Source organism: Sebastes umbrosus, chromosome 12 (assembly GCF_015220745.1).
Source record: "Sebastes umbrosus isolate fSebUmb1 chromosome 12, fSebUmb1.pri, whole genome shotgun sequence".
Taxonomy (NCBI): domain Eukaryota; kingdom Metazoa; phylum Chordata; class Actinopteri; order Perciformes; family Sebastidae; genus Sebastes; species Sebastes umbrosus.
Window position 1 is genome coordinate 18,693,738 of NC_051280.1, and position 130,919 is coordinate 18,824,656.

At 41.0% G+C, this 130,919-nt stretch overlaps 2 protein-coding genes across 2 annotated transcripts; both read left to right on the forward strand.

Moving 5' to 3' along the window:
- Positions 1-34,355: 34,355 nt before the first annotated feature.
- On the forward strand, positions 34,356-71,565 carry eif2b3 (eukaryotic translation initiation factor 2B, subunit 3 gamma). Its single transcript, XM_037788274.1, has 12 exons — positions 34,356-34,653; positions 36,349-36,514; positions 38,909-39,066; positions 47,661-47,820; positions 48,952-49,063; positions 57,146-57,235; positions 60,435-60,571; positions 60,930-61,120; positions 61,448-61,510; positions 61,744-61,892; positions 66,869-66,972; positions 71,332-71,565. Exons 2-12 carry the CDS (start codon positions 36,367-36,369, stop codon positions 71,382-71,384), a joined length of 1,365 nt encoding a protein of 454 aa, XP_037644202.1. The 5' UTR covers positions 34,356-34,653; positions 36,349-36,366; the 3' UTR covers positions 71,385-71,565.
- A 15,429-nt stretch (positions 71,566-86,994) lies between these two features.
- ptch2 (patched 2) lies at positions 86,995-116,749 on the forward strand. Its single transcript, XM_037787089.1, has 23 exons — positions 86,995-87,832; positions 89,694-89,886; positions 98,645-98,834; positions 98,920-98,989; positions 99,086-99,177; positions 101,536-101,644; positions 101,750-101,836; positions 101,957-102,078; positions 103,087-103,234; positions 104,272-104,403; positions 104,504-104,659; positions 104,774-104,866; positions 104,973-105,098; positions 105,968-106,349; positions 106,442-106,966; positions 107,512-107,654; positions 107,800-107,980; positions 108,078-108,358; positions 109,666-109,803; positions 110,330-110,472; positions 113,410-113,818; positions 113,929-114,463; positions 114,643-116,749. The coding sequence occupies exons 1-23, from the start codon at positions 87,680-87,682 to the stop codon at positions 114,675-114,677; spliced, it is 4,443 nt and encodes a 1,480-aa protein (XP_037643017.1). The 5' UTR covers positions 86,995-87,679; the 3' UTR covers positions 114,678-116,749.
- Positions 116,750-130,919: the final 14,170 nt, after the last annotated feature.

Genomic DNA, 130,919 nt, shown 5'->3' on the forward strand with positions numbered 1-130,919 from the left:
CCCAACCACAGCAAATGCATTTCACCTTTAACAAACCAGAGAGGAAACAAACATAACCTTTATATATGGAAAATGTCTGACGTTACAGCTGCGTTTCATTGCTCATCACTCCTTTTTTGTAGTGGTGACCCATTAAAAAGTAATATTCAACTATTTTGTTGCTCTCCCACTGACTCTCGCTTTCAGATTGAGAAAACATTTCTGTCTAGTGGCCGTGACACTGTGTGGTGTCGGTTTAAAGCAGGCTAAATAAATCTCCAGTGTGACATATCATCGTGCCCACCACGCGATCGTTCGCTGTGTGTGGTTCTCACAGCATGTCATGTTCTCACGGCAAGTAATGTAATATGTGTTGATATTGATAAAACTGACTTTTTGTAAAAGCTATTACACTGGCATTAAGACAAGAATGTCCTTTCTTTCTCTCTTACTTTCTTTCTTTCTTTCTTTCTGACTGAGGAGACAGACGGACACGGACATACAGAGAAATAAAAGCTGAGGTTGCAGGCAGTCAGTTTAGTTTAGTGCTGCCGGGGTGCTGCCAGGCAAATGAGAGACCAGCAGATGGTTGGAATGTAGAAAATGCCAAAGATCAGAGGCCAGCAGAGACACAATGAGATTAGAAGGGAAACAGAGAGCAACCGCCCAAAACTGAGCTGTAAACATCCTCGTGAGCTCTGAGGTGTGTTTGTGTGTGCGTGCGTGTTTGTTAGAAAAGGAGATTTTAAGAGATGTTGCGTGCAGAGATATTTAGTGTTGTTGATTTGTTGCTTTGATTGTCCCCACATGATACTTGTGTTGAGGAGGCATAAAACTTTTAGTTGAGGTGGTTTTAATAGTTCGTCAAAGCAAAGTTTCATCTTTGTGGGATTAAACTATATTGTCAAATTTAAGTGTGGTTGATATAGTCAAGATTAATTAGATGAGTGTCAATTGTTTCAAAACTAAACTAAGCTTAACTATTATTAAATAAAAACAATCATCCTACCACAAATTGTCAGAATGTGCCAGTGTTTGCTGTGTAATAAACTCAATCACTTTAACAAAGGTGTTGCAAAGACAGACAAGGTACCAACATCTTTAAACTTCAAAAACTTGAAAACTTTACAGGAGAAATGCACCGATTTTGCACATCTAAGTCTGTTTACAGGCATCGGGGAGTACTACTGCACATGTCACAATCGGCAACCAGGGAAACAGGGATTGGACCCAAATGCAGACAGACAAGGAAGAAGCAAGATTAATTCAGTGCTTTATTTTCAGAAAGCTTAGTGGTCAAGAGTCCAAATGGAAGTGGGTGCGGCAGACAGGTAACAGAAAGGTAGCAGGCAGGTAATAAGGAACTGCATAGCAATGATGATGATCTGACAAAGGAACAGAAGAAGTGGACCGGTAGTGAGCAACTGATGAGACGATAAGACGCAGGTGAGGAGGGAGGTGTGGAAGGCCAGGTAATTGCAGAGCATGATGAGGTAAGTGTAAGCAGGTGTGTAGATGGCTGTGGCAGTCAGGTAATGGAGAAAGGAGGGAAGGAAAATGGCAATGAATAGTCTCTGAGGAAGTGGGGATGTGGCTAAAGAGGAAGGACAAGGGAACAAACTGTGACAGTATATGTCAAAAAAGGCCTAGACACACCAAGCCAACATCAAAGAACTAGCAGCAATGAAGGCCGACTGTTGCATCGCCTCACCTCACCTTTATCTTTGCCGACAAGCTGCACTTGAACACACCAGAAAGACTATATCTGACGGCCAGTTAGCACGTACGTTATTCCACAACATAACGCTCCACACCAGCAGGTGGCGGTAGTCTGTATTCGTCATTCAAAAAGGGAAACCGGAAGACCGAGGACGGTGGATATACAAGCCGTTGTTATGATACGTACATAAAACAAAGCGGCGTTTGCCGACCATTTTCACACCACTCTCACTCACCTCTTAGCTTCATTCCAGGTGGCCATGTCAATGTGAAAGAGCCTTGTGTGTGCCCTCCTGACTTTACTCGTTGGCTTGCTTTCCTCACTTCCGTTTCTCTTCCCAGTTGCCGATTCAGCATGTTGAATCGGCGGCTGGGAAAAACCTCCAACACGGGCAGACTAGAACCAACGGTGCGGGACACACCGCAAAAACTAGGCCAACAGACGGTCACCGGCGGCCCCAAACTGTGCGATGGCCAACTGTCGGCTTGGTGTGTTAGGGCCTTAAAGCCTTTTTTGGCTCCAGAGGGAGCTGTGTGAAGTCTGATGAATTGCCTCAAGTGATGTCACTTGAGTCAGCGTCGATTAGGACGCCAAATTTGAAAACTAAAAAAATCTGGGGGTGTGGAGTTAGAAAGAAGTGAACTTAACAGACCGTTGTATCTTCTCATCTCTGCTTCAGGCTAGCAGCTCGAGGCTACATTAGCTGCTACTAACATAACGCACCCGAATCTCCAAACTCTCTGCAGTTGAGTTGCATTGTGGGTAATGTAGGCGCCAGGTATTGACAAGGAAAAAGAAGGCGTGGAATAAAATATAAGACGATATCTCTGGTTTTGCTCTATCAATTTTTATATTTTTTTTAAACTGCCCATCGTGAGTCCAACAATGTTATAGAGGCACAATGCTAAATCTGTAGCTTTCTCTTGGAATTGATTTCATTAGATTGGAGACATTTTCAAGAGATTTTCTCTCCTTGAAGGTTATCTGTGTGTTGACATTACAGAAATCTTTTCAAATGGCACTCGATAAACTCAAAAATACCTGGCGATCAAAATAAAAAAGATTTTTTTCTTAACTCTAGAATAAGTGATCTTCGACGATACAAAGAAGTTTTTCATCTGACAGTAATCACATAATTTCACCCTTGAAGACTTCATCCACAGCAAGAGTCCTGCACAGCCTACTATATAAATCCACTCCAAGTGTATTTCAGTGAATTGCTATAATTACACTCACAGATGCTCCGAAGAATTACAGTAACATAAGGGCTGAATCTATAATCATGAAATAGCAGCATTACCTTCAAGCTAGTTTGTAAAAAGTTGCAATGAGTTTGTTTCTTTTCAAGAAACCCTGTATTTTAAAAGAAACTATATGTAAGGTACATTATACTCCAAATAGATACTGTATGTCGGTACAAACAAGCAAAACGTAATTGTTGCTGGGTCTTAGTAATGGGTAAATTATACTCTGCAGTTGTGTTTGTGTGTACAAAGGACAGTCTTTCTCCTGGCTCTACATATGGTCCCTTTTCTCTTATTGTTGAGACAATATAATGGAGTTTTAAATAACATCTGGGAAACAAACTATCCAACCATGCATTTCTTGCACACAAGGCACATGTCTACATACGGGTGGACACATGTACAGTATCAGCATGTGTTTGTGCACGTGTCCGTGTTTTTGAGAAAGAGAGTGTGCAGCACTGTGTGAGTGTGCACTGAAGTGACAACACTCTGCTTTCATTACAGAACTGATGGAGAGGCTTTTACAGTTATTTCACCTTGAATTACCTATCAGCAGAGCACAACAGACACAGTCATGTCTTATATAACAGTCACAAGAAAGAGCGTCCAATCATCGTTCACTGTGTTTGTGTATCATCAAAATGCAGTATTTTATAATCATAATGCATCATTATGGAGCTCTGGGATTTAATAACCACCCGAGATGTTTCACTACGCAGCTTACACAATAGCAACAAAAGGAAAGTGTTAGATGTAATGCACCATTTTATTAAATTATCGTTTTAAGCAGGAATATAATAACTATGTTTCTTCACAACAAACTTGGGGATCACACTACTCAGCCATCTTTTTATGATGTTATTCTCACCAGCGGCCCACAGGGAGGCCAGTCCTCCCCTGATGGAGTTCAGGAAGAGATGAAAGATTGAAGAGAGTGGAAAATAAACTAAGAAGGGGAGTGTTTCTGTGCAGCTCATTGGTTCAGGCAATGTGCTATCGCTGTGGGGATTAGTTTCCCCATAGACTACCGCAGAGTTCAATGCATAGAATTAACATGACTAAGATAAGGTGAGTGCCATTTGGAAGCAAAGATTTAAATATCCAACATAGCTGTGATGTTTGCCAAACAATGACTTGCCAGCCATTGTGACGTTATTTTCTGTTTTTATCTTCAAGATTGTTGCTTGTCATGACCATGAGTCAATCATGACAAGTGAACTTGAGGTGGCCCCATGGAATGTATAAGAAGTGGACGTAGTCACCGTGACGTCCATGACCGTTTTGAAGCCTTGAGTTCTGCATTTTGGCTGTCGCCATCTTGAGGGTGGAGCTAAGTACAACTGAACGCTGAATAAGACATAATAAGACAACTGAAAACATGCTTTGTTCTACCATCCAAACTGAACAACGCCGTGGTAGCGACCTGTCAATCGTAGGGTATGCTTTAGTTATGCCCTAAAGCATACCCTACTTTAGGGCATTGCTGTCTATTTGCTGTCTATTTTACTCTAAATGGGACACTAATTTACTAAATGAACATCATGCTGTATTGAAGTCGCCCCCTGCTGGATATTAGAAAGAATGCAAGTTTAAAGCACTTCTGCATTAGCTTCACTTTTCAGAAACTGATGTTGCCACCTGGATGTCACATCTCACAGCCACCCCTGTCCTAAGCTGACCCGCCATATAGTTTGTTGCTACAAAAAAAACCATCTGAGAAGCCTTCATTAGAAACTGTTTAGAAAAGGGAAGGCATTTTCAAAAGAATTCTTGGCAGGTGATAAGATGAACCATCTGTCAATGAAACTTTTGCCAAAGCCAGTCTGGAGAAGAGCAAAAATATCTTTTCCATCGAGAAAAACCTTCAGTGCCGTTCTTTGCTCTTCTTTCAATGAAGAAAAACTCTCCAGTTCTGATGTAACTGATGCTATTGCAGCATCAATGCTAACCTCTTCAGGAGCTGCCATTGTTATTCAGAACAAACAGTCACCTCACCGTGTCATGTCGTAAAACACATAAACCACCTTAGCTGCAGGTAGCTCCTCACAGGACGCTGACTGGTCCGTGATCTGGCTTGCTGGACACAAACACATGACAAGATGGATTTTCGTGTGATATGTGATCCCACTACTCTCGCAGGATCTTGTGACATCGCAAGAATCCAGCTGCCGTGCACGGTAACCCCTATCCAGTCCTTAGATGTGGATTACACATTTTTAAAAATTACATCAAATTGCATGGTTCTACATGTGCTACATTGAGTTAAATTGTGAAAATGTAAATGTTCAATATATGAACAGAGTGGATGGAACCAAAAACAGGAAAAACAGATGGTGCATTATGAAAGCAGTACTTTTTGACTAACACAATTCTGGCACACTGGCAGACTGATCTATCCCCAGAGCGTTGCAAAAAAGGCCTTTAATACAATTGTATAAAGGCATAAAACGAAATTACCGCATGCTGTATTATATAATCACAGTTCAGAGGAAAAAAAAAAGTCAACATGAAGTGGATGTAGGTTAAGATAAGCATGAGTGCACTGTAGTCTCTTTTTTTTTGTTACTTCCTCTACTAAAAACCCTATTGTCACAGTTTCCCAGAAATCTACAAATGTTATCCAACAAAGGATTTGGCCGTAATGTGTTCAGATTTGAGATGTCATAATCTCACAATAAGTGAATAACAAGCAACAGCTCTTACGTAGTTGGACTAAATCTGCAGCTTTTGTTAAGCGCTCAGTTTGGTGGTATTTTGCAATGAGAGTGAAGGAGGACATCACAACATTACACTCTTCTAGATGCATCCACACACATCAACAGTCTCTATCACACTGCTGCAGTCATGGGATAATAGAAAAGAGTGTGTGTTGGAGCACAGCCAGCTGAGCGATCAATCTGTGTGTGTGTGTGTGTGTGTGTTTGTGTGTGTGTGTGTGTGATAATGCAAAAAGATGCACTGTTGTGTTGTATAAAAGAGATAATCGATCTAATATGTCCAAAACAGTGATAATAGCCAATGTGAGGAAAGTGAAACTAATTACTAATCAGTGAAATTAAAGAGAACGGGGGAAACGTTCAGAGAAAAGGGGAACATAAGATGCGTGAATGCAAATGAGGACTCAACTCACAGCAGAAGACGCCACGGTGAAAAACCATAAAGCAGTGAATTCTCTGAAATTTCCAGAGAGCACAGCACCAACTTCCTGTTTGCTTTTTTTGCCCTTCACTGCAGCAGCATCCCCTGCATCCTGTTGATACAGACAAAACAGAGATTTATTATTGCTGTCATGCTATTTCTTAAATCAGCATTTATCAATATGTGTTTACTGTAGATTGGTTATTCATTTGTGCTCGTTTCTTGGGCTACATGTAAGATCTATGTTGTACAACATAGAGACCATAGGGAGAAAAAATAATTAAATAATTAAAATACCTTTGAACAGAAGTTAACTAACCAACCTAGTGATGTAACTGTAATCTAATATTAGAAGAATAAAGCTTTATTGTTGTCAAGCACAACTGTTTCTGCTAATATCACAAACATGGATCAGTTTGGACTATAGTCTGTATATAAAGATGGACGATATGACAACTCCCCAAAAGTGAAGCCAAAACATCTCGATCGCCCCCTGGTGGCTGGCTGCAGGAGAGGTCATAAAGCCCGCCCCCTCCATTTTAGCGGATGGGGCAAACTAAAAAGTCAAAGTACACGTCAAACATCTTTTTCCCAAAGATGGTTTCTGTAATTTTAGGTAAGTTTAGTTTTAATTTGTTTTTGGATGCTATAAAAAGGGGGTGAAACGTCATGATTGACAGCTGGGATTGACAGCTGCTCTGAGTGAAGTAGTCGCGGAGCTGGAGGCTCGGGAATTGTACGAGAGAGGAGATATAACTTTAACTTTCCATCTCTAGTCTGTGTAATAGAACGTGTGTCAATTTGATCATAAATGTAGTTATAGAGATATTATGGTCAGTTAGTCCAGGGTCCCTGGATTGCCTTCCTGTTTATCCTGATTTTTTCCCCGTTTTCCAAGAGCACCCGACACGTTTAGCCTTACGATTGAACACACCGAGCAACCAGTTATCTCTCTTTCCAACTATTATCGTCAGTTGTTGTGTCTTTCTAGCCAAACAGCTACTGTGGTGCTAACGTAGCAGCTAGGTGGCTCACACTAACAAGCTATGGCCATGCTCGGCTCATGATTGGCTCAGGCAGGTGGGTGTGTGGGCAGGACTTCAATACGGTAGCTCCAGCTCCAGCTCCCGTATCCGGGATATTTTGGCTTCACTTTTGTACAGTGGGAGGAAGTAGAGACGCGTCGCTCATTATCATTTACAGTCCACCATGGGCTGGACACACTGAATGAGTAGTGATCCACTCACACTGTAAAGAAGCAACTCTACATGTTTGTGCCTTTAAATAATGTAAATAATGTGTATTTGTGTAACTAAATGCAAACTGGCTTTTCTCAACTGTTTAATTGTTAAGCAAAGACTAACCCAAGATACGTTTTATCTGATTTCACAATGGATTCTGGTTTCAAATTAAACAGAAATAAGTTACATGAGACTGTGGTTATAGATGACTTTGAGATTTGGCATAACAATATGTCTTCTAATAAAACTCCAATACTCCAAAACAGAAATTTATAACACGCAGAACATCATCCCATCATGGAAGTATTCAGAACCAATATGACATACTGTGAGTACAACCATTTGTCGTCTTCACCACATAATTACAATGTGTAACATTATGGCATCAATCTACTTTGTCACCTTGAACCTTTGACTTGGGTCTGGAATCTGAAGATTTGATGCGATGATAATGGCCAACATTGTTTCTACTGTAGTGGAGAGAATAAGATACTAGAAGACTTATTAGACCCATCAGTTGTTATGAGTGACTCACTGTATTTATTTTTATAGGCACATCCAGTCTTTGCAGTCACCTGTTACTCATTCTCACATAGCACCTCACTTCAAGAGTCCATCTCTCTATCTGTGTCCTTCACACGACACCGCAAATGGAGATAAAAACTCTATAGAACAGCTTTTTTTTAGATGCAAACCTACTGTTTACTGTATGTATTGTACAAGTAAACTCTACGTAGCACCTGTGAAAAAAATCCTCCCCAGAAATAAAGTGTGTTCCTTTCTCCCTCTTTTACTATTTCTGCCTGAAACATCTGCGGCGCTTGGTCTCTGAGAGTGTGCATTATAGCTTGCCTCTGTGTGGATCCCTTGCCTGCTGTGTATCTTACCAGAATAGAACAATGCATAACTAAAAAAGTAGGACGTTGACGCAGGATATGAATAGATTAAAAGCAAAGAAGAAAAAGGCAAATTTGACATACAAAAGTCCACATTAAAAGGGTCGGAAACAGTGTAACGCATCACTGATTGCATCACCACAAGGCACAGTAAGTCTGCAGATCAAACTGCAGGCGTAAACACATCTGGATTTACCAAACTGCCAATTTGCCATAAATAGAACTGCTGCCACTCCTGACTTCAGGCAATTCAATCTGCCAACACAATTAAATCCAGTTTTTGACATAATAAATTGATGCTTTGTTACTATTTGAGACGTTAAGATATGTTAAAAGAGTGAGATTTTGCATACGCTAAATCGCTGATAAAGAGAGTGTATATGTGTGTTTCTATATTCACTCCACTTCTGTCTTGTCCTGCAGGGCAACATCCAGATAATCTCCAGAGTGGGTGACTGACTGAATACTGCTATTTTAGCTTTGCACTGTCTGCGTCTATGAATCACTCAGCAGGGTCAGTGCAGAGGAAGGAGAGGGGTTATTACAGAGAAAAACAAAAGTAAAATGGCTCTGCTTTTGTTCTTTTTCCTAATTATACAACAGTGTGTCACTCTTCAAAGCCAAATAGGGAGAGAACATGCAGATGACATAAGAAGAGAACAAGAGGAGACCCTGATATTACTGTAAATCTTTTCTCACAACCATGAACATTATGTAGAAAATCTGCACTTAATGTTTGCCTCTCCACCTGCTTTTTATCGTGATTGTAGTATTAGATACTAATCTCCATACAATATTGGAAGAGTGAAGATTTTTTTTATCTAGAATATCATGTAAAGTCATCTAATATTGCTTTTATATTTCATAATCAATGTCTGTATAAGGAAGACACTTTATATCTGCATTTATTATTACTGTTTGTCTTGTCATTAGGGGTGTAAGAAAATATCAATACACACGAGTATCACGATATTATGTGTTGTGATACTGTATCAATTCTTAAATTTTTCAATCTTTCGGAGGTCGTACCGGGCTAGCGTGAACATACTGAGATCATATGAAACTAGAAAACCAAAGGAATCCATTGGTACCAACATGTCATACTAGCTTGCCGTGAAGGAGGCTTAATAACGTTCCAAAGTTAGGCTAAATTTTGGCGAGGAAAAACTGGCAAGGCCATTTTCAAAAGGGTCCCTTGACCTCTGACCTCAAGATATGTGAATGAAAATGGGTTCTATGGGTACCCACGAGTCTCCCCTTCACAGACATGCCCACTTTATGATAATCACATGCAGTTTTGGGCATGCAATATAAATGTATTATTTTTGTCTATTCTAAAAGTGGTGCATTTCTGTTGTCTTCTTTGTACTATGACAGTTTTGCTAAAGTTAGATTTAAAAAAAATCACAATAAACTTACAGTATGGCAATATATTGAATCGTTACCCTTGTATCAGGATATGTATCATATTGATTCTTGCTAATACACAGCCCTACTACATCCAGTGAAAACAGTGAACTGTTGAATATTAATTTCCTGAGTGATTAAGCACGTGTGGCAAACTGTGTATGTAGGCCAGTTGCACCAGCGTCATTCATTAGACTCTCATTAAAACACACAAAGAGAACAAGCAGAAGACATAATGAGATAGTAACTGGTGAAGTAATGATATACAGCTACAGTACATGTATCAGTGCTGGTTGTGCAGCAGAATCAGCAACAACAACATCTTACAGTAGATGGTCACAGCTGGTCACAGCTGTCACTGTTTGGCCCCGTTCAGGTTCTGGATCACTGGAGCGAATAAAACATTTTTTGGAACAAGAGCAGAAGAGGAGCAGAGGATGTAAACCAGCCAAAGGAGTCAGGTTTTGTACACAGGAGTATTGCTGGTCAGAAATGCAACACTGTGTTGTCCTCACATCACTGTCACTGCTTTATCCTCATTTGGAAAGCTAATAAACAGTTACAGTTCAACGGAGGAGGGAGTGAGACAGAGAGGAGGAGATGGATGGTGAGGGTCAAGCAGCACAGCTGCACTCACAAAAGACACTTGGGCAGACAGGGAGATAGCTTGCACAATGCTTCCCCAACAACATGTTATTATAAACACCATGGGTAGTCAACATTTACATGATGAACAGAAAAGAAAGGCCTGCAGCAGTTCCTTTGAAAATAAATCAAACACAAAGTGCGTGGTATAGTTTCCTCTGTGTCTTCCTGCTGTGCAGCATTTCACAGCTTGTCCATAACAACCATAAAGTCATGGCCAGAATACAAAATAGTATACATAGCTCCACTTTTAATGATGTATCCCATTGCTCATCATTAAATTAATATTTGGAAGCTTGACCTGAATTTCTCTGAGATGACACAGTGGATATGACTTGTTTCTTAATATGGTTGGTTAAAGTGAGTGCTTTTTAAAGACGGTTATCTTTTCGCTCTTAAGTTTGCACCACATTCACTACAGATTTTGAGATATACTGTTGCAGCTACGTAAGATTCCAGTTACTCCCAGGGGTCCATGAGGGAGTTCCAGGGGGTCCCCAGAAAAATGGGTAATAGTTTATTTTCACTATTTAATTCACTATAGAAGTGAGCCCAATGTGAGTAAGAGTCATAAGAGTGACTATTCTGATCCCTTCCTCCGCGGTTATCTCCTCAACTGTAGTTGACAACAATAAATAAACGCTCTCAATCATTTCTAACAACCAAAATCTTTTCAGACGGAGGTCTCTGAAGTAAAATCTTATCAAATGGGGGACCTAATCAATTTAAGGGGTCCTTGACACGAAAAAGGTTGAGAACCACTGGTCTAGATGATAAGACATCAAGCTTATAGTTTGCAGACTGAGCTTCACTGTTGGTGATGTTGCTTTGTATTTAGACCGCATCACACAACAGAACATGTCTTCATCAAGCTTGAACAAGAACTAATATAAAGCTTTTACGTAAGGATGGGCAATATATTATATAATATATATAGTAAAATTATATAAAAATGTCTATGATATACATTTTTCTATATTGTTTCTATCGCGATATAGGCTAGGCCTATTTTTGTGTATTTTTTCTCTATAATTTCACTTAAAACTGTTATGTTCATTTAGCACTCAAGTTCTTAAAATGAGAAAATACTTTTAATTTGTCAAGTATTTATTCCCACAGGAGTATACAAAAATAGGCTTTACTATGTGTTTATTTCATATAGACCATACATTTATTGAATTACCAGAAAATATGCTATATCATGATGATCAAGATATGACATTTTTTGACCATATCGCCCAGCCCTAATTTTATGAGATGTTGATGAATCATTCTCAGTGCATGAAGATAGTGCCATTTTGTAATATACCAACAACCCTGAATGTTGTAAGTCAAAATGTGGTACTTTAGCATTCATGATATATGGATGTATTTGACTCTTTATTGACTATCAGGTTATAAAGATAATCATGTTCAGCCTCTGCTGTGGGACAGATGGCTTCCTCTGTGATGTGAGACAGTTCTTTACTGGTGTTTTGCTGACATCTACTGGACAAAATCTATATATTACGTATAAAATGATTCAAGGTCCACATGTAAAAAAGACTTTCTTATTTATATTGTCATTCAGAAGTCTTAAGTATTCATAAAATAAGAGACATCTCATTTTGTATTGTTAAGTATTGAACAAAGTTAAATATAGACAAAACTAATTATCGTTCCCTGTACACTGATTTATTTTTCTCTTCATGTGGCCTACAGACAGCAGAAAAGTGATCACTGAACTGACTATGGCTTATAGTTTCACATATAGGTCACATATAAATGAAAAATGAATGATGTTTGAGGTCACATAATGTCTGGTTTACTTTACTTTGAGCAAGACTTGTCAATTGATTTAATATGCTTACTGTGGTTTTAATTTAAATTTATTAAAATCATATATTTTATTGTACAAATGAGAAGTAACCTCTGTATCACTGACCGTTTCCTGTCATGCGTCACGAGTGTTTGGTGATGTAACCACTGTTGAGGCAGAATAAGGCAATGTAATGGCATCAGTGACTACCCTCCCATAAATAAATTTATACAGGGAAGTAACAGCTCAATACATTTATGACACATGACTATTTGCACTATTTCCACTCTAATGAAATGACACCACCCTGGCAAACAAGCCAAGCTCCTGGCAACAGGATGCAAAATGAGTCAGAGAAATCATGGCGGGGTGACCTGGGCCTTTTCAGTTCATGATGACCTTCTGCTGGCCTGAGGATTTCAGAATAACCAATTCAGTATCATCTCACTTCCTAAAATTGTCCTTGCTCTGGGTTGTCTCTGTTGACTCATCTCCCTGACCCTGTTTCACCCCGAGAGTCCGGTATATCCCTCCTCATGTCACGGGGGAAGGTGGGTAATGGATGCTAAACATAGATCTGAGCGTGACAGATGAGGATTCCCCTTACAGCTGAGAAATTTCCTTCAGGTCAGCTGATGTGTGTTATGGCAACCGAGACGTAAACTTCGTGGCACCCTGCTCAAACGTCATATCAGGAAGTTCATCATTCTTACATTATTATTAATAATAAAAGGAGCTATGACCATTAGGAAACCTGAATCTTATTTAAAACTGAATACATCTGAACAGAAATCTGAGAAAAGCCTTCTATATACAGAATGACACTAAGAAGAAGTGACTGCAGGAGTGGAAGTCTTTTTAATGCCGAGATAGCAAAGCCCCTGTGTGTAGGGTTTGAATCTTTGGCGCCCCCCAGTGATAGTTTGAATAAAAGTCACTGTGACAGACACCAGTGCACACTAGTGCAGATATAACTCGAGAACACTGAGAATGAATGACGTTAATTAAACCCATTAGACTACACCATTTTTCATTTACAACATAAGCTCTGAGTATAACTGGAAATATGTTTACAACAATTTAACATAACGTCTTTAAAGAAAATATTTTTCATGCTTTGTATGTTAGTGAATGCATATTTTTGGGATGTAAATGTATCCCTGCTTTGTAAAGGCAGTCAATTGCAACTTTGTGGTTTTGAAGCTGAGAAAATTTCATTTTTGTCCTGCCCTAATAATGACAAAATGTGTTTTAGTGCAAATGCAAACCAGTCATGAGCTTTGGCAGGTAAAGCTAACAAAGAAAAAGAGTTAAAGCATTTACCACAATCAAATTCTATGCTATACATTAGTCATCTTAATATATAATGAATAGATACAGAAGTTATTGAACAGTTAGTTGTTATAAGTTCCACAAAGGTAGATGAATGTGAACAATCAGGGAACAAGACGGATGCCAAAACCAAATTAGTTTCAGAAAAATAAATAATAAAACATCATGTTGTTTCAGTCACAGAGATATGTTCTTGGCGGCGCGCCCCAGAATGCTCTGTGATTCCCATTCCCTATTGTGTTGATAATGCCTCTCTCCTCACTTGAAATAAAATTTGAATGCAGGACTTTTACTGTGCAGTATTGCAGTAGTAGTAATAGTTTTACTATTAAATAAGCTATAAATAGAATTCAGAGCATATCTGTGATTCAGTCGGTCTCGGCCGGTGTTGTGTCGAATGCGTTTCCCCCTTCCTAAACCTGAACCAACCCTTATCTGTAACCCTAACCACTCAGACGTTCAACAGGAGGGAAACACTATTCAACGGGGGAAACAGACGGACTTTGACATAACACCAGGGTAACACATGGCTCTCAACATTGTGAAGGCAGGAACAGTGCAAAGTAAACAAGACAACCGTGTTGTCAAAATTATACATGAAAATAATAATAAATTAAATTAAGGGCTATAGGGCTGTACCTGTAATTCATATTTCTTCTATTATACTAAGAAGTTTCAATGCATTTTTGTTTTTTATGACTTTAAGGGCTTTTATGTAAGAAAGAAACTCAGAATGAAACACATTAAACCTATAGGTTTCACTTTCATATACTTGGATTTGTGCAAATAAAATTTTCCAAGAATGAGAATGTTATTCACCAGAAAGTCATCTTTGTTGTTGTCCATGACAAGACCATAAACAATGTCCTTTTGAGAGAAGTTTCCCAGATGAGAAACCTTTGGGAAAAGCCAGTCATGTAAATCAAGACGACATTCTTGACTCCCCTGGTTGAGCCCTGAAACCCGGTCGTGTCTAGAAGGGAACAAGCAAGTTTGGGAAACTCTCACGAGACGGTTAAGGTTGAGCATTGACCTTGGATGGATAAGGTTAGGATAGGTCGTCGGGCAGGAAGTCTCGCGAGAGTTTTTTTGTAAGTCTTTGCCGATCTCAGATCAGATTTCGCAATTTGCCGGTTACCTTCTAGACACGACCCTGAAACCCCGCCCCCCGTTTCTTCTTCTTCTTCTTCTTCTTCTTCTTCTGTATTTATGACGGTTGACAAACCGTCGGTGTCCCATGCGCGCTCACGTCTGGCTACGCTGTTCAGACAAGACTCCAACACATACACAAAGTTATATCTAGTGAAGCCCGTCTTGCAAAACAGTGTTGGCCGCGGTCGGAGGACGCGGGTGAGACCATAGCTTTGGTCTCCAGGGCCGGAGTCTCTGCCGTACTCTGCTCCTCTGCCTGCCTGCTTGCCTTCACTCACACACCGCGCTTGTTCTCGGTCCTCTCTTACGTGCATGCGCGCACACTACACACTGCAGAAGAGTTAGTTTAGCTCTGAGAATATCTAGTGAATGTACAGTAGACATTTGTGCAGAAATAACTGCTGAAGCTCCTCCAGACCGACAGAGGTTTCCCGTGTCTTGTGAACTGACGGGGCTCCGCAGCGAGAAACATTATCATCTCCGGCCAAAACTCCGGTGTCTCCCCTGTTCGCTCCGACCGCGGTCGGGAGGCTGAAGCAGGAAAAGCCAACACTAGGATCAGCAGTGATTCACGGAGAGACCTTCGTCTGGTCAGCTAACATTACTGCCAAGCAGGTGAAATATTGAGTGATATTGTGGTTTTAGCTGACGTGTGTCGCCTCACTGTTTTGAGCGATGCTTGTTCATGTCTATGTAGAGCGAGCACAAGTGCGAGCCCGATGCTGACTTTCGTTGACTTAACGGCCACAGGTGTTGCTGTTAACAAGCATTTCTGATTCTTACAAGCAGTCCCTTTAAGTGTGAAGTAGTTTGGATGAACGACTCTCGAGACATGCGAAAGACACAGACAGACAGAGATTCCTTTCTTCGTCGTTAGATATTTGGTCATCTGTCCCAGCAAGCACTGGTTGCAAAGCAGGTAACACCCTGGAAATGTCACCTATCTATTGCAGGGCCTCAGACCTTGATGTTCACATACATACTCTACCATTTGCACACACACATACACACACACACACACAGAGGCCAATACAACAGCCGTTAGGGTCTTTTGCAGCTGAATGGCATGTCCTTTACAGAAGGTAAGTGCACCAGCTTTACATGCTGCCTCAAAGAGTTTTGTGCCACCAACAAACACTTTGTATGGTCCATTCAAACAAGAGCTCCCACACACGCATGCTCAAACTCACACAACTTCATAAGCAGACACACAGACACACATGTACAGACAGACACACACACGCCTCCCTCGAACTGAAAGCCCATGGCCTCTCTCCTTAGAGGGGCAATAAATACTTTGTAGCTGTGCCAACAGACAGCCCCTCTTTCAGAGCGTCAGCCAGGCTCTGAAAGAAAGCACTAAACAATGACTTAAAGAAAACATCAGCTTTTAAACTTTATTACATTCATCATATCCCTACAGGTAGCCTATACATGACATTCGACCTCTGCATTTAACCCATTCAAAGCGGTTAGGAGCAGTGGGCTGCTGTGAAACACCCAGGGAGCAGTTTGGGGCTCAGTGTCTCGCTCAAGGAAATTTGACATGCAGACAGTAGGAACCGGGGATCAACCATAAACCTTGCACTGAGCTACAGCCGCCCCATCAAGTAGTGATGCAAAAATATTCCCCAAGACAAAATTTGCCTTTCTTGCAGCACCTATAATATCAATGAAGCAACCAGTGAACTTGTGTAGTTCATGTTACAGTACCACACTCAAATCTAGACTGGTTGTATAATACCATCTACGATTTCCACTATACATTGTTATTACCAAGGAGGTTGTGTTTTCACTGGCGTTGGTTTGTTTGTTTGTTTGTCTGTTAGCAGGATTACTCCAAAAGTTTGTAATGGATTTGAATGAAATTTTTTGGAGGGGTGGAGTGTGGAAAAATGAACAATCCATTAGATTTTGGTGCCGATCCGGATCATGATCCAATCAGCCTTTGCATTAAGTACACAGGGTATAACACATGCGCAGTGTAACTGATGACGCGTTGATGGCGCATGACCCCGTCCCCTTCCTTCTGAGAGTAGAGAGATTTGTGTGTGGATGTGTGTGCGGGAGCTGCAGGCCGTCTGCGGCGAGAAAGAAAAAAGCGGTAGATGACGGGATGAGAGACGACGTATTGTAACGTCATACACATATAACAAGGCTGCTGAATGAGAGAGGCATCCGCCGATACGTTATACGGAAACACATCGTGTTAATAATAAGCCGACCACCTCACGGTACCGCCAGCTGTGAGCTGTGATCTGTTTTTAAAGTCAGGCACCTTGGAGGAGGTCTGCGCTCTCCGAGTGCCATTCTAGTTTCCCTTATATTATTACATTCAGTAGAGGCATCATTTCGAAAAATGTAATGTCACGGCCATAAACAACCAAATATATACAGAAAAACAACAACAAAAAATCCTGTAATGGGAAAACTTTGTTTTCGGTCATACAGATACAACACTCTTGGAAGAAAATAGAAAAAAAAAAACATTATTTTTACTGCTCAGCTTATTTGTCACTAAACATTACAATCCGTACAGACACATACACACACACACACACGGCACTCACAAAGAGGGAAGTGAACGCTTGCTGAAAGCTAAATTGAAACATCTTGCAGTCATGATGCCATGACTCGCCATTGTTTCCAGGCCCAAAGAGTTGTAGCAGGAGAATGGGAGAAGCGAGAGGAGATGAAGGAACAAGGGGAGAAAGGAGGACCTTGCCACCCATTGGCAGGAGAAAGCGAGAGGAGACTGATATTAGGCGGTCTGTTTTGAAAACTGGTGGACACCCCTTTGCATACACACTCCCTCTCTCTCTCCCTCTCTGTCTCTCTTGCTCGCTCGCCCTCCTTCCACCCCCAGCCTCTCTCTCTCTCCCCCTCCTCCTTCCTCCTGCATCCCCCCTCCCTGGGAAAACAGGGACAACAAATTAGCCTTCTTTTCTCGGCAAGGCCTGGGGAGGAGGACACTTGGACAGCCCTCAGAGTGTCCGCCTGGAGTTCCCATGGACCCCTCTTGCCCCTTCCCCTTTCAGCCGGCGAGGAAGCAGTCATTGTGCCAGCACCTGTCTCTGAGGAAATTGGTAAAAGTGATGGCTTTGTTAGCCGTCTCCATGACGACCAGGAGAAAAGAGCGGGGCCGGCTAGCAGGGATTGGGGTAGAGATTGGGGGGAGTGAGGAGAAAGAGTGGGAGAGGGAGGGAGTTAAGGGGTTCCACAATGGAGTAGCAGTTGCATCGCTTTGGCTTTGCCAGAGATCTATACGTGAGGATGCTGTGACTTGCTGTGTGTGTGTGTTTGGGGGGTATTGTGTGTGTGTAAAAGCAGAACGTGTAAGTAGCAACCAGTGTAGGAATGCCTACCAACCACCTCTCTCTCTTTCCCCCTCTCCCTCATCCCTGTGGGTGACACTGTGACATCCACCAGTGAAGCAAGGCGGGAGTGTGAATGGGTTGAAAGCAACAAGGTCAGTCACATCATGTCCAGAGAATATCTCCCCCTCGGAGCAGACAGCACACACTTTTAATAATTAAGCAGCTCGGCTCAAACATTCACCTCAGAAGTAAATGAGGCATTTTGTCTGATTCATGACATTTTTGGGCCAATGGAGCTGAGAAATTATGGCGAAATCTGGTGGTATGCATAATGACTCCTACAAGGGTTTATATTAAAAAATAAAAGCACTTGTCTGTCTGTATTTCATCAACTCTTCACACGGTGCACAATGAATGCTGGAGAGATTGATGCAGCCATCATCATTTTCAAATCATCTACTTGTGGAGCTGCATCATTGCTTCAACTAAGGGTCTTTGAAACGTCGATATTACAACATCAAAAGATAGACTTGCAAGATAGCTGAAATGCCCTGATAGAAAATGATTTGATATAAAAGGACAGGGTGAGAATAAAAACAGTTACATTATATAAGTCACCAAGAGTTACTTTGGCCATTCAAAAACTTGTCTTGTCTAAGGGTGGAGTTTAATATCACTTTGCCTCATTGACAGCAGAGTGCAGGTCACATCTGTTTTATTTAGTAACCATGTTAATTGCAATACTTCCACCAGACCAGCAGATGGTGCTCATTCACTAGCTCATGCAGCAGCAGAATATCTTCAGAGGCCAACAGCACAGATTTATGTCAACATTTTTAACAGTATGACCTAAGGACTTACCAATAACTTGTTTATTTATTATGTTGCATTAAAAATGTTTGTATGATTAAAGGCCTCCTAAACAATTGGTGGGTGGAATGAGAAAGAAAGAGCGCTCAGCGTTCAATCCGTTTAAGTCCGATGAGGGCAAAATGTGTATGTAAAGTCATATTTTTATCGAAAATTGTTATGTTGAGTTTCTCAGTAGTGGGCTCAAAAGATGACGATCTTTATCATACACTTTAAGGTGAGACAATACATGCAAAAACATTGTTTCTTCATGCACTGATCAATTTTGAGATTTTGGGCTATTATGTTTCCATAATATGTCTTCCTTCAGACTAGTGGGAAGAAAACATCCAAAATACACATTTAGATGTTTATTTTACGACTTGGTCTGTTTGTGTCTGTAGATTTCTCCTAAATTCACAAAAAAGTTAGCATTAGATAATCCTTTGTTTGCATATCTAAACATATCATTTCAGAAAACTTGTAATACAACAAATAAGTGCCTTAATATAAGTAATCAACTGGTGAATTTTCATGTTGATATCTACTTTTACCCCGTTCACCTGTAGTGTCTCCCCTCAATCAGACTTACTTATTCACTTATATTCTTAAATATGTCTTATTTCTTTAAAACACAATGAAATAGCTATATACGTTTCTTTTAATCTTTTCATTTCATTTTACTTTTTAGACCACATAGGAGGTTTGGGCGTCGGTGAGTGTGAGTGTAAGAGAGAGAGACCACATTTGAAGATATGATTGATGACACCTCCTCTGTTCAAAAAGGCTCCATATCAAGATGAGAGGAGAAACAACTATATTAGTGGTCAAGGCCAGGAAGCTGCTGTCATTCACATAACCACAATGGTGATTTTGAATCCCCCCCACATGAATGAAGGTCTGAGGCTATTTCACAAGTGTCTCATATATGCTGATATCCAACGGAGGCAGACTATTTTAGACCTCTGTGATGTTGGGTTGAAGAGAAGAATACGTCTTTTGATCATGTCACAGTGATACAAATCAACTTTGTGGCCTTGAATGACAGAATGATCAGGTCTGATTTTACAGGGATAAGATGCATTTGTCTCATTGTACATCTGGCAAATATGGTGTAGTAACCTTGATAGTTATGTATGACCTCTACTTTCCTCATATCATTAATTCAATATGGCGTTACATTTTGTTATTCTCTATCGTTCCTGCCATTTTCAATTTAAAATGACTTACTGTGATGATAATTATTGTAAGTTCCCTCATCGAAAATAACAGTAGTCACTGTGAATACTACCTTTACTACTACATTTCCTGCTGGTTATATTGGAGTACTGCAGGTTTGGAAACTTGCATGCATGTGTGGGGAATGCATAGGGTTGAAAGCCAGGTACTTTATTAAAAATGTAACTGTCTTATACAGTTTTATCACATAGATACAGTTACAGTCAAATCCGATATTGAACTTCCACGCTCAAACCTAATATCTTTTAATTTAAACAGGATGTTGGGACCCCCTAGGGGTTCACAAGATTAATTTGAGGGGGACGAGAAGACGCAAAAATGACGATGCGAAAGCAAAAATGCGAATGGCCCTATCTAGAGCCTGTTGTTGTAAGTGTAGTGTAGGTTATTTGGAGCAGGTGTGTGTGTACGTGGGAAGTGAGTAGTGAAGCAAGAGAGAGAGAGCGGCGGCGGCGGCGGCGGCGGCGGCGGCGGCGGCGGCGGCGGCAGCGATGGCTCGTTCTAAACTAACGAAAACACAACGATTCTTATTATCAGGTGATTACACACTAAAGAAAACATACTTATTAATATTATGTTATATTTCTGCCAATAGATCCCCCTGATTGTTACACACTGGTGCTTTAAATTAAAATAGAAATAGGCCATAACCTGTGATTAGGGGTCGCAGGTAGAGGTGGCTTCATTCTGAGAGGTCACAAGTCAAAAAGGATGGGAACTACTGTTCTAGGCTTTATAATGTGTGTGGAATTTTAGAAACAGTACTAACTCAGTGTTGTGCTCTTGCATAGGTGGAAAATGTAGAGGGGAACAAGCAAACCCAGCTACTTCACATCATCTTAATAACAATAAATGTTACTACTACATCATTGCAGCATCATTCTCACACCTGTTGCTTCATCCTGTACAGTATGTACAGCATGAGCCTATATTGTCTTTTATGTGGTGCAACATTTCCATTCCCTCTCGAGCAGAAAATAAAAGTTGGTGGGTAGCATTGAAAATAATTGTCCCTGTGTATGACTTCTCCTGTCCTACTGCTCTCTGTATATGAGTGTCATTCCAAACAGCATCTGTGAATATTGCCATAGGGGAACAAAGTGAACGCGGTGGGTTTATGAACGCCTCTAAAAGTGTCTTCACTGCTGTCCAGGGGCTGTGATTTATCTCCTCTCCGATGTGAGGCGGCACTACCTTCACTGAAACACAATACTCTCAACATCTGGAGCAGACACATGTATCTCTCTCTCTCTATGTGTGTGTGTGTGTGCAAGCATATGCACACCATCTTCTTTTTGATACAGAAACCTTTGAAATGATACTCAGCCTCCTACTCAAAATATATTTCACAAGAAACAAAAAAGTCATTTAGATGTTGTTCTTTCCTCCCTCGGTTTCTCACTGTCTTTGAGACACACACATTTACACATATTGTTGTGCATGCTTGTGTGTTAGATATGTGTGGGCTGATAGATTTAGAGATTAACTAGCTCCTTTGTCTTCACCCTTCAGCACACACGGGATCAAACCTTTAAATACATCATATTCTTTGGTTTTAATAAGAAGAGATTCTGACCCCGCCTCCAGACCACAACTAACCTGAACTAATCATGATACTGTTCCTATTTTTCTTTCTGTAAACGCTGGGTCAACAGAGTTCAAGCTCAGTTACTATGGCAACTTATGCTGGGAAACTAACCTAGTTGTTGCTTAACCAAAGTTCCTGTAACACTAACCTGACGGGAAACCAATGATTTTATCACTGACTATCTGGCGTGCTGCCATGTTATTTGACTTTATTAACCACTACCAGTCGAAACATTTAAGGTTATAGAAAATAAACTAAGATAAATAAGAAATTAAATAAAATATACAATGATAAGATAGACCTACATATGTGTTTAATATAAATATTTCTATGAAATAATCTATTTTCCCAATAGGAAACCATGTTTAAAAATGCATTGGTTCATGTATTGGTTATTACATTTGCTTATGTTAAGGCTTTACTCTCTTTTTTGTTGCTTTTCATGTTTTTTTTTCCTTTCCTCTCAATTTCATTTAATTATACAAGACACACAAGTCACATAATTTGTATATTTTATTTCAAGTTGAAGCTGCCTGTTGGGGGAGAAGACATACAATTAAATGGTGTCAAAAAACCAAAAGGTCATGTGTCATTGTCTTGATTAGTTCTACTTGCATCCTTCTCCAGTTGCTGGATTTAAGTGAAGTAAGAATAGCATGCACACTCATCTTGACTGCTTGAACCTGACTCAAATGAATCTGATTGCTTGGAGCTAAATGCTAATGTCAGCCTGCTAACATTCTCACAATGATAATGCTTGTATGTTAATGAAGAGCAGGTATAATGTTCACCATGTTCACCATCTTATTGTGTTAGCAATCTAACATTCGCTAATAAGCATTAAACACAATACAGCCAAGGATGATGGAAATGTCATTAGTTTTGAAGGTATTTGGTCATGAGCTAAAGTATTGGAAAAATAAAACAAATTGACCTGACGATGGCGAGAGGAAAAATCAGTGGATCACCAAAGTCATATGGATTTATCGTTTGGGGAGCATGAATGTCTGCACAAAATGTCAAGGCAAACCAGCCAATAGTTGTTGAGATATTTCAGTCTGGACCAAAGTGGTGGTCTGACCAAACAACAGACTGACTCAGATTGTCATCCACAGAGACAGGCCGTCAGCGTGGTCAAATTAGAAACACTCATCTTTTAGCCACAAATACTTGCATTTACAGTTCTCTATTGGTGTTGACAGTGAAGGATGCCATAAAAACAACTAAATACTCTGATGTTAGCCAAAGTAAAGCAAGTTAAAACAAAAAAAAGAAATGTAACTCATAGCATCAAACAGCATACCCTGGGTCAGAGGTTGACTTAATCACAACATCTGTATCATTATTTGAGTGTCATGTGTGTGTGTGAATATGCCCGCCTGCATGTTTGTGTTGCTATTTATTCGTATAATGGTCTCTAAATGCAAACAACTGTTTCCATGTATTTTATAGTGCCTGGCGTTACAGTCCTTTGGGGAAATAACTGAGAAGTGTTGGAAAGGCATTGTGTGCTATTTGTTACTGAGTGTCTTTATTGTTATTAGGGCTGCATTATTATTGTTTTTACAACACAAGTCTGTTTTATATGCCAAAAGGAAACACATGGCTAGTGTCTAATTCTTTTGGTTCATACATAGTGTAGAAGTATTTAACACATTTATTTCTTCAGTTTATTTCAGCGTGTAAGATAATCGTCAGGGGGATGGGGAGTGCGTCGTCGAGCCATTGTGCTGCACCGCAAAATCAACACTTTCAGATATTCAGCTCTGAATATCTACAGTTCCATGACAACCAAGCAGCCTTCACCTACCTGCTGATGAAGATGAAATTAAAAGGCTGCATAACAAGCTAGTAAGTGGACCTCAAGCTGAGATTTTTTTGTCAACTTTTCCAGGTTAAGAATTAACTGTTAAGCTCTAATTTCACGACGGTAATTGCATTTATTCCAAGTGTCATTGCAAAATAAACACTGACAACTAGCTGTGTGGGCGTATAATCAATACGCCCACACATCGTGTCTGTCCATCAGTGGCTCCACTGGGGCCTTCGTCATTGCTGCAGCTGTATGTTATAATGTTAAAGTTTAAATGCTCTGATGTACATTTGTCCAAATCTCATCACACTTGTACACTAACTTCATGCCAAATGTGAACATGAGGGGTGCTTTTAATGGCCGACCAGTCACAGACCTTTGATCCAATTCTCTACAGATTTCATCTTTTGACTCCCACAATTTAAAGATGTCAAAATACAGCCGCTGTAGTCCAACCAGTTCTGGGACATGGCACATATTTAAAGGACTGTGATATGTCATCAGAGATTAAGGAAACATGCTGAATTGAAATGCTGGCTTCTCCGACAACAATGCTACAACCAGTATGTTCTCCTTTGAAATTTCCATTCCGGTTTTTGTTTTGGCCGGTGTGATCCCGTCCACTGCCCATTTCTACACCAAGTTGCCACATATGAAACAAATTTGCACAAACACAGCCTTCTGCAGGCATGGAAGCAAGCTAACGAACTGGATCAACAGAGATAACGTTAATGTTTCTACCTGACCTTAAAAGCCTTGGCACATCTCTCTGTGGCCCATGTGCAGCTGGGTTATCAAGGCAGCGAGTATTTGAGACACAGCCGGTGAAGTGATTCCGACTACTGCTGGTGCAACCCACAAAATTATGTATTAAAGGTATTAAATAAATTACGTAATTAAGATATTTGTGATACATAAAGACAAATGTAATCCGCGACAAAATACGTTTCCTACCTAACGTAATTCAGAATACAATTTAGTTGTATGGGAACATAATTTTTAGGAGACAGGGCTGCTGGTGGCCAGAGGCTAACACGGCTAGAAGGTAACCCTCAAATTGTGAAAATTTGCACTAACTGCTATCAGGAGCAGACGGGCCACGGCTCCAATGTGTTGAATTTGTCCTGCAGTACTACATATTGTTCCTTTAACAAAATACTAAAATGCTTATAAAACCTACTAAACATTTAACCTGCCACAGGTAGTTTGGTATGCATTCTGCTAAGATTACACCAAAAATATATAAGATAATATAAGATTAATTAATGGAACCCCGTGGCCGTCATCAGCCAATCAAATTCCAGTGTTCCTTTAACATCATTTTAGTGTTGGTCATTTTCACTTGACACCTACAGCACAGTATGTGCCAGCACTGCCTTCAACACCAGCCTTCGAATATTTATGTTTGATTCTTAGGCAGTATTAAAGCCATCCATTTCACTAATACTGTACAGTAGCTCCTCAACCAGTACGTTTAGAATACAAATATCTTCTTTATATAATTTACGGAAGCATATCACGGTAGAAAGTGACTTTTTGTTGTAGTTTTGTGTCTGTACACTTGTGTGTTTGTCTCACCATTTCGTGCCGTCTCCAACAGGTCTGCTGACTTTTTCCTTCTTTGTAGAATTTTCTTTTTAACTCTGAAAATATGAATCACAACTTATTTGACTTATTTCATCAAACATGGCTCCACCAAACGACCTACTGCGTTACCTGCCCTCCGCACTATGTCACAGTGTTCCTAAACAACTTGGATCCAGTAAATTACTTTTTTTTTTCTTATTTATCTATCTCTTTCTTCCTTTTTCAAAACTTTTCAGAAGCATGGGTGTTCCTCAGTTCATCGTGTCCCTCTGTCTGTCTCTCACTCACACACGTAACCGCACACACACACATCACTGACATGCACGCACACACACCACAGCTCACACGCCAGCAGACAAACACCTTAACCTCAAACCTCATGCTAGGTGCAGACAGGACCACACATACTGTCTCACACACAAAATGTTTGGAATGCCATAAACATTTATTTCGGTTGAAAAGAAGATTTTCTTTTTTGTGTGTGTATGTGCATGAGTGCGCGCGTGTGTGTCTCTGTGTGTGTATATGCGTGCACTCTCTCTGTTTTTGCTGAAAGGGAAGGAAAGTTTAACTACACATGTAGGCCACCAGATAGAAAGAGATCAAACATGACCAAATATTTTGGGTGTGTTGTCCATAAAACGGGACAGGTTTATACATAAAAAGAGCTAAACCCGTTGCTGAGTCATTGCTTACCCATGAACCATTTCAAAAGGAGAGAGAAGTGATTTTCCAAATCATCCTGAATTGGTGCTTTTCATCCCTTTAGAAGTTTGCTATTACAGAAGAGGACTCAGGATTTGAACAATATTTTGCACGATAGAGGGGTTTTCTCTCTGAATGTATGATGATGTATAATTGCTAATCCTAACAGCCCTTAGAGGACCAGTGTGTAACAATTAGGGGGATCTATTGACATAAATGGAGTATAATATTAATGAGTATTAGTGTATAATCACCTGAAACTAAGAATAGTTGTATTTTCGTTATCTTAAAATGAGTCCTTCATATCTACATAGGTAGCAGGTCCTCTTCAGGGAGTCCGCCATGTTGCTCAGGTATGTTTCTACAGTAGCACAGATAACATTACTCGCACACGTCGCCACCTCTCTCTCTTGCTTCACCACTCACTTCCCACGTACACACACACTTTACGCACTGGCTCTGCTCCAAATGACCTACGCTTTTCTTACAACAACTGGCTCTAGAGAGGGCCATTCGCGTTTTCGCATCGGCCACCATAGCAATCCTACACGCTTCGTACACACGGGAGAGGCTTCATCGGGTTGCAATCTGCAACCTCACCACTTGATACCGCCAGATCCTACTCACTGCTCCTTTAATTTGTTGCATCTTTTAATTATTATGAATAACACCTAATTTTCTATTCAAATGTATCATTTTTTTGCACAAAATTTTCTCGTGATCATGATGCAAGAAAATAATGTTTATCCAATACAAATGAATTGTTGTTGTTTTGATTGTTTATATGTTCATTTAAACTAATAAAACTACCACTTCCTGTTTGCAGTAAGATTTATCTGATGAATCCACTGAATAAAGCTTTCAGTAAAACGGTATAATATTGTGACCTACATGTGTCACATCAGATTGTGACAGTATACAGGCTTGATAATATCCCAGGTCATTCCTGTAAGGTCATTTCATTTGGAACAGTTCAACACTATCCTGGACATACTTTATTTCATCTTTTAAATTTGAAATAAAGCCTGGAGATGTCATTTCCCAAAGCAAAGACATGCTTAACGTAACATTTATTATATCTAACTATCGATATATACAAAGTCCGTCTGTCTGTGTGTGTCTGTCTGTGGCCATATTCTGTCTGACGGACTGTCCACTGACTGGGAGGTCCCTCAACCACACAAGGCTAACATGTAGACACACACACACACACACACTGAAGACCTGGAAGCTGCTGGAAACGTGTGGTCAAACCACGATGGCATTCCTTTCTCTTACTTATATCTTTTCTTTCTTTCTTTCTTCCTTCTATCCTTCATCATATATCGTTCTTTATGTTCCTTATTCCTTATATTTGTCTTTCTCGACTACAAACTTTTCACATTGTGAAATATATCAACAAAGCAACGGCACTTACGCACACATATACAAAAGAGGCCTATCCACACCTAACACAGAGGAAGAATATAAGACAAGCCTGATTTTAAGATGACAACCCCGTTTGCAATACCTATATTTGCAGAAAGAAAAAGCAAAAATATACTTTTTTTTTACACCACAAGAGCCATTACTCACACCATTCAATATAAAATGACCCCAACTTTTTCTTGAAAAAAAGCATCATATCCTATTTGGGCCAATACAACATAGACAGGTAAGTTGATAACATAGAAATAAATGGCAGTGAGACAGACTGACAACTAATGCAAGTAAACCGAGAGGTAAAAGACAACACACACAGTTAGACAGACAAGCAGCGTATAGAGAAAAGTGCCAGCGCCTTGTGGCAGGGAGTTGCCCAACTTTTCCCACTCTGACTCTTCAAAACCCAGCCCAGATATTTCCTGGTTCTGACACCAGCTTGGCTCTCAGATCCCCTCCAGCATGTGGAGAGAAACGAGAGCAGAATTAAGTGAAAAAAGAATGAATTTCAAGGTCTGGTGACGCAGAGTGTTGAACTTTGAGAAGAAAATAAAGAATGCATTTATTTGCGAAAGTCCTTGGAAAACATGCTTCATATCACAGTTGTTTGGGTCGATGACACTTAACGTTTTGCAGCTGGTTTCAAGAAGTGACGGTGAACAAATCTATTCGGTTTGGGGGTTTTGTCTACTCCAAAGGCTGAGTCTTTGTAAACAATGAAGGAAACACTCGCTGTAATTAAAAGCATGTACGTCTGAAAAGGAATCTCTTTTTACAGTAAAATAAATATCTGTATTGTTAAGCAGCAGTGCAGTGAGACATCTTTATCTGTGGCTTGTGTGTGTTAATCTCTGACATTGGTTGAACGGGCCTGTTTTGGTTTCCACGGCAGCGGTGAGGGCCCCACAGTGCACTGGCCCTGGAAGTGGCGCAAACACAAACCACAGTATAAGTATGTCTGTGTGTGTGTGTCTGTGTGTGTGTGCGTCTGTGCACATGTGTATGTGCGAGACCACATTCGAGTGCTGCAGTGCCCACCTCTAAACTCAGAGGGAGACTTCACACACACACGCCCATGCATGCACGCTCACACACACTCTCTGTTCTCTGCCTGGGTGGTCTGTGCTGCAAATGTTTATGATCTAAACCAAGCTAATCCAACTGGCTTGTTTCAGTGAATTGAGAATGATTTACAAGACGCATGCAGCAACGGGGCCAAGGAGGGGAGCAGGAAATCAGAGGAAATCTTAGGGCTCCATTTCAAGTCACTCCGTGTGACTGGACCTGCACACTTGTCTCCGCGTCTGCTCTCAGGCCTATCTCCATCTGTTTCTGTCTCGGAGCTGTGGTATTTTGTGTTTGTGTCTTTTTCATTTGGCCCCCCACTCATTGCTTAGACGGATGTCTTTATTTGACAAATTAGCTGGGCTTTGACGATATGCAAAATACAAGGGATCAGTGGATTTCCAATTGCCTGTGAATGCTCTCACTCTTATTCTCAGCTTTTTTTTTCTCCTTGTCTAATTTCCCACAGAAAAGGGAGAAAGAAAGTCTTGATAATAATCTTTCCCTGTGTGTTCTCTTCTTATAATGAACATGCCATATGCAGAAAAAGATGACGCAGTAGCATTGTCTTTCCAAGGAAGAAAGGATGTGCCTATACTGTAACAGCATGTGTTGGCAAGTATATAACCAAGAAAATGTGCTTAAAGTATAAAAGTATAAGAACTCATTATGCAGAAAAATGGGCTCTTTAGATGTTACATTATTTTATATTATAATATTAGATTATTATTATTGATGCAGTAACACCTAAGATTCATTTTAATGTTGAAGCTGCTGCAAAAGAGCTAATTTTATTAATTTGCTATACTGTTGGGTGGTTTAATTCACTGTATAACAATGCACTGTATTTCATAAACTCATTATAAATAAATGTAGTGAGTAAAAAGTATAATATGTCCCTCCTATTGGAGTAGAAAGTAGCATCAAAATTGTACTACAGCACTTGAGTAAATGTACTTAGTTACTTTCCACCACTGATTAATACCATGCTGTGCCAAAAAAAAGGGTGCAACCAACAGAGAAAGTTGGTAGCACTTGTGCTACCGGTGGAAAAGTGAGTCTAGAGCCCTGGCTGGCAAAAAAAGAAAACTCTTGCGTCTTGTGATCTTTCAGTGACACCAGTAAACTGAAGCCCAGTTCTCCCAGTTTAGTTATGTGGAATGTCTCTCACACATCGGCGCTCTGTGGTAAACCAGTCAAGCAGTAATCTCTGTGAGTGTCAGTGGTTTGGGTTTGACTTTTATTGGAGCTTCATTTTTTTTTTTTGCCAGATCCCTCTTTTTATGACGAGAGAGAGGGATGCCACCTGCACACTGACAACACCTTGTAAACTGGCAGGTAAAGAGGAAAAACAGGAAAACATAAAGGACCTTTTGTAGCTTGAGCATATTGGAAAGTATAACCTGTTACGTAGAAATCTGAGTCATTTATAATGGGGCTGTCCTCGACCAAAGACATTCTTAGTCGACTAATACCAATACCATTTTGTCAACTAATCCATTAATTGATTTAATCAACAGAGCTGTAAAACTGAGTTTCTCCACAAAGAATTACACAAAAGCACACATTTAAATCTTGTGTTTACCAGAGATGTGCTCTTAAGTTTCTTGGAAATAAGTCATTCAGCATGAAAAAAGCATAAAAAACAACTAATCGACTAAATAAATCTTAGTCCACTAAGACCAAAACGACCGATTACTCGACTAATCAACTAATTGGGGCAGACCTATATCAATACTATTTGTCAGATAATATTTCATCTGTTTTTTGTTTTCCTTGGTTATGACAGATTTTGTATAAAAGGACTATAAAGTTACATTTGTCATGTTGCATTGGGAAATGACTTCTTCTCAGTATCTCCTGATAATAATAACAGCTTCAACATTAGATGGCTTGATTTAGGTGTTACAGTAAGTTAGAGTGTTTAATCCTCTCTAAGTCAAGTTGATGTCTATAACGTGTGACAAAAGGCTCCATAGTACTAACACTACTAATCACACATGAATAAATACGTTTCTAAATATATAAATCAAAATGAGCCAAACAATGTCACAGAGTGTGCGAACAATGAGAGAGTTAAAGTGATATTTTTGTGTTTCAAACAAAAAATCAGGAAATTTAATAGTGAAGTTAATAGCCTTGAAAGAGCTTCATGTCTGAGTAAATAATGAGGTTATCTCAGCTTGGGCTTTGAGAAACACATATTTTTTTCAGAAAGCCTGCATTACTGGGAGGTGGTGGTTTATTGAAAGACTTTTACCAGAGAGGGAGGGTCTTATGAAACACAGCTATTGGTGGCATTGTGGGAAATATAGGATGCAATGTTTTATGAACTTGACCCAGGATATCTTGGCCTCTGCTGCTTCTTTTTATTATCATTGGCACAGCCAATAGGAACGCTCTCTCTCTGAAATGACCTGTGATTGGTCAAAGTCTCTCGATTTTTTAAAGCCCTAAAACAGAGCCATGAGGAGGTGCAGAAGTCTAGTTATCTCCCAGAACACTTGAATTACAATATGCTGAAAGGTTATTTGGGAATTTTTACCCAATGATGCAAAAAATTGTTGCCTAATGAAGCTTTAATAGACGTGGTTAATCATGCAACCATTAATGCTTGGAGCGATTCCACAATCTGTCTGTCCTAACCTGCATCTCTGTTTTATCAACAAAGCACTGGATAATACTGTAATTATCAGGGTTAGAAAAATCTCACACGTTAATTTTTTTGCAGTGAGACAGAATTACTGATGAGATTCTTTCCCTCAATGTCATTTTTAAGAAATTAAAATTGTAACTACATTGTTTTGGCTGGTTCTAATGTAATCTTTGTAGATTTCTTTTGTTCTTCCTCCGGTGTATGTTGTATACACGGCAGTCTATGAAAGTGGATGAATCACTATCTCTATGCTATGCTGATATAATCATTCAGACATAATGAGCTATAAGTTGCCTTCATGCGTCTATTCAATGTATTACTGAACTCTTACAGGGTAATATCATCAGCTGTTCATACAATGATCAAAATGCCTCTCCACTGTTTTGGGACATCTTACAAGGAAACCCCACTCTCTCTCTTTGTCTTTCTGTATCTCTGTTTCTTTCACCTTTTTTCTTTTCTTTTCTCCAGCCTTCAATCACTCCTCACCCAGCTGTTTCCCTCCTCCTCATCCTCTGACTCTTTTTTTCTCCTCGTTACTTATGGACCCCTTTTTCCAGGAACCTGTCTTTTCTAACCTATTTTCACTTCCTCCCTCTTCTTCCTCCAACATTTCAACCCGCAAGGCTTCCTCCTTCCATTATTAACTTATTTCATGATTCTGGCATTCAGGCAACAACCGACAGACTGACAAGCTTGTTTGTCTCCTTCTCTCTTTTTCTCCCCCCCCTGTCGCCTTCTTCCCTCCTTTCTCTCGCTCTTCTGGTTTCGAGCAAGCAGCAACGAGCAGTCAAGCTCATCTCCTGGCCAGAGCAAACAAAACCAAAGCCACATTCCCCGAGCTCAATTTGCTGTTACGTCTCAGCTCTGTGAATTGGGAGTTTTCAAGCTTGAAGTCTGGAGGAGCTGGGTGGCTTCTGGCTGCTAATCGGCTCACACCACTTTGTGTTTGTGTGTGTGTGTGTGTGTGTGTGTGTGTGAACCCAAGGAATTACTTGTACTATGGTCAAGAGGAGACAAAAAATACATGTGTATTTAAAGCTCTTTATTTATTTTATAGTACTCTTTCAAAAGAAGCAACTGAAAAAATAAAAAATGGATAAAAAATGTGACTAATAAAAAACTAATACATAGAGTTAGTAAACACCTTTTCTATTATTATCATTATTACTATGGTTACATGGTTGTGTAAGCTGATCATGAGTCTTAACTGGTGTATGGTGGTAATGTTTTTAACCATTAATGATTGGGCTGGATGGTGATGACTGGTTGCGGATGTACCAGATTTTATGTGACACTAAATTATATTTTATTTGAGTTTATGTGGTAGGTTTTTAAGCATTTCTAGCATCAAGAAAGAACTTGTTTTATGTATCTTTATTATGGCTTTTGTATCCTTGTTCAGTAGTAATGACAATAATAATAATCATCATGGTCATCAAGGTTACATTTATGAGATTCCTTCTATGTGTTAGTGATTCTTGAGTCAATATGAGACAAATATTAACACTATTTCATCAGCGATGATGATGAATAATGTTTTCAGCTCCTATAAAAATATATATGTTCACCTTGATAGTGACCACGTTCCAAATCACATACTTTTTCTTTTTACTTTCAGTACTTACTGCAGCTGCTCTTACAAAGTACGTAAGTGTGGCATGCAGTATGCATACAATTGGGACATATTACTTTGTCATAACATTGCACATTGAACTTTGCTCATCTGCTGTATATCTGCATACTGCTAAATGCGACCGGATGTAGTAAGACATCCTGGTATTTTTGGGATACTGCATTGACTATGTATTGAGACATACTAAATCTATGTCTGGCATACTGAATAGTATAGGTATTGGAACCTAGAGTATATTTCATGCTTTTTGTCCTGTGTTCACCTGCCTGATACTCTCATCTGCAATGCAGTCATCTCATGTCCCTCACTTGAGCTTCCCCGCCCATGTCTACACCTGGACCTCATCATCCTCATCAGCCACTCGTTCTTATAACGGCCCAGAGTCACCAACCCTCTGCCAGATTATCTAGTTTCATGCCTAGCTATCCAGCGTTCCCTAGCTTGTTTAATTCTGCCTGCCTGATACCTTGCCTGATTACTGGTTTGGAGTTTTTGCCTACCCCTGCTCAGTTTCCACAGCCTGATCAGACTTAAAAGGATTTTGTTCAATCAGCTGCTTCTGAATTTGTGCGTTTTTTAAATTTCAACTTTTTTATTTGAAAGAGCCTGTCAAAACATTGCTCATAAGCATTTTGCTTTGTTTGTAAGTGTACTTATAATTGCTTTATCGTCCTTATGATGAGTTGACATTTGCTATGTCATGCTCACTTACCATTCAATTTCTCTGACATGCTTCATGAAACATTATGCCCTGCCCATATTAGTAACCTCAGACCAATCAAAACTATTCTTACATGTCAACTAGTGTTGTAGCAAGAATGCAAGATCAGTTATTGTGATTGGCTGTAACATTTTAAAGGGCTATGAGGCTCCAACCTTATCTGCCCATTTTACATGATGGACCATTTTACCTGACTCCACCCTACTTCTACTCCACTGCATTTCAGAGGCAAATATTACAGCTTTTTACTCCACCACATTTAGTTAACAGTTATAGTTAGGCCTTCTACTCTTCAGATTAAAATTGTATTTACCTAACGTACGGACTTATTGTACCAGTTTCTAAAATACGATGCATTATTATAGACTGAACTCAGATCTAGCTCCACCTCAACCAACGACAAAATTGAAGTAGTGCTTACATATTTATACATCATTAAAGGTCCCATATTGTAAAAAGTGATATTTTCAGGTCTTTTACATTATAAAGCAGGTTTAAGTGCTGTATAAATACTGTTAAACTATCAAAACGCTCAATATACGGAGAAATACACACAGCCCGTATTCAGAAATTGAGCATTTGAAACAAGCCGTTAGGATTTCTGTCCATTTGTGATGTCACAAATATACAATATTTAGACCATTGCACGGTTTTAAACGTAAACATTCTAAATGGGTCCCAGTTTATTTCCTGTTGCAGTGTATGTAAATAACATCAGCTGACAGGAAGTACACATGGACCCAAGCTGTTGCCTAGCAACGCATTTCTGTTGGAATTCCATTGAAATGCACTAAAACGGAGCGTTTCAGACAGAGGGTGAATACAGGCATATTCAGGCTGACAGTATGAGGAAAATAATGTGTTTTTTGAACATTACAGTATGTAAACATGTTCTAGTAGAAACACAAAATACAAGTATGAACCTGAAAATGAGCATGATATGGGACCTTTAAATAATGATCCAATCATTTTGAAAGCAGGATTTTTACTTGTAATTGAGTATTTCAACGATGTTGTAGGCTATTGCTACTTTAAATTAATTGAATATTTATTCCACTACTGACTGTAAAGTCAAAGACAGATTTTCACAACTGTAGAAGTTGAATTTTAAAATGCAAATAATTAAACACAGACCTGTCCTGCGCTACACTTCTTCTCCTCTTTGTAGGAACCATGTTTGTACGGAAAGGAAGTAGTTTCCTACACGGACGCATTTCCCTGAACGCACCATGGTGTCATCATACGATGCTAGCTGTTAGCTTCTTTTACCTAAACTCTTGTCAGATAATTTAACGACTAATTTAACTTCTGTCAGCGACGCTTGACCGAGTGGGTGTTTGCTTCTCACCGGACGTGTCCAGCTGCTCGTAAGCTGTCGTTAAAGCCCCGGTACCGGTTGCTGCTCGGTGTTTATCGTTAGCTCAGTGCTAACAACAGAGACAGCTAACCAGCTTTCCATGCGTCTACAGCTGCTGTCATCTCAACAGAGATCACTGACAGGTACATTTACACATGTTTCAACCATTGAGCGACTCAGCTTTGGGGATTTTAACCTACCTGTTAATGTGTCTATATTTGACATAATAGAAAGAAATGCTGATTGCCTAATTATTTATTTATATGCCATATTTACAAAAAAAATAAAGACCATGCTTGCATAGTATACAGTACTGACACACCAACAACTGACAATAACTGCACTATACTGTGTAGTGACTGTGCAATAGCATTACTACTCAGGTGTAACTCATACTGTGCAATAAAAATGTGCTGTGCAACAAGCAAATGTTCCAGTTTTCAACACAGCATGTGGTCTTGACAACACATTACAGCCACACAGTACTGCTGTGTGTGATAAAATGATATGATGAAATAGGAGCAGTATATACAGTATTGACAATAAACAGACTATTATAAAATTGCACAAGTGGAAAAATGATATTGTACAGTGAGAATGAAATGAAATTCCACCTGAACATATTGCACAGTATGAATTACACCTGAGTAGTATTGATATTACACAGTCAGTACACAGTATAGTGCAGTTATTGTCAGTTGTTGGTGTGTATGTACTGTATACTATGCAAGCATGGTCTTTTTTGTAAATATGGCACATAAATAAATAATTAGGCAATCAGCATTTCTTTCTATTATGTCAAATAATAATAAAGGAATATCTTATTTTATCTTATCTTATCTTAACATCCAGTACTTAAATCAAGAATGGGACAATAACCACAATTCTGACAATGTAATCAAAGCATTTAACGTCTCTTATAGAGACAGGAAACAGTGAGTAAACTATATAATACTACTAATAAAACAATTTAAATTTAATTGCAGGGGGGTTTTGAAAAAGCACACTATGAGAAATACATTCACTTATTAAACGATATTTAGGGAGGCACATCCTGGGCAATGACTTATTATATGTTATAACAAAAGGTGATCTTTTCAGTAGTTTTATGGCTTTCGTGTTTTTTTTTTTTTTTTTTTTTTTACAAATTTCAATGATTTGACAAAGTATTTTATTTCATTAATAAACACAGTAGAATTTGTCTTTTTGCTTTTTCCATTTAAATACATGAATATGATGCTTTCCCATCAGACTTTCTGTATTAATTACAGAAGAAATGTGATAGTTTAGATTTCCCATATAAAATAAGACTTCTGTCAGGCTAGTACAACATCCAGTACACAGCTGTACTGTGTGGCTGTAATGTGTTGTCATGACCACATGCTGTGTTGAAAACTCTCACATTTGCTTGCTGCCCAAAATACACACAGAAATTTAAAAAACTGCACACTTTTAGAGAGTCTACCTCATGTATATGTATATGTATATGTATTTAGTATTCTAATGTAGAGAAAAAAAAATTGCTTCATTGTGTAATAATCATTTAGCCTTAGTGTTGAGTCCCCAAAAATGAGTTATTGAATTCAATACCAACAGATGCATAAAGTGGCTACCTTTGGTAAGATAGTTAACCTCAAAGCTGCTTCATCAAAAGTCTCACAAGAAGTTATTCACAAACTATATACAGATTATGCAAGCTTATGTCTCTATACAACATCTAATCACATACGATCATTTATTTGTATATACACATAAAAAAAGATTTTGATCTGAGTTGTGGTACGTTTTAGTTTATATGAATATGACTCTCTGTTAATCCGTGTGTCCCTCTCTCTTAGCCGTCTCCAGCAGACATCATGGAGCTCCAGGCGGTGTTGATGGCCGCTGGCGGGGGTTCTCGTATGACTGATCTGACATACAACACTCCCAAAGCAATGCTGCCTGTCGGCAACAAGCCCCTCATGTGGTACCCGCTGAACCTGCTGGAGAGGGTGGGCTTTGAAGGTGAGCGCTCAAAGTACTTCTTCTGCTACTACAACAACTACATCTAATACCCCTATTACTGCTACACCTGGCTCAATTACTGCTTCAACTATTACTTAATACTAGGAGAAGTATTATTCATCTTTTCAGCATATCTAAGGATGCTTAAACAAAAATGTCACTACGCTAAAATATAAAACAAGTTAATACAGTAGAAAAATAAGAAATAATTAAGGTCTTTCTCTCTCAGTCTTACTTTTTGTCATCATTAAGGAATGTGTGGAGAATTTTTATTTCACCCTACACATGATTAACAAGTTAAAAGATGGCTGAAAGATTAATTTTAGAAATGCAATGCACTGTCAGCCAGGTCTGATACTGTTTCCTCGTCAGATCTTCACATTAATTGGATGTGATGGTTGTGGCTTCATGTGAGCTGTTGGCCTTCCATCCAGACTGGTGTCAGTGACAGACAGGGGTGGAAAGTGTTACAGGAGTGCACTGGCATTCTTGATTGTTTCCACATAAAATGTAAAGAAGCAGAAATAAAGCCAGCACTTCTAGTGTGAGTTTATGTGGCCCACTGGGAAAACTTGGAACAAAAAGTGTGCAAACTTCATTTTAGCATTAATGTGGAAAGAGGAACTTTAAGAGAAAAGATCACCTTGTATTCAAACACAAGGACTATAATTGTTTTTCATTTTAAACATAAGTATTGCATAGGTAAACCTACTGGTTTAAAGTCCCAAGTAAAAATCGATGTCCCTTAAATATTTACGTTTTTTTAGAGAGCAAATGTTACTGAGATACCTAAAGAAAAAACAGATATTGTTGCACTTTATCCTTTCCCTATGGTATAACACGGACAGGTTGACGAAGAAGATCATACAAACTTTAATATATTTATTGGAATTACCAAGAAATTCTTATCAACTGTGATTGAAAAAATAAATATAAATTGCAGTTGACGTTCATTGTGGGTGGCTATAAAGTAAGGGATAATGTACAGCGAGCCGGTCATTGTTGCTGATTCCGCTTCGCATCGGGGTCTTGCGTCGCCCTGAAGGGGTTTATTTGACAACAATGACCCGCTAGCTGTACATTATCCCGCTTATTACATGACTACTTACTTAAGATATCAATAATTTGACACAAAAATGGTCCTACAGAGTCCGAGATCAGAACTGCATCCATAGCAACGGTATGCTATAAAAATATAACACAACATCGAATGCCTTGATTTACCAATCAGAATCGAGTATTCAACAAAGCCGTGTAATACAGACAGAGAGCAACCAAGGAACTACAAACTATCTAATCTATTGTGATGGATGAATTGCAGAATTTAATGTTGCATGTAGATCACATTTCCTCTGCTTGTCTGTGCAAGTCTGAAACACAAGCAGCTCGGACTGTATTTGATGAGATTTCATCACTGGTGTTGAAATATACTGAAATAAAAAGGAAATAGTTACTTTAAATAAAATGTGGTACACCTTCTATGAAGCATTTTAATAACAAGACCAAATAGTAATTCTTTCATTGTCAGTACCTGGCTAGTAAAGTACGAGTACATTTGCAAACTGCCCCCAGCAACGTTGCTCCTTTCACTGCATAAAAACAAGTTTACAACTGTGCTGCTTTTTCTAGACGTACTTTCACCAGCTTGTCATCACATCGTCAGCCATTGTCAGGTGTGCATTTCCTGTCTAGATTTACAGTCCAGATTTTTGTGCTGCAGCATGCAGTAGGTCCAGAAACTCTGGGCTTATAAAGGGATTTGTTGCAGTATGCTGTTCTTGCCAGTAAACAGGGCTGTTTGTTATAAAAGCCTGTAGGTCCTCACTAGCCTAAATAAAACTAGCTTTCTATACATAATCATCCTGTGTGGCCGGCAGTTTACTGTGTGCAGCCAGCTAGCCAAAGCCCTGCAATTTGGTTTTACTAGGCTGACACAGCTAGAGTGAACAAATGGCCAGTAGAAAACATTTTATGCAGACGAGGCTAATTAAACCAGACAGATTCTGCAATGCTCTACATTCATAAAGTGGTCTGTTAATGTTATTACCAACTTTATTAAAAAAAAAAAAAAACCCTGATTTAAGATTTAGGATGTATCATAGTCAAATAAACATCTTATGTGGATTTCTTTTTTCTATCTTTGTACTGGTGTTCTCAAAATAAAAATATGTCTTTGTTTTAGGAGCAAACTATATTGTACATAAGACTTTAGGCTTTAATATGATGTGTTTTAATGCTTGGATTTTATGGATTTCAGTGAGAAAATGCTCATTTTAGAAGAAATGATGAGCATAGCTTATTAGCAAGAAAGGAGCGCTTAACTTGAAAACATTTTTTGCAGCTATTTACTGTACATGATGTCTAATACTTAATTCCTGTGAACTTTGTTTTCAGAGGTGATCGTGATCACCACCAAAGAGGTCCAGAAGATGATGAGCACAGACAGTAAAATGAAGCTGGACGTAAAGATGAAACTGGATTGGGTTTGCATTCAGGAAGATGGAGACATGGGCACCGCAGACGCTCTCAGACACATCCAGCAGAAGATCAAGGTGTGTGTATTTTTTTATATATGTAGAGGTGATTGATCATTAACTGCTTTGGGATGTAGCTAAGGTCATGCCAGTCAAATTAAATTCTGTCCAACAGAATAGTCTTTAAAGGTTTATTTTCCCCTCTGTTGTTCCAGATTTGCAGTGAAAACTTAGAACACTATGTTGTACTTATTATACCTACAGTTAACAACAATTAAAAAAGGTAAGTTTTGCACAATATGATACGTTGTTTTCTATTTGAATGGCAAAAAAAAAAAAAAAAAATGTAAATATCCCATTGACCCACTGACATACGAAATATATTTTCTCTTATTGATTCCATTTAAATATAGTCAGGTTTCATGAATCTGTATTTATTGATAAAGCAAATTGGACAGGGATTTATCATAGTAGATACGCAAGTACATCAACCAAAATATCCTCTGGTATTTTTTTTATTTATTAGTCAGATAATGAACTAATAAATAGCCAACACAAAAGTAGAAGAATTCAAATTCAGTACATTTACATGCACACAACTCGATCACTCTGAATAATTAGCATTTTTTAAATGGTTTGCTGTAACTCTACTACCCCAATATCCTTTATCCTTTAAATGTGTTGTTTATGTCCAGAATAATGAAGACAAAACTTTATTTTTCTACCACTCATCCTGGTGAATGCACCCATTTTCACCCCGTTCACTCTGACCTTTATGTTGTGTGTGGTGAATCAATGCTATAATAGAAAACAGACTGTTGTGAATTAATGAAAAGAGTGCCAGTTCTTCAAAAGATTGAAGTGTTCCAGCGTTGCTGAATAATTATTGTTGACTCATATGACTTTAATTTGAGCAAGATAACATGGTTAAGTTGTTTATAATGAACAACAACAGAGTCTTGCTTTATTATGTGATGCGAAGGGGAGAGCCCAACAATACCTTATACACTTGCCAATACCAGTGTTCTGTGAGCCAGTGTTTCGTAATGAGAGGGACTTTTTCTTGTGTAACGTCGACCACCTAGAACAAAATTGAGAGAGAGGTTTGGAGGTAGAAAAATGACAAAGATTGAGGGGGAGGTTTAGGTGGGCGTTGTGTGTACTGCTGGGTGACCACTGATCCGTGCCTTTCCCTCCCCCGAATGGTCAAGGCTGCTGAAGTGCCTCATTTCACCTTTCTAAAATACACACAAACATGCACAGACGCACGCATTTACACATGCCGACATGGCATCCACGACCCCCAACCCCAATTTCCAGACCCCCCTCTGTATCCTGCCTGCTGATCCCTCCATCCCTCCCTTCATCCGACTCTCTCTAAACAGATGAGGTCATGGTTAAGACTCCAACTCCCTGTGCTGCCAGTTTACCCAGTGCACCATTTATTCTCATCCTGTAGTCATGCACATCTGTGCAACATTTGTGTTTGGGTATGTTCGGGTATATGTCGTCCCTCTTTATATGCCACGGTTCTGACTGACCTCCTGAGACCGTGAAGACGTGTTTCTATGAGGTTTTGTGTAGTTTAGAACTGTTGATGTATTTCTAAAGCAATTGCTCTTGTTTAATGTTTGACTATCAATGACTGCTTAGGGTTGGCTTAGTACTGTTGAGTTTATAGAGATCTGGACTTTATAGTATAATCATTGCTTCCTGTTTAGTTTCTCTATAATTTCTAGGGGTGGGGGAACTAGCCTATTCATTTACCTAAGAATCACAATTATCATCCTCTACCATTTAAGAATAGTGTACGTGAACTACGTCATATTGAGGAAAAAACAGAGACACAACAACTACACACAACTGTGATGCTATGTAGAAGGAAAAATCAATTCAACCTGCCAATCTTCAATGAAGTCAAGCTTTTGGATGCTTTTTCTATTTAATAATCTCCTGGGGAATGAGCTTGACATGACTCATTCAATATGCAAGCTTTTAGTGGTATTTCTGACTCTTACTTAGTGCAGTGCAGTGTGCACTAAAACAGCAAAGACTGACAAAACTGCAGTATGAAATATAAGCTTAATAATGTTGATCAAAGTCAACGTCTGACTGAAACATTGATAAAGAAGGCAGAGAAAAGCCTGTGTATTTTTATTTGAATAAGTTAAGGTAACTGCAGTCATTTGAAGCATTTTACTGGCAGTTCTCTGCAGTGACATTACCAATGCAGTCCTCAGATGAAGCATTTACAACTTTGACTCAAAGATAGATTTTGAATTATATTGTGATACATATTGAAAATATTGTTGGCCAAAATCTTCTATCACGGCATATGTAATAACATACGTAATAACAGTGACAGTATATATCACAAAACAGTAATTGTTCTGTAAATTCAATTAAGAAATGGTTTGAAATAACCATACCATACTTCATCACATTTGATTTTCTTCTTTTATTTGGAACTTCTATACAAAACAAAAACAACGGCCTCACATGAGACAACACTTGAGTTAAAAACAAACACTCTAAACAGTAAACTGCCCTGAGAACAATAATTTCAAGTGTTACAGGTTTTAAGGTTAACAGGTGCAAATATATACCAGCCTGACTTCAGTCAGTGCAAATATATAAACCACACAAATTTGTATTTTAGAGTGGATCAAAAGAAAACAAAGACTGACTTTTCCTGCAGGGTTTGCTCATATTTCAATTAGAAAAGCTGGCAAAATACTGTTAAAAGAAACTACAGTGTGCAAATGTCAGGTGAGGATTGCGACATGTTGCGAGGTCATTCGACAATAGCTACCGTGGTTGCAACGGTATTACTAAATTTCTACCAGTGGACATATTTCTACTGTCGCACGGTACATACTGGCCTATCGCCTAGGGCTGACCCGAATGCGTCGAAGCTTTGACCGTTATCATAGTAATCGAACTCCAAATCAGTATTCGAATACTTCATTTTTTATATATATATATATATAAATATAGTATGTTACAATTATAATTATGTATAAATCCCCAAATAGCCAATGAAATAAGGAATAATCCCGCAATTCATATTCAACATGAATTATTATTAGTTATCCTCAGACGGATATCGCTGTTTGTTGTGTGTTGAAAAATCTGTGAAGTGTGCTTCCAGATACCGTCTCTATTTAGAGCGTACAACATCAAACGTACATTTGAAGACATAAGTGTCCTGCCACGGCGGCTCATTACGTTCTTCACTACAAAATCAGCCGGCTTTGCTTTTGAAAACAGATCTAGCAGAGACTTAAAATGCCGAATTTGTTGTGACAAGTGAGTTTAATGTTTTTTTCCTCTGGCATTTGAGTGGGTCTGTACAGATACTTATTATTCTCTTTTGCTCAAGAGTTGTTTGATAGATGCATAGTATAACTACACACACACACACACATACACACTTAAAGAGGACTAGCTCCAGCATGCTCCCATTGAGAATAGTGGAGTCCCTAATCCTTTGAGCAGCCAGCTAGATTAGAGGCATTGAGTTACACACATACTCACACACTGGAGGGTGATGAGTGAGGAACTGTAACCATGGCCTGCCAAATCCCAGCACAGAGATCACTCAAACTGTCAAACTGATGCATGAGTACAGTAGAGACGCACACACTCACTCATCTCTTTACACAAACACCCTCCCATGAGGGGATTTGGTGTAACCTATCAAACAAAATACTTACAGGAACCAGAGTACACTGTGGGTGAACAGACTAGGTCACTCCTCTTGATTACTGAATAGAGAGATTACAAGCAGCATATTTTATTTTGTTCACTCTTCAAACAGCAAAGTTGCACAAACATTGAGGGATGTGCCTGATTATTACGCAGGTCTTTCACAATAAGCCAAACTAATGAAAGGAGTACTTTACATGCACTTTTTGCTTTGTATGCTTAAAGCCTCTCTGACATTCGTATTATCATTCAGGCTTAATCATCTGGCAGGATGAGTGCATGCAGGCTAAAAGAACTATATATACATTGGTGTTACTGATTCAAAGGTTCACCTTTAGTCTACATATGTTAGTCAGCTTGTAAGACTCGAGACAAAAGGTGAAGATGGAGAGAAGAGTGAGAGATGGAGCCGAGGCTTTTCATTTGAGAGGGACACGGCAAACATACTTTTTTATTTCTTCCTGCCTCTTAATCATCTTGCTCTCCACCCTTTTCTTCCTTCCTGTGACACACATTAGTTTAAATTTCCTTCTCGTGTGTTATGTTAATCCAAGGTTTGGACACAGTTCATGTTAAAAGTGGCCCGCATTACACAAAGGATCCGATAGTGATGGAAATGCTCTAGTTCGGTATTTGCTGAGACAGGCTAGTCGTGCTAAATTACGTTTGAATGACACGATAATCAGTCATTTTGCGTGCAATAAGAACGCCGTTCTTGCTTTTGGTGTGTCATTTTTATACCAGTTTATATTGACAGCTATGGAAGCGCATCCGCGTGAGATGAGAAAAAACGCCTATGGTGGACAGGAGGGGCCACGATATTCCAAATCCTAATATAGCGAAGGCATGATCCACCCTCCTCTGTCTCTGATTTGCTTACCCTTCTTATTCTTCAATCTCACTCCTCATGCCTAAACCTAACTAATCAAACCAACGAAGTCAGTGACCACTAGCCAATCAGAGGCAGAGTAGTGCGGGCCATGCCTTCGCTATAGCAGGATTCGTAATTTTAGGTGAGGGCCCGTGGATGGGTCCAACAAACACAGGACTATGAACCAGGAGACCGATGATAGTGTCCTAAAGTGTTGAGTTATTTTGAAGTTACGTTAGTGACGTTTTTGACGTGTTTTCCGTACTTCTGTTACGTTGTTTCTGTACGTATTTTACTCAGTTTACGTAGTTATTTTAAGCCCAACCATGATGTTTTTCCTAGACCTAACTAAGTGGTTTTCTTGCCTGAACCTAACTGCGTTCGTTACCGTAGTTTTGTTGTTTGGCGTAAACAAAAAGGCTAAAATGCGTTCTCATGATACGCAGAATGTGCTTGTAATGTCGTGCTATTTATATGCCTTCCCATGAGCTCGGGTTGGCTTAGGACATGAACTACAGTTAATGTGAGTTTATAAATAGGGAGCATTTTGCCATGGTTTTAAACAAGGGGCAAGGGTTACAGTCGATGTTACTCGCCTACATCAGCCAACCAAAAAACTTAGAAGAAATCAACTGAAATCTGCTTAATGCTGCAGAACTGGGGTATAATTCACAGTGGTATTAGTAGGACTAGTCATTTTATTTCTTGTAAAGCTTAAAAATATTTCTTAATAGAGCTTTAATTTGAACAATTTTGTGGTTTAGTATAAATAATGGAAATTATTGAGTTACTTAAAAACCCTTAGTGACAAAGGAGAGAAAACAACCGTGCAAACATTATTCGATGATGTTAAAAAAGCCTTCATCAAACATTTCCAAGTATTTGTTAAAGTGGGTCGAGATTGTGTAAGCAGAAGTTTTGGACCACTGGGACAAGTGTGTGTCAATGTGTGTGTGTGTGTGTGTGTGTGTTTGTGTGCATCAGTGTGTGTGGTCCTGACCTGTCCAGAGATCGTGGCTGTTGAAAGGCCAAAGTGTCTCTGTCTCTCCAGCTGACTCCACTCTGCTGTCGCCTCAGTGTGTGTGCGTGCGTGTGTGTGTGTGTGTGTGGGGATTGATTGAGTGTATGTGTGCGGCGCGCATACTTGTGTGCTCTGTTTCTGAACATGTGTGCTAGCTTGCCCGTGTGTGTTAGAGGGAGGAGAGAGTTGAAAGGTCTCAGAGTTTCAGTGTCAGTAGATCTCCTGCAGACACCACCAGCTTCGCCGTGGCAGCTTCCTGTCGCCAGGTCCAGACCAGGTTATGCTGGGAGTTACCTTGAGGTCAACTACACGACCTCTGACCTCACTGATACCAGCCCTTTCTGCACACACACTCGCACGCTCTTCAACATTCAGCGCTCGTTACTTACAAAATCAAGTGAATTCTTTAATCCGCTGTAGTTTCTACAACCCTTAATCCTCATTTTCAAGTGTTTCAAATCAACTGGTGAACAAAAGCAGGTTGAAGTGTGCTACAGGTTACAGCTTGCTTCCTCTCCAAATTCATTAAGAATGTAGAAGACAGAAAAAAGATGTGTGCTGACGCATTTTCATTGGCTTCTTCATTTATTGTTCATCAGGTTAAACGGTTAAGGCGATGGTCATGTTTTCAGAAATATCTTAAGATGCATCCTTTTACATACGCTATATACTATATTACACCTATATACTGATGTGTTTCAGTGAATGTAGATTTTTGCCTCCGATCATCCCTTTTCTCTTCAGTCCTTCCTGCATCCCTCCTTCCATCTTTGTATTTTTATACTTCCTTTCTTTTCTGTCTTTGTTTTTGACAGTGGCCCCCCTCCTCTCTCGCTCTTTCTTTCCCTCCTTCCCTCCGTCACAGACAGAGTAAAGATGTCTCTGTCATGAAAGCGGCTGGTGCTAATGGTGGGATTAGTTCTTATGCTGACAGCCTTCATCACTGGACATACAGATGGATACCGCACACAGACACACAAATGTGGGCGCACCCACATGTAAACACACGTACACACACACACATGCAGTCATGTAACGTCCACGGAGGCCAGTTAATAGGATCGATGTCTGTTTGGTGCTCTCTGTCGTTGGTGGTAGAGTAAGTGATACGCCTATGGAATTCACAAGCTGTGTATTGCGATACAGTTGGTTCACATATTATTCTTATATAGCTGGGATGCTGAACATAGTTTGAGTTTATGATGAAGTAATCTCTGGAGGGTGAAAGACATAAAGAATATTCTTTCTCTGATGATGGAGGGTTTCTCTTAAATAAGCCTGTGTTTTGTCATTTTGGAAATCAAGCAGCAGGATCCTTTGTGTCATTATGATGTTTGAGCAGTGCTGTTTTTGGATCAGTTCTTAGGAAGATGCTAAAAGACGGCCAGCCTAGCTTGTTGTTCTTGGTAAAAGAGGGAGGTAGGAAGTTATTTATGGGATATTGTGTCAGTGTCTGCCAGGAGAATGATAGAAAAATGAACCAGGCCTTGATACGGTTTGATACATATTTGGATTATATTTGCAAAGTTAGAGGTGGCCTTGATTTATTTTACCCATTTATTTTTTTCAGATATATGATCGCTGAAACAGTGAACACATCAGATATGTCATCTGTCAAGCTCTTAAATGGTCCTTAAAAACAATAAATGGAAAAATTACAACTAGTGCAAAAGAGTAGAGCAAAACTTTAGGGCTGCAACTAACAATTATTTTCATTGTCGGTTAATCTGTATTATTTTATTGATTAATCCATTAGTTGTTTGGTCTATGAAAAAATGTTGATCAGTTTTGCTCAAAGCCCAAGATGACATCCTCAAATGTCTTGTTTTGTCCGCAACTCAAAGATATTCAGTTTACTGTCATAGAGGAGTAAAGACACCAGAAAATATTCACATTTATGAAGCTGGAATCAGAGAATTTTGACTATTTTTCCTTAAAAAATTACTCAAACCAATTAATGGATTATCAAAATAGTTGGCGATTAATTTAATATTTGACAACTAATCGATTCATTATTGCAGCTCTTCAAAATGTCAAATGCATTTAGCAAACAGGTGTGCAGCAGAAAGGCCAGCTACTGTTTGATCTTTAAAGTATCCTATAGGCTGTTTCTCTGTTGTTGGAAACATTCATGTGTAATAATCGTGAACATAGATTGGTAAATTTTACCACTAGCTAAATATATAATATCTCTTGACTGCACAAGGCTCAGTAATGTCAAAGCTTTTCATTTTCAGTCATTTCTTTGCATTCATTGCTGTGACGTTACTGTACATATAGTGATGTTTATGCAGCTGAAGGACACTAAGGGAACATGTATTCAAACCTTTCATATTATAGCACACTTTCAAACAAAAGGATCAGCTGACAAGAAACAGACACACTCTTAAGCAAAAACAATGAAATGAAGCAGGATTTATTACTTACTGTCACCAGAGTTTAAGTCACTTTAACGCAAGCCCTACAAATGTATGTGTGTGTGTGTGTGTGTGTGTGTGTGTGTGTGTGTGTGTGTGTGTGGGTTTGGCCTGTATACAAGCAATGCTAAACTTGGAGGAGCTCACTGTTGACCAAGAGCAGTTATTTCTTCATTCTCCTCTTTTTCTGTCTATATGTTTATCTCAAAATCCTGCTCAGTGAGCCAGTTTCTGTTGTGAATATTGAACATTGAACACAGTCCAAGCTCTCGTGTCCTGAGGTGTTTATGTGGAGCGTCGTCACCACATATATTTATGTGTAGTCTACGTGCATGCCGAGATGACTGTCGTGAGTGAGCAAACCTCACTTTATAAACATGACTCGCCCTTCACTAGCTATATTTCATACTTTTCTGTGTTTTTATGGGCTTTCGTGAAGGGGGGACAGTGAAAATGTCTTTAAAATGACAACAGGTGGGAAGATTTTGTTCCAAAATAGAGCAGAACAAGCCAGAAACATCTATATGAAAGCCTGAGAGATTCCAGTATAGTATGGTCATTTTGTCATATCTTACTGTTACACAGTGAAATGAATTGGCAGGTTTGGATGTCAGTCTCACGTTACTCTCTTTGTCTTTCCAAACTCCCTCTTCAGACGGACGTCCTGGTGGTGAGCTGCGACCTGATAACAGACGTGGCGCTTCACGAGGTGGTTGATTTGTTCAGAGCCCACAATGCAACACTGGCCATGCTAATGAGCAAAGCCCATGAATTCACAGAGACAGTCCCGGGCCAGAAGGGCAAGAAAAAGACAGGTAACAGGAAAAACTAATCACAGGAGATGTTACTGTTGACATTACATGTATGACATGATTCTGATATGATGTATGACTGGTCTTAAAATTATCATTTTTAATTCATTCATTTCAGTGAAGCTCTTATGGGATAGTTTGAGTGTTTTGAAGTGGGGTTGTATAAGGTACTTATCCATAGTCAGTGTATTACCTACAGTAGATGACGGTCGGCACGCCCCCAGCTTGGAGAAGCAGACAGGAGTTACCGCACAGAACCAAAGCAATGTACTGCTGTGGACGGGGACGACAGCAAAATGTATTTTAGCCACTTAAAAGAAAGGCCCAGCTTAAAAAAATAATATCAGCTTAAGTGTACGCTATATTTAGAATATTTTTGCCGGTTTACCTTGCCATCAGACAGCCGTTTGCGACCGGGAACCTAAGCCGTGGTATCCATCTATGCTCTCGCCAAAGAGAGAGCCACCAGACTCCATTGGAAAAAAAAAACTGTAATATTACCTCGCAGTACACGGGTGTTGCTGGTCTACCGCTGCCTCGATTGGTTAGTTTGTTTGTGCTACTGTGTGTTACCTCGGTGAATCCGAACTAACCAAAGTCACACAATAACACAAACAAACTGACCGATCGAGGCAGCGGTAGACCAGCAACTCCCGTGTCCTGCGAGGTAAAATTACAGGGTCTGGTTGCTTTGGCGAGAGCATCGATAATGGCTTCAGTTCCCTGTTGGAAACATAGACTGTATAGCTGTCTCACGGCTAAAGGTAAACTGGCGAAAAATTCTAAATATAGAGTACACTTAAACTGATATAGAGGAGGTATAAAAGTGGACCTTTCTTTTAGGTGCTTCCGTATTGGTACTCCTGTCTGTTTCTCCAAACTGTAGGCGTGCCGACCGTCATCTACTGTAGGTAATACACTGACTATGGATAAGTATCTCATACAACCCAACTTCAAAACACCCAAACTATCCCTTTAATGTCTATCGTTGTGTTGTGCAATTGCTCCATGAATATTAAAGAAAGGAAACAGGCTTCCTCATAAATTTAACCAAAGCAAAAGTGCTAAATATTTGACTTACTGTTCGCCTCCATTGTTTTGTGTTAACATTGAATATTGTGTATTTTCTCCCAGCTGAACAGAGAGACTTTGTGGGAGTGGATCAATCGGGGAAGAGGCTGCTGTTCATGGCCAATGAGGCAGATCTGGAGGATGGGCTCTCAATTAGGAAGTCTATCATGAGGAAGTAAGTAATTTTAAAAAGCCTGGCGGGTGGGTTCACCCACATTACAAAAACACATTTTGTCTCTTACCTCTAGTGGTATATATATATATATATATATATATATAACCCATATATAAGATATCTTCTTCCATCCCAATACAATGGACGTGAATGGAATGGAAGTTTGTGGTGCTCACAGCATTGAAAAATCTCATTTTATACCAGGCCTTTGGACACCTCTAGTGCAACTTTGTGGTATATTCATGACTAAATATCGCTGGGAAGAAAATAGTTTTGTTAATTAGGTGACCTGACCCTTTAACGATCGATGTTTTTGTTTGTCCGTAGTTTCTAGTTTGTTGTCGAGAGCAGATATTTTGCTTTCTAATCAGTCGGTGTGTTTTACGCTGAAGGCTCTGTGTGGGATTTTTGTTACAGGAAAAGTACTGTAGGTAGGTTTTCGTTTCTGAGTCCTAAAGTGCATGTATGTGTGAGAGCGGGTGTTTTGGGAGCTCGTAAATACTTCATGGAGCCAAAGCCACTGTAAATTCTGGCCAATAAGAGGGGGGCCAGAGCAGCTGCTTGCATGCTTCCCTGCACAGAGAAATCTTCAGCCACACACACACACACACGCATACAGATATATACATACACACATTCTGTCTTTTTCACACACACAGAAATGCTTACATGAACACACACAGAAACACGACCTCGAGGTGGACATTGATGGAGAGAAAACACTCACACGTTGTCATCGGTGTTATGGAAACACTAGCCCAGAGCTAAACATTTATGGCTTACATTGACGGACTTAAAACGTTTAAATCACCTCTGATCATTTATACACACACGTCACACAACCACACGAAACAGATTTCTCTCCACGTACTGTATTTATCGCCTAAGGTAATACATACCAGAATAAATTCCAGAGTTCTGGATTTTTATAACCCTCCACTGGGTAGTTTTACGAGATCTGACTGTTTTGCACATCAGTACCATCCAGGTCACGTCGTCATGGCACATCGTACACACACTACAGGTGGCTTCCTTTGTAATTTGTATTTTATATGTGCACACGGTCTCATTCATGGAACATTTGTGCTCGCCAGTTTGATCCCAACTTGGGTCGTTTGCACAAAAGACTTAATGCCCAGGCACATCAAACTGACATCAAAGAACTAGCGGCGATGAACGCCGGCCATTGCATCACCTCATGTCGCCTTTGTCTTGGCCAAAAAGTTGCACTCAAAGACACCACAAAGACTACAGCCAACGGCGGACTACCACATTCGTTGTGCCTGAGATGAAATAACTCTCCACACCAGCAGGTTGCGGTAGTCTGGATTCGTCATTTGAAAAGAGAAACCAGAAGACCGAGGACAGCGGATATACAAGCTGTTGTTATGATACATACATGAAACAAAGTGGCGTTTGCCGACCATTTTCACATCACCCTCACTCACTAGTGAGTGATTTCTCCGCCGCCGATTTAACATACTAAATTGGCCGAAAAAACCCTGTCACTGGCAGACTACAGCCGAAAAAACTAGAGTGACAGATGCTCACCGACGGCCCGAAATTGGTGTGTCAGGGCCTTTAAGTTTTAAATTATTATTATTTATTTTACTTCAGTACTTTTTAATTTTGTGCTGACAGCATTCACAGCTCCTACTCCCCACAGGGCCCGCCAATCAAACGTTTTATTTTGTCTCAATACAGATTCTTAATTATTTCATCCTCTTCACTTCATTCTTTCAGCTATCTCTCCCTTATTCTGCGCATCCTTCATCCATTCTTTCATTCTTGTTCAAACTCCGTCCTGTGCATTTTTTTTTTCCTCCTCTCCTTCTCTATGGTTTCCACATGGTTGAGGTGTGTTAGCTCAAAATATTCTGCACATGTGAGATAGTTTGACCTGGAAATTGCTTAAACGGTGTGAAAGGACTCCAGCAGAGCTTCCCCTCGTACATTACAGCTCCACCTGTCAGGGTCTCTCGGATGCAGGCCTGCAGGAACGGTTGACTACTTGTTAATAGGCAGATTCAAAATCAAAAAAGTTCGGATCATGGGAGAGATTCAAGTAAAGCCATTGAGGTTCATGTTAGTTACAGTCAGTATAAAATACATCCATACTTGGCCAGTGCTTCTGCATAATGTGCCTTTACTAACATGGTAACGTGGTTGCTTGGGATATTTCTTCTGTTTTGATGTTCAAATCGTTACATAAACAATCAAGCAGGGAAGTTTAAATAGGCTGCATCTCATTTTTGAGAAGCATATCTAAAGTGCAGTGACCTTTTAAGATATTGGACCAGGAGATGGTTGCATCTGTTAGCAATGATGGCAGAAGACAGAGGGGCTAAAACCCACCCAATCAACACAAATACCACATGCTGAACCTTCCAAACATTTAATAACTTCCATTGCAGTTCAACGAAAGGGCAGGATTACATTAATGCAATAACACATTTCAGAAACAAAACATTTCTACTGTTTTACAGCATAAATTATGATTATATGCAGTACTCTATGGACTGTAATCAACATATGCTACTAATGTCTATATAGACTGGAAGCCATAAAGAGATAATTTAATAATTATTATATTTTATGTATACTCTCATATATGAGTTTTTTTGTGTATCCGTTTTATTTGTTTTATGGATATTTGTTTACTTGCTGGCTCGTTATAGTTTTTTGAAAATGTCAGAACGTCTGAATCATTTGGCAGGCTCGAAAGCTAAAATCTAAATGTTGGCAGGCGTGTCAGTCTGGTTTTCATTTTCCTTTTTCTGTAGCCTTTCTTCAACATTTTTGATATTTCAAAACATTAATGTTAGGCCCCGAAACGATTACTCAATTAATCCATTAGTGGCAGAAATTTAATGAAATTATTTTGATGATCGATTTAATCGTCATTTATCAAACAAGAATGGCAAACACATGCTGGTTACTGCTTCTCAAATAAGATGATTTGCTGCTTTTTCTCTGTTTTACATCATTGTAAATTAAATATTGTGTTTTGGATTATTTGTTTGACAAAAACGCAGTTTTAAGACCTGACTTTGCCCTCTGGAAAACTATTCTTTAGACGTTTTATAGACGAAATAGGATGATCTCGCATACCAAATGTGCTGGTCAGTCATCAAGAGTAACCTTACTACACCAGCAGGTCCATGTGCACTTTAGGCTTATAACACAGGTTCAAATATGTGAGTCAGGTCAATTAAGGAAGCATCTGTAAGACTAGCTTGGTATTAAGGGAATCACACACATTTTATTTTGGAAGCAATAGTTGCATGCCCTGAATAAGTCGTAAGCTCTTCAGCCCGCTTGGCTCTGTAGTGGAAACCTGACTAATGAGGGTATTAACAGTCAATCTGCTGCGTCTGAGTCATCGTCCGCTGTGGGGTTTTAGTTGTAACTAAATAAGATATTATGCTGTGTGTGTTTGAGAGAGCGAGAGAGAGAGTGTGACTCCTCTCTCCCACCGAGGACTTTGGTGGTACTTTAGCCGTCCGTCATTAATCCAAGGAGGGTTGAGTCATCCTCGCCTGCAGAGGCACTAAATTCCTGCTCCCTTTGACACCGAGCTCTACAGCACTCACAGCAACCAGAAATCACATGATGCTGCTGGAAAAGCAACATGTTTACCCTCGTTTGGGAAATGCAAGATGTTTGCTGTAGTTTGATTCTGCAAAATGTGTAAACTAATAAAGTGGCATGTGGTCAGTGTTTTGAATCAGAAGGACAAGCAACCCTTAAAAAATGGGAAAGAATGTTTGAGTGAATGCCTTCCTGGTTTTAAAAAAATCCCATCTGATCAGGTGTTCAGGGCAATTTAGTTTAGGCTTGAAGATGAAAATGGTCTGGATTTTGGGGATTTAAAGAAAAAACAATGTTATTCAATTTTCAATTCAATTTATTTTTATATAACGACAAACAGAAGTTGCCTCAAGACACTTTTCATATAGAGCAGGTCTAACCGTACTCTATAATTTAGAGACCTAACTAGAGATCCCCCATGAGCAAGCACTTGGTGCAACAGTGGCAAGCAACCTGAGTTATAACCTGGGTAATGTCATCATTAAATAGAAATATACTAGAAAAAGTGAGACATTGCATTTCAGGTTGTGTTCCATTTGTATTGGTGTAGCCGGAAAAAAAAATATTATAAAAAAAACGATTTGTATATATTTTTGTTTTGTTTTTGCTGTTGAAAGCTAGAAGTGGGGAAAAAAATCGGTTCACCCATGTATTGCAATTTCTTTTTTTACGATTTTGAAATCGAGTTTTTAATGCCAGAATCCATATAAGGCTTTCATTTGAGTCTATACGGAGGTAGAAGGAAATTACCACTGTTATTGTTGTAGTCTGAGTAACTTTTTCCAAAGTAAAAGTTCCTAGAAGTGTATGATTCAAGTTTTACCCATGGTCTAGTGCTAAAAAAGTTAACAAAAATCGCAATAAATCGTAATATCAAATCGCAATACTTGTAGAATCGCGATACATATTGAATAGGCAACCAAGTATTGTGATAGTATTGAATCGGGAGATAGGCGTATCATCCCAGCCCTAGTGAAGACTCATATATGCTAAAGTAATATTTCAGTGAAATAAAAGGTCATATATTATCTAAAGATTTAACCTTTAGATAATATATGACCTTTTATTTCACTGAAATATTATTTTAGCATATGAAGTAACATTTTGGGTCAGTGTCAGTGCAGGGATTTGTGCCAGTAGGGCCAGTGTTGGTGTTTTCCTGACCTTGAGTGAGACTTGTGTGTTTTCATGCCCTGCCTATAAGGCACGGCTCCGATGTCAAGGTCAGAGTATTTTGGAGAAAATTGGGTGTTTTTTCTTTGCACATCTGTTCTATTTAGGTATTGAATGGGTAATTAGACTGACTTAGATCATGTCTAATCTCACTCTGAGGTACTTTCCACTTTGCCCAAACCATTTCCCACACAGGGTGCAGCACCTATACTTTGATACTCCCTCATTGTCCTCATGCATGTGACCCAGCAATTTTCACTGCGCTCAAATGGAGTCCTTTGACCTCATAAAAACAGGCTGTGGCATAGTGTCAAATCAAACTATTTTTGCTATTGGTTCGCTTTTTGTACTGCATTAAAAAAAAAAATGCTTCTGCTAACATCAAAATAAATGAATACAGTGGCTGGATTAATATAATCAATGGCTGGCAAAACTAACACTTGATTGCGAAACGACTCTGCTGTAAAACGTGTTTTTGTGATGACATTGCATCCCCTATATCTGTTCTTCACCATGCTGCCCTACACTTTTAAGGGCACCTGTTCCTACTCTCTCTCTCTCTCTCTCTCTCTCTCTCTCTCTCTCTCTCTCTCTCTCTCTCTCCTGCCCACCCGCAGGTGCCAAACAGTGATGTCACATGCTGGGTGTTCCCATAAATTCCACTTTAAGGCCCACGATACACACACGCAGGCACACACCTGGGAAATGTTGTATGAATAAATACATTTGACAAACACCCACAGAGCGTGTCTGTGTGTGCACGCACATGTGTTTTTATGCTTTTTAATAAAATAGCTTAACACAGACGGACACACACACACACACACACACACAGTTTGATTTATGGCTTTCAGCATCTGGTTGTAAAATATGTGTGACCAAGCAATCCTCCTGAGTCCCTCTAGTTATACCGCGAGCCTGGTGAGGAGAGGGAGAGTTGAAAGGAGAAAGCTGGAAAATTGAGGAAGGAAGTGAGCGGAGGAGAGGTAGAGGTGTGGCATCATTCACTTTTCATTCAATCCCATGCCAGTTTCAATATCCTATCCTGGATCATGACAGATATTTCATTTGACATTTATTATTGCACGGCTCTGTTGAATACCCGATTCTGATTGGTCAATCACGGCGTTCTACGGTCTGTTATTTCTTCACAGCAGACCGTTGCTATGTACAACAGACCGTTGCTATGGACAGAGCTCTGATGTTGGACTCTTGCGGACAACTTTTGTGTCAGATTATCGATTTCTTAAGTAAGTAGCCGTGTAATCAGCAGGATAATGTACAGAGAGCCGGTCATTGTTGTGAAATAAACCCCTTCAGGGCGATACAAGACCACATCGACCATATTTCACAACAATGACCCACTCGCTGTACATTTATTATACATTTAAATTCTTATTTTGGTGACACCCACAACACACACTTGCAGTGTTGGTTCTACTAGCATTCATTTTTGTTTTTGGCTACCACCCAGATTGTTTGTAACATAACATTGAATCTCAGATTTAGTTTCTATTGATTTTAGCATGAAATTATATAAATCTGCGTGCTCAGATCTGAACATCACTGTGAACATCTGAACATCGTGTCTGCTTTTGATTTTGTCAAAGTTACGTTATTGTTGTGTGCTAATGAGACGCAGACTTTTCAAATCAATCTGCTTTTACAGCTTTAAAAAATCTAAATCAGCAGCATGCTCTGAAAGATGTTTAGCAGTAATGGAAGGTGTATGTGATTTGTAGTAAATGGACTAAAACATGTAAAAGCACTGGTATGATCCTTTTAGGAACAATGCACCCCGCAGGTTTTATTATGTAGTGATTGAAAGGGCAGAGGAAGAGGAGGATAGGTCGTCAGAGAGGATGAAGGGGTGAGCGTGGATTTGTTTATTGAAACCTGGAGGATGAAATGGTTTTCTTTGGCTCTCGCTTCATAAATGTCACATGTTGAAACTGTGTGAATGAGTGAATGCATGGGTGGGTGACGGTGTGTCTGTGTGCATGTGGCCCCCCCCAGTCAACATAAACCTGTCTCGTGGCAGCAGCTCTGTGGGGCGACATCTACGGTAGCTGACGGAGGACAATAGACAGATGTCACCATCCTCTTGACTTTTATGTGATCTCCTGAATGCGTCTGGTTTTCATCAAATGTTCCAGTCCTATGTGCAAAGCGGAGGTAAATTAAAAGGGCTTTCAGTAAATGAGAAGCAAACTTGAAACATAAAAACAGCAGGTGATGAAAAAAAAATCAAAGCAAATTGTCCTCAAAGTAGCAGCCGGGGTTAAACTGGTTGTCACGAATTTGGTGCAGAGCGGTGGGACTCCACAACAACATATTGTGATGAAAAGTCTAATGTTAACTTTCTGCATTTTTTTTGTGTGTAAAATGTCAAAGACAATGGGCCTCATTCACAAACAGTACGTATGAACGTTTTACGTACAATTCCGGGATTTATCAATATTTTCTGACCTAAATATGTTCTTACTCTGTGAACAAATTCAGATCTGCCTCCGAGCATGCATACGCACAAATGATGAAGGCTGTCTTAATATAAACACACACCTTTTAACTAAATGCATAGCAGATTAAAACCACATTCATTAAAAAAAGGCTTCTATAGACAACAATATTTAAATGAGAATGTCCACATTGAAATGCAACCGTTTTTGGTTTTGATTAGTTTTATTGATGTTGTCTATAATGACCGGCTACTCCACCAATTTCTAGTGCCATGAAATTACACATATTTAGCACAATGTTCAGTCAGGAAATTCTTTTGCTCTTTTCTTTTTCTCTTACAACAACCTCACTGCTCCATGATACACAGTCGTGACAAGAAGAACCCACAAGTTGCGAAACTCTCGTCTCGCGAGATGGTTAAGGTCAGGCATCAACCTCGAATGGTTATGATAGGTCATCGGACAGCGAGCCTCGCAAGAGTTTCACACGTTTTCGCAACTTGTGGGTTACCGTCTAGACACACCTCTAGGCCAACGTATTTCCTTATGTAGAGAAAAGGGGGCGTGGCAGTATGTTGATTGCAAATAGCGGGCACGCGCCTGTCAATTTAGAATGATACTGATTCACTAACATAAGCGTTGTGGTGAGAACAAAATTGGCTGGTGCGCACGTGTCATGAATCCGACAGTAATTTTGCGTGCACACTTGTTTTGAGCACAAAGTAAGAACATTTCTACGCACACATATTAGTGAATGAGGCCCAATGCTGTTTTAAGTGCTGTGAGTTTTTGCAAAGCAGTGATGAATTTATAAAAAGTTCCTCTCTTGACTCTGTGTCTGTCTATCTTTTACCTGCAGACATCCCAGGATGCACATCAAAACAGGCCTGGTGGACGCTCACCTCTACTGTCTGAAGAAAGCAGTGGTGGATTTTCTTGTTGACAACAAGTGAGTTTTTCCACTTATTTCTGACTATGAATATATGAATTAATATTCAATTACACAATTAGCTATACAACCTTAAATTTTAACCATCGTTTCCAAATAAAATAACCGGTTTATATCTGCAGTGTGAGCAGTGTTGGTATTAGATCCATGCATACACATGGACATGAACCCACACAGTCACACAGACATTCACATTCGCTGCTTAATCTGCAGCAAGTGTTAAACGTGGTTACATGGTGTGTAAGGCTTTGAAAGGACCTGTTAGCAGGGTATTCTAGCGAGGTGTTAATTTGTTTTACTACGTGTCACTGAGGCAGGCTGTTAGGCCTTTAGCCTCTGAACTGAAGCAGTGTCTGGCAATACAGTACACGCATGGTTACACTGGTTAGAAAAATCAAAGGACCTTTATGATATAAGCTTGTATTAAAATTGGTGTTAGTAATGACATAAAGGTATTAGGTAGGGGTGCAACAATACAGTCACTTCATGAGTCAGTCTTTCAATTCACAAAAGGCCTCATGGTTTGTTATGCTCACTCTATTTTAACAAAGTATGAATGAAAATAAAGTATTGCAATAGAAAATTCATTAGTTATTCCTCCTCAAAGTGTATGAAGTTAGTTTTTCTAACAGATTTGGGTTCAAAATCCAAACAATCAACTCTGAAATGAATAAATAAATCACCTTTTTTTTTACAAGCTTAAGAATATAAGATACGTTGACAAGAATGTCCTCATAGTATAAGGAATAAACGTTGGCTAATATGATTCAAACTGCTTATAATGTGATATTTAGAGGCGTTATGATTGTCAGAAAAAAAAGGAAAAATAGGTGACCTTTCCCATTGCGAATATGTCGTGTCGTTGCACTGGCCTTTCTGTTTTGTTTCCTGGTGTGTCACGTTCGATATCACCGAAGCAGGGTTAGTAAACAGTGAAAACTTTATTTATATCAGTTACTTATTCAGTCTCTCTATCAAACTCTCAAACCAGAGTTGGTGATCGTTGGAACGGTGGAAAGACTAAAAAGACGGTTTTGATGAGTTTTATTTTGTTTTTGTCGAGTTTGAATGGAGTTTTACAACGATCAGCAAGGTAAAATTACAGTTGTCTGACTGGAGTCTGGTGGCTTTGAGGATAGTTTTGTGCGTTAATATAGTATAATAATCCCAAATCCCTTTTGATTTTATTTATTATATATTCACTTCAACGCGCGTCACATAGCATCGCACCAGAAAAGGGCCGAAAATTAGCGCGTCCACCTGGGTGTCATGTTTCCGTCACTGCCGATCAGAGCTGGAGCCGATAAATACCCGTGACTACTGCAGAGTCATTTGTCCAGGGAATGAATGCCGATTGTAACCTTTCCCACTAAAGACAAAAGCCAGATGTTAATGGGTGTTAGTTGGATTTGTGTCCAGTGGGAAACAGACTTAAGACAAAGGAAGAGTTCCTGGTAAGTTTGGAAATCAGTCTTTCTGAGCTGCTTGTCATCACAGCAAACATCAGGTGAGGATCTCGTCCATTGACTGCTTGTGGGCAAAAAGCACAGTGAATAACAACTCCAGCAATGAAAGACAAACATGTTCTTTCATTCTAAATGCAGCGGGCTCATTATCTTGTTGTAAGAAAGAACAGCAATGCAGCAACTTTGACAAAAGACTCTTTATTACACTTCAGTCCACGCTGCCCATTAGGCCAACTGATAAGATTTAACTGATATTGCAAAACATGTTAAAGCAAAATATTGTTCCACAACCACGTTGAATAGTCGATAGTCAAAAACAGACCTGACCAGGTCTTCCCTGGTCTGCCCTCCAGAGGATGTCTTACCTCACTTCTTCCTGACCATTAATAATATAAAGTTTTTGACAGACTGTGCACACTTGAAGAGGAGATCTTGAGTAACACAAAAGACTGCTGACAAAAATATCAAGCGTGTTTGATAACGAATGATGACGAATGACGAATACCAGACAAGGTTGCGAGCTAAGGAACAACGTGGCGCCACGCTTCTCAAAACAGGGTGGTGATGAGACTTGCCAACGTGTGTATTCTGAACAAATGGTCCCATTGAAAAGTGGCCGCTTGGCTAAAGATTGGATTGTGGAAATCTGTCATTGCCCAGTTTTAAATCTGAACAATTTTAAATGAAGTGTGACACATAAATAAATCCAAATCCCAGCCAACAAACACAAATTCCTCCAACTACGCTCCATCTCCTCGCTCCTGCTGAATAGTTTTGGTTAAAGCGAGAGGTACACTCGAACATAGTAATTTGCCACAGAGATGTAGATATAAATCTTACGTCATTACATCACTAATGCACTCTCTGCCGCCGCCATATATCACCTCTCTTGTTAGATGACTCATTTCTTTCTTCAGCTCTTTTCTGGGACTTTCTTTTAACAGCTCCTCTTTCTCTCTTCCTGTCTCCTCCATGCTGTCTCTTGCTCAAGGAGGGAAATGGACAGAGTAACTGTTGTTTTTCTCCTGTCATTCAGATGGAAATTCTAATCTCCCTTTAAAAGAAAGTAAGAGAGGGCAAGTGAAGGGGGGGTGTAGGGTGGTGGGGAGGAACACTGAGCACAGCACAGTGCAAAGAGAAGGAAAAAGAAATTAAGACGGGGAAGTTACCTCCTGGTTTACACAGAGAGAGACTGGAAGTCATCATAAGAAGCTGAGGTGCTGATTGTCATTATCTGCTTTTTATGACAATAACTGCATCATTCACTGCATTTGTTTTCATTGCTGTTTAGTTTATTTTGCCTTTTCTAACAATCTACTCAAGTACAGTAATTGTATAGGAGACCAAATTGGAGAGGGTTGGAGACTAGGGACATTTAGACATCGGGTAACCAGAACAGAGGGAGATGCATGACATTAACAGTGAGTCAAATAACTGCAAGGTCGTGGCATCTCTCAGCTGTCTTCTCTGTGTTTTAGATGCACAGCACCAAAAGGATACAAGAAGAAGCTCCCTCACAAACTCATTCCCTCACTTGCTCATTTAGTATTTCACTCACAGTTAGGCTTTCTTCACCAAGTGACGATTAGGAAGTGTACCATTGTCTAACGACAGCACATTAAACCAGGATCATTGACGTATGTTAGGGCTTATGTGTGATACTGATGTCTTTGTAGGATGCTTAACATGATGTTGACATCATATTTAATCTTTCTTCTCTTCTCGTATCGTAGGTCCATCTCTTCGATCCGTGGTGAACTGGTGCCATATTTGGTGCGGAAGCAGTTTTCCAAAACAACCAACAGTCCGAAAATCAAAGACGACGCCGAGGATCAGAACCAGAAAACGAATGACGGCTCCACGAACCACGGTCAGTTTTTGCACCGACACATCTCAACTTCATACTTCAAAATCAACAGCCACAGCAGTGTTACTCATTTAGAATACACCGATCAGCCATAACATTAAGACCACTAACAGGGGAAGTGAATAACATTGATTATCTAATTACAATGGCACCTGGCAGTGGGTGGGATATATTAGACAGCAAGTGAACATTTTGAACTTTGAACTTTGTGTTGGAAGCAGAAAAAATGTGCAAGCGTAAGGATGTGAGCGACTTTGACAAAAAAGAAAGCTCTGCCTAATCCCAAGGCACACAAAATCCCCCAAAACAGTCATCATTTGAACTCCTAACTCTGCTCTTCCCGTCTATTTTTATCATCCAGAGCTCCTCATCTCATCACGAGACGAGCCTCTCCTCCAGCTGGCCCAGGAGCGCTCCTGTTGGAACGACCACCGCGGTGACATGAGCGAGGCTTACCACGGAGGAAAGCTCCGCTGTTACGTTCACATTATTGACCAGGGCCTCTGCTACCGCGTCAACACTTTAGCTGCTTTCATAGAAGCAAACCGACTGGTGAGTCAGACATGAGCCTGCTCTTTCCAGGGATTTTGTTAAATACACATTTGCAAGTGTGCATGTGTTTATCTTGTATGATTGGAGGGAATTCAGTTTTATGTGCCTTGATGTGCACATATATACATGGCTTTACGTTAATTACACAAAGATTAGTTGATTTAAAGGTGCTATTGATAACATTGATAACATTCAGCTATTAGATGTTGCATTCTCCCTCCCAGTTACATTGCATTTACTTCACAACAAGTCGTTGCCAGGCGTTTACCATCAAACTCAACCAGTTTTTTTCTCATGTCTCACTCTCTTCCATCTTCTCCCTACTAGGCCCCAAAACTGTTTGAGGAGCCAGCGGTCCACCCGTCTGCTGTCATCTCTGAGAGATGTCAGGTCAGTGTAATGCAGTAGAAGTATGATTAGTCTGTCAACAAGTCAGAGTGTTCATATTTATCTTATCTTTCATTTCTCTCTTAATTATCAGTTTTAATAACCGTCCTGTATCACATCTCACTCGTTATTATCTCTTCGAGTCTAATTTGCGCTTGATCCTTATTGGAGAGGCCTGTGAATGTATTTATGTCTGAGTAATGTTACCGGTTTGTTTGTGTTCGCTCTGCCAACAGATGGGATCAGACAGTATCATCGGAGCGCAGTGCCAGGTTGCAGATAAGACCTCTATAAAGAGATCAACCATCGGAAACTCCACTACCGTAAAAGAGAAGGTCAAAGTCACCAACTCTATCATCATGCACGGGGTTACCATCGAGGAGGGGTGAGAACACACACATGCACACACTCGTTGATAACACGTACTTTGAAGTGCTTTTGCAAACACATTAATTTAGGCTGAAAAAGAATTTCACCTTCGAGGCATGTTTATGAATTAAAGTTTTAATCGTCAACGTCAGCTTTTGCGAGGTGTTCAGTTAGTACACGCATACTGTACAGTGTGTGATAAAACGGTGGAATTTAGTAAACAAAGATTTCAAAATCAGATGATTGATCTTATGCTGCCAGGAAAAACCTGTCCTTGCACTACCCCAAAAACGACCAAACCTTTCCCCCTGTTTTTCCCTGTTCTGCTTTCACATATAAAAGCAGTGGTATGCCTAGCGGTTCATTCATTGCATATCTTTCCATTGAATTCTCTAGGTGCTCCTCTGTGCAAACGTGGGTGTGTGTGTGAGGCAGATGCTCGTGGATGTGTGTGTCCGTTGATGGGACGTGTAACAGGTTTTGTTTTCTGCGCTCTACGGGGTCAAACGGGGAGCGCTGAGTTAACAATGCACCTATTGGTGTGCAACCAGCCAGAGACCAGCTCCAAACAAACACAAAGCTGTTGAACTGAAACACACAACATCCATATATTTCATTTAGCCGCTAATTTACTCGCCTATACCAAAGATCCCACTGGTTATGGAATTTGTGGAACACCGTGGGGGTTTGAAAGGTGTATTCCTCACAGCAAAAGTCTGGGAAGTGAGTAGCATTGAAATGATTAATTGATCAGTTTCATCAATACCAGCTAATCAAATGCCAGAAAGAAGAATGTGTCGATATTAAGTCCTTTTATTAGGTTAATCCCTTAACATACAGTTTAGTTTTCCTTTTTTTTCCTATTTTAATAAGCAAGCAAACTTTATTTATTTAGCACTTTTCATTGCAGGTGGAGGCACAATGTGCTGAACAACATGCGAGCAACCGCGGAAGTTGCAGCCACAGACATTATATTGATAGTGTAAAGATAAAACATTTTACATAAGTAAACACAATATAAAACAGACACATAAAAACATGTAGGTTAAAACAATAACGAAGTAAGAATAAAATAAAATAATAATTAAGACCGGCAACCGGAAGGAAAGTTTTCAGATTACTTTTAAAGGACGATAGCGTCGGAGCACACCTATATTCCAGCGGCTTGGCGCAGAAAAGCTAAAGGCAGTTTCACCAGTTTTCCTGGAGACCCACCGGGGAATAACCAGACAGCCTCTTCCAGATGACCTGAGGGGTCTAGCTGGTTCGTAGCTCACAAGCATGTCAGAGATATATTTGGGTGCCAGACCACGTAGGGCCTTAAAAATAAGCATTACATTTTTAAAATCAATTCTAAAATGTACTGGAAGCCAGTGTAACGACCTCAGCACAGCTGTTATATGGTCGTGTTTACTTGAAATATTCAAACCCAAAATGCTTTTTTTTTTTTTTTATGGCTGCACCAGATGGAAACGTTCTAGAGATCTTGTACATCACTTTGTACACATTTCCCCAAAATTAAGCCCGACAGATTTGGTGTCCTATGAAACTTTGGGTTCTCTACATTGGTAATAAATTTCTGTGCATTTGAACAAAAGTTGGCTATACAGCATGAGTTTGTAAACAGTGGCTCACCAGCGGGTTAGAGAGGTTTAAGGGGATATCAAGCTTTTGATGAGAACATGAGTATAATAATATTGTTATAATTTGAGTTATTGGCTGTTTGTGATGGTTGCTAGACATAATTTCCAACAGAAAGCAGAAACTACCAAAGGATGTGCTGACAATTCTACAAACGTGCTGCTTTTCTTCTTAGAAATCAGCAAGAGAAGCCAAACTATTCGCGTCATTGCAACTTCTTTTCAACTGAAAAATCACCTCAAAGAACCAGGAAGGATTTTCAAATCCAAATTTGGTGAGGAAACTCCGGGGTACCATGCAGGACATCATGGCATTGCCCAAACCGTTCTCATTCCCAGGGCATTAGTTACCAACGCTTTGTCACGCCCATCGGCGTGTGATACCGACACACAAGGTACCCTATAGTGCCTGCAGGAAAAACACCAGGCTTTCAATTAACTACAATGAATGTAAACCCATTCGCATCAACAGTAAATGCTCAGAAAAAGTGGGCCGGGAGTGGGGTGCCGTAATTTAAAGAGCGAAAAAGAGACACACAGGGCGGATGGGTCCAACAGTCACAATCAGCTGTTTGTTTGTGTCCCTTGTTCTCAACGTAGAGTCACATTTACACTTTACAAACGTAATTTTGAGCCCAACCATGTAGTTGTTTCCTAAACCTAAGCAAGTGTTTTTCTTTAATTAATGTTAAACACGTGTTTACTGCGAACGAAAAGTGACACAGAGGGAGTGATGTGACAAGTTGGGATGAGAACGTGTTGTATTGCCACATCATGATTTCACTTGGGGAGGGCAGTCTGAATAGTGATGCCTCATGATCAGCCACGTTATTATAACACATCACGATTGTCAAATGTAGCGAGTAGTTAAAGTGGTCAAAATTGACTGCTTTTTTTGCAACAAAAGAGGACTTCTTGTACAGAGAGCGCCAGTAGCCACTGTAGAATTAGCATGTAGATTGATCTGCTCAGTCTCTTAGCCAGAAACTCCAGAGGAAAGAGACTCATCTTGGCCTCAAGTCTGGATTTTAATGCACTCATTCACGGGCTCCTTTTCTTTTATCTCAATTTCTTACTCCTCCCTCTCTTTTCTCTCCATCAACGCCATCTCTCTCCTCTCTCTTTCTGTCTCTCTCCATCTCTTCTTAAGCCTTTCAGGGACCCCAGCCAGCCAGCATGGGGACCCTCATCATGCCCATGTAGGTGCACGCACAAAGGCATGAAAGAAACGAGAGAGAAGGGGAAGAAAGAAAGCGAGGGGAAAGCAAGCTAGCACGCAAGAAAGAAATTGCAATTCTTTCTTTTTTCTTTTTTTTTTGAGGACATAAGAAGGAAGGAAGAAAGAAGGAAAGAAAGAGAGCCAGTGTGAGGGGATTAGCAGACCCCGGCCATGTCGCAGAAACCCCTCGCATTTCTGCTCTCTTTGTTTGGAGCTGACCAGAACTTGTTGACAAAGCGCTGCGTGTTTGGGAAGGGGGATAGTAAGGGTCAACTTTACAGGGGGGGGGTTGGCACAGGAGGTGGGGGTTGACGTGTGTGTGTGTGTGTGTGTGTGAGAGGGAGGATGAGGGGGGGGTCATGGCAAGGAGGAGCCCTGGTGTTAGTAATTAGTGGTGTTTCAGCTCCGAAGCTTCTTTGGTGGTCTCTCTCCCTCCTTCTCTCTCTAATGTTACAAAACTCTGAATCTTGTAATCTCCCATCACCAACTACCACCACCACCACCTCCTAGGTAGTCACACACACACGTCCACACACTCCTTTCTCCCTCTCCCTGCAGGCCTAACCACCTGAATAGAATGAGCCAATACAAACCTGTCTGTGTGTGAGGCGCAGAGGGCCAAGTGTGTGTGCGTCACTGCCTGGGCAAGACCAACATGTGTTCTCCACCGGGCTCCCCAAGCTACTGAGGCACACATTCTCTAACCCACGCACTCACACACACACACACACACACACACACACCCTCACCCTCCACGGTTAGCTGACACAGGACACACAAGACTGTCTGTGTCTCCCCTCCAAGAATTTTATGGTGATGGTTTGGCTGAATGTGAGCACGGTGGGTTGGCACTGCCAGCTCAGGTGGGACTGTAGCACAGGGCCAACAATGTCTGAACACACACACACACACACACACACACACGTGCACACAGCGCAGGCTTGCTGTTGTTCTTTAATATATATGTTAATTTAGCGTCATTAAGTTCCGTTGATTGGATATGTTTGAGTGTTCGGAGCAGGTGGGAGGATCCCTGATGGGGCTGAATGTTTCTACTGTCACTTTGACCTCCAGTACGGCACTCAGTCCACAGCTGTGCGAGCGGAGACGCTTTTAACAGCCAACAGTGGAAGGTTGTGGCTGTACTGGGCAGCTCCCAGTATGAATGTTCTTGTGTGTACATAAGGTACATGGAAGAAAACTGACTGTGAACCATAAACATGTTTGAATCTCCAATGAAGCAGCGCCGGAAAAACATGTTTTTACACTACCAAACCTCTCCCAGCAAAATATTAATCTTTAATCACGCAAGAGTTTCCAAACTATCACTTGGTACCAGAAATGAGCCACTGGTTCACCGCTTTCAGACCCGTATGAAGTAATTCAAGTTACAGATATTGTTGGGTGGCTGTAAATGTTTCATTATTGATTTTTTTTTTTACTCATGAAGTTTAAACAAACTCTGAATTAGGTCTGAACTACAATTATTGTGGCCAAAAGAATTCACGATAATGATATTATAGCAATATCTATAGAAAATTTAAAAAAATAATGATAATGCTATTAGTCAAATTAATCTTTAACTTTGTTTATTGTGCGTTTTATCTCTGTTTTGGCAAATTAATTACACTCCAAATATGAGTGTAGGGAGGTGGAGAGACTGTAACCTTAACTGTATATATAAAATGATTTAAGAGGCGCTGTATTATTAACATGATATCAATATTTAATTTTTAAATATCATGGTTATCGCCCATACCATATCATGACACCCTACTCTGAACATTAAACCTTTATGAAGGATGAATTTATTGCGGGTTTGTTGTATTAGATTGCATTATTGTTATTGTTTATGTGTACCTAATAAAATGAAGCACCATCTTGTGTAAGTGAGTTATGAGCAGAATGATTTTTCCCTCTCAGATTGTTTCATTTGAAGTCCTAAAAGAGGTGAAAGTATTAACTATTCTACAGGGAGGAAAAAGTTGTTAAACATAATAAGCATGTAAGAGAATATGTTCTTCCTATTCTCTTTTATTATCTGGTGGGGAGTCCTGACCAACAGGTTGGGAACCACTGCTGTAGAAAGTAAAAGAAGAATGTGATTAATGTAATCGTGTGTGTGTTTTCCAGGTGTAACATCCAGGGCTGCGTGATCTGCAGTAACGCTGTCATCGGCCGAGGAGCAGACCTCAAATACTGCCTGGTGGGAAACGGACAACGGATCGAACCAGAGGGTGAGCACCACGAGCATAAACACACACACAGAAAATAATTGATTCTATTAATTTCTTCTCAGCGTAATTATCAGAACATGATGCTCAACAACCTCTCGTCTCATTACCCAGGCAGGCTGAAAGTACATTTTAGTAGGGCTGACACGACTGCTTCGAAGCTTCGTCAAAAACGGTCCTCCATAGTCCGACATCAGAACTGCGCCCATAGCAACAGTCTGTTATACATAGCAACAGTCTGCTATAAAGAAACAACAGACCGCAGAATGCCGTGATTAACCAATCAGAATCAAGTATTCAACAACGCCGTGTAATAAGTATATATATGTGTAATAACAATGTGTAAATCCTAAAATAAACCATGAAATAAGGAATAATCCCACAACATTATTAATTATTCATATTCAACATTCATTATTATTAGTTATTCTCGGACGGATATCGCTGTTGTAGAGATGTGTATGTACAGCAGCGCGACAGCGGCACTGAAACGGGGGAGAGGGAGATAGACAGACGGAAGAACATGTCAGCCTGCCGCGCCGCAAAGCTTCGAATACCTTCGAATGTTTCTCACCGAAGCTTCGAAGCCCGAAAAATGGTATTTGGGACAGCCCTACATTTTAGGCATTTGAATGTAGCAAAACAAACAGTAGTTGACCATTTGGCATCCCGAAATTAAATCAACTGGACACTGAAAGAAAGGACAAAATAACAGAAACACCTTACATTATAACAGCATTCAGTACAACAACTTTACAAACAAACACTATCTGTTAAATATCTATACACTATCTGCTTCTCCTCAGCTGACTCAGATAAGGTGTTAATGTGTGCGTGCGCGTGCGTGCGCGTGCGTGCGCGTGCGTGCGCGTGCGTGCGCGTGTGTGGTATAAGTGTTCCAACTAGGAAAGTTTCTGAATTCTGAATTCTGCGTGATAGAGAGATTTGTCAGATATTTTTTTATTTCCTTAATCCGCTTGTCCCCAAGGCTAGCTGTGTGTGTGTGTGTGCGTGCGTGTGTGTCTTTCTATGCGTGTGTGTGCATGTGCGTGTGTGTGCGAGTGTGTGTGTGTGTGTGTGTGTCACATTGATGGAGAGGTTAGAGAGCAGGGCCAGAACAGGACCACCCGGAATTCAACAGCAGCAGCCTCCAGCCACATCCAACACACACACACACACACACACACATATAGAGCAATAGAGACCGAGCTCGGCTACCAGACTGAGCAGCCTAATTGAGTGAACAACAGGGTGCTCTAAGTAACAACAGCGTGAATTTGAGCTAAACTCACCTACAAAATGTTTGAGACTTTTTTTTTTTGGAGCATCCAGTGAGTGATCGCTGCGTCAAAACTGATCTCGCTTCAGCTTCTTTTTTTGGCAAATGTTCCCCCGATGGCCAGCAACGAGCTGCTAACTTTATGTTATTGAACGTTGGAAAACTCGGTTGCATAATTGTTTTTGCGTGCACTGCATAGCCAAAGTTCAGTCACACAATTGCAAAGTTGCAGCCTCGGTGTCTCTGATGGACAGAAAGTATCACATGAAAATGTCACTCTCACATTCATTGTTGTTTTTCTCGCTTTGATTATTATTTTATAAAATGCCTTGTTGTCTCAATAGACATTATAAAAGGGATCTGCTGTATATAGTCAAGTGAAGTCAAGTTTATTTAAATAGCCCAAAACCACAAGTTTTTCCTCAGAGGGCTTTACAGTATGTTCAGCATACAGCAGCCTCTTATTCTCAAATTGGATACAGGAAACAAAAAAAGGACCTCAGAAAGACCCTACTGCCGTGCCTGAAGAGTGGATATAACCACATAGGTTCTTGAATCACTGAGTTGTTCATAATTATAGAAATTTGGCGCATTAACTTTCTGGCACTTACGCACACATGTGGTGGATATGAAAATCCATTTCACCCTGAGCAGCAGAGTAAGAAGGAAATAAAAACAAACCTAAACGTTTATCATAATTTTAGACAACTCTGTATGGCCAGTGTCATGTGTCTGTAGAATACACTAATACTCGACAAGTTGTCCTCGTCAGCAAATGAGTAATGGAGGGAAGAGGGCTGCAACGAATGATTATTTTCATTGTCGATTAATCTGTTGATTATATTCTTGATTAATCGATTACTTATTTATTCTATAAAATGTAAAAAAAATGGTGAAAAATGTTGTTCAGTGTTTTCCAAAGCCCAAGATGACGTCTTGTTTTGCCCACAACTCAAACTTATTCAGTTTACTGTCATAGAGGAGTAAAGAAACCAGAAAATATTCACATTTAAGAAGCTGGAATCAGAGAATTTTGCCTTTTTTTTTTAATTACTCAAACTGATTAATTGATTGTCAAAATGTATTTTTTATTTTAATACATTTTTAAGTAACTAGTTGGCATTGCTGTTTGAAAATATAATAATAATGTTATGTAATCCAAACATGCCTCAACAGTTTTTTAAAAGTTTCATCTATATAATCCATTGCTCACCTGCGCTCTCTCTTGTTTTTTTATCATATTGTAAGAAAGCACAGGGTTGCCTCTAGCTACTAATCTAGCTGGCTGACCGCAGGCTGCGAAACACATTACACACCCACTCTACTGCTGAAGCTGTTAGCAGCTCAGGACCACCCTGCTAGTTCACCCTCACACACACACACACCCACACACACACACACACACACACACACACACACCTGACAGATACAGGTCTGTCAGGTGTCGATATTTCAAAGATACATACCTCTCCTCTGGGTTCTTTTGATAAATACACACATATGCGTGCATTAAAACAGCAGGCATACATTGTAGATGTCTCTCCTCTTCTTCCCAGTGTCTCTTGAAGATGACACTACGTTCTTATCTGATGGTACATCTTGATAACATTTATCTATTCACCTGACAATCAGCTATATTTGCTTACAACATATGGCTTATTCTCTCCTTTATTTGTTGATTCGGGTCAGCGTTGGCACTGTATATTGGAGAAATATGTAAATATATATAGTCTTAGTACATTTAAACACTATATTGAGTAACCCTTCCTCGCTTTCCCTCCAGTCTCTTCCTCTCCTTCGCTCTCCTGCTGTCCCATGCTCCATTTGTCCTCCCCTCCAAACTCGTTTCTGAGCAGCAGATTCCTTCACACTAAAACCTGTCTGTGTGGATGGAACATTATTCGCTGCCACCGTTTGCTTTGGATCAGTACCGATGCTCGGAGATGGAGGGATGGAGGGAGGGAGGGAGGAGCGGCGGCTGCTCTCCTCATGCTGAACCAGCTTTGGGTTGAGAGAGATAGAGAGAAAATACTGGCAGACTCTGTTTCAAGCATCATCTATTTCTTTTTGTGAGGTTCAGGGGTAGCGGTCAGGGTGACCTAAGTCTTACCACGCTGAAGATTTCAAATAAATCATAGCACCATACTGTACAGTGGGTTTGCATGTTGTAGCCTGTTAACTACAAGGCAGCCATTGTTTCCCATTCATTTCAGTATGGGATCAAAATGCAGAAATTACATAATGGGTATCCCATTAGAGTAAACACTAATGTGCCTTTAAATGTTTGGTAAACGTTAGGTTACCTATGTCCTGTAATAAACAGGTAATTGATGTTTTTGGTAACTGTAAAGGTGGTCTTCAATTTCATTCCAAGTGGCATTAAAAAAGGTAAAAAAAAACCAATGTGAATCGCCTTAAGCTGTAGGAACCCTGAATAAAGCTGCGAACAAAAGACTATTTAGAAAACTTGGTGATGTACTTGAAACTCCGACATCCAACCAGTTTTTAATAACTGAAACTACCACATTTTTCAAGGTAAAAGTGCAAGACCATATCCAGTTATGGATGGCATGCCTTCAATATGTATATAGCGAATAAAGCTGTTAATTGATTATGTTTAACACCATATTTATATTCCAAGAGACACTGTATTTAATCGTTGCCCTGTCGAAACGGAGAAAAGTATCTACGTGTAATTGAAATGGAGTCTTGTATAATAGTAGTAGGAAATGATTAAGCCTCCTGTTGGAGGTAAAGACAAGATAATGTTGCCCACAACTTGGTTGTTCACTTTACGAGCTGTTGCTAGGGGGAGATTATTATTATTTATAATACATTTTAGTGGCGCCTTTCAGGACACCTTACAAAGATAAAATGAATACTTGAATAGATAAAAACAGCCAAACAGGGCGATTAAAGCTGAAGGGTCTTACAGATTTCTTAACCCTGAGAGAAACATCAAAACTTTAGATTTCAGCATAAAACACAAGAATCACCAGAGGGTTTCAAACCACACAACACTTTACACCTTTGGTATCATATTTTCTGTGTAAATTATAAGTTTCTCTCTCTCTCTTCTTCAGCTGAGAGGACTAACGAGGTCATCGTTGGAACGGACCAGCTGATGGAGATCTAGCTCCCACGAGGATAGAGGGTGGAATCCCCTCATTAACCAATCAGAGAGCAGCAAAACACAAGAGGACAACCAATTCATCGGCCGACTGACCAACCAGAAGCTTGGATGCTGCTTGACGCTTCTTCTCATAGGCTTTTTTGTACATTGTGTCCAAATAAAGACAAGTGCTTAAACCCCATGACTCAGCATGTTTTTCTTTTGTGTGCCGTTCATCTTTCAGCAATGGGTCTTCATCACTTTGAGAAAGAAATCACCGATGACAGCTTGAATGTCACTTCTAGGTAGATCTTTGTAATTGTTTCGCCACACTAGTTATTATCAAACTGTTGCTGTCTCCTATAATGGCAGGACTTAATTACTCAATTTACCTCGTGTGAGAGGGCGGAGACTTTGTTTGAATGTGTTAGCGTGCACCCTGTGCAGCTGTGAAGACCAGAGATGGAGGGAAAAAGCCGTGGGAGGGGTGACCACAATGGCGTGGGGGTTAAGTTTATTTGTACACAAAAATGGTGTATGTGTAGGCCCCGGACCACCCAGCTTGATCCTGTATCAGTTAACACCGACACCCCACCCTCTCACACAAACACAGCGGAGGAGGAAACTGACTCGCGCCTGACACTTTTTTCTCCTCTTCTTTCCCTCTCTGCTCCCTTTGCTGTCACAGGATTTATTGCATTCCTTCAGCAGAGCATTTCTTAAATTACAGGTTTGAAGTTCCTTAGTCACGAAGGAAGAAGATGAGGACAGGGATGTCTGCGCGGCTGTGTTGTGTGTACGTGTGTGTGATTCAGTCCTCTGTTTCCTATTGTGTCTGTGGCCTTGCAGGAGTCATTTAGACTGTCTCTTGTGGCCTGATTATATGATGTTGCTCTGTGAGAGATTATGATGTCTGCCTTCCATCTCTACAGTCCATTAGATGTACTTGTTAGCCTGTCAGTTAGATGAACATGTTTTTATGATTATTCTGTAAAGAAAATGACAATTACTAATGTGGCTTTCATCTGTACCATACACTATTTATATTCATGTACAGTATACTGCACCAAAATTGTAATAATACCGGGTATAGAATAAAGAATAGTCATGAACTCATTTATATGTTTCCATCTCCAACGCTGTTGAATGAACAACTTCGTTGATAATTCTTGAAGTACACAGGATTTTTGCTCAAGATATTCTTAAAGCAGAAATCTGTAACACATTTTTTCCCTTAAAGGGGAATTTTATTATTTAAAAAACAATTTTTTTATAAAGCAAAGACGCTCCAGTTTCCTTCTTTCCTTTTATTGATTTTACACATCAAGCTCAGTTTCCTCCATAGATGGACGTAGTCTTCGTGACGTCACTCATAGGTTTCTGAAGAGCGATTTTGGAGCTCAAAGTGGGTGGCTCGGACCGTCGCCTTCTTGGCAGTGACGCTGCAGAGCGGACAGCTAGCCGTTAGCGACCTAGTACGACACCTAACTGTCACTCAAAGCGGCCACGCTATGCTTAACTTTAAGCCTTAATATAATTTAAACGGGTGAGTTATATAAAAACTCACCCCCCATACACTTGTCATGAATATGGATATTAGCCATAGAAATCAAAACCATTTATTGTACCAGGCTGTAAACATGTTTATTTCTGCTGTAAAGTTGGGCATTTTAACATGGAGGTCAATGGGGATTGACTCGCTTTTGGAGACAGCCTCAAGTGGCCATTTGAAGAACTGCAGCTTTTGGCACTTCACTTCTCTGCACCGGAAGTTGCCGCTTGGTTTACTCATGTGGGGTACTCAACCTGTGAAATGTTATATATAGTATAGTATAGTATAATGTCCTCTGGCTCTGGAGGAGCTCTCTGAAGTCGGACAATATAACCCTGATGATGTCATCAGGGTTATTTTGGTTTGGGATCCCAGACTGAACTTTTTTTTATCAATAAATCCTGTGTTAAAGTTGCATTGTTGGAAATGTAGGAACATTTTCCAATCCCGTCTCCTACAAAGTACATTTATCAATAGATTTTTGAGTGTGTTGTTGATATACACCCTTTTCCCCACAATGCAATGCACAAAGGAAAAGGTGCTCACAGCTGGAAAAATGTAGATTGTGTGTGTGGGAGTGGGACAGCTCCACCTACAATCCAAAGATCCTGGAAAAAAAATATTTAGGGAGATATTTAGTTTCTCTTTAAGTTTAATTGGTTATGACGTGTGTTATCATTTCTCTTAAAATGTGAGAGTATGTTTATTTATTTTGTTGTATACTAGCGGCATAAACAGTGATGTAGAATGAGTTTGGGATAGAAGTCTACACAATGGAGTGCAAAAACAAAGAGTCACACTCTCATTTGACTTGTTTTCTTACAAGAACACATTCCATAAATGTGAGTTCCACGCGGAAAAGACGAACTAAATAAACAAAGTATTCTGCATTACTGTATGTGGCCCCACCGCTGAATTGTCTTCCCACCGTGTTTACTCTAGATGTGGCTTCACTCCAGACTGAAATACTTCATTGTTCAGTAGTTTTCCATGCCCGTCGTCTTACCTGTGTTGATCTTCCTGTAGTATTGTTCCCATTTCATTCACTTTGTATACATTTGAAGATACCTAGTTCTATATTACAGTTATTGCAACCTGGTGTAGACTTTTTCCTCAGACGACAAGAGAAGGCGAAAAACGACATTTGTCACCTGAGTTTTGAGCTAAAAGTGGTGAAAACCACAGTTAAGGTTCACTTTGTCCGTGCTCTTTGTCTTGGCTGTGTTAACCTTTTTAGCGGTCTCACACTCTGACCTCTCTCTTCAACCACATGATGAGATCTGGCAGCCGGGTGTGTTTGGGCAGAGGTTTGTATATTTACCCAAAGACCCCAGAGTCCCCTCAATACAACGCCACCATGGCGGAGCCCGCCTCCCAGCACACATACATGTGTTTGCCAATGTGTGTGTGCACACATGTGTGCAGGCATACCTGTGTGCGACCATTGTTAATCCTCTGTCACACAAACTAATCAACGCCGTCTCACACCCTGTTTGAGTGAATGCATGCGTGTGCACACATGCGTACACAAATGTGCATGTTTGCTTTGCAGATCTGGAGATCAGATGTCGAGCCACAGATCATATATCAGGCTGTCTGACGGTCTTTGGGTTTTGTAGCCTCGTGGAATTTTTCTGACATCTCTACAGAAGATTTTCATCTAATTATGCATCCCAAACAAATCTTTCTAACATCAGAGAGGAGAGTAGTGATCTGTAAAATACAACATTTCTATGCACAGATTATCGTCAGTTCCCCGTTTTACTGGCAGCACATTTTGCCCACATGATTTGTTTTAACAAAGATGAAAGCCAGCATAATAAATGAAGATGCTCTTGCACGTCTACGGCGACATTTTTTGTCAAAATAAGTTTTAAGATCCCGTTTCTGTTGCACCTACTCAGCTCAATGTATAGTTTTCTTGTGTCTGTGTGCAGAGTGTTTCATGAAGACATCACTTTTTTAGGACATTAATGTTGTAGACGTTGACAGAAGTCTGGAGATTGAAAAGCTTGTTCACATCACAGTTTTTTCAGAGTCTGGGACGGGACCCAAAGGGAGTTGGAGAGAATTCCAATGGGTGTCAACATTTGGTGCTTTTAGTCAAGATAAATGCATTATATGACACTTCTGGACATGTTGTCTTGACACTCTCTCGTGTCTCACATGTTCCTCCAAAACACCCTTTTTTTTATATAATCCAGCTTGTTGGTTAGTATTTTAAAGGCTCAATTTTCCCAAATCATATTAGGCATATTCCCCCACTTATTACAAGTGATGTCTGGCCATGAAGAATTTGGTTTTATTGGCTACCGTTCTGAGATATTGGCCTTTGCAGCACCTGAATACACTGGAGGTGAATGGGATTTTCACAAAATATTGAAAAATTACATGTAAAAATTCAGCAGTAATGTGTTTTTCCTGTTACTCTGGATAATCCAAATATGCCAAATGTCTGGCAATTGTTTTTATTGGAGCTACTTTCTACTGATGAAGAAGCTGCGATGAAAACCGTCCAAAGTAAAGTCTGAGGACTATCTAGAAAAAGATAGATAAAGTTGCGGAGGAAGTGTTTGACCTTCCTCAACTGTGATTTATGAAGTGAGACGTGCACTAATAAACAACGTAGAAAATGTGCAGCCAAATAGTTTGACCAATGTTTCTTTTATTTTTTTTCTCTCTAGTTGAATAAAACAAGCAACATTAACAGTTTAAGCAGCGCCACATTGGTGGATCAGTCTTCACCAACTCAACCTTTGCAGCTAAACATTGCTCTAAACCAACAGAAGTTTATTTCAGGTTTTAATGGAGAACCCAAAAAGTTCCACCAAATATGTCATGTTGGAATTTGGGAAAATTATATGAGACTGTCAATTTGTGTAGATGGTTTTAACAACTTTTAAGGCTAAAAGGGAAATGAAAAAATGTGTGTTAAGGGGCTAAAACGTGAACACGTTGAGCGCCTTCACACTGAGACATCCTCTGCAAACACATGACGTCTTTGCTTTTGCTTCTGCTGAACCCTGAGGGGGGAAATAAAGATTCCCAGATAGATAGATAGATCGGATTGGATTGATGGTGGAGACAAATGTGCGATACATAGACATACCCAGATGTCTGATCTCCGGGTTGGGGTTGGTGGGGGGGGGGGTGGCTGAGTAGCTGGGTGGCTTCATGGCTTGAGGGCTGATCGTGGGTGAGCGAGAGAGAGAGACAGACAGAGAGAGAGAGAGAGAGAGAGAGCAGGCCACCCAAGTGGCAGTCAGTCAGAAACCTGTGTGTGTTTGCTGCTGACCCCTACACATTAGCACAACACTTCCTCAATTTGTCTTCTGTGTTCTCCGGCCACAAATGAATTTCCTCCCTCCGTTTTTTTTCCACACACACTACCTTTCAAGATGCTCCCCCCTCCTCTCCCCCCCCCACACACACACCAACACCACCCATCTCTAACTTAATACATACACACACAAACACTCTTTTTTTTTACAAGCTTTAGAGATACAACAGTCGCTTATGTTGCTTAGCCAACAAAGAGTGTGTGTGGAGACACAGATCCCATGTAAGGGATAACAACCTCAGTGACATGCCTTACACACACACACGCACACTGAGCCAGATATCCCTGTCTGTCACCGCGGAGGCCCCCCGGCTAATTAACTAAACATTGACTGGGTGGTTGATTGGGATCACATCTTAAATTGCTTTTGCAGTAAAATCACAGGAAGAAGCAAAAGACTGACCTGCTTTACACCCTCGGGTGACCTTTTCTCTCTAATCTTATTAGTTTATAACATCTTCAGCTGTAACTGCAAACAGATCGGCTTTTCCAAATCATTAAAAATAAACTTTTTCAACTGTTTCAAACGTCACTCCCCCTTAAAATCTCTTTAATCTGTTCAATTTCACACCAAGGCTACTAGTAATGAGCTTAATGGATACAGGAAATGTTTAAGTGATTCCTGAACTGTAAGCTATTAAGGATTTTATGTTATAAATGTAAAAGATAAAAATGGTTGAAGAACATTTCTGTATGATTAAAAACAGGCTTATTGTCCTGCTACAGTTCTTCATCAAAATATAATTTCTGTGCATAAAAAGACAGCTGTATGTGGTCTCAAAGCGTTTGAGCTTTTTTTTTTCTTGCTCATCATTTGTAACTGATCACAATAGTGCAGAGCTTTTTAGAAAAGCTATACCGTTTCAGCCATGTTTGCTCACATATACTCACATATGCACACACACCCACACAGAGTTGTGAGGTTCTTACAGGTCTGAGTTTGCATTACCACCTGCTAGCTGCGTCTGACAATACCTCCGTTACAACCGCACAAACAAAGACTTAAAGAAAAGTGTGTTTCTCTGTCTCTCTCTGTGTTTTGTGTGTTTTTCCCCCAGAAAGGCAACCATTCATTACGATGACAAAGGGGTAAAGAAATGCATTATCATAATTAATCTTGTGTGAGACTGTGGGTGGCAGCTCCGACTCTGCTGCTCCGAGACTGAAAGTGTCTCTCTGCTACCGGGCAACTTTTAGCCTTTTCACTGATATCTGAGAAACGTGTAATTATAGACTAGTAAAGTTGAAAAACCTCTTACGGGTTTTCCCCCAACAATATGACTCTCTGAACTTTAAATCAAACACCCAAAATGTTTTATGGCTGAAAAAAGGTTTTGGTGTATATTTTTTTCCCCATCATCAAATCACAGAACTCTTTGTGTGTTTTTCAAACAGCTTTATTTGTCTAGTCATAGCCAAATATTCTGTTTGATTATCACGAAAAGGATTTGTTCATTTTGATAAGATTTGACCCGAAATGTGTTTGTGATTTGTTCCCTTTTTTGTTATATTTCAGTCTCTTTTTTTAAAGAGCTGGATGTGATGCTCTTTAGTTTTATGCTTTGGTTTGCATAATTGAATTAAATTGCCCTCACACATAGATAAGTATACACAGGGTGTAATGAGAGGGTAGAAAAATGATTATCATCAGACCACCTCAATCGCCTTCAGATTGCTCAGTGATTGTAGAATAGGGGTCTTTATCTTTATTCCAGACCTGCATCAAACATAATTTATTTAGTCTTTTTATTTCATATTCGGGGCCAGATTATTTTCTTTAGAAGTCTAGATGAAGCTTTCATTTAGGATGTAAAAGCTTTATAACTGCGTATAGGTTTCATCCCTCCTGCCTGACTGTCTTGTTTGTTGAGGCTTCCAAGCTTTAAGTCATTTTCTCATTTAGATGCTGTAGTACATTTAGACAATCATAGGCAAATGTAGAAAGGCTCTTTACAATATATTCCTATAGTTATGTGTGATAGCTGTTTGAGCCAGGTACTATTTATCAGGAAACTGGACCTATGAGGACACAATGATATCATATTATTCATTGCTCAATGAGACACAGACCAACATTAAAAGGGGAAAGCGGAAGCTTTGAAAGAAACCACTTCTGATATAGTGTTGTTCTTTTAAAGTGAAGTTTGGTTTCCTTCTTCTTTTTTTAGGAAAAGAGGACCATGTGACAATAGTACAAATACAACATAACATACAACAAAGAGTCATCAAATGGGCACTCAGACATGTATTATAGACATTCTCATTTCCAGTTATTCCATATTTAATCAGTTAAGTTGCTCCTTTTGCATCTTGTTTCCAATTTCCAGTGGTAGACTGTAACTATTTACTCAAGTACTGCTCTCAAGTACAATTTTGAGATACTTTCACTTTTCTTGAGTGTTCCCATTTTATGCTACTTTATACTTCACTACATCTCAGAGGTAGATACTATACTTTTTACTCATTTTTTTGACACTTATATACTATACTAGTTACTTTTTACATACAAATATATATACTTATATGATATATTGCAGTACTATACTACTAACCCAGTAATATAAAGCATCTATAATTCTAAATATACTATTTTATAATAATATAACATTGTGAAAGGAGTCATTTTGCATAATGAGTACTTTAATTACATTTTGCTGATAATACTTATGTACTCAAGTAATGTTGTGAATTTAGAGCTTTTGCTTGTACTGCAGTATTGTTAGATGTTATTTCTACTTTTACTTAGGTAAAGGATCTGAATACTTCTCCACCACTGCCAATTTCTGTCAAAATTATTTCCTTCTTGGGAATATCTGCTTCTTCCTTGTGCAACCTCCTCAATGTTCCCCAGATACACAGCCTCTGTTGTTTGAAATGGCATATCCCATAATATATTTTATGGTTTTACCTAACTTCTACTGTGTGTCCTAAATGACGACGACCATCACTGTTGCTCCAGTAAAAAAAAAAAACATTATACATATATTTTATCTCTCTTTTATTCTACTCACTCATTACTTCTTCTGAGAGAAAAAGAAGAAATGCAGTGGTGAGCAGTCTCCCAGCCTCTCTCTTCGATAAATAAACACTCTCTGGGCCGGGACCCTGGGCGTCTGGGCTGTTGTGCGACGGCTGAGTGCCAGAGCGGTTCCGTAGCTCTGCCTATAGCACATACAGAACCCCGGACGGACAGCCAGCCATGCATGCATGGATGAACGGATGGATGGATGGAGTCACTGGGGAGACATGAAATGGAGGAATGGAGATAGGAGGGGGTTTAGAGGGAAGGAGGAAGAGCAGGAGTAGAGAAGCAGATGAAACAGAGGGGAAGAAGATGAAGGTGTTGAGAAGAAAATCAGAAATAAAAGTAGGGGAGAGGATAAAGAGAGGGATGGGGGGGAGAGGGACCATGTGGGACATGGAAAAGGGAAGGAGGGAGAGAGGGCTTGGGCGGTTTGTGTTTGGAGGCCGGGGCGGTGTGATGGCAGATATCTGCACAGCGCATGGTCATCTCAGATGGTTTATTTATCCAAGGCCTCCAGACCAGGCCTCGGACCTCCCTGAGTTTGTTAGGCTTGAAGGGGCCCCCTACTACACAACCCAATTCCTCACATTCCACATTAGCTCCCATTTCCAGCTGCCTGTTTCCCTCCACCACTCAACCCGACCCAACCCAGTCCAGGCAAACTAGACCCAGTTCCAGCAAAGCAGAATGAACAGGCCCGGTCAGTGCCACTCTATAGAAACGAGAGCAGGTTATAAGAACGTATGGTCGCCTCCTTTTTGGGCGAGTAAGAACTGCCGCTGAGAGCTGTGGTGGTGTGGTGGTGAATGAGAAGTTAACGATTTGTGATACTACGTTCCAAAGTCAATAGATGAACTGATAATCAGTGGATACATCCTGTTTTATCAAGATAGAGCAAGAGATCTGAGGAGACCAGCAGTAATGCTTGACTCCTCCAGTATTATCTCTTTTAATTTATTACATTCAAGGCAAGAAGATGAAGATAAAGAGATGATAAAAGAGAAAGAGGTTATTTGAACCTTTTAATTGATTTATTATCCCGGCAGCTTCTGTGAAAGTTTAGATTAATAGCCAGCAGTGGTGGCCTGACTGGTGATTTGTAGTCTTTACTCTTAACCTTGATGTCAGTGATAAATCATACACAATTTAGAGCCTTTATCATAATTTATATTGTAATGATTGTGATTAGCAGTGGAAGAAGTATTTGGATCCCTCACTTATATAAAAGTACCAATACAACAATAGAAAAAAAAAACTTACCAGCCGAGCCTTCAAATAAAAGCCCTGTGTTCAACATCTTATTCAAGTAAAAATACAGAAGTAGTATCAGCAAAATGTACTTAAAGTATCAAAGTTAAAGAACTTGACCCCTAATATCATTAGAGTGTTTATACTGATGCATCAATGTGTAAGCAGCATTTTATTGCTCAATTGGTAGAGCTCATTTGAACTATTTTATATAGTTTAGTAGCTGTCAAATAAATGTAGTAGAGTAAGGAGTACAATATTTTCCTCTTACTTTTATAACCCATGTTGTGGGGGTAGAAGTATAAAGTAACATTACATGGGTAAAGAACAAGCACCTCAAAATTATACTTAAACTTAAACAGGACTCGAGTAAATGTATAGTTACTTTCCATCACTGATAATTATTTTTGATTTGATAATTAGTTGAATTCCTACTACTTTTATAGCTAGAGTTGGTAATCTTCTCCATCCAAAATCCAGCATGTATTTTCATATAAATATTTGGGAGTAATGATAGACCATCTGTTATCTTGGAAAGACCACATTGAATTTGTCTGTAAAAAGACAAAACAAAGAATTTACTTTCTCCGCCGCCTCAGGTCTTTTGGGGCGAGTAAACAAATTCATCTTTTGTTTTTTACTTCTGTGATTATGAGTGTTCTACAGTATTGTTATACTACATGGTATAAGAGTTTGTCCACTAATTTAAAGTCAAAACTAATCCACCAAATGAAAATCTGCTCAAAGATTGTAGGTCAACCCCTTGAGAAATTCTATAAATCAGCCTATCATAATAACCTATTAAGGCTGACACCATCGTCTCCGACCCCAACCATGTTCTGAACAGTGAATATGAATTGTTACCATCAAATCGGAGATACAGGGTTCCACGATTTAATAAGGTCAGACTGAAGCACTCTTTTGTACACCAGTCGATCCTAAAACTAAATATGGAGCCTAATCCCACATCAAATGTACGTTGAAGGGCCCTGAATATCGTCTTCTGTGATTGTAATGTTTAAATGTATGTATCCTTGTTTTTGTTGTCTTTGTAGAGCTGCTGTGACGCAAAACAAATTTCAGACCTGTCTGACAATAAAGTATTATCGTATCATCGTATCATATTCTTCAAAAACATTTTGGTTTTATTTGTTGAAATTCTCATTACATCCCGACAGAAATCAATAAATCAAAAGGTCTGACAAAAAAAGAAAGAAATAAATCTGGTATGTGTGTCTGTAGCAGGAATAAAGGAGTGAAATGATTGGATGGCCTGTCTGCGCGCGCTCTGACGCACTTATTGCGCGTCACGAGTCTTCCAGAAGCTGCTAGATTGACAGCTAAGTGAGTAACTAACAATATTACCTTCATTATAATATGTTTACGTTCACAATTATGATAATTTTGGGGCAGTAGCTTTTGGAAGGAGGCCTGAAAAGACCGATTGTCAACTGAGTAGCCAATTTAGCGGCTTTCTCGCTGGATTTAGTGACTTTTGGAGCTAGTTTCAAGATTCAAGATTCAAGCCCTTTATTGTCATTGTGTAGTACAACCAAATTAGATTATGACAATCCCATAGGTGCTAAAAAAAGATAATACAATAAAAAAAGAGATAGTGCAATATAAATATAAAAAAAGATATAAAAGATAATACAATATAAAATATAAAAATACAATGTGTATATTGATGAGATGACAGTTTTGCCAGATTATTGCACAAAGTGTCCTTCAGATAATTATATAATTATTGCACAGCATCATATAATTATTGCACAGAGTGGTCAGCATGTTATTGAACATATATATATATATATATATATCATAACAGCTAATGCTGCTAGCTGCTGTCATTGGAAAAGAGTAAGCAACACTGGGCTAGGTTTGTTGGATCATTTAAAATCTAGCCTACTATTGCTGGTTCCTCAAGATTACCAAGCCTAGCTAGCTGGAAAGAAAAATACATATCATGTTGGACACTGTTGTTTAACTTTTAATGGATGCTAATCCCAAAAAAAAAGAAAAAGTAGCCTACAATATGAGTTTTTTGTTCATGAACATAGTTACAGTTGTAGCCTAGACCAGGGGTCAGCAACCTTTACTATCAAAAGAGACATTTTAGGCAAAACAAAAATGAATACAAAATCTGTCAGGAGTCGCAAAACATTTGAGCATTATGATGAAGGTAAGACAGTTTATAGTCTAAGTATATAATATATAAGTCTAATGCAGTGATGGCCAAAGAGCGAATGTACTACGGAGTATTAGGGCCACACTGAGGGAAAACAAATCAGAGATTTCCAGAATAAAGTCATAATATTATGAGAAAAAAGTCATAACGTTACGAGAAAAAAGTCGTAATATTACGAGATTAAAGTCATAAGTTTATGAAAAAAAATTCGTAATATTACGAGAATAAAGTCATAACTTTATTCTCGTAATATTATGACTTTATTCTCGAAATGTCAAATTTATTTTTTTTCCTCAATGTGCCCCTTATACTCCGTCATACCGTCGTACCATAGACCTACAACAATGATAAATAAAATTGAAAATGTAAACAAAAAAAACTGTTATTCATTTCCACTAATTTTTTAAAAAATCCACAGGGAGCCACTGGAGAGGAGCTAAAGAGCTGCATGTGGCTCTGGAGCCGCAGGTTGCAGACCCCTGGCCTAGACACCTCTACACCATACCATATGTTTGTGAATACCCTAGTTTGATATGTGACACTTAAAATAGGGTATAAACAAACAAAGTATATATTAAACAACATCAGTTTAATGCATTTTATTTTGGACATATTTGATTTTCTTTTTCTTGTTTTATCATTGTAAATTGTTTATCTTTGGATTTTGGACTGGTTGACTCACATTTGGGCTTTAGGAATGTGTGATGGCCATTTTCACTTTGTTCTGACTAAACATTTAATAAAATTATTCAAAAACATTATTGACAGATTATTCAATAATAAAAATAATCATTAGTTGCAGACCTACATATGATCGCAAAATCATTTTACTTCATCTTAGACAACAACTTTGGGTGAATGAGAACTGTGTCAGGGACGCTGACTTCATTTGTCATTGCACGACTACATTATGTATATTTAATGTACTTCCTTACTTCATATATATATAAATACTGCCCCGTGATGCTGATGCCCGGGGACCCCCTATGACAGTAACATTACCACACACATCTACAATGCCATGTAAACAGTGATGATGGATTTAACGGCTCAGCAGCAAGCTGTGACCCTATCGATTGAACGTGCACCTACTGTAGCCATCACAAGCAGAATGAGCTCACAGCACCGACACCTACATTCAAATTGTTTTACTTCAGCTTCAGATTGTTTTACAGTCGCCCAAAGGGCCTCAAATTAGCACCAGCCACCTGGCAAATGCTCTACACAGCAGCACAGGTTGGTGTAGGCAGAGGATAATCTGGTAAAGTGTTTCTTCTTCACCCCCATACTGTCATGAGTGGGGCCAATGGGGGCTTACATTAGCAAACCACCAAGACACTCCTAACCTCTTTTTTTTTTTAGAGAGAGAGAGATTAGAAACAATCTGGTCTGAGAACCCCCTTTCTTTCTTTTTCTTTCATTTTCAGATGTTGTTCTTTGTTGAACTGCTCTCTGAACTCATGAAACCATGCATGGCGAGACATGGAAACTTTCCAAAAAGTCTCCACAAAGATAAGGGTGTCACACTGAACCAGGCTGCTCCAAGGTAGGTGTTGATGAAAAAAGGTGCATAATGTGAAATAATTCCTGTGATCTTTTTTTTTTTTTTACTTTACAGGCATTAGAGGTTATATTTTCTAGGGTGTAAAGAGGCCTATCAACCTACTTTTAGAAGAGTTGAGGTTACAGCTGTTAGCGCTAAAAACCCACACACACAGCTGCTTATAGCAAACTGCACAGGCAGCAAAGACATGAGAGGGTTAAAAAAAAACTCCAAAACCTCATCAAACACGAGATGGTCTGATATGAAAAGTGATGAAAGATCTGTAATTCTTCCATATAAGAAAAAAATGAATCACATGTTTACATTCTTGACTAAAAAGCTGAATCAAACCTGCAGTAGGCAGAATGTTTTTGGCATCATTGGGCAAAAATTCCATAATAACCTTTCAGCATATTGTAATTCAAGTGTTTTGAGAGATAACTAGACTTCTGCACCTCCTCATGGCTCTGTTTAAAAAAACTAGCCCGTGACGTGAGACTTTGGCCAATCACAGGTCATTTCAGAGAGAGAGCGCTACTATTGGCTGTTCATTCAACGGAGGCAGTTGTCAGTCACTCGCAAACTCTGATCAAACTAGGCAACGCTGAATCAGTGTTCTGTTACTGTAATGCCTATTTATAGCTGTAAAATGAGAAAGCTTGTGACCCGGCAGCAATGTTGAGATCAGTTTAGGAAACTTTCTCATTTTAAAGCTAAACAGTACACTACAAGATGTTTCTGAAAATATTTGAGGCAAGAAATATTGTATTCTGTTACTGTAATGCCTATTTCTCACCTCAAATGTTTTCAAAAACATCTTGTGTTTAGCTGTAAAATGAGAAAGTTTACTCCGACTGGTGGGCAGTGCTTGGTATTTCCTCAACTTATCTCAACATGGCTGCCGGGTCACAAACGAGTACGTTAAATATGCGTTAAATATACGTTAAATATGTTTTTGAAAACATTTTATGCGAGAAATAGGCATTACAGTAACAGAATATTGATTCATATTTGATCAGCGCTGCCTAGTTTGACCGTTTGATCGGAGTTTGCGAGTGATTGACAGCTGCTCAGAGACGGCAGGCTCCAGCTCGGCTCTGATTGGTTGTTTTTCTCCGGTCTGGGAAATCTTGCAGATAAGCCATTAGGAGCACCGGAGGACACAGAGGCACATGATTTTTTTTTTTCAGATTACCTGTCTCATGCACTACTGTCAAGATATAGTGACCGTTTTATAAAAATAACTTGTTTTAATCATATTTGCTCCAGTTCTACCCACTGCAGCTTTAAATAAAACTCTTAATGACAAGATAACATTTTACAGGAGGAGAAGACTGCAATGGTGTGACCTTTTTCTCTCGTAGGTCACAGTTAGAGTTGTTTATCAACCTCAATACTTGCTGCGTAATTGCATTCACTCGTATCGACTAATTGTACAACAATTTGTAAATGTGAACAACAGTGGAAACATTGCAGAACACAGTAACACAGATAAAAAAAAAATTCTGATTACCTGTCTCATGCACTATACTGTCAGGATATAGTTTATGAAAATAACTTCTTCTAATCATATTAGCTCCCATTTCATCTTTAACTTTTTTTTTTTTCCACTGACTGGCTTTTTGCTGATGAAACAGATCAAAAAAATGCGTGCCTGTAGCTGTGATATCAATAGATGTGCATGTGCAATTTGCTTCTTTACATGACCTGGCCACTGGGAATAATAATGTTCACAGAGCAAGTGAGGCGGGCAGCAAGCTGTGTGCGTGAGTGCGCGTTTGTATGCGTGTGCAGCTGTGCAGAGTTTATTGAAAGAGTTCCTCTCTCATATTCGATCAGCGCTGCTTAGTTTGACCGTTTGATCAGAGTTTGCGAGTGATTGACAGCTGCTCAGAGACGGCAAGGCTCCAGCTCAGCTCTGATTGGTTGTTTTCCTCCGGTCTGTGAAATCTTGCAGATGCCATTAGCAGCACTGGAGGACACAGAGGCACATGATTTTTTTTTTCAGATTACCTGTCTCATGCACTATACTGTCAGGATATAGTTTATAAAAAATAACTTCTTTTAATCATATTTGCTCCATTTCATCTTTAACTTTTTTTTTTTCACTGATTGGCTTTTTGCTCTGATATCAATAGATGTGCACGTGTGATTGCTTCTTTACAAGACCTGGCCACTGGGAATAATGTTCAGAGAGCAAGTGAGGCAGGCAAACTGTGTGCGTGAGCGCGCGGTTGTGTGCGTGTGCGGCTGTGCAGAGTTTATTGAAAGAGTTCCTCTCTCATATTCGATCAGCGCTGCTTAGTTTGACTGTTTGATCGGAGTTTGCGAGTGATTGACAGCTGCTCAGAGACGGCAAGGCTCCAGCTCGGCTCTGATTGGGTGTTTTCCTCCGGTCTATGAAATCTTGCAAATGCCATTAGGAGCACTGGAGGACACAGAGGCACATGATATTTTTTTTCAGATTACCTGTCTCATGCACTACTGTCAGGATATAGTTTATAAAAAATAACTTCTTTTAATCATATTTACTCCATTTCATCTTTAACTTTTTTTTTTTCACTGACTGGCTTTTTGCTCTGATATCAATAGATGTGCATGTGTGATTGCTTCTTTACAGGACCTGGCCACTGGGAATAATGTTGATTGGCTTTTTGCTGTGATATCAATAGATGTGCACGTGTGATTGCTTCTTTACAGGACCTGGCCACTGGGAATAATGTTCAGAGAGCAAGTGAGGCAGGCAAACTGTGTGCGTGAGCGCGCGGTTGTGTGCGTGCGCGGCTGTGCAGAGTTTATTGAAAGAGTTCCTCTCTCCCTCCTCCTCCTCTCTCCCTCCTCCTCCTCCTCTCTCCCTCCTCCTCCCTCCTCTCTCCCTCCTCCTCCTCCTCCAGCCCAGGCAGCAGCAGCCTGGGTGGTCCCCCTCTCTCTCCACTTTGGTGAGCTGTTGCTTAGCAGCTAATAATAGGCGATGTTTGCAAAGTAATTTGCCTCTTCCTTGGCCAATGGGAGCCGGAGCACTTTTCCATCAAACCTCCCTTTTCAGGATTTGCAGAGAGGCGAACTTCTCCAAATGTTACCGCTACGGGATCGGAGTTAGACTTGACACGGACGGCTCAGACACAAGCTCCTACTACTACTACTACTACTACTACTACTACTACTACTACTCCTCCGCTCTGAGACGTCGTTTCATGAACTATCTGGACGAATGAAGACTGAAGGATCTTTACGGATTTCGGCGCATAATGTTGGGATGGAGTTTCGAGACTTGTTTGGCTCCAGGGAAGACTAGAAAGCGTTCCTCTGCTGACTTGTCGCCGGCGGTGCTGGATGCGCTCCTCTCCTATGTTGGATTATTGTCGCTTTTTCTGAACTCGCACCGATTCTCTGTCGCTTCTCTCTCTCCCCACTCTTTGGACTATGGCCTCGGATCGCGGGGTCCCAGGGGCCACCGGCGTCTATGGAGATTTACCCCCGAGTTATACGCGCTCCCAGCCGCCTGCTGCCAACCCAGACGTGCTCCGGAGACCCAGCTACTGCCACGCTGCTTTCGCACTTAAACAGATCTCAAAGGTGACAACAAATGCTCCCCGATATGGTGTGGAAGGCAGTTTTCATTCAGTCCTGCAAAAATGTGAATGAAAAGTTGTTTCAAAGTGCAGCTTTTTGATTTTGATCTAATCTGGAGTTGAGGGGCGCATGTGGGAATGTAGGCTGAAGTAGCAGATCCCCAAACTGGGGGACCACCACAGCTCCTCCGTGGGTGTCCACAGTTTATCATTTAGAAATAGTCATCAGAAGGTGATATATAGACAACAGAAACTTAACGTTTACTGTTAAAAAAAAAAAGCCTGTTAGAAGTCTGAGCTTGGCGTGACATTTTTGGGAACCCTCCTCTAGAATAAAAGTGATAACAATTTAACAAGTTTCACATTTTGGCAGCATTTTTTTTTTTTATTATGATATGTTTATTGTGTTTTCTTATTTTCACAAACACAATAAGAATAAAAAAACAACAACAAACAAACAAACACTGGTACAGCTCAGATAAAACATTTTTTATATAGCAGGTCATATAGGAAATAGTCCATAGTGCAGGGAAGTCACAGGATATATGAGTTCATGTTCAAGAGACTCCTTGTAAGATAATGGAAGAGAGATCAGATTCAATAATCCAATATTTGGCAGCATGTTAAACGTCGCTGTTTGTTTGAATGGACACCAGACATCCCATTCATTTATGTTGTTATTAAAGCCACCGGGAGTGAGTGAGTTAGTGAGTGAGTGAGTGAGTGAGGGTTTGTTCCCACATCCCCAGCCCAGTGTTGTGCGTGTTTTTGGCTTTGTGCAGGCAGCAGGAGAGAGCGCACTGGCCCGGGGTCTGTTTGGAAATGTGGTGGGTCCTGTAAAGGAATTCACTGATTGAGTTTGATCTGACAAAGCATCTTTGGACCGCCCGGATGCTTGGACGTGTTTCAGCACTGCTGAGAGAAACCACAACACCAGTGCAATGTCTCCTGCAGCAGTGACATGTGTATAGCACAGGGACTGAATGGTCGAGATCCTGACAGATATTTTTACAAATTAGAGGGGGGAAAAAGTGTATAATGTAGATTTTTACTGCATCTTAAACTCTATTTATAACCAGCTCATTTTGATAGTATTAGTTTATAGAAGGTTGCTGTACTTACCCAAATAGTTGCAGTTAACTACCAATATTCTGTTCAACAGCACTACACATATGGTGATAACTTTGTACTGCATTTACACTAAAAAACAGATTCATATAAGGCGTCTAATATAGAGTGACACCTTTTTGACAAGACAGTATTGTTCTTTTTCTAAATCTTAAACTGCAGCTATAACTTGTGTTCCTATGTAGATTAAGTCCTGGGTTTGTTTCTGCATGGATGAAAATAAGTAAAAAAGTGTTTTTTAAGCTCTTTTTCATCGCTGTTTCTCTGGACTCTGTACGTTTAAACTGTTATGAACTAGTGGCCCCGGAAGCTTAACATCAGTACAAATTGTTGCCACAACCGTGCAGATTAAATCATCTCAGATGTGGGGTGTCATGGGAGATCCTGTCCCGGGGCTGGACTGGCGATAGACGTGAGGTTTTGGCATGAATCTGACAGCGCACACACACTCAGGGGGGGGGGTAGGACAGCACTGGCATCAAATCTGTGGTTAGCATCTTAACTTGTCATCCTGTTATACAAAGCTTCACCTTGACTTCCACACACCTCTCGCTGTATACAGATGCATGGGTTATCTGGATGTAAGTCGTCACTATGCTTCAGAAACTCTTCGTGACACAGATAGAGATACAAACTGCCTTTGTGGACAGTTGCGCAACACTGCGTTATTTATGTGTGGTAACATAGTGATAATAATTCTGTCCTTTTCTCGCCCTCCCCTCCTGCTTTGATTCCAGGGGAAGGCGGTAGGTCAGAAAGCTCCTCTGTGGATCCGGGCGAGGTTCCAGGCCCTCCTGTTCTCTCTGGGCTGCCACATCCAGCGGCACTGTGGGAAGGTCCTCTTTATTGGACTCTTAGTGTTCGGAGCTCTGTCCGTGGGACTCCGAGTCGCAGCAATCGAAACGGACATCGAGCAGCTATGGGTGGAAGGTGAGTTTAAGAAGTTTCTCTTGATCTTTTGCAAGCAGACTCTGGGGTTGTTATTGGTTCTCTTCTGTTACACATCATTTATCCTTCAGATGGCATCTTTCTGTGCTTCTGGATTTACTGACTTTTTGCTTAGAGGTTTGTACATTTTCATGAGCTTGTTTTTCCCCACTGGGTTTAACTAGAGTTTGAATGACAATAGTGGCTGGTGGGAAGACGCAGGGTGGCCACGTTAGTGTCATCTCAGTGCCATGGGAGGGCACTAGGTGTTCACCGACTGACTGATCTGATGAACTGATGAAATCCAGACTAAAGCAGCAACAAGGATTTGTGTTAGCTGGTTTCAAGTTGTTTTTATGTTTGTCTGGATGAAAGTAAGAGTTATCAACACCGTCATCGCTGTATAAAAGGAATACAAGTACCAAATAGCTTGTACATGGAGTATTAACTTCCTTTTACGTAGTAGTTCATGTTTGTGGATGGGAATATACTGGATGTCGTATTCTACAAGCTCAGCTGATGTCTGCTCATGTCTTAATGAGTCACAGTTTACCTGAGAAACTCAAACACACGACTGCATTGCAACAGTCTCTGACTATCTGTGGCTTGTCTTACAGACTATGACTGTGTTTGTGATTCTACGCTGACTCACAAACCTTTAGATTTGCTCTCTTTTCCGCTCTCTCTGTGCGTTTTTAGATTTAAGTTATCTGTACATTTTCAGCGGTAGAGGCAGCTTTATTTGGTTTTTCACACTGGCCAAATTCCTTTTAAACCCCCAGGCTTTCAGTGCCGGGGCTGATCCCCGCAGCAGATGGACTGTGTGAATGGTTAGCCATCTTTGAGGGCTCGGACCCCTCCCCCCCTCGGCTCCCTGTGTGGTCCCTAACTATTCTTGGATTCCATTCAACAAGAGGCAAGCAGGCAGGCAGGCAAGCAGGCACCACCTCCCTAAAACCCCCCTCCCTCCCTCCTCCTCTCCTCCTCACAAGAAGAAAAAATATAAGTGAATGCAGCTGAAGTTTACCCACCTGTTTTGCACACTCTAAAAGCGCTACAGCAGTTGGTGAATATAAACAGACGCTATGGGGTTTTTTAAGCCCACCATGTCACTAGAGGACGGGGACGGGCAGCTCCCACAGGAGCTGTGCGGAGGTGTTTGAGAAATCACACGCTGCTGCTGCTGCCGCTGGTGTCGGGAGAAGTGTTTGGAGGTCTGTGCGCTTCACTTGCACAGGAATTTAAATAAGTTCCCTTTATCAGACACAATTTAAAAACTTCAGTAAATGTAGTCACTGACGTTGCAAAAGCCTGAGTTTGCAACAAAAGCAGGCAACAAGAGTTTGAATCTCCACAGTCTCCTTTTTCTTTGGTTTCATTCTGGTTAGTGTAAAGCTTCGGGATTACCTCTTGAGCTAATTGGCGGATCCATCTCTTAAAGGAGATGTTTAGATGTTTGCGTGCCAGTTGTTTTGCTGTGGGATTGAGAGAGTTGAACAGGGGGGTGCTGAAAAGGAATGCTGTGCCTTTAAGAGGCCGTGGCCATGTTTCTAAAGTTTCTGCCTGCCTTGTTTCCACCAATAGCCCATTGACAAAGCTGCTAGGGCCTCAATGGAGAGTAAAGTGGTTCGGTAACAAGGAGAGGTTAGTTCTCCCTCGCTCTCTCTCTCTCTCTCTCTCTCACACACAAACACGGAAAAACACACACACATGCACCATGGCACATGAGCCAGAAGAGGCCGGAATGATATTCTCTCTAATAAGACAGCTGATTTCACATTAAGGGACTCAGTTTTTTCAGTTTTATTGGACTGTTTTTTGCGTATATTTCTTAATTTAGAAGACATTTAATTTCTAATGTAGTGTAATCTTATGAAACGGCTCTTCCAGATTGCAGCATAAACAAAGCTTTTCCCACTCGTGTCCTCATTTGTTCAGAATAACCTAGCTGTGAAGTGACACCATATGTGTTAACACTATATGTGTGTGTGTGTGTGAATGTGTTAGGGGCATATGCTTCCCATCATATATTCATACTAGAAGCTGCCCCCGCACCACCCACGCACACACAAACACATCCACTTGTCATCTTTGCCACCTTTGGTGTGTGCAGCCTGCCTGGCCGTCTGTCTGCCTACGCTTTGTGTATGTGTGTTTATGTTTCTACCTGTCTGTCTGCCTGCTCTGTGAAGTTAGGCCACCAGGGCTTTTTTAATTGCTTCCTCCCCTCCTACAGGACCAAAACACTGTGAAGCAGAGCACAGCAGTGCTAGAGTCTGTCTCGGGAGAGAGGAGACAGAATAGGGAGGTCGGTAAAGTTAGTGTCTGTGCTACGCGTACCTGAGTTCATAACATACCTCCATGTATACAGTCTTTATTCATATCATTTCTGTTTGTCTTAAGGATGTAAGGGGGACATGCAACAAAAGAGTAAAGGGGTTAATCATGCTTGCAGTCCTCACACCTGTGTAGGTGAGAATTAAAGACACAATATCAGGGTGTTTAGTCTGACAGGGGGATTAAGGATTATTTCTGTTTTACTGCTCAGTCACTCTGAGACAGACATCGCCAACCAAAAACCTTTGATTTCTCACACAGGTCTTGTTTAGCAAGTTTTAAATGTGTATCACAGAGTAGCATATTTGTTTGGAAAGTGTCGGAATTACATTATTAGGTCTGCAACTAACGATTATTTTCATTATCGATTAATCCGCCTATTATTTCCTCGATTAATCGTTTAATCGTTTGGTCTATAAAATGTCAGAAAATATTGAAAAATGTCCATCCCAGTTTCTCAGAGTCCAAGGTGATGTCTTTAAATGTCTTTTCTTGTTTTGGCAGTCCCAAACCAAAAGATATTCACTTTAATATCATATAAAAACAGAGAAAATCAGGTAATCTCCATATTTGAGAGGCTGAAAACTGAATTTTCAGACATTTTTTGCGTGAAAAAATTACTTAAACGATTAATCGATTAACAAAATAGATTTTAATAGGGTTTTTTTCTGTATAATCGTTGCAGCTCTATACGTTATATTTCTATAGATCCCCAGTTTCTGTAGTTTCTCTGTAAATGAAGCTTTCCATACTGTAAACATACATTACCTTATCCTATACGGTTCAGGCGTATACAGCCTGCTCACCTTTTGAGAGTGTGAAAGTTGGTGTGAGCTGGGCTGCAGCGTGTGACCCAGTCTGTATTGTCCACAAGCAGAAAAGAGAGAGATCGTAAAAGAAAGAGGTGCAGGAAGAAGAGAAGGATGAGAGCAGACATTGGGGGGTTGGGGCAGGAACAGGGTGGAAGGTTTACGGCTAGCTGACACTTTTTTTTTGCCTGTGTTTTTGCCTGTGTCACTTGAACAAACATCAAGTGTGAGACTGTCTCTTGCTTGTCTCTCTTCCACCATAAAGCGCAGTGAGAGGGTGTGTTTGTATGAGAGAGAAGCTTGAAATTTGTACTAAAATATTTCTGCAATGTGTTTGAATAATTGTTTTAAGTCTTAGACGTTTGAGCTCCGATCGTTCCCCTTTTACAAAGGCCCGTTTGAAAAGCTTGTTTGGGAAAAGAGAGGAAAGAAACGGACTCCATGTAAAAGTGGCGGTGTTTACTCTTACATTAACTAAACTCATCCTTCTTGGCAGAGTTTGGGTGAGGCATGACAGACATGTACACAGACTCAAGCTGTCCAAATACGAGTTCAGCGAGACAGGGCCTATCCGGATAGCAGGCGCACCACATGTCCCATAAAGAGGCCGTGTAGAAAGAGGATAGGAAAGGGGGAGGTAAAGACCATACACAGTCCACATAGCATGAATGCATAGAGACCGAAGTGCTAGCTTAGCCAGCTACCAATGCAATCAGACCAAGAAGTTGATTAAATGAGAGAAAAGACGTAAATGAGCGAATGCACACGTGGGCATTTTCGGTGTTTGGAGCAGTTTCTCTAAACAAACCTCCGAGCGGCACAGCAGGTAAATGCTATAATTCATCGGAGCGCACACAGCGCCCCAGTTCAGACAGAGAAAGGGAGCTCTATGAGGCATTATTGGAGGTGAATAGTGCGCGGTGGTGCCCCAGCTAGATAAATAAACTCCCAGCGCTCAGGGCCCAGGACCTCACTGGTAGAGAGAACAAACAAGACCAGAGTCAACCTGGGTCACTTCTAAATGTTTATTTCACCCCCCTCCTTCCCGCCATCCTTCAATCCAAGTCTCCCTCATTCCATCCCCTTTTTCAGCATCCCCCCCCAACACACACACTCTTCAACAGTCAGACCAAGACCACCCCCCAACAAATAAACACAGCTATAGATACATGTGCATATGACAGACACATGGCCCCCATGATACAGACTGCCCCCTACCTGTCTTTTTGAATTAAAACAAATGTATTCATCATGTGGCCACATTTACAGCGATAACATAAAAGTGTAGTGTGGTGTTTTTATAAAAGCCAAAGCTTTTATAAAAAAGGGGCAACAAACTGTCAGTCTTTGCGACATTGAATGCAACATTACTGAGAAAGGCTGCAATGCAACTGAAAACGGGATAATGAAAACTCAATCAATATAGTGTGGCACCCTTTCTCTCCCAGCTGAAGAGCAACCTTTTGTCTTTGGTCTACGCCAAATAAAGCGGCACCAGTCACCTTAGAGTTTGCACCATTTGCCTCTGTCTTTAACACCGTGAAAGTATTAAAAGTAAAGGGGAGAGTGAGACAGAGAGAGACTGAACATTTTCTTGGTACTTGGGAGGGAAAAAAGAAATGCTTCTTGGGCTCAATAAATTCATTTCTCGACTGAATGAGACCAGCAACGTGGAAAAATTTTGCCTTTCAGGCGGGGATGAATGTATGTTTCAACCACACATTAAGCAGTATTAGCGGTCAGTGGAGTGTCTAATGTGACTATTTTTCACAGTGGCCAACTCTGCCCATGATTAGCATAATTAGCAGAGGCAAGCCTATACATATGGAAATAGAAAGTGCCTAAATGCCAACCCTGGTGGAAATTTATGTGTGGTGGCTAACACCACTGGCACATCTGAATAGAATGTAAGTGAAACTGAATTTTCATGTTGTTTTCGCTGTTTTATACTGTTTTTAAGGTGTGATCTCAGGGTGGTTGTTTTGGGAGCTGCAGGATTCAAACACATTGAAGTTGATCAATTTAGTTTTCTCGCTTTCGCACATTAATTAGGATTTCTTCCTCCTAAAATAACTGTCTTTGGCGATTAATGAACAGATACAGCGTGCGTGTGAAGACAAAAACACACACATACACACACACACTGTATTTCTATAGGTAAGATACCAAAGTGCCAGCCTCACCCTCCCACAGCCAACTCTGGCATTGTTTTACAGGCTGGGAAAGTTTTGGTCCATTTGGTTTTGTTGTGAAAAAAAAAACCCTCTTTATTTTATTCCGCTGTTTGTTGGGAAACATCTGAAAGAAATTGAAGGGTTGAATGACAAAAGGGTGTGCATTCAGTGTGGAGCTGCTGCACTGAAGGATTGTATGGAGGAATGGCCCATCTGCTGGGGGGCAGCCCGCTTTAGGCGGTGCCCTGGCTAGGGAATGCCATATAGGGCAGGGCCGGGCTAAGGACCCAAAGTGGGGCACAGTCCTGATTCTGGAGGGTCCACATGTGACAAAAGGAGGTTTTTTGTGATGCTGGGTGCCAGGCCAAGAGAATGAATTTCTCATTTGGCTCCTTTGCTGAAAATCAAAAGAAATAAAGGACCTCTGTTGGAGGGGAAAAAACGTCTCAGAGAAAAAGTAAATGATGGATAGAAGAAGGCTTTCTTTTTTTTATAGTGTTGCTACTCTTTGGTGGTCAGACCTCTTTTTCCCTTCAATCTATCTTTTATTAAAGGAGGTTCTGTTCAATACTCCTCATGTTGCCACGCTGTGTAAATCAGGAAAGACATAGCAGGTAAAAGCATACATGTCACTTTCAGCCCTCTTCGTCTTGGGTCTTCCTCCATAGCAGCGTGGGGCCTTTCAGAGGCCCCCTAATCCAGCTAATCTACCACACTGAACTTTGAAGGTGGCCTGGTCTGACCTAGCATGGCCTGGAACCGGGACTAGGCCTGTAAGCCACCAAGACAGAATAGAGTAGAATAGAATAAATTTGAAGCGCAGCACTTTAAAGATGGCCTTGCCTCCGTCCTAGAAGCCAGATGTGAGAAGCCGCACATATTTCACCGAGTTAGGGGATTCTGGGTGTTCGGCTTTCGGGTATGGAAGGGTCAGGTGGAGAGGAAATGACTGAGGTTGGTGGAGACAGGGTCCAGTGTTTAAACCGGTGTACACACACACCCACACACACACACATTCATACACAGCCATGAAACCATGTCAGGGCTTGTTGTGACATTTTTCATTTGCTTTTCACTTTCCTGATGTCGTAACTGTTGTGAAAGTGCTTTTAGTGGTGAAGCTAAATGAATTCATATGTTTCACCCAGCAAGTTAAAATTTGTGAGGATGGTGGTCGAGTTTCTCGAAAACATCCAATGAAAGAACTGCGGGTGTGATTTAGAAAGAGTTGTGATCATTTTGTGATTCTTTTTTTTTTTTTTTTTTTCATTTTTGTTCACGCTGCCAAACACGGACTAATATTTCATGTTACAAAATTGCTCATGTAGTAAAATTACCAGCCGCTTGGGTGTTGAAACCCCCGGGTTTCCACACTCAAAGGCGCTTTCTTCCCAGGGTGGGAAAATTTCCGGGAACTGTCTCTTTAAGGCTGTGTGGAGCGCAGCCTGAGTGCAGAGAGAGGGTAGGGGGATTGAAAAAGAGTGAGAACTAAGTAGAAAGAAGAGGGAGAAAAAGGAGAAGAGAAACCAGGAGATAGAGAGGAAAAGACAGATAAGAAAAGAAAAGGACAAGGTTCCTTCTGGAGCGAGCGGTGAGCTGAGCAGAGCGAGAGTAGTCGCGAAGCTCAGAGTTGGGTGGTTGGGGCCGGACCAGGGGTTGAGGAGAGAAGGCGAGAAAGAGAGAGAGCGAGAGAGAAGAGAGAGGACTGGCTGCCTGGGTGGTCCAGATGGGAGGAACGAGACACAAATAGCTATAATTTACTTCAGGAGGCCTGTAATTACAGAGCCAGAGTCTCTCCGAGCCACCCAGTTCCTGTTGGGATCAAAACCCCACGCTGCAGAGGTTAACATACGAAATGTCAAAAAAGGTTTAACAGATGTCAAAGAGGTCCGCGAACGGAAAGGGTTCCATTTTGTAGTAGCCTTTTTTGATTGGAAATCTGTGTGGCAAGGAAGTGGAGCACCGTTTTTACACCAATCCAGATCCTTACTTGTGCTTTACAGTGTGAAAATTCAAATACACTCAAAGAACCTTTAAAAAAAACATCTTTATTTTCTCAACTACAATAGTCTTGAGGATATTATTCTACATCTATTTTGGAATAAAAGTGTTATAAAAACTTGTCGACTTTAACATTTTTGTAGGACCAGATGTGAAAAGGATATCCAGCGAGATTTTGAAGTTTCGTTTTTTTCTTTTTTTGGGATGCATCGAGCCAGACACCCGTGACTGCAAATAATCGAGGTGACCTTATATTCCGAAGCCCCTGCGTAGGTAATTAAAGCCTTGAAAAGCGAAGCCTAGACATACATATTGGACTGTGTCTCCAAGGCCCAGAGTTCTAACCTGATCTCACACTTTTGCGGCGTAGGCTGAATAGTTTGTTTTTTCTTTTTCTCCCCATCAATTATAGGAGCCTGCTCCAGGCTGGGGGGAGGTGCAGAGAGCGTGAGGGGAAGAGAGAGAGTAAGAAAGAGGGAGAGAAAGACAGAGGCAGGAGCTATAGGGAGTATTAAGAGAGGAATAGATGCAGTCAGGATTGAGTGCAGCGTAGGGAAAGTGAGTAAAAGAGTGACGAGAGATAGAATTAAGAAGGAGGTAGCGCTTGTTTCCAAACGTCCCCCCTTCCCTCCCTCTCTTTCCCTCTCTGGGGTTGTCATGTAGTGGGACAGCGAGAGGGGCAGACGGGCCCTCTGTGATCCAGCGCGGCATGTTTCATGTCCACTTGGCACAGGCACAGATCCCCCCGGCTGGCAAACTCTTTTCAGGGCAACCTCCTGTAATTAGGGGGCTGGAGTCTACCGCACAGCACAACATAGCTCTCTCTCTCTCTGTGTTATTTTTTCATCCTCTTTCTATCTCTTTTTTTTGTTCATCATCACCTCTGACATCTAATATATCTCTCTCTTTGATTCTATTTACCTTTCTTTATCTTCGCGTTCTTTAATGTCTTTCAATCCCAACTTCTGTGTGCCATATCAACACTGTTCCCCCCTTAGCCAACTCTCTCAAGCACCCGAAATGACTGAATCGATATCTGCTGCCCCTGAGCACAGTGGCAGAGGGTTTTTTTGGGGCATCAGAGGGCTGGTTTTTCCAAATGAACAGGGCACATCTGTTTCGCAGGAGGAGCCAATGAGAAGCTGTATTACTCATTTCTCTTGGCCAGACGCTGGCTTGTGTGAAGTGCCTTCAAAACCAACACTGGCGAGGGCCAAGGGCGTTGGTCGATATATATGTGTGTGTTCTTCTTGTGTAAGTGTGTGTGCATTTATATGCACGGAGCACACTTTGTTATAGGATCCAAATGTGTGTGTCTGTGTGTCTTTGTATGAGCATTAAAGAAATGTGCTAATGTATATGCAGTATCTATCGATCTATCTATCGATCTATCTATCTATCTATCAGTATTCATTTGTTCTTTTATCCTTTGTCTTCTAGCTGGTAGTCGGGTGAGCACGGAGCTTCGCTACACCAAGGAGAAGCAGGGAGAGGAGTCAGTATTTACCTCACAGATGCTCATCCAGACCCCCAAAGAAGAGGGAACCAATATTCTTACCCAGGAGGCTTTGCTGGTTCACATGGAAGCCGCCCTGTCCGCCAGCAAGGTCCAGGTGTCACTGTTTGGAAAGTAAGTGAACCACAGACATGTTATGTGAAGACTTTTCCTAGTGTGTCGACAATAAGAGTTGTTAATTAAATTTTCTCTCTTGTAGGTCGTGGGATCTTAACAAAATATGCTATAAATCAGGAGTTCCTATTATAGAAAATGTCATGATTGAAAGGGTAAGTGCACAACTTCATTTTTTTTATATCTGTATATAAATATTTTCCCTGATTTGTGGTGTGTAATCGTGCTTCCTTTCTATTTCCTGATCCCAGATGATTGACAAGCTATTCCCCTGTATGATAATCACCCCATTGGACTGTTTTTGGGAAGGGGCCAAACTACAGGGTGGCTCCGCCTATTTACCGTAAGTCTTGGAATATTTGACCCAACTTACTTTACTTTTTTTTTTGCATATTAAAACATTTCATAGAAAGTCTTGGCTCTCCCTTTGCTGTCATTGCTTCCATCTGACTTGCGTTGCAGACTAGAGGCTTTTGGAGAGGTCCGTAACTTTTAACACATGCTCGATGGAGACATACAGTTGGGCTTTCAGGGTTCTGTCAGGGGGTGCTGTGACTGACAGCGGCGGTCAGTAATAGAGTTCTTTTAGGGCCCAGAGAGGGACCGGAGGGGGGTGTCCTGACAGAGAAATTCAAAGAGGGAGAGATGCAGCGAGGGAGGGATGGAGAGAGAGAAGAGATGGCTGCAGCAGCAACTGGGTGGTGGGTTGGTAGAACGGAGGGCGGGGAGGCGGCGGCGGTGGCGGTGGTGGTGGTGGTGGCAGGGGAGCCCTTTGGGTCAGACAATGGTAAGCATTCTTTCAGTTTACGAGTGAGTGTCCATCAGTGCAGGGGCCCCGGAGGAGGGAGGGGGGCCGGCTTTGTCAGCTCACGGCTAACACTCGGCATTCTCATGGTAATGCCCCGGGCTCCCAGCTCCCAAGTTGTCCAACAAATAAAATGGGCAGTATTCAAGCCTCAAGTCCCTCGAGAAAGACAGAGAGAAGCTACAAGACGGTTAACAGTGGAGTCTGGGCATATTTTAGTTTTTTTTTTCTTCTCCTTTTTTCAGGACGAAGTTCTCTTGAGAAATTAAGTCACTGAAAGAGAGCTTTTTTTTTTCTCGTCGTCAGAAGTGATATTTCAATTGAGTCCTTAGTTTATAAAAGATAGTTTAGATCATAGCAGATGTTTCTCAGCGAACAAATTATTTGTTTATATTTCGGTCCAGAGCTGACAGCGATATGTTGCATGACAAAGCCAGCACATACAGAAACAAACATCCCATCCTTAGCATCTCCCAGTTGGCTTGTGTGAAAGCAGAGCCACAGAGAGGATCTTTGATGATTCACACGTCTCCCAAGTATTCCTGTAAATCACACTCAGTGTTCAGCATCTGTTGTTGTTTATTAATAGTTTTCTTTGCTCCTTTTTTCACATGGAGCTGATGAAGGGAACTTGTGGCGGTCACTGAGGCCCGTGTGTCCCCCTCAGCTTCCGCTTCACTTCAGTTTTAAATGCAAAAAAAAGAGTGAGATGGAGAGAGAGAAAGGGGAAGAGGGAGAAAGGCAGATTGGGAAAGAGAGTGAGGAAGAGTGAGCGAGAGAGAGAGAGAGAAAAAACTTGGGAGAACAAAGAGCAGCAATCTATGAAAAAACAAAAGGGCCCAGGCCCGGTTCACTCAAGCAAAAACTAGCTGATAAAGGAGTGTGTCTTTGCGAGCAGCAGCAAAAGGGACCCTGGTATGTGGGAATAGGAGAGGAGCTCTCTTCATGAGCCGTTGGAGGGAGATTGAGATACTTTGGGACTCTTTTATTTCCATCTCTTTCTGTCTGTCTTCTTTCTTACTTTGTCTCATTGCAGAAATGTCCATCTTAAATGTTTTATTGCATGGAATCCCAAAATCTTGCCAATAATGTAGCACATTATTTCTTTTTTTGGGCTTATTTTAAGTAGCAGCCATCGATAATATTAAAGTGGATCGGTTCATTTTCTGAAAGATAAATACAGTAAAATGTTTCCAAAGCAGGATATCTAGCTATAAATTGATGCTGATTATTGGTCAAGACATGTAAAACACTCCAGATAGACATTAGTCTCTTCAGCAAACATACCATAAAAGCCAAAAGCATGAGAAAGCAGTTAATTTGAATAGTTAAGAGTAGATTTATAGACCTTAATATGGAACAAATTATGAATTTATATCAAGGAGAAGGAGGATGGCGGTACAGTCGAGGCTCAGAATAGAGTTTATTTGCCTGTGAACATCACACAACAAACAGTGTGAGCGTTCCCCCTTTGCTTCTCCTCTCATCCCTCACCTATTTCCCTCCCAACCTCTCCCCTTCCCTCCCTCCTTATCAAGATGTTTGGGAGGCAGAGGTAATCGTTATGACTCAGTGCAGGACATTGAGGAATGGAAGCGAGCAGGCAGCCACCGTGCCTTTTCCCCGGGCATTGTGGCAGCGTGAAACAGGATAATAAACGCTATTTTATCCTGTATCTGCAGCTAGCCTCCTGCGTAGCCCCGGCACAACCAGAAAGAGAGAGAGCATTAAACAGAACTGAAAGAATCGTACTTTTTCTGCTCACAGTAGCAGGAATGCGAAGCCACACAGCCTCGCAGGCACAAAGCGATAAAAGCTATTTTACAGTTACTTCTTCAAGTTATTTTCGAATATGTGTTGGTTGATGCTCATCGTGTGTGTATCTTTGCTCTCCAGGGGTATGCCAGATATCCAGTGGATGAATCTAGATCCAGTCAAGCTAATGGAGGAGCTGAGTCAGTTCACTTCACTGGAAGGATTTAAGGAGATGTTGGACAAAGCCCAGGTAGGACACACAGACACACACAAACCGATTTTCTGAATGAAAGACTTGTCTAGTTGCATACTTTTTTTCCATCTACTGACACTTTTGTAATGTTTGATTCCTTAGGTGGGACATGCCTACATGAACAGGCCATGTCTAGACCCTTCAGACCCTGACTGCCCTCTCAGTGCACCCAACAAGGAGCAAGGAGAGGTAAACTCACACATAAGTTCAGTTGTTATAAACAGTAAGACGTTGTAGATGAAAACAGCACTAACACCTCACATATTTCTCTATTTTTCCCGTCTGCTCCTCTGCTGCTCGTCCATTCAGAGTCCCGACATTGCCGGGCGTCTCCAGGGTGGTTGCCATGGTTTCAGCCGGAAGTTCATGCACTGGCAGGAGGAGCTGATCCTGGGAGGGCGAGTCAAGAGTAGCCAGGACGCTCTGCTGAGGTGTGTGTTTATTACGACGTGTAGAGAAAGATTAGACACTGCACTGGTTTTACAGAGTGTGTCATAAGTTTGTCTTATTGGAGGATGTGACTGTACGGGTGGGGCGTTGTGTGATCACTGCCAGCCAGCAGGGCAAGCAGCCCGTCAGCTTGCGAGCCGCCGTGACTGTGGAATCTGTGTAACCCCTAATAACCCAACAGACACATGCTAGGAATGCCTGGTACCGAGAGGGATCGGTTTCCTGCATGACCCCGGTCCAGGATAGGCCAATTAAAGATGATTGACGGCCACATAAAGCCTCCCCACCCCCCACCCACAGCCTGTTACACATTTGTTGTGTAAGGGACCAAAGAAGACGAAGATATAGAAGGAAGGAAAAAACACTCAAATTCATAGTTTCCTTAAGCTGACTTGTCTCTTAAGAAGACACGTTCCAGAGTTCAGTGTTTTCCTATTGACTCCAACTGGATTTAAAAGCATGGCCAATACTAATGGAGTGACAGCGTTGGGTCAGAGCCCAGATCCTGACCCACGCAGGCCCAACAGAGCCTTGAATGAAAGAGGATTCCAGTCCCATCTGCAAGAGCCACACTTTTAGGCTACTCCTGGAGGTGATTTATGATCATTTCTTTCACATTTCGAGCAGCACCGCTGCTCACTGTGTCTGTGCCAAGAAAAAACCTGAGGACATCTGGGATCCCAGCCGAGAGACCGGCAGACAGGCAGACTAGATAACACCTGCTTTTAGCTGTTTACATTGGCAGACAGACAGGCGGACAAGTCCTGGAAGAAAAGGCACCTGCCTTTAGCCATTCACAGAAAGGCATGCTCCTGTGTAGGTTACCAAGAACACCTAAACAGTCGGACTGGATGATTTTTAATGTGCTAGTCGTGAGATGGATGACGCAGTTGAGGTTTCAACTCAGCTCAACACACAATAAAGCATGATTTCAGGGGGAGCCAGACATCTCTAAGGTGTCTTCAGCTTACATCTGTGTGTTTTTGCAGTGCGGAGGCTCTCCAAACCATGTTCCTGTTGATGAGTCCGAAGCAGCTGTACGAGCACTTTAAAGACGACTACGAGATCCATGACATAAACTGGAACGAAGATAAGGCTACCGCCATCCTCGAGTCCTGGCAGAGGAAGTTTGTGGAGGTGAGAACACGTCACACATTTCATGTATATTCAAATACTCGCATAAAGATGGACAGAAGTATAGATTTGTATCGTGACCACCAAGAAGAAGTGGGAGGAGAATGAGAAAAATGGGGGGGCATTTCCTTGTCCCTGTGCAGTCTTGTTTTGCTTTGGTACACACACACACACACACACACACACACTTATTCTGCAGTGTCTGAATTCCATCAGTCTTCAGCTCCCTTTTAAAGCGAATCACGGGGCAGATCAGGGCAGTAGGTGTGTGTGTGTATGCATATGTGTGTGTGTGTGGTAGGCCAACCATCTCTCTCTGTCAGAGCCCTAGTTATAGGAACAAGCTGTTGCTGTGATAGCTGACACCCACCATGGTGAGGGAGCGAGGGAGGGGAGGGGAAGGAGGGACATATGCAAGGAAGGAGGAGGGGTAACAAACTCTAACGTAAACTGACATGAGACATGACACCTCCTCGTGACACATTAAAGAACAAGAACAGATCTATCTGAAATTGCGAATGATGACTAAATGCGGAGCGGTAAACAGCTTTTGGGGGAGCGTTGGTCCATTTGGGGGGCACAGAGTAGAGAACAGCCTCCCGAGCCATGTGATCCCATCCCTTTCACCTTTGACCTCACAACCTCTGGCATCTGTGCTCATTACTCCTCAGTTGTCATACGTACACACGCACTCACACACATGCTAGCACATGTAAAAACACACACACACATACTCACTTTCACACACATTTCAAAGGGACAGGGTGCTTTTTTTCTGTTAGAGGGCCCTGAAATATGGGGCTGTAGAAGATGCTTGGGGTAGCATTGGTCAGAGGGAGGAAATGTGTTTTCATGTGCAAAAAACAAGTTACTCTGCAGTTCAACCCCTCCAATGTACATTTAACTATCACTCCAGTGCTTCCAGTATCTTATTTTTGTCAATCTACTTGTTAATTATTTAGGTAATCTGCTTAAGAAAGTATATTGGCATATTTTATTTAGCTGGACTCGTTGTTAATTAATTGATATTTGTCCCTCAGGTGGTCCACCAGAGTATCCCATCCAACTCCAGCCAGTCCATCCACGGTTTCTCCACCACCACCCTCAACGACATCATGAAATCCTTCTCCGATGTCAGCGTCATCAGGGTGGCGGGAGGATACCTGCTCATGGTGAGCATGATAATTGATTTAAATCGGCTTGCAAGTTCATGAGAAATGTGTAACTTTACTGTAAAATGACTAATATTTAACATGGATGTCTCCTCTCTAGCTGGCCTACGCCTGTGTGACCATGCTAAGGTGGGACTGCGCCAAGTCCCAGGGGGCCGTGGGGCTGGCCGGGGTCCTGTTAGTGGCTCTGTCAGTGGCTGCAGGACTGGGTCTCTGCTCCCTGCTTGGCCTCTCCTTCAACGCCGCCACCACACAGGTACAACACAAAGGAAGCTGCACACATAAACTGTGTAACATTACTGTATGATTAAGGGGGGGTCTTTCGGTGGTTTTGATGTGAAATGTTCATTGTGACCTTTTCCCATCCCAGGTGCTTCCCTTCCTGGCACTAGGGATTGGTGTGGATGACATGTTTCTGTTGGCTCATTCCTTCACAGAGGGTGGAAGTAACATCCCCTTTAAGGTACCTTTAAGTCTCCTCTCTTCTCCCCTCCTCTCCTCTCGTCACCTCTCCTCTCCTCTCGTCGCCTCTTTTCTCTTCTCAACGTTGTCTTGTTTTTGTTTTGCAGGACCGGACAGGAGACTGTTTGCGTCGCACCGGCACCAGCGTGGCTCTGACTTCCATCAACAACATGCTTGCGTTCTTTATGGCCGCTCTCGTACCCATCCCTGCCTTGCGAGCTTTCTCTTTGCAGGTATGTTTTGCACACACACTCTCACACACACACGCATGCGCACAGACATAAACACATGTACACAATCGCACACCGAGAGGCCGGAGGCTCCTTTGAAAATGAAAGGGATAACTTAAGAGAGGTGACATTCATTCAGAGCAAGGCAAGCCTTTGTTCCCAGTTTTATTGCCGCTGCACCTACGGGGCCAACATTTTTGTGTGTGTGTGTGTGTGTGTGTGTGTGTGTGTGTGCGTGACTCTGCTTCTGTGTATATGTGCATAAGTGTGTGTGTGTGTGTGTGTATAATGTGGAATAATCAGAGCGAGAGAGAGAGAGCGATGAACAGACAGAGAGAGGCAGACAGAGAGAGAAGGAGAAGCAGAGGGAGGGAGGAGTGGATCAGTATATCACTGGCCCGTCAAGGCGGTTTGCTCTGATCTGTGACTAACTGTGGGTGGTCTGTAACACACAAGCAAACACACAAATACACACACATAGACGCACACACACACACTGGAAACCACAGCCAGTTAGAATGTCAGCTCCAGGGGCTGGGGAGAGTAGGGAGGCAGCGGCGGTGGTGAAGGGTGATGGTTTTGCTCAGACTCGCAACATATATGTACCCTTCCTGCTCCTTTCTCTCAGTCTTTCTAGCACTTCTTTCATTCTGGCTCTCTTTTCTTTCTTTTCTCTCTCTTCCTCTCCCCGTCTGGCTCGCTTAGTATTCCTGGCTGGTGATTTAGAGTAAGGCTTTTCTTTACTTTCTGGGCTGTGGTCTGAGCCCTGACTCTCCCCAGCTGGGTTAGGGTGTCTGTAATTTTACATACTGTTCTCTGTCTTTTCTCACTTTGTTGTTTCTCATTTCGTCTCTCTGTGTTTCCCTCCCCAGGCGGCCATTGTGGTCGTGTTCAACTTCGCCATGGTGCTGCTCATCTTCCCCGCCATCCTCAGTTTGGACCTCCACCGGCGCGAGGACAAGCGCTTGGACGTCCTCTGCTGCCTGTACAGCCCCTGCTCCGACCGCGTCATCCACCTCTCTCCGCACGAGCTGTCGGACGCCGGAGAACAGCCGCACACGCCTACGACGGCGCACACGCACCAGTACTCGGCGGGATCGACAATCACCACCAGCACCCAGATCACCACCACGGTGCAGGCGTTCACGCAGTGTGACGCAGCCGGCCAGCATATCGTCACAATCCTACCACCTACCTCACAGATCTCCACCAGCCCGCCGTCCATCATCGTCTGCCCCACTTCACAGCCTCAAGGTAACTAAAGCGTTCAAAGCGTTCTCTAAAGTCAGCACGAATAAATCACAATACCAAAACACTCATTATCTGCTTGTATGATCTTCCCATAGCTATCACACCTTCCCCGCCCACCACCTCTGTGCTGGACCCCTACGGCTCCCAGCTCTTCACCCCGACCTCCAGCTCCACACGTGACCTCCTGGCTCAGGTGGAGGATTCCAAATCAGGAAAGAAGTGCGTCCCGCTCCCTTTCCTGCACTGGAACTTGTCCAGCTTTGCCAGGGATAAATACGCCCCTCTGCTCCTCAAGCCCAAAAGCAAAGCCATCGTGGTGGTTCTCTTCCTGGGCCTCCTGGGCCTCAGCCTGTACGGGACCACCATGGTGCACGACGGCCTCTACCTAACCGACATCGTGCCACGCGACACCAAGGAGTATGACTTCATCGACGCCCAGTTCAAGTATTTCTCCTTCTACAACATGTACTTGGTGACCATGGATGGATTCGATTACGCCCGGTCACAGAGGCTGCTGATCCAGCTGCACAACGCCTTCAACTCTGTTAAATACGTGGTCAGAGACAGCGACAGCAAACTGCCCCGCATGTGGCTGCACTACTTCCAGGACTGGCTAAGAGGTAAGACTCAGTCATGTTGAGTGTTTTTGAGTGAGTCATGTAATAAGTTACTCTCTGTTCTCCTGGGAGTTTCTGATAATGATGTCAGAATCCAGTAGGGGGTGCAACAGGTTTTTTCAGGTGTGTTTTTTTTAACTAAGGACAAGCGTGAATGGGTGTGAAGTGAGAATGTGCGAAGGGTGAATGAAAGTTCAGTTGTGCTGTTTACCCCCATCCACCTGGGCTCAGGGGTGGTGCAGTAGACGGGGTTGGGGTCATAGGTTATCTTTGCATGTGTGTGTGTGTGTGTGTGTGTGTGTGTGTCCTCAGGCTAGAACATGTCAGAGGCCCAGTCAGGAGGAAGTGATAACTAACAACTTAATCAATCAGAGCCAGATGAAAAAAAAAAAAGGAAAAGGAAACATGATATTTCACATTTTCAACATCACTGCCCACACAGACAGACAACTATAATTTGATGATAACAGAAATCATAATATTTATAAATGACAGCCGCAATAATCCTTTCTCTTCTTTTTTGTGTGTGTGTTTTACCTCACACGCAGGTCTCCAGGCTGCTTTTGATGCTGACTGGCAGGCAGGCAGGATTACAGCTGACAGCTATCGCAACGGCACAGAGGACGGAGCGCTGGCGTACAAGCTCCTCATCCAGACTGGCTCCAAGAAAGAGCCTTTCAACTATAGCCAGGTATGTCTGCAAGAGCTACACCAAATACTTTAAAACAGAATCCACATGTCATTGTGAATAACTACATTATCAGCTGTCTTTTTTTTTTTTTTTTTATCATTTATTCTATTCTTAAATCAGAATTTTTGTAATCCCTTTTCTCTAGCTGACTTCTCGTCGGCTGGTGGATGCAGAGGGTTTGATCCCCGCGGAGGTGTTTTACATTTACCTGACAGTCTGGGTCAGTAATGATCCTCTGGGCTACGCTGCCTCTCAGGCCAACTTCTACCCTCATCCTAGAGAGTGGATTCACGACAAGTACGACGCCACAGGGGAGAATCTGCGCAGTAAGTATCTTATCTTAATGCATCGTTTTGGCCAAAGGGGACGCACCAGAAAATGCCTTGCAATACAATCTTTCTTTTCTCTTTTTCTCTTTTGCAGTTCCAGCTGCAGAGCCCCTGGAGTTCGCCCAGTTCCCCTTCTACCTGAACGGCCTTCGCCAAGCCGGCGAATTTGTGGAGGCCATCGAGAGTGTGCGGTCCATCTGCGACGAGTTTACCCGCAAGGGTGTGTTAAACTACCCAAACGGATACCCCTTCCTGTTCTGGGAGCAGTACATTGGCCTCAGACACTGGTTCCTGCTGGCAATCAGCGTGGTGCTGGCCTGCACCTTCCTGGTCTGTGCGATGCTCCTGCTCAACCCCTGGACCGCCGGCATCATTGTAAGCAAGCCCCTACAACTCTTCATCATACCTCTTCCTATTGCTCCTACGTTTTCCACCTCATGCTACCTCAACAACATCATTAGCCCCTTCCTCCTCTCACTTTCTTCTCACCCTTCTCAGCACAGCTCAATAACGCTGTCTAGGGGGCCCCTTTTTCTCTGCGGAGGGCCAGTACGCACACACACACACACACACGGGGACCTTTGTCATTCTAATGTAGGCTGGGCCGGCCTTAGAAAAGGAAATGCAAAGGAGCAAGAAAGGCTTTGCCCTCCTGAAGCCTCTACCTCCAACTCCCTCGCTGCTTTTGTCAGAGGGAGAGGGAGAGACTTGGGGACAGGACAGATCTGCCCAGTTGCGACCTTGGCCTGCTCAACCCATCCATCAGGGATATGTGTGTGTGTGTGTGAGAGAGAGAGAGAAAGTCTGAGTGTTCAGCAGTTGGAAAACATTTCACACACAAGCTGGTGGGACCGGTGGTCCTTAAGGGCCCCCCAAACTCACACAAATCCACATATCCCCGACCATTGGGGGGGCCGAAGTGTAGCACAACAACAGTGCCAGTTTCAGTTGGAATGTGTTTAATTTAAGTACCGATTGAGACAGCGACATAACACCGTCTCACAGCTACATGCATGTACGGTTTCCAAGCATCGGCCCGCCTGTGAAGGTCTCACCCTGCCTGTATGTGGTCGAGCAGTAAAACGGCTTTTATCATTTCCAATTTAACCGTGCCCCAGCTCGCAGCCCCCGCTGGGATCAAAAGCCCCCGTTGGCCGGGAACCGTTTTCTCCTCCTTGTTTTCTAAGACTTGTTGTTTGCGTTGCGGTTTACAGTAACATTGTACGTTCACTATTAAGACATTAACCGAAACACTGAATTACACTACAAGATGTTGCATTAAAACATATCGGAAACAATAAAATAAGGCAAACAGGCGGGAAGATAATTTGTTTTCCACCTACACAGACAGATGTGTATGGTGTTCTGGTAGTGACGCTCTGTTGTCTCAGGCCCTGTCAATCATTTCAACCACCTCTGAGAAGGAAGAGGAGGAGGAGGGGGAGGTATTAGCCTCGGGGTGGGTAATTTGATGCCATGTGGCTGAGACCCTGAGCACAGGGTCAAAGATTGTGTGGGGTGAAGAGGCAAAAGGGCTCAACTCAGTCACTAAGGAAAAGCATGTTCGCTTTTATTGTTTACATGCTTTTATTTGAGTTTTATTGCATGTTTCCTCATCATCCAATTGTTACTGGAATACTGGCAGTCGATTGTAACACTTTCTTTCTGTGTCTTCTTTTCAGGTGTTCATCTTGGCCATGATGACGGTGGAGTTGTTTGGCATCATGGGTCTTATCGGCATCAAACTGAGCGCCATCCCTGTGGTCATTCTGATAGCCTCCGTTGGCATCGGAGTGGAGTTCACCGTTCACATCGCACTGGTAAGTCAAGACTCGGCACAGAGCGAGAGCACACAGATGGATTAGCTGTTAGGGGCACTGAGCTCCTACAATTAAACACCTACTTTACTTGAAACCTGATGCTTTGGTCCAAATGTTATGAATACCTTCTACAGACAGTATTTGCCTACCTAAGGGAAGCATTACATTTAAACAGTAATATTATTTATTATTATTATTATTCATTAAATGTATTTTTTTCTTGTTGCAAAGGATTGCAAATTGCATTGCAAACATTTGAGTTGTTTTTAAAGTCAGTGCAAAGCACAGACTTCTGTGGCTTAGTGCCTGAAATGGAAAGTGAAAAAGGTAAAATAAGTGTGATTAAAGATTTACGAGGAAACTTTTGGCTTCCTGGTTCACGCTGGCAGCGTTCTAGCTCAGTGTACTGTCTTGTAGTGCAGCGTAGTGATCCCCAACAAAACCGTATGCCAAGCCTCGCCGCAAGCACAAGTTCTGTGTGATCGGCAAGATTTCCAACTCATTTATCCTTTCCCCTCTGCCGCAGGGCTTCCTGACAGCGATTGGCAACAGGAACAAGCGCTCGGCGGTGGCTCTGGAGCACATGTTTGCCCCGGTGGTCGACGGAGCGATCTCAACGCTGCTGGGCGTTCTCATGCTGGCAGGGTCAGAGTTTGACTTCATCATGAGGTGAGATGCTGTGTGTGTCTGCATCTGTGTGTGTGTGTGTGGTGTGGCGATGTATGTGCTGACTTTGTGCTTGTATGTGTGAGAGAGTGACGGTACTCCACAGCCCATTTGTTACCTCCAGAAGTAGCAGTGTTTTGGTTTTACGCCATTAGTGTATGTGTGGAGCCAGTTGTCTATCCTCACTTGAGGAAGCCTTGTGGGGGGTCAGTGGTGCATGCAGGTGGAAATGTTATACCCCTATTTATGCACACACACCCACACACACACTGACAAATATGCACCTGGTTCTGTCACTCTGGGAACACACACCCGTCTCCCCAACCTCAGAGCACAACAAATGGGGAAAACATCAAGGGTGTGTAGCAGCTGCTCGTAAACATGGAAGTGTTCTGCTACCCACTGGGTGATGTGTCTCTCTCTCTCTCTCTCCCTCTCTCTCTCTATCCCCCTCTCTCTCTCTCTCTCTCTCTCACTCACACGCACACAAACACACACACACTTACAAGAGGGAATCTGTAAAAATTCCTATCATCCGTTTGGCATTCTGTTCCTTCCGCGTCGGGTGCCGTAATAAAAAGCGGAGCTAAATTTGAACTGGTCAGCCAGTCAGATGGTCTGAAGCCCACCAACAGACATCACTCCCCTCTATGTGTGTGTGTTTAAATTGTGTGTACTTGTGTGTGCGTGCGTTTTCTACCACTGTTTCATGGTCAGAGTGGAAAAAAAGGCGAATAGCTCGATGTTTTTCAGCCGAATGTGGTCTAGGCCCAAACCCGAAACCACAACCTTGAGCTCACAGACAGCAACAGGCCTCCGTGACATAAAAAGCGCCGTTTTTCTGCAGAAACAGAGACTGAAGCCGAGAGAGAGAGAGGAGGAGAAGTACGCTGAGGGTGGCTTCCTTGCAAGGATATGAGGTCCTGGTGGGTGGGTGGGTGGATGAACGGATCCTCCACGGTGATGGATTGGAAAGATAAGGAGGTGTAAATAGGGAGAAATTGAGAGTAAATAGGACGTTGGACTGGGAAAAAGAAAGTCAGAGAGAGCTTTTTTGTTTTCTTTCTTTTCTCCCATGATTCTTTGAGAGATCATTTTCAGAGGACGGGGGTGAGATGGAGAGACAGAAGGGTCTAGTATCTCTGTTGGAGGTCTTGTTTAGCTGTAGCTGTAGCTGTGGTCGGGTGAATGGGGCAAGCCAGAGCTGGCTAGCTGGGGAGCAGCATAAATATACTGCTGTAAACATCTCCTGGCCTTGTAACGCACTGAATAAACAGCAAGCCTAATTCAGCTCTGCTCAGAGTCTCTCATGCACACACACACATGCAGGATACATATGCATACACACACACACACACACACACAAGGAGAAATGCACATATGTACAGGCATGTAAACACTCTCGTTCTCACACACATATACACACACACACAGCTCTCCCCAGGCCCTGACAACGAATGGAAAAGATTACAGTTTATATAAACAACAGAATTCCTAACAGTGAGACACTGTTGGAGGTCCCACCAACGTCTCACTCTCATTCTTTCTGTCTCACTCTTCCCTTGTTTTGTTTTTAAAGACGTTGTTTTGGAAATAAAGCGAGCGAGTGAGGCTGAAAAAGCGGAGGCCGACGCCGCGCCGTTAAAACGAGATGACATCCTATTTGTGATTTCCGTGCTTTGATTCAATAAAGCGTACAGATGAAACATCTGCGTGCGGTTTGAAAGACAGTCGTGGTTTGAGCAGACAGCAAGAAATTGAAAATATCTCCCCGAAGTGTTTTTTTGTCAAAAGTGGTTAGGATGACACGCGTTGTGCTTCTGATAAAAGGGAGAAAACAGGGACAGAGGTTAAAGAAGAAAATATGGCTCGTGAAATCACACCCAACATGCAACTTTTTCCTAGAGAGCGACCTTTGTCAAGTAAAGTAGTAGTAATAATCGTTGTAGTAGTCAATTCAGAGGAGAGAAGCATGTTTCCAGAACACCACGCAGCTATTATCCCTGTCCTTTTTGCCGTTTTTTTTCTCTTCATTCCAACAATCCTCCCCCTTTTCTTTTACCTCTTTAAGTCTGGCTGGTGGTTAGCATCTCACTGTCTCTCTCTTTCTGCTTTCTGTTAGTGTTTAAGTGGAGTCCTCTCTAATTTTCTTGGGTAGCTCTTTCTTGTGGCCTGCCTCCACCCCTGGCCTCCTCAGCGCTCCACTGAGATGCACGCACACACACACACACAAAAAAAACGCACACGCTGTGTGAGTGAAAAACAGAGCGAGAGAAAGTCTTGTAGCAGCAGCAGCAGCAGCAGTGGAGGCATCAAAGCATGTTTTAGTTGGACTGAGCGGGGAATCAGATTTGCCCTCCCTGCCTTTGATACACAAACACTGGGCTTTCCCTGACTTCTTCCCCTGAGCTACTTCCCCTCCTCATGTGCCAACTATGTGTGTGTTTGGAGTTGTGCACGCGCATGTGTGTTTGTGTGTCCATTTCAAACATCAGGCCACTGTCAGTGGTCCTGTCAACATTTTTCTGTCACATTAAAAGAAAAATTGCGTGAAATTAAGTTGCATGTCAAATGTTAAACGTTGTCACACTTTGTGTAAAAGTGTCATGAGTTTGGCTGAAGCTCTAAATCCAGCTGAACTTTAGCCAAATCCCTAAAAACCTTAAGATGCAAAAGAAAACAAGATTAAAAGGATTGAAGCTCTGTGTGATTGAGTGTGTGCATATGTATATGCACTTTCAAATGCGTGTGTGTGTGTGTGTGCGATCTAGCTGATGCAGGCAATAGGCCAGAAGAAGAAGGGTTTTGGTTTATCCTGACCTCAACGAAAATCTAACTAAGTTAACCAGCTAACAAGAAACTTCTTCTTGTTTCAGATAATAAAAGAGAGTTTACAAGTTCATGTTCAAAACTAACGTATCTCATCTCTCCATCCTTCAGGTATTTCTTCGCTGTGTTGGCTATCCTCACTGTATTGGGGATGCTGAATGGCTTGGTTCTCCTGCCAGTCCTCCTGTCCATGATGGGCCCCCCGGCCGAGGTCACCCCGGTTGACAACGCCAGCCGCCTGCCGACGCCTTCCCCCGAACCCCCGCTGCCCCCGCCGATGACCCACCATGGTTACTACACGGGCCACCACAACCCGCGGTCGACTCATCAACAGGCTTTTTCGGAGTCGTCGGACTCCGAGTATTACTCGGAGGTGACCACCACGTCAGGGATCGGGGAGGAGGATTATAAGTACTGTGACCGGAGCGCGTACATTGCATCGCACGGCAGCGTTCCACCATCAACAACATCTCATATACTGCTGGAAGCCAGCAAGAACCCCAGCTTCCCCAAGCTTACGGTACGCCGCACAACCACACAGATGTGATAGAAACCTTTCCTGTATGTTTTAAATGTTCTTCATGTGTTTGTTTTCGTGAAAGTAAAACGATGAATCTTTATTTGTTGTAGGTGGTGAAGCCATTCAAAGAAAACGCAACGGGCACTGGTGGAAGGATAGAACCCTTAAATGAATCCCAGGTTACGTGCTGGGATGGAAACAAGCGGGAGCAGCAGCCAGGCCTCCAGAGGCTCCAGGCGCAACACTTACCCGGCGACAGACCTCACATCCCTGGGAGGACTTGTCCGAGTGGCCCCAGGCTGCAGAACGGCAGAGGGCCTCAGCCAAACAGGACTAAAGGGCCGAGCTACAGCAGTAGCAACTCCGCCCTGCCGACGCAACAAGTCTGCGTGGGAGGACCCGTTACCATGGTAACGGCCACAGCCTCCGTGACGGTGGCTGTGCATCCGACCTTGCCGGGGGCGGCGTACCGAGGCTACATGCATGAAGGTTTTGACACGGACAGTGAGTCGGACTGTTTTGAGGCTGCTAAGAGGACTCGTGGTGACAAAACAAACTTTTCTTCATGTAAGAGAGACTCTCTAGAGCTCCAGGACCTGGAGGCAGCACAGAGCCAGACAGAGCATCAACTCGGCAAGACACAAGGTGAGCCCCTAAGCAGTCAATCTCAGGTTTACCAGACTTTTAATCTTCTATTGAGACATTTAAACAAAGAACATATCAAGAAATAAATTTTTTTTTCAATGACATTTTCCAGTCTTTCTAGCCTTCATTTCTCTTTTAGCAATGTCTGACCCATCTTTTCTCTGTTTTTTCTGCTGCAGGTGGGTTGAGGATCCAGGCAGCCAAAGATTGCTAGACTCTCTCACACCTTCTCTCTTCGAGCCTCTGGCTGCTTCTCTCCGGAGCACCTTGACGCCTCGAACTCTCAACTGTACATAGACTTCACACAAAAAAGGAGAGGATTTATTTCAAGGACATATTAAGAAAAAAAAAGACATTTTAAGAATTATATAAATCTATGAGTATATATTTTAATACTAAAAAAGAAGGAAGCTATTTAAAAGAGTACTGTATAACTTGGGTATACTCTTGTGTAAAAGTTCAGATGTAAAAGATTATTTTTTTTGTGGGGCGGTTGATTTTTGTTTTTCCCCTCACAGTGTATAGAATAAGAAATGTGCTATATGTAAAAAGTGTCCACAGAAAGTGAGATGTTATTAAGATATTAGGCTATTGAACATACATGGTCAGTGTTTTATTTGTATTGTTGTGTTCTTTTTTTTTTGCTGCTACACTTCAAAATAATTTTAAGTGATTTGCCTTAAAACAAATGCAGTACCCCTCTTCCCCCCCCGGGTTTAAGTCAGAGTTACACAGTGTTATACTGTGAGATATTCTGCATCTGACACACTCTTCGTTGTATTTGAATTATGGATGTTCTCTGTCACAGTGTGCTCTGAGAATTACACAGCAGATACTGTTTTCTTAACAGTAGTAACCGTCGTGCCTTCAATTTGTCCCCTCTCCTTGTCATCACAGCGCTCAGTATTATGTCCTCGCTTTGGTGTTAATATGTTTTGTCTCGTCCAGATACAGAATGTTTGTCATAAAGCAGTAGTAGATTGATGTTATCACCATCATCTATCCATTTATATGAGTAGTGTTGACTGTGATCAGTCACACCTAATTCATATTTCATGTTTATTAATCTTTGTCTGGGTGTCCCAACGTCCTCTGCAGTTTTGAAACTACTTGAAGGAGCTGTGTTCCTCTGCAGTTTTTGTAAGCTCTACAGTGGGTGGCATTTGTCACTTTGTGTTTGACAATTGTTCACCTTCTTGTGTTATTTTGAAAGGGAATTATGAAATCCAATGCAAAGGGAGTGATTTTTATTTTATTATTATTATTATTATTTGTCCTTTGCTGGCTGCTTTAGGGTTGTAACACGTCCATGTTGTTGAAACCCTGTGCAAATAGTTCCGTCTTAATGACGCTCCAACCTGCTCTGACTTCTAATTTCTCACTCTTCTTGCTAATACAAAACCGTATACATGCCACATTACATTTTCTTTCATTCTTCCGTTTTTCCATGTAATTTGCTTTACAAAGTTTCCATTGTTGATGTTATTGTTGTTGTTCAGTATTGGTCTCATCACTGCCAGGTTAAAATTGCAGGGAAAAAAACTTGCGGATCTATTTTTTAATTTCATTTTTGTTAAAGTGGCAGCTTTGGTTTCTTTTGTACATAATGAAAGAAAAGTTAAGTAGCTACTGTGCAGTTGTGAATAATTAAACATGAGAACGAGCAAAGCACCATTTTACAGTTTGATCGGACCGTAGAGCGCCAGCAGGTGTTGTCAGACAGCGGCGAGGAGTTTAAAAGGGAGGGGGGGTTTGGGGAGCTCCTGCATTGGTTTGTAGTTTATTTCGAAAAAAAATGTTAATGTCATGCCATATAAATTATTTATATTAAAATTTTATTTTTGTAGTTTGTACAGATGTTAGTATCTAGACTGAAGTTCTATTTTTAAAGAGTGAATATATATTATATATAAATATATCTATTTGTTGCCGAGTTTGTTTTTGTTGTTTTGTTTGCGTTTTGGATGGGGGGTGGGGGGGTCGTGGGTGGGAGGGGTTGACAACACTTTAGAGCAGAGGCCTTTTTTTTTTGTTTTTTGGTGGAGCAAAGGTTGGAGGAGCATGAAGGAGAAGGTGCGTAGGATCGTGTCACTGTTACACCTTGTTTTTAAGTTTTCCTCTTGGCCCTTCCTTCTTCATTGTCATTTTTTAAAAAAATGTTCTTGTCCATGTCTAAAACACTGTGACTTCTGAAAACTATGCTCAAGAAAAACCCTCGTGTGACCGTTATGTTCCCTCACCTGCTATAGAAATCTAACTAACAAAATAAATTGAATGAAAAAAGTGCTCCTGTGGTCTTCGCCAGTCTTTTCGAGTGTGTGTGTGTGTGTGTGTGTGTGTGTGTGTGTGTTTACCTGTGACCCTGCAAAGAGCTGAAGGGGTCAGGACTGTTAGCACAAATGCAGATGAGCAAACTTACAGAACTGACAATGTTTGCTGGTTAAATATACTGGTTAAATAGGCCTACTCTATTATCAAAGTGCATTGTTAAGGGGTCAAACAAAAGGTTTATTCTTAGGCTTGAATCTCATTGAAACAATGAAATTGGTTAGATGCTTGAGACTCTTTTTAAGATCTCTCAGCCTCATTAATCAAACCCAAACTATTCCCACTCAAGAGAAGTTAAATAGGACAAATCACGCACACGTGACAATCAATGGGCCATCGTTATTAAGGTATTACTGCACCAGCAAAAGTTTGAAAGTCTGTCCTTGCTTGGACAGCGGCCCATTAAGAATTAGATATCAGTTTACACTGATAAATGCTATTGATGCCATTAGAAATTAAACACACAATGGGGAATGGCTTACAGAAAAAAACTGCTGATAAAAATGCTGATAACACAGTTTACAAAAATCTGCTGAAATCTGCATTAATTGTACGAATCCCCTGAAGAATATGGAGCTGTTACTCAGCCATTTGTAACTCATTACCTTATAAAGTTGGTGTGCAATGCCAGTGTAACTGAACTCTTGAGATGGTATCAAAGTAGATTTCATCACATTCAGCTCTCATGCAAGCTGTTTCAGCAAGTCTCAGCCTGAACTTAAAAATTTGATCCACACAGAATCCAAACTCCTTGCTTAATTATCAGACTTGATCATGCGGCACGTCTTATTTCCCCCAACTAGCACCTAGATACCCAAAGATGGCAACGTCAGTTAGTCTATCCATATGGAGGTTTTGCTTGGTCACGTCACCGTGACGTCACCCATTGATTTGTGGACTATGGTTTTGAAGCCTTGAGTTCGGCCTTCGTTATCATGGTTTTTGGAACCAGAAGTGACACGAGCTAAGTACAACCGAACACTGAATAAGACATTTTTAACGTTGTAAGACTAAAAACACAACATGACCATGACAACTCCCAGACCGGACAACGCCGTGGTAGCGACCTGTCAATCACAAGGTAGCCACACCCTAAAGCATCCCCTGCTTTATGGTCTATTTGACTCTAAATGGGACCATAATTTACTAAATGAACATCATGCTGTATTGAAGAAGACTTGAAACTAGCGATTGAGACCATAAACTCATGTTTACAATGTTTACTGAGGTAATAAATCAAGTGAGAAGTAGGCTCATTTTCTCATAGACTTCTATACAATCAGACTTCTTTTTTACAACCAGGGGAGTCGCCCCCTGCTGGCTATTAGAAAGAATGCAGGTTTAAGGCACTTCTGCATTGGCTTCACTTTTCAGACCCGGACGTTGCCGCATAATCTTTGACCTTTTGTCAAGTGCTACTATGAAAATGTTTTCCCTTGACCAACACTTTGAGCCATCTCTAAATGTAATTATCAAATTTCTATAAAAGTTTTACTGCTGATATTCGTAGTCACCAGAGAATTAACCATTTCCGTTTTGGACACTCTAAACTGACCTTAAATGTCAGCTTTACACACAAGATATCTCATTATATATCAGGCAGATTACCATCATGCTTCCTGCCTACACTTTATGACCCCAATTTATGGCATTTCCTCTAACTCAACCATCAGGATACATTTCATATTTATATTTTCAGCACTGTTCAGAATACCAGATTTGTCATGTTTGTCTGTTTCATATTGTGGGTTGCGATGAACACTGCGACATCAAATGACTTCTAGCTGGCTTGAATTTTTGTCTGTTTTTTGTTAAATGCATTCAAGAGACCATATGACACAAAGTCAGAATTATTGTAATATACCGTTTTATGAGCATTGCCTAAGACATATGATTATAATCATTTATATAGCACATAATTAAGTAGATAACTCATGCAGGATAGAATTACAGTTTTAGTTGGTGTTTTATTGTTATTTTGTTACGCCTGAGGTGAGCGTTTTTCACATTGTGCAACGCTCTGCTGAAAGACCCTAGGAAATAATCACTCAAAATGTGTTACCTCACACACTTCACTGTCACATTCCTGCTTGTTTAATTAGATTTCTTATTAAAGTGATAAATGCAAACGTTTGGCAAACGTGTGTTTTCTTACTGCAGAGTTTGAAACGTCTACACTTCACGAACAATGAATTAACTCTGAGAACCACTGAACTGGAGCGCTGAACCACCTGGAGAGTGTCTGGGATCACTGGCTTCCTGGATCATTGTTGTGACTCGCCTGTCTAAATCTCCGCCATTGTGAATGCACACACACACACACACACACTAAGCATACACACACATATCACTACTATGTGCACTACACATTCTTAAAAACTCAACCACAAAACAAACTGCTCACACTCATACACACATATATATACAACCCCTTGCCAACTCATACACAAATACACACAAACACACACACCCACACACACACACACACACGCACAGGCCCACCTGTGTAGATGAAAGGTAGATGCTGTAAATTCCTTCGCTTCTCACACAACAGCTCCTCGTTTGTCAGCCCAAGCAAAGCAGCCCACGTCTGAATCTGATACCTCAGTCTTTTGAAGTTACTGTCATGCACGTCCACCTCTAAACCAAAACCTCATACACACACACACGCACACATAAAAGCTCAACACACCTGGCTTCAACACAAGCTAAACTTAAATCCATTTATTTAGTATGTAACTACCCCCAAAGCAGTAAACAATAGGATACCGGCGAGATTGATTTAGTTTTAAAAGTCGTATGTTAATGAGAACAAATTTGCCCCTTTTAAGTGATGTCATCCTGGGAGCACATGCTGTATTTAATGTCACAGCTCAGTGACAAGAAAATGGAAACATGCTTGTCCAGTTATGGGTCAGAGCAGCGCTGGAGCCTATCCCAGCATGCACTTGGTGGAAAACTGTTCAGAATAATATTCACGGCTGTGAACAAAGTAGCATCTGAAAAATACCAGAGGAGCATGTAAGAAACCCGGAGAGAGAAAAAATGCAACATTCTCCCAAAAAAAGGAAACCTTAGTTTGGTGTGTCTCGCTAATCACTAAGCCACTGTACCACATCTTTATAATCAAAATACTTATCCTGTTTTATGTGGTTGTAATACGAAAACATTTTAATTGAAGAGTACACTGAGGCCAGACATAAAAATTGGAAAGCACCCATTAATTTTCCTCTAAATGCCCAACAAAGAAATTAATGAAATAATCAGAAGCAAATGTGACGACACAGGCTGTTTTCAATAGATTTAACACATGCACGCACACATGCACGCACGTTCACACATACACACACACACACACACACACACAGAGACCCTCCCTCAGGCATTGAGTATTGTTCAGAGGTATATCAGATAAGAAAAGAGAGATAACTTTACAGTTTTATGGCGTTGACCTGAACTTTTCTTTATGTTGGGGTTAGGGAGAGGATATTCAGGTTTTTGAAGGGACAACAGGACGGTGTAATGAGTACAAAGAGACCTGACATCAACCTCACCAGCTCCTGGGGGGCTTGTTCTAAATGTCCAAATGACCTCTGACCTCTGTGTGAAGGGATTGGTTAAAAATATAATCGACAAATAAAGAGATATTGACTGTAAATTGAAAAACAAAGTATTAAAAAACAAGGGAGGAGAATGAATGGTAATGATAATAATAATACAAAATAAATAAAAGGGAGGAGAATGAATAATAATGGAAATAATAATACAAAATTCATAATAATAATAATAATAATAATAATAATAATAATAATAATAATAATAATAATAATAATAATAATAATAATAATAATAATAATAAATAAAAATATAAAATTTAAAATATAAAATATAAATACAAATATAAATATAAATATAAATATAAATATAAATATAAATATAAATATAAATATAAATAAACTAATAAAATAAATTCACACACCAGATTCACTTAATCTGCATTCTCAAGATGAATTAATTAATGTGTGTGTGAAGCTGTTTTGGTCGCATTAATGTTTGCTGGAATTGATGGAATTCATTTCTTGTTGTGACTGAGCAGTAAAAAAACAATCGGACACATTTTTCAAAAGTGAAAGTAGGGTAACACAGACAGAGAAAGAGTGACATAAAAAGTTCTACAATAAGTGTATACATTTATCTGCAAAGGAATGTAGGGCTAACAACAATAAAGGAGCATCATCAGCGTCACTGTAAATCTCCCACGTCTGCTGCTTCTACACAGTAATGCAAGAGCAGTGGATGTGACTGTTGTTCACAGAGCTCGCTCCCTCCTCTCTCCTCGCTGTGTGTGAGTGAGTGCAGTGTGTGGGCCCAGATAGCAGCTGATAGTCCAGATAACACCATCTCCCAGTGCCAACTCCTGACCTGAGTGTGAAGGTGAGATCAATGGAGGAAAAGAAAACACAATGAAGGAACAAAAGACTGAACTCGTGATCTGGTGATGCTGGTGTTGGTGTGTATGCATGTGTGTGTGTGTGTGTGTGTGCACTGCTTGGGTGGCCCGAGGATGAGCGCCCATTGTTGCTGGAATTCAATAGGGCTGATTAGTAAAGAAAAGTGTGTGCGTCTGTGTGTGTGTGTGTGTGTGTGTGCAAAAACATGCACTGGCATGCGTGTCTGTGTGAAGCAGGGGGTGGTGTATGTGTTTGTACTTTAGCACTAAGCGCAGCAGAGAAGAATGGGGGAATTAGCTGTAAAGCCAGTGAGAAAGCAGACTTCAGGGTGACATACCACACAAATCCGGGGAATGGGGATTGTTTCTCTCCACATCCACAGCAACGCTTTGTTTCAATAGAATAACTCTCTTGCAGGCCTCCATACAGTGATAAATATATATATATATATTATTTTGAGAAGCAATACAGATGTGTCTGTTGAAGAGTTCTCGTAGGAAATTAAAGCCGCAATAATCCAGAAGTTGGTCCCCAGTTTGAAACTCAAACCATTACTGGAATTTTAATTAACTTTCAAACCCATCAAGTGACCCCATTTCCAAGTTTAGTATAGCACTCATTTTTCTCTCCCAGCTTACACTTGAAAGAGGATGAGTGTACTACCTCAAAGTGAAACGAGGAAAGGCAAGGCAGGTCTTTATATAGAGCATTTCATTAACTCCATGTGCCATGTGCGTATGTCGGAAAATACAGGTTTTGTCATACGTGTGCCAAAGACTCTGAGCCCAAGTGTGGCCTATCACATAAAATTAAAGGAATAATTCAACTTTTTGAGAAAATGCGCTTCTTTGCTTTTTTCCTGAGAGTTAGACGAGAAGATTGATACCTTTCTCGGATATTAGAGTGGTATTGATCTTCTGTTTTGAAGAGCAGGTCTGGAGGTCTGGAGGCAGAGCAGGAAGTGGGAGGAGCTTGGCTTGATCCGAACCTTTATATTATGGGATTGAGTTCAGGTGTAAGCCCTTTACCTGCAGCCGAACCCGCTACTGGCTACAATCGTTTGAGTGAAAACGTGAGTTTCCTTGCTCTTAGTACATTTATGTTTGCGGTACCTCGATTCTTGAGTTAGAATGATGATACAAGGAACACATTTTCTGTTGAAGATAAAACCAGCATCGATTGTGTCAGCCTTACCTGCCCTACCACCTGTCCATGTCTACAATAAATCACAATTGAAGTGGACTCATTGTGCCTGACCGCACATTTGTATAGTCTTAACCACAGTACCTGGTAATCAGCATACCCCTCTACAGTCCTGATTGAGTATTCTACAATGAGAATAATTGTATTTTCCAAAATGTCAAACTATCCCTTTAATATTAATGAATAATTAATAATCCTGATCAGTAGTTACTATTCCTTAAAGGGACTGTTTGTAACTTTCAGAAATGCTTGTTAACAGCAACACCTGTGGCTGTTAAGTCAACGAAAGTCAGCGTCGGGCTCGCGCTTGCTCGCTCTAAATAGACATGAACGAGCATCGCTCAAAACAGTGAGGCGACACGCGTCAGCTAAAACCACAATATCACTCTATATTTCACCTGCATAGCAGTAATGTTAGCTGACCAGACGAAGGTCTCTCCATGAATCACTGCTGATCCTAGCGTTGGCTTTTCGAAGAGAAACGTTATCGTCTCCGACCGGGTGCCGGTGTCTCCCTCCGGCACCCGGTCGGGGACGATAACGTTTCTCGCTGCGGAGCCCCGTCACTTCACAAGAAACGGAAAGCCTTTGTTGGTTTGGAGGAGCTGCAGCAGTTATTTCTGCCCAAACGTTCACTGTACATTCACTAGATATTCTCAGAGCTACTAACTCTCCTGCAGTGTGTAGTGAGCGTGCATGCACGTGTGAGGTGGAGCGAGACAGCGAGAACGCGCGCGGTGTGTGAGTGAAGGCAAGCAGCCAGAGGAGCAGAGACTCTGGCCACAGGCAAGCGCGTGTATGCAAGCGCGCATGGGATCCCGACCCGGTAGATTTATACGTGTAAAAAGTTACAAACAGTCCCTTTAATTGATTTGTGGTACAAATGTTGGCTTTATAATGAAACATGTTCTATTAAATCCTCTCAGGCTGTACAGTGTAGCTTGCATACTGTTTGACAAACTTAGTTACATTATATTTAATAACACTGCTGTTAATCTGTAATATACTGTATATCTACAATCACTCTTAAGGAACATTTTGAATGCAGGACTTTTACTTGCAGCAGAGTATTTCTACACTGTGTTAGTATAAGATCTGAGTACTTCTTCCACCACTGGCCTGTTCTCTAAAATGGAAATTACCTTTGAGAGTTGAGTATTTATGTGTGTTCCTGCTGTGATTGCACACTGACTTCTTCTAATCATCTCTCGCAGAAACAGAGGAAGTACGAGATCAATATTTATTGAAAACGCTCTTCAACATAACAGATGTGTTTGTAATCTATGCCCAGTTTGTGTGTGTGTGTGTGTGTGTGTGTTTGATATACCTTGGCCGTGACCGGGCCTACTGAGGGGTGGCAGGAGGAGGAGGAGGAGGAGGAGGAGGAGGAATACTAAGTTCCAGGCAATCATGCAGACAGGCGGGAGGGCCCGTATAGTGTAAACATGTTTTAAATAAACAGGAACCAGCGTAATGCCCTTTTAATTGATTCATTCTGTGCTTTGCTGTTTACAGAAGGGCCTAAATATGAGCCTCGTAAGGCAGAGGCCTTGTGTTTATAAGTGGTTTGTTTAGTTCAAACAATAACAGTTCGAACACCAGACGTAGTTGTGGATACGTCCCGATGCGTTGTGCTGTAGTGCTCTGCGGCGTTGCATTTTTTTGTTGTTGTGTTTTTCGTGTTCTCCCTCTTTCTCCTCATCACTCTCTTTTGTACGTGTTTGAGAACTCCATTTTAGGGGAGAATAAAGGAGCTAAAGCAGCTCTCTACAGTACCCCACTGTCTCCTCTTTACAACTCACAGGCCAGCCGGGGTATGCTGGTGTGTGTGTGTGTGTGTGACTGAAGTTTAAATTGTAGCCACAGTGTAATGATATGGTGGCATGGCATTGAGGGGTACTCCAAAGGGAGGGCGGGGGTTGGTAATTAAACATATGCAGACACAGACACATACAGAGGGTGAGACACACACACGCAGTCAGACGCACAGAGAGGCAAAGAAAGAGAGCAAAGCTAAACACATCCAAGTGGGGTAGTAAAAGCTAATGAAGGCTCAGCGCTAGGCTGGCACAGACAGCCATTTCATGTGGTGAAGAGGAGAGGAGGAGGAGGAGGAGGAGGAGGAGGAGGACCGGGGCAGACTGGGGAGCAATAAGGCAGAGCCAGTTCTCTAAAGCAAGTTAGGCAAACCAGAGGATAAACTATAATTGACACCATGCATACGCGTGGTTTTTCAATATCGTTTGTCACAGGGTCTGCCAAATGATTGTCTATATGCAATGGAAAAGGCAAACAATGGCATTAACACATTTGGGGAGCACTAACAATAAAACTAACACTACAGTGGAGCTTATTAGAGTACTGTAAGGGTTAAGTACAACCAGCTCAGGTCCACTTAAGAGAGGCAAGCACCCAGTAATGATCACAAACAACAGTGGCAGTGTTAAACCTGCAGTAGGCAGAACGTTTTTGGCATCATTAGGGTAAAAATGTCATAATAACCTTTCAGCATATTGTAATTCAAGTGTTCTGAGAGAAAACTAGACTTCTGCACTTCCTGATGGCTCTGTTTTCAGGCTTTAAAAAAAATCTAGCCTGTGACGGGAGACTTTGAACAATCACAGGTCATTTCAGAGAGAAAGCGTCCCTATTGGGCGTTCCTATTGGGCGTTCCTATTGGGCGTTCCTATTGGCTGGGCTCTGGCTGGTGGGCGGTGCTTGGTATTGCCTCAGCAGATCTCAACACGGCTGCTGGGTCACAAACTTTTTCAGTACACTACAAGATGTTTCTGAGAATATTTGAGGCAAGACATAGGAATTACAGTAACAGAATATTGATTCATATTTGATAAGTGCTGCCTAGTTTGATCGGAGTTTGTGAGTGATTGACAGCTGCTCAGAGACGGCAGGCTCCAGCTCGGCTCTGATTGGTTGTTTTCCTCCGGTCTGTGAAATCTTGCAGATGCCATTAGGAGCACCGGAGGACACAGAGGAACATGATTTTTTTTTCAGATTACCTGTCTCATGCACTACTGTCAGGATAAAGTGACCGTTTTATAAAATAACTTTTTTTGATAATATTTGCTCCATTTTTACCCACTGCTGCTTTAATGTTTGGATGAATTGTAAATTTTGAAATAATATAGGAAAGTGAGGTCATTCAATAAAATTCAACTTTGCATAAAATGCCTTGATACAGAACACTGAAATGATTGTGTCACTGTGAAGTTTAAGTGGTAATGTGCAAGATTACTATTTCCAATCTCTTGTTTTTAATGATGGTGACCGCTTTGATGATCAACCAAAGTTTGCTGTGATGTTTTTGTTAACCACACTTCAGAACTCACAGTGTGGCCAGTGCTGTGGTTTCTTTATTTCTCTAATTTTTGTTCATAAATTTGACTTTTTTTTCTATGTTCGTTCAGCTTTCTATCTACTAATCCTCTATTTGTCTCAAACTGAAGGCTGTTGCTGCTTTTCTTAACAAACAGCACATTACTTATCATGAGCCAGAGCAGTTTGTGCCAGAAAAGATGCAGCTGAAACGGTTTTGTTTAACAAATCATCAATGCAGGCACATTTTATCCAAGCCTAATGAGTCAGCGTTCACAACCTTCTTGGAAAGGTGACTCTAAGTTTTAATTCCACAACATATTATCCTGCATGTAGGCTCATTTTGCATTTTTCTCTCCGCGCTGGCAGATTTCTTTCACTTATTATGGGAAAATATGTCTTTTGGGACTCAATAATAAACAAAAATGATTTGACAAGATGGAAATGCTTGCAGTGCATCCCATCGCTGTGGTTTCAGAGCGAGGCTGTAAAACTCTGGGTATGAGTGTAGTTTTTCTTTGAGTACTTCGGGGTCCACATGTTGTACCCTGCACTATGCAAGCAAACCTCCTCTGGTGAGCCCCGTAAAAAGAAAAAAGAAACACTGGTGGGTTTTAGGGATTAATTCAAAAAGCACACTGACACATTTCTGCGCTATTCATGGTTTGTGGTTTCGATTGGTGTTCCCTTAAAGAGGCTGTATGCAGGCCTGCAACATCTCAATCTTTACGGTTCATATAAAGAAACTGATTGAATTCAAGAATTTATGGGCCTAATTTTACAGTCATGGATAAAACGTTGTTTCTGATGCATTTTATTTTGTCACTGAAGTTTCAATGGAAAAGGTTTGAATTAAGTTTTAAGCTGAAAACCTTATTTTGTTTTTGCAGTGAAGTAGCCTATTCTGCTCTCTATGGTTTCAAATGGAAAACTGATGAAGACCAACTGGGAAATTGTGAGTGACAGAGTAGCCCTGTGGACTAGTTACTGACCAAATGGAGAAACAGAGAAACCAAGAGCTGCACTCTGTGACTGAACATGTGTGTGTAAAGCAATAACACTAATGGCATTCAATACTGTAGCCCACAAGACCTCAACGTCCTTAAAATGTCCTAAAAGTGTCCTAAAAGTGTCCTACATGTCTTAACACGTCAGATTATATCATTTTAAATGTCAATATTGTTGTTGCCAACTTTGAAATTGGTTATAAAAGTTCTTATTTGTGCACAAATTGCTTTTTGTTTAGATATATTTTATACATATTTATGTGTAGCTGAGTGAAGCTCTTGCATTGGACATACAGTGCTGAATGATTGTGTCCTCCAACATCTGCACCTTGCTCTGACCAGCAGGGGGCAGAGTTACAGCAAAACAAATATTGGACTCGATTATGGTCTTTAATAAAAGAACATGTTAAATTACAAAAAAAAGACAATATATTTATTAAAATTGGTAAAAGGTGGTCAGCTGATCAATGAAGAATGCATTTTATGCCGCTTGTAGTAAATGAACGTGGACGCCACGGAGGAGGATTAGTCAAATGGCAGGTTTTGAAATGGACTATAATTTAACAGGCGTTAAAGCTGCAGTAGGCACAATGTTTTTGGCATCATTGGGCAAACATTCCATAATAACCTTTCAGCATATTGTAATTAAAGTGTTATGAGAGATGACTAGACTCCTGCACCTCCTCATGGCTCTGTTTTCAGGCTTTAAAAATTAGAAAGTTTGCAGCTAAACAGTACACTTCAAGATGTTTCTGAAAACATTTGAGGCGAGAAATAGGCATTACAGTAACAGAATATTGATTCATATTTGATCAGCGCTGCCTAGTTTGACCTTTTGATTGGAGTTTGTGAGTGATTGACAGCTGCTCAGAGACGACAGGCTATAGCTCGGCTCTGATTGAATGTTTTCCTCCGGTTTGTGAAATTTTTTTAACGACATTGGCTCCAATTCTACCCACTGCAGTTTTAAAAATAATAACTATATTAATAAATAGCACAGTGTAGTGGTTTCCAATGTGTGAGGTAGGTGGACGTGATGTGCGAAAGTTAGTCTGTATCACTTTTGTTTAATGAAACATGTAATCCCTAAGTGGGCAGACTATTGACAAAAACACTGTTCTCTGTTCTCACTAAACTGATTCTATTAATCTCATAAATCAACTATATTTTGCCATGTCACAGTTTCAATTGCTCCCTATCAGTAATGTTGTGGTACCTTTGAGGTAACCGACTTGTGAACAAACATTCCCGTAGTGTAACTGCAGCTGTGTGCACTACCAAGACCACTCTTTACTGCAGAGACCAAATAAATAAACAAAATTACAGTTGAAGAAACAAATAAAATTTGCCAGCTGGGCAAACTGGGTTCTGGTGTGTGTGGCAGAGCTCATACTGAACTATTTCACGGCTTGAAATGATGTGTTTGAAGAGTAAGCTTAAGTCTATATGGCAGCTTTTCTTAAATGATGGGCTGGGAACCAAAATGGGTCACTGGCATGTTTCAGTGGATCCCCACATGCCAAGAATACTAATATGCTTTAATGAGAGAATGTTCCAGACTCACTCAGTATTTGCTCAGTTTGGCTGCTTGGCTGGAGACGTTTTAAATCCCTGCTGTAGCTGAGTTGGACGCACACTAAGTTTAGTTATATGAAACAATAAATCACACCAGACCATCAATTGGTTGACACTAAAGAAAAGTACACATAGAGAAGTTATATTCTAATATTGGCCCAGTTGGTGCTCTTATTCCCAAGTCCAGAGTTTGCTGTAACTGCATGTATGTTGCTCTTTCTGGTTGTTGCTATATTGCTCTCTGCTGGACATGTTGTATAATGCAACACAGACCTCCTGATATTACAGAGATGTGAGATATATATATCTACTTTTTGTATTTTTTTTGGTATAAATTTGGTAGGAAATTAATTTTATAGAAATTGAATGATTAAATCAGTAGAGTTATACCAGTTTTTCAAGCTTAACCCATTTGTGCCCAAAGACTATATTTAGTATGAAAAGTAAAAATGCCACAACATTTAATCTGATTGGTCAAAAATCTTGAGATTCGGTATGGACATACTTTAGGCAAGTATCTAACAGTACAACTTTGAAAGAAAAATCGAAAAATCACACTTTTATTAATAGTCCAAAAACAATTTATACTGCATATGTGTGCATATGATTTGATATTCAACTTGTTATGAGTTCATAGATACAAAATACTCGATTGTGATCCTTATATTTTCTGAGATCAGCCATTTAAAAAAAAAAATCTTACTATATACTACTGTCTATTGCAAAAACAGTAGTCCCGTGTGCCCAAATAATATAAGAAAAACTCTCTTTTCAGCCAAATGGTTTGATCAATTATACATTTCTTCACATTTGTGCGTAAGCCCAGAGAACACTTTCACCAAAGGAAATTAAAAATTTCAGTTGCGGGCACAAATGGGTTAACAACATATACTGTATGTTCAATCTTTCCTTACCACCCTATTGGTCTGTATTCCAGCATCACTGTGAGTATTGGCTGTCAAAAATCAAATGACTACAGTTCATTTAAGAGTTGTTTCATCCATGAGCCAAAATGACTAATGCTGGCCCATCTAACCCTTTTTGAGACCCCAAATATTGAAGTCTAAAGACATAAAGTAGCTAATGGATATCAAATGCTATGTTTGTCAAAGCATTACATAATTGAAAGTATTTACTGAAACCAAAAAAGTGACAGTAGAGTAGAAGAATCTTTTCTTTTTTGTTCCTCTCACTGCTCCTCTCCGAGTCTGTCAACCTTCCTGGGTGGTTCGTAAGTGTGCTCAGCTCACGTACTGTATGCATATGTGTTTATTTAGTCTGTATAGGGGAACAGAGCCACGGGCTCTGCCAATTTTCTCTATACACTGAGAAAATATGCTTGTGGACAGATGGAAAAAAGGGGAGCAGTTAAACAGACTCAGGGCCAACAGATACAAGATCCCTCCTTCTTCAAATCAACCACCACAACTACCGAGCTGCCACACTGAGAAACAAGCACCTCTTCCACCTTTTCCATGACTATTACTTCCACACAGCACGGTGGTGTAGTGGCTCAGGAGGCTACCGTTTAAAGCAACAGAAGCCACAAGCTTTTTGGCATCATTGGGCAAAAATTCCATAATAACCTTTCAGCATATTGTAATTCAAGTGTTCTGAGAGATAACTAGACTTCTGCACCTCCTCATGGCTCTGTTGTTAGGCCATCTAGCCCGTGACGGGAGACTTTGTCCAATCACAGGTCATTTCAGAGAGAGAGCGATCCTATTGGCTGTGCTCCGGCTGGTAGGCGGTGCTTGGTATTTCCTCAGCAGATCTCAACATGGCTGCCAGGTCACAAACATTCTCATTTTGACAGCTAAACCGTGCACTACAAGATGTTTCTGAAAACATTTGAGGTGAGAAATAGGCATTACAGTAACAGAATATTGATTCATATTTGATCAGCGCTGCGTAGTTTGACCGTTTGATCGGAGTTTGCGAGTGATTGACAGCTGCCTCTCATAGACGGCAGCTGGACGGCAGACTCCATATCAGCTCTGACTGCTTGTTTTCCTCCAGTCTGTGAAATCTTGCAGATGCCATTAGGAGCATCGGAGGACAGAGAGGCACTAGATTTTTTTCAGATTACCTGTCTCATGCACTACTATCAGGATATAGTGACCGTTTTATAAAAAATACTTTTTTAAATCATATTTGCTCCATTTCTACCCACTGCTGCTTTAAGAAGACCTTGTTCCTGGTGAAATATTGAATCATCATCAGCATGAGCAAAGCATTGTGTAACAGAGTTTGTCTGAGGGAAAGATGTATAGACCTAATGAAATGGATAATTCTAATTTATGACTGGCTGATTCCACATTCATTGGGTATTCCTTATGAAATACCCAATGAACGCACACAAAACCTGACAAAACCAAAAGATACAGCTGTTGTTGTGACATAGCTGTAGCCCAAATATATACATGCACGTTGACGACTGAAAACCTTTTTTATTTTTTTAGATTTATTTAATATGTTATTACCAGAATTGTTATGCCTATAAATTCATCTTTTTTTGGTTTGTTATGTATCATGTCACGCTCTGAACATCACCTTGTT

What these genes read in the sequence shown, in the direction of transcription:
- eif2b3 (XM_037788274.1), top strand. Translation starts at nt 36,367, where the DNA reads ATGGAGCTCCAGGCGGTGTTGATGGCCGCTGGCGGGGGTTCTCGTATG. An exon ending in GAAGGGCAAGAAAAAGACAG is followed by an intron (nt 47,821 to 48,951) that starts GTAACAGGAAAA and finishes ATTTTCTCCCAG; the next exon opens with CTGAACAGAGAGACTTTGTG. An exon ending in GATTTTCTTGTTGACAACAA is followed by an intron (nt 57,236 to 60,434) that starts GTGAGTTTTTCC and finishes CTCGTATCGTAG; the next exon opens with GTCCATCTCTTCGATCCGTG.
- ptch2 (XM_037787089.1), top strand. Translation starts at nt 87,680, where the DNA reads ATGGCCTCGGATCGCGGGGTCCCAGGGGCCACCGGCGTCTATGGAGAT. An exon ending in AAAATGTCATGATTGAAAGG is followed by an intron (nt 98,990 to 99,085) that starts GTAAGTGCACAA and finishes TCCTGATCCCAG; the next exon opens with ATGATTGACAAGCTATTCCC. An exon ending in CTTCCAGGACTGGCTAAGAG is followed by an intron (nt 106,967 to 107,511) that starts GTAAGACTCAGT and finishes CCTCACACGCAG; the next exon opens with GTCTCCAGGCTGCTTTTGAT.